The 144,179-nt window shown below is 37.0% G+C and overlaps 1 protein-coding gene and 1 non-coding gene across 2 annotated transcripts; one reads left to right on the top strand and one right to left on the bottom strand.

The window, feature by feature from the left end:
• The first annotated feature begins 31,731 nt into the window (after nucleotides 1–31,731).
• SPRED1 (sprouty related EVH1 domain containing 1) lies at nucleotides 31,732–142,492 on the top strand. The gene is made up of 7 exons (XM_061157620.1): nucleotides 31,732–32,119; nucleotides 87,323–87,497; nucleotides 111,860–112,028; nucleotides 114,328–114,377; nucleotides 131,210–131,362; nucleotides 136,859–136,960; nucleotides 139,478–142,492. The coding sequence occupies exons 1-7, from the start codon at nucleotides 32,088–32,090 to the stop codon at nucleotides 140,126–140,128; spliced, it is 1,332 nt and encodes a 443-aa protein (XP_061013603.1). The 5' UTR covers nucleotides 31,732–32,087; the 3' UTR covers nucleotides 140,129–142,492.
• LOC133067549 (small nucleolar RNA SNORA70) lies at nucleotides 51,486–51,617 on the bottom strand. Its single transcript, XR_009695331.1, has one exon. It is a non-coding gene; the product is annotated as a small nucleolar RNA SNORA70 (small nucleolar RNA).
• Nucleotides 142,493–144,179: the final 1,687 nt, after the last annotated feature.

Here is a 144,179-nt window from a genome sequence, read left to right as displayed (position 1 = left end):
TGGCTGGACTAGTGACATAACTAAGAGGACCATTAACCTGGATTTCAGAATGTGAGTATGAAGATGAAGGTAGATGCTAACACAGCTCTCTCTGGCTAGTTATGTAGTATGACAAGACTGCTGGGAAAGGAAGTTGCCCAGGGCTGAAATATAACAATTAATTAACAATGCAAAAGAACAGACTCTGAAAGGTAAGGACAGGAAGCACTCTGTAGTCCTATAAATTATTCCTGTTTATTGAGTGCTAAAAGCACAAGTTCCAGACATATATAAATAATATATTCATATAAATAATTGAAAACACAAGGAAAATTACATAAGCAAAAACCAAATCTAAATTTAGCAAGGCTGCTGGCTTTCAGAATTCTTATAAACTGTGCTTCTCACTAAGCCCCATCACCTCATCCAGGAGAAAATAGAGATGAGAAATATTTTACTGTTGTGTGTGTACCTCGCCACAGTGTTTCCTTTCTTTGGTTTCCAGTTTCCACACCTAAAAAAAAAAAAAAAAAGAGGAAAAGAGGAGTGTGAATAAATGAGCTTTAAAATCCCTTCCAGCTTTGTGACCATATTATTTCCTTAAAAATTACTATAATATTCACTAACTTGGATCCTGTTTATACTTCTATAGTTCAGGATAACAACTTGTTTTAGGTTTGATTTTCTGTCTTTATTGTAAAAATCTCCTATGTAAATCCTAACATTTCTGAACATGCCAATCATCTCTAAATTTCAATTTTGTAATTTATGGTTTGACTTATCCTTAAACAGCACGTTCTCAACTAACATTGGTAATCTTGGTTTGGTGCTATTTAAACTTACAAATTACTCTCTTTGGCAAAAAGAGTATACTGTAACTACAGCCTTAGTTCATGAATTGGCTAAATTGTTTCTCTGTCTTTGGGACATTAGCTTGTTGGCTGTTTCCTCCAGAGGAAGACTTTACAGGATGCCCAAGAGCTCTGGTGTAAATTAAATAAATGGGCTTCCTCTTCTGAGTTGTGCAAAATGCGGAAAGTGCATGCACTCCCTAGTCTTCTTTCCTTTAGCAATGGTTACAGTCAGTTCTAGCAACAAGTTCTCAAGTAGCCAACCGGAAGTCCTGGTTAATGAGAAAAGGGAAAGTCAGGTGTTTCTGAGTCTGGCATAGCATTCAGCATTCTTCCTCGATGACTCTGTTTAAACTCAGAGATAACAGTTAAATCAAACTATCATTTACTGAGGAGTGACCATGTAGCAGGCACATATTATCTCTAATCTAAGGCAATTTGGCAAAGAAGATACTATTATCTATACCCTTAGATACTATACTATAGATACCAGTAACTACTATAGATACTATACTATAGATATTAGTGTCTATACTACTGACCTTTGAGTCTCAAAGGTTAAATGCCTAGTCTCTGGGCACATAAGAGACAAAAACAAGATTTAATCCTGGGTCTCCTCTGACTCCAATATTCACACACTACTCCTGAGATCCTTTTCAAGCAACACATTGCAGGGGTGAAGCCTATCAGCCCTAGAAACAGAATACCTGGTTTCAAATCCTTGATCTAGAATTTACTATAATAGCTTTGAGGTCTTACACAAGTTTCTTAGCTTCTTTGAGCCCTTCCTTTATCATCTATTGATACTACATACTACATAGGGTTAAATGATACAATATTGTGTAATACAATAATGCTAGTCCATGCACCTAGCATACTCCTTGGAAGTATTAATAACAAGCAGTTTATAATGGTGGTTATAGTTGTTGCTGTCATATTGTGCTCCTCCTAGAAGCAGAATTAATTCAAGTTCTGCAGTGAAGCAAGGGCCTTTGCCTCAGAATCCACTAACAGCAGGTTCCTAATATGTTTGTTAATGATCTCTGTGGTTTGTTTGCATGCTCAGTCATTTCAGTCATGTCCAACTCTTTGAGACCCTATGAACTGTAGCTTACCAGGCTGCTCTGTCCATGGGATTCTCCAGGCAAGAATAATGGGGTGAGTTGCCATGCCCTCCTCCAGGGGATCTTTCCAACCCAGGGATCAAACCCACATCTCCTGCATCTCTTGCATTGCAAGCAAATTCTTTACCCACTGACCCACCCGGGAAGCTTAATAATATATTTTTGTCTGGGCAAGGGGATATGTATATATTTATTTTACTTTTATTTACATTTCCTACATTAGAATTAATATTTTTCTTTATGTGTATGTGCGCATGTGCATGCATATATATATGTATGTATATTCTAATATATGCAGGGTTACAGTTTATCACAATGCCACAGAAATGTTTTATTCTAGAGTTTATTGTGTGGTATGAGGTAGCATTTCTGCATCTGAAATTGCTTATTGACTATTTAGTATCAATACAACACATGTACTTTGAAGAGTAACAAAGAATAGGGATTTTTCTTCATTTTCTATTCTTTCAAGATGTTATGAAATATTTATTTATATCTCTCAAACTTTACCTGGAAGGCAAAATTTACATCTTCAAAGACTAGGTTTTGGATCAAAATGACATATTGAAGATGTGTGTGTGTCTGTGTGTCCCATATCATTCATTTACTATGTCAGTATGATGCTGTCAGAAGAAGGAAATGGCAACCCACTCCAGTATTCTTGCCTAGAGAATCCCATGGACAGAGAAGCCTGGCAGGCTACAGTCCAGGGGGTCATAAGAGTTGGACACAACTTAGTGACTAAACCATCACCACCACCATGATGCCGCCAAATTCATCAGTTCAATTCCTGGGGAGATAACAATTATCCTTACACTATATCCAACTTATAGCTGATAAATGCAGGCAGTTAGAAACAGTTGTTCCCTCCCAAGTTATTCAGTCTAACAAAAAAAAATTAGTATCCATAATTGAGTTGGTTCCCTATGCTATACCTGTTCAAGGAGGCAAATGAGATCCTTAAAATATGGCCAAGACTGGTCACAATCACTTTCTGAGCCAAAAATCACAGATATTTGAGGCATTAAGGGTTATGAACCTTGAATAGAAAGCTGGGAAAGGGCGTATTTATCTCCCAAACCCATGAAGTGGAGTATAATAACCTCTCCATGAGTAGAATGCCATTCTCCTTAGTTAAGAAGACAGTGAAAGGGAAGGTGAAATTTGCTCAGTCATGTCTGACTCTTTGCGACCACATGGACTGTAGCCTGCCAGGCTCCTCTGTCCATGGGATTCTCCAGGCAAGAATACTGGAGTGGGTTGCCATTTCCTTCTCCTGGCAGCATCATACTGATATAGTAAATGAATGATATGGGACACCAGACACACACACACACACACACACACACACACACACACACATCTTCACACACACATCCATGGAATTCTCCAGGCCAGTATACTGGAGTAGATAGCTGTGCCCTTCTCCAGGGGATCTTCCCAACCCAGGGATCGAACCCAGGTCTCCTGCATTGCAGGCAGATTCTTTACCAAATGAGCTATCAGGGAAGTCCAAGAAGACAGTGAAGCTTGTGATAATACTGACCTTAGGACCTTTGCACTGACTGTTCCCTCTTCCTAGAAGGGCTCTTCCTATAGAAGCCGCATGTCTGACTCTCACTTCCTTTGAGTCTCTGCTCACATGTTAGGTTCTCAATGAAGCTTACCCTGATCACTTTGTTTAAGGCTGCAGCACTCCCCTCTAGCACTCCTGATCCCCTTTACTCTGCTGTACTGCTTTATTTTTCCGTACTATATTCTTCCTTAGGTTTGGTATTTACTATCATCTCATACTAACACATAAATTCCATAAGGTCAGGCATGTCTATTTTGTTCATGAAAGATGATGAACAGAATATTTGTATCTCAAGACCCTAGAGAAGCATCTAGAACATAATAGGTGCTCAACAAATATTTGTTGACTGTAGGCAGATATTTCCCAACCCACCCTTCTCCCCTACCCTCCCCCTTGGCAACACCAGTCTGTTCTCTATGTCTGTGACTCTTTCTGTTTCATAGATAAGCTCATTTGTGTCATATTTTAGATTCCACATATACATGACATCATATGGTGTTTGTTTATCTTTTTCTGACTTACTTCACTTAGTATAATAATTGCTAGTTGAATCCATGTTGCTGCAAATGGTATTATTTCATTCTTTTCATGCCTGAGTAGTATTCTGTTGTGTATATGTATCACACCTTCTTTATCCATTTGTCTATCGATGGACATTTAGGTTGTTTCCAGGTCTTAGCTACTGTGAATATTGCTGCTATGTATCTTTTTGAATTATAGTTTTATTACTGTGTACATTTCTTGAGCTCGGAGATCCTGGCATAGTGATGCAGTCACACATAGTGGATCTATCTATACATACATAGATCCAATCACACATACATTGTGATAGTCTATTCATTTCAAGTATCTGAGCAACCAAATCACACACAGTGGCCTGTCCAGTTCTTTCTCCAAGTAATGTCTATTCACTTAGGGGTGATGAGCACTAATCCTCATACAGTTAGATCTGCCTCAAACTGTATCACAATTCTCCAGGATTTTTTTCAATGGCTTTTGCAATCTGCCTCACACAGAATCCTAGGGATTCTGTGTTGAGGTGCTGTTAGAACATTTCACACCGAGAGCACAATAAGTGCACTGTGAAAGAGCTGCTCCCCTCTGGACAATATTTGAAGTTTATGTGAGGATATAATTTCAGAATCTAGTGCCTTCCTCTGTTACTGTTTCCAGGTTATTCTCATCCTTACCCTGTAGGACAGCAGTTCTACCCAACCACAATTAAGGATGATGCCTCTGGTGTCACCTGAGTATCTCTACCTTGTTATCTCCACCTACATAACTGGTATTGTAAAAAGAGAAGAAATAAATTGTATTATACCACAACTTACCACACTTATTCATCCTTCCTCAGTTTTTTACACCTTCCCCTTAAAGTGGACCAACAGGTACACATGTATATCTCTATTATCATTTGTCATGTACATTTACAACAATCAACAACTAGGTGGGTAGATAAAAATGCTAAGTCCTTGATCATTTTTAAATAAAATGCAAATGTTGTGGATTTCAAAGCATTTGAGAACTTCTGATTTAAGAATCATTTGAAAATTAATTCTGTCTTCCCTAGAATGAATTGGATTTAGCCCAAGGTGGATGTTAAAAATCAAAGCTTCTTCAAAAAGTGCATCTAATTCAAGTGAAAGTAAGCATATATGCCCTTACTAAGCATGGATCTAAAATCACTGGAAATGCTGAATGGTTGTTACAGTATTCCAATACTGTACTCACAGTATTGAACAGAGTATTACTAGGATAAAAAATTGTTTAAATCTCATGAAAAAGTAACAGGATTAAATGTGTCTTTGATGAATGATATTTAAAGAAAAAATTCTTTAACAAAAAACTCTCCACTCATATAAAACCACCCAACCCCTCTCGGCCGGCGTCACCGTGATTTCCTAATCTATGGTGTCTTTGTCTCCATCTCCATGCTCTGATTGCAACTGTCACTGAGTCACACAGCATGCTCTAGGCATGGAGCCAATTTGATTACAACAACTGCTTGTGTGACAGAGAAAGGTGGTTTTCAGGGCCCTAGCAAATGGCTCACCCAAGCTTCTGACTCTGGGGCATAAATTTTGACTGTCATTCACAAGATGGAAAATAAATATCCGCCTAACCTAATAAACCAACAACCTGGAAAATACATATGGACCCAGAGTTCGACAACCAGGACATGGTAGGAAGGATCAGATTGATCCCACTCTAGTCTTAAAATAAGCACAAATGAACACAAACACATTCCTCAAAAGCAAAATTTCCATGTATGCTTGATGCATTTGCAATCATTTTTGTTTTCCAAGGTGACTGCTCTGGCTTGCTCATGTTTTAATCCCTCATACGCTGCATATATATAAACACAGTCGATATTTTCACTCTACATGACTAGTTAATTCATATTTAAAATACTAACAAGTCACCTAAAGGCAGAAAGGTACCTGCTAGGTAGCCTCATCCATCCAAAAACCTGCTAATTCAGGAGGAGAAATTTAAGTACTCTTTTAATCTCTAAGACTAAACTGCTCTGTTTCAAATTAGTTTTTTAGTTTCATGGAAACTAAGCCCTGGTTTGCTTTTGTTTTTAACTTATCAAATAGTATGGCATTCTATCAATATAGTTAGTGCAATAAAAAATTATTTCTGTAGGGAAGTCTCTGGTGGTCCAGCAGTTACGACTCTATGCTTCCACTGCTGGAGTAGGGGTTCCATCCTTGGTCGGGGAACTAAGATCCTGCAAGCCACATGATACTGTAAAAAAAAAATTATTTATATAAATAAGATGTCCCTACCATGAGAAGAAAGGTCCGATGCTGTAAAGAGCAATATTGCATAGGAACCTGGAATGTTAGGTCCATGAATCAAGGCAAATTGGAAGTGGTCAAGCAGAAGATGGCAAGAGTGAATGTTGACATTATAGGAAACAGCGAACTAAAATGGACTGGAATGGGTGAATTTAACTCAGATGACCATTATATCTACTACTGTGGGCAGGAATCCCTTAGAAGAAATGGAGTAGCCATCATAGTCAACAAAAGAGTCCGAAATGCAGTACTTGGATGCAATCTCAAAAACGAGAGAATGATCTCTGTTTGTTTCCAAGGCAAACCATTCAATATCATGGTAATCCAAGTCTATGCCCCAATCAGTAATGCTGAAGAAGCTGAAGTTGAATGGTTCTATGAAGACCTACAAGACCTTTTAGAACTAACACCCAAAAAAGATGTCCTTTTCATGATAGGGGACTGGAATGCAAAAGTAGGAAGTCAAGAAACACCTGGAGTAATAGGCAAATTTGGCCTTGGAGTATGGAATGAAGCAGGGCAAGAGTTTTGCCAAGAGAACGCACTGGTCATAGCAAACACCCTCTTCCAACAATATAAGAGAAGACTCTATGCATGGACAGCACCAGATGGTCAACACAGAAATCAGAATGATTATATTCTTTGCAGCCAAAGATGGAGAAGCTCTATACAGTCAGCAAAAATGATAGACCAGGAGCTGACTATGGCTCAGATCATAAACTCCTTATTTCCAAATTCAGACTTAAACTGAAGAAAGTAGGGAAAACCAACAGACCATTCAGGTATGACCTAAATCAAATCCCTTAAAATATACAGTGGAAGTGAGAAATAGATTTTTTTTTTTTTTTTAGTTGGGTGAGAAATAGATTTAAGGGACTAGATCTGATAGACAGCCTGATGAACTATAGATGGAGGTTCGTGATATTGTACAGGAGACAGTGATCAAGACCATCCCCATGGAAAAGAAATGCAAAAAGGCAAAATGGTTGTCTGAGGAGGCCTTACAAATAGCTGTGAAAAGAAAAGAAGCGAAAAGCAAAGGAGAAAAGGAAAGATATACCCATCTGAATGCAGAGTTCCAAAGAATAGCCAGGAGAGATAAGAAAGCCTTACTCAGCGATCAATGAAAAGAAATAGAGGAAAACAAGAGAATGGGAAAGACTAGAGATCTTTTCAAGAAAATTAGAGATACCAAGGGAACATTTCATGCAAAGATGGGTTTGATAAAGGACAGAAATGGTTTGGACCTAACAGAAGCAGAAGACATTAAGAAGAGGTGGCAAGAATATACAGAAGAACTGTACAAAAAAGATCTTCATGACCCAGATAATCACAATGGTGTGATCACTCACCAAGGGAACATTTCATGCAAAGATGGGTTTGATAAAGGACAGAAATGGTATGGACCTAACAGAAGCAGAAGATATTAAGAAGAGGTGGCAAGAATACACAGAAGAACTGTACAAAAAAGATCTTCACGACCCAGATAATCACAATGGTGTGATCACTCACCTAGAGCCAGACATCCTGGAATGTGAAGTCGAGTGGGCCTTAGGAAGCATCACTACGAACAAAGCTAGTGGATGTGATGGAATTCCAGTTGAGCTATTTCAAATCCTAAAAGATGATGCTGTGAAAGTGCTGCACTCAGTATACCAGCAAATTTGGAAAACTCAGCAGTGGCCACAGGACTGGAAAAGGTCAGTTTTCATTCCAATCCCTAAGAAAGGCAATCCCAAAGAATGCTCAAACTACTGCACGATTGCACTCATCTCACACACTAGTAAAGTAATGCTCAAAATTCTCCAAGCCAGGCTTCAGCAATATGTGAACCGTGAACTTCCAGATGTTCAAGCTGCTTTTAGAAAAGGCAGAGGAACCAGAGATCAAATTGCCAATATCTGCTGGATCATCAAAAAAGCAAGAGAGTTCCAGAGAAACATCTATTTCTGCTTTATTGACTATACCAAAGCCTTCGACTGTGTGGATCACAATAAACTGTGGAAAATTCTGAAAGAGATGGGAAAACCAGACCACCTGACGTGCCTCTTGAGAAACCTGTATGCAGGTCAGGAAGCAACAGTTAGAACTGGGCATGGAACAATAGACTGATTCCAAATAGGAAAAGGAGTACGTTAAGGCTGTATATTTTCACCCTGCTTATTTAACTTATATACAGAGTACATCATGAGAAACGCTGGGCTGGAAGAAGCACAAGCTGGAATCAAGATTGCCGGGAGAAATATTAGTAACCTCAGATATGCAGATGACACCACCCTTGTGGCAGAAAATGAAGAAGAACTAAAAAGCCTCTTGATCATCTTTATTGTTGTGGTATGATTTTCTGAAAATAAATTCAGAGATAAATAACAATAAAAAAAAATAAAAGGCCTCTTGATGAAAGTGAAAGAGGAGAGCTTAAAGCTCAACATTCAGAAAACTAAGATCATGGCATCTGGTCCCATCACCTCATGGGAAATAGATAGGGAGACAGTGGAAACAGTGTCAGACTTTATTTTGGGGGGCTCCAAAATCACTGCAGATGGTGATTGCAGCCATGAAATTAAAAGACGCTTACTCCTTGGAAGGAAAGTTATGACCAACCTAGATAGCATATTAAAAAGCAGAGACATTACTTTGCCAACAAAGGTCTGTCTAGTCAAGGCTATAAAGGTTTTTCCAGTGGTCATGTATGGATGTGAGAGTTGGACTGTGAAGAAAGTTGAGTGCCGAAAAATTGATGCTTGAACTGTGGTGTTGGAGAAGACTCTTGAGAGTCCCTTGGACTGCAAGGAGATCCAACCAGTCCATCCTAAAGGAGATCAGTCCTGGGTGTTCATTGGAAGGACTGATGCTGAAGCTGAAACTCCAGTACTTTGGCCACCTCATGCGAAGAGCTGACTCATTGGAAAAGACCCTGATGCTGGGAGGGATTGGGGTCAGGAGGAGAAGGGGACGACAGAGGATGAGATGGCTGGATGGCATCACCGACTCGATGGGCATGAGTTTGAGTAAACTCCGGGAGCTGGTATGGACAGGGAGGCCTGGCATGCTGTGATTCATGGGGTCGCAAAGAGTCGGACATGACTGAGTGACTGAGTGACCTGAAGCGACCATGATGACAACTGTGGAGGATATCACTTTGTATTTATTTTCATGTCTTTATGCTCCCTTTTCTGGTTTGCAACTAAAATATAACCTAGAACATGAAAAGTCTTCAAGCCCCTGGAAAGAAGTAAGCTTTTTTCTGTGATATATCTTTTGCCCTAATGGTGGTTTTTTTTGTTTGTTTGTTTGTTTTCCCATTCATATCGTTCATCTGACCAAAACCTTGTTAAACTGAGTACTTAGGTATTTTTAGGGGAAAGGAAAATAGACTGAAAAGTGATCATTGGAGCTACTATATAATGAATATCTCTTAGGCTCCACTCCTATGCAAGTGCTTTACGTGTATTATCTCAAACAAATCTACATGGCTGTTACTATTCTTATGCTTACTTTCCAAATGAGCAAAGTTACAGAGGTTAAATTATTTGCCGAAGGTGACTTAATAAGTAGGGAGCTCAGCCCATGGCTCTTTGACCCCAAAAGCCCATTCTTTCCTGTTCACATACAGAGTTAAAACCAAAGGAAAAGATGCATTTTGCTATTCCAGCCAGTAATTTGGATGGCAAATGAGACATGTGTACCTGAAACAACTTGAATGATTCTACAGGAGTACTAAAGGAAATATAAAATGTTTTAGGCAAAGGACCACTTTCTAGTAAAATAAACCAATGCTAAAAGTAGAACTTGGGGAAGTCAATCCCAGACTGGAAAGAATCTGCAATTTTTAGTCATCCTCATTCTTCCTCCCTCTAGAACATTCATCTCCCAACTTAGCCAGCTTTGTTTTGTACTTTTGTTTTGCAGCTGGGATGGCCCCCAGGGTACTCCGCTTTCCGTAGATTTCTGGTCAAAGTATAAACTTACTCTTCTTTCCTTTTAGCTGAATCAAAGCGGGAGGTTTCCAAAAAGTATTGTGTGTGTGTGTGTGTGTGTGCGCGCGCTCAGTTGTGTCCGACTCTTTTCTTCGACCTCATGGACTGTAGCCTGACAGGCTTCTCCGTCCATGGGAAATTCTCAGGGAAGAATACTGGAATGGATTGCTATCTCCTCCTGCAGGGCATCTTCCTGAGCCAGGGATCAAACCCGAGTCTCCTGCATCTCAGGCACTGCAGGTGGATTTTTTACCACTGTGCTACCCGGGAAACTCTCAAAAAGTATTCTGCTGCTGCTGCTAAGTCACTTCAGTCATGTCCGACTCTGTGCAACCCCATAGACGTCAGCCCACCAAGCTCCCCCATCCCTGGGATTCTCCAGGCAAGAACACTGGAGTGGGTTGCCATTTCCTTCTCCAATGCGTGAAAGTGAAGTCACTCAGTCATGTCTGACTCTTAGCGACCCCATAGACCGCAGCCTACCAGGCTCCTCCATCCATGGGATTTCCCAGGCAAGAGTACTGGAGTGGGGTGCCATTGCCTTCTCCACAAAAAGTATTCTACTAAGAAACAAAGGGAAAAATTAACAGTGAGGAGAAAGAAGAGGAGAGTAAGTAAAAAAAAAAACAAAATGGAAAGAAGAAAGAATATTTGAAATTACAGAAATCAGTGTTAACAAATGCCAGATTTATTTTTTAAGTTTTTCTTTTCTTCTTTGTTTTGTTATCCAGTCCTAAGGAAAGTCTACTCCATGTCTTTTCAATTTAGCTAATTCAAAGATCTCAAGTTTCTTTCTTTGCTTTTCATTGGGGGTGGGGGTAGGTGACAGCTAAGGTTTCTCTGTGAATAAAATGCATACATTATCTTATTTTACTAGAAGGACCAAATACAGGATAGAAAACTGAGGTTCAAAAAAATGAAATACTTTTCCAAGGGTCTTGGGCCAATCAAGAAGATCTGAGCAAGATTTCAGATCTTCTTGATTGGCCCAAGACCCTTGGAAAAGAACAGCATGTATATTATCTATGGTGAAACAGATCACCAGCCCAGGTGGGATGCATGAGACAAGTGCTCGGTCCTGGTGCACTGGGAAGACCTAGAGGAATCGGGTGGAGAGGGAGGTGGAAGGGGGGATCGGGATGGGGAATACGTGTAAATCTATGGCTGATTCATGTCAATGTATGACAAAACCCACTGGAAAAAATAAATAAATAAATAAAGGAGAAATTGAAAAAAAAATAAAAATAAAAAATAAATAAATAAATGCCTTTAAAAAAAAAAAGAAGATCTGAGCAGGATTTCAGACACTTCTCTCGCAGTTCCACTTTACAAACTTCAGAATTCTCCCCTTTTTGCCCTGAGGTACCTCTTCCCACTCAGTCCTTTACCTTCCCTCCTCCACCCAAAGGTTTTTCCAGTAGAGGAAGCAGAAATTCAGTACTAGGGCAGTACAGTTAAGATTGGGCTTAGAGGTCACATGCAGACTCTTAGAATGCTTGGGTTCAATTCCTTGTGGAATTCCTTGTGTGTGTAAACTGTGTGATCCTAGGCAAATGCCTCAGCCTTCCTGAGGTGAGATTTCTTCATCTGTAAAACAGGGTTGAATCATGGTGCTATCACCTTACGGGTGAGCACTAAATATGTAAATACCTAGGTGAAGTGATTAGAGCAGGCACAGATAGGCATTACATAATTGTAAAATGCTGCTATTAGGGAAGTTGCTGTGTGGGAAGGAATAAGAAATTAGAACTTTAACACTCTTCCTAAAACATGACAGAGCGTTACTCAATGCATGAGTGGTGGGTCAGCTGATGGATCATCTCCATGGTTTGGAACAATACTGATAAAGAACAAGGAATATCTCTGAATTCCTACACCTTGGAATTGTCAGTTTTAATACAATCTATTATGTTGATCTTTGAAGTAATAGTTCATGAGGAAAAAAACCACATCCTGTTGTTGAAAGATAAACTGAGGCCTATCAAAATTTTAAGAGTTTATTTGAGCAAAAATTGACTCAAATCAGGCAGAGACAAGCCAGAAGTGGTTAGGAGTGCCTCATCAAAAGAGCTAGTGGAAAGACTTTTCTAGACAAGAGGCAGAAGCAAAGCAAGGAAATTATTGATTGGCTGTAACTTGAGCGTTTCCCTTATTTGGTGAAGCCGAGCTGGCTGTTTGTGATTGGTTGTTCTTAGGTTTCTGTTTCTTAACCTTGAGGCATTTCAGTTTAAGTCTGGGTTTGCTTACAGGAGCTAGCTACTAAGGCATTAAAGCCACCTCAGGGACTTCCTTGGGGGTCCAGTGGTTAAGACTCTGTGCTTCCATTGCAGATGGCATGGGCTGGATCCCTGGTTGGGGAACTAAGATGCCACAGGCACAGGAGGGCCAAGGGAAAAAAAAAGGAAAAAAAGGAAGCCACCTCAGTCTAATAGCCTTGTTTAATTAATTTCACATGGTTGGCCATTTTCTTTTAATTTTTAATTGGAGAATAATTGCTTTACAATTATTGTTGTGCTGGTTTCTGTCATAGAACAATGTGAATCAGCCTTAAGTATACATATGTCCCTTTTTTCGTGAACCTCCTTTTCTTGAACCCCACCCCATTCCACTCCTCTAGGTTATTACAGAGTACCAGATTGAGCTCCCTATGTTATAAGCAACTTCCCACTAGCTATCTATTTTACGGATGGTAATGTACATGTTTCAAAGTCACTCTCTTAATTCGTCCCACCCTCTCCTTCCCCTACTGTGTCTGCAAGTCTGTTCTCTATGTCTGTGTCTTTATTCTATTCCTGCCTGGCAAATAGGTTCATCGGTACCATTTTTCTAGATTTAACATATATGTGTTATTACATGATATTTGTTTTTCTCTTCCTGACTTACTTCACTCTGTATAACAGGCTCTAAGTTGGCCATTTTCTTAGTGTGTATATTTCTTTGAGCAAGAAAGAAACCATACAGATAAACAGTTGTTTATCTTGGGGCTGGAACAAAATGCTTTCATACTCAACTACAGGCTTCCAACTATCTTTCATTCCCATATAGATGTTATGAAAACACAGAGAGAAGAAAGATTGAAAAGACAGCCCCAAATGTGAAATTCTTCTCCAAATGGACTGTTCCTCTTGAAGGAAAGTGTTATTTGTTTATCAAACAGATATCTATCTATCTATCTATCTAGAAAAAGGATTGCATGAATTGGAGAAAAGATATTTTATAATGATGTTCATTTAAAGAAAAGTTCAGTGAATGAGATGTAGCTTCAAGTCAGGTCTGTTTTCAGTGACCTGAAGGATTTAAATGGGTCCTTTTGAAACAGATGAATTGTTTGTGCAATAGATCAAATACGTTTCCAAGTCTCTGATACAGAAAATAAAGCTTTAAGAAAAAATAATATTCCTTCCATAAAATATACTGAGTTCATATGAAGCCTAACTACTGTCTTACCTACTGACCTTTCCAGTTTTAGAATAGTTTCGATGGGGTCTGGGAAACTGTTTTTAACATGTTCCTTGGGCAATTCTGATGCACAGCAAAATTTGGAAACCACTAGCATACTTTTTAAAGACTTCTAGTAGTATATATTCTGGAGGAGGAAATGGCAACCCACTCCAGTATTCTTGCCTGGAGAATGCCATAGATGGGGAGCCTGGCAGGCTACAGTCCATGGGGTCAGAAAGAATCGGACACAACTTAGCAACTACACACACTGTCGTATATTATATCGACATGATACTATTTATTTCATCAATCTCCTTGTCTTGTGCATCTAGGTTTAATTTAAGTTTCCACCCCTATAAACTGTGCTGTTATAACTTTTCTTTATAGTAACAGCTAACATTTATTGCAAGTTTCCTAGGTATCAGCCACTATCCTACACACTTATTTCCTTAGGACAAATTCTTAAGAGGCAGAATTATTCAGATAAGTTTCATATATTTCAAAGGTTTTTGATGCCCATTGCCAAGATGCCACTCCAGAAGGTTTGCTCTGTGGCTGCTTTTGAGGGGGAAAACACTGACAGTTATGTTTCATGAAAACTAGTATTCAGCTATCAGCACCCACAAACAGTGGCTCATTCAAGAGACTTAGAAAAGATGCAGCACAATGTTCTGACTCGTTCATCATATCTTAGCTGCTATTGTTGCTAAAAGTAGCACTCCTGAGTGGCTGCTTCCAGGAATGGCTGTCCTGATCCGGCCACAGAGACTGTATGCCGTTTCTGGGAACTGGCACATTTCACAGGCTGTCCCTTCCAGGGCCCATCAAGGCACAGCCATCTCCGGTAGTCAAGGGAACAGAAGGCAGTGTGGAAGTGCTGGATCCAAGATCTTTTTTAAAAAATACAATTTAATATGAAAATGTTCTGATAGGAGACCAAAAAATATGTACTGACCTATATGTACAGGTAATGAAGACATTAAAGCCCGTCTGAAAAAAAGAATCAGGTAGGCATACTGGAGACATCCAGTGAACAAAAATGAAATGTTTTTCTCTCCATTGCTCTCTTAATTTTCATGGAATGAAGTGTGTGGAGAATTCTGTGGTATGAATTACATAGTCATACCACATCTTAGCCTTCTAACGTGGAAAGGGGCAAAAGAGCGCATTTGGAGGGCTGGCATTTTTCCATGCAAGGCCAGAGAGTCCATGCAAAATCTCACGATATTTTGGCTACCTAAAGAGGTATTTTTAAAATCACATCAGCAACTTATTATAATGCTAGCACTGGGAGACAAAGTCATCTTGTTTTCAAAGAAATTTGGTTGATTTAATTAACATAAATTAGATCATTTAGGATCTGTGTACAAACAGTAAAATGTAAGCACTGTTTCACCTTTGCAAAGCAGAGGGAAGCCACTTGCCATTGTCAAAGTGTAGGATTTTGAAACTGGAAGGGATTTTCTTTTTCATTGGCTCCTCTAGTCTTTTTAAGAATATGGCAACAATAGAAATAATAAATAATTTCAATAGAGATGATCTAGTCCCCGTTCTTATAAGTTAGAAAATTAAGGCACAGAGAAGTTAAGGAACTTCTGAAGTTCACAGAGCTGGCAAATGAAAAGTGTGTTGTCTGACTATAAACCAAGGCTCCATGTACTGTCGATTCCTTTATATTCTTTCCCTCTTGGCATTCCCAAAATTTCTCAAGGAATCTGCAATTGTACATTTAAAAGTTCCTCCTTTGAGGAAAAGTAGTCAATAGAGGATCACAACTACTAGCTAAAAGTGTTCATTTTTTCCTCTCTACTTACAACATCCTTGCTCTATGATGAAAACATCTACTCCTTCAAAAGCCTGGTGTATATTAAATGTGTATCTTATGACTGGGTGTGTCTCAGAGCAATCACTCTGTGTGGATTTTAGAAAAGCTAATACCGGAATCAAATGGTGTGTGAGAAAGCAATGAAGAGGCAGAAAGAATGGGTTATTTTCTTGAGTTTTCAATCAGGAAGATTAGGAGCAGTGATTTTAAAAAAACAAAAACAAAAAAAAAACTAAGCTGTTTAGAAGAAGGTGATCAGAAGACCACCTGTTTGATCTAAGAAGCAGTTGAGGAAGGACAAGGGCTTCCTTGGCTGTTCACTGTTGTAACCATCTGACCATTGAAAGCAGCCCATCCGGCTCATACAGAATGCTCCATAAATATCCATTGAGTAAGAGGACACAAGCTTAGCACTAAGGAGACCTGGAATCTGCTTTGAGCTCTCTTACTAGCCTCAATCCACTCACTTCTCTGAGCTTCATTCTCATCATCTACTACATGAAAGATATAGACTAAAGTATTTCATGGTAGATACAGAGGCTTTCTTCTGCCAAGCACCCTCTTCAACTCCATCAACTCTCTGGTTACAGTGGGACCTCACTGCAAGTCACCAAATTCATAAACTCCAACGCATCCCATGGACAAGGTTGATTGGTCCATGTGGGTAAATATGAGTTTTTTTCTCAAGGGGTTACAGACCTGGAACCAAAAAATTAATGTCAGCCTCCTTCTGGTGACTGAAACTGATAAAATTGAGAGTACACAAACTTGCAACTGGTTTGCAGCCACTTTCCTCAGTCGATCTGAGTGGTAGAAATAGCCAATAGATAGGAAAAAGAATCAGACACAGAGGTAGAGCAGAATGACAAAAACAACTTTTAAATCCATGACCCTGAGGCCCAATGCATTCTTGTCCTTTATGTAATTAGATGTCTTAGAATGCTCACATTAAATTCCGTATTTTAAAAAATTAAATGAGACATGTAGCCATTAAATCATCTACTGAGATGAGAAATTATATCCAAGTATATTCTAATAGCTCTTTCATTTCTAAATGTTGAAGATTTTAAGGACTATGAAGTCTGCAATGTAGCCAGTCAGGAACATGATACTTTGACAGGAAGCAATTTAACCAGTGTAGACATGAAAATATGGGCTTCTGTGGCAGCTAAGATTATTGAGAATCACCATGTTGCAGCAAATGGCAAAATTTCTTTCCTTTATATGGCTGAATAGTATTCCATTGCATGTATATATTATACACATACATATCCTATATATATACCTATATATACATACATATCCTATATATATTTATCACTCCTTAAGCCAAATGCCTGTTGATGAGCACCTGGATTGTTTCTATGTCCTGACTATTATAAATAATGCTTATATGAACAAAAGGGTGCATGTATCTTTTTGAATTAGAGTTTTCATCTTTTCTGGGTATATGCCCAAGAGTGGGATTGCTGGATCAGATGGTAGCTCTATTTTTAGTTTTTTAAGGAACCTCCATACTGCTTTCCATAGTGGCTGCATCAATTTACATTCCCACTAACAGTGTAGGATGGTTCCCTTTTCTCCACACCCTCTTCAGTATTTATTATTTGTAGACTTTTTGATGATGGCCATTATGATGGAAAGCTTCCCAGGTAGCTCAGTGGTAAAGAATCCACCTATCAAGCAGGAGATGTGGGTTCAATCCCTGAGTCAGAAAGGTCCCCTGGAGGAGGAAATGGCAACCCACTTCAGTATTCTCACCTGGAAAATCCCATGAACAGAGGAGCCTGGCAAGCTACAATCCATAGGGTTGCAAAGAGTCAGACACGACTGAGTGAGCATGCACACACCCATTCTGATGGATGTGAGATGATATCTCGTTGTGGTTTTGATTTGCATTTCTCTAAGATTTAGAGGATGAGATGGTTAGATAGTATCACTGACTCAGTGGACGTGAATTTGAGCAAACTCCAAGAGTTAGTGGAGAATAGAGGAGCCTGGTCAGACATAATTTAGTGACTGAACAACAATAGAGGAGATAGGTATCTGTTTCATAAGACCTTTTGAAATAATGCTGGTTTTATTTAATATCTTTGGCTGGGGAAACTGTGCTAAGGGAACACTATGGACAGAAATGCATTTTACAGTAATAGAACATATGTAGTTCTCCTTGAAGTATATGTATTGTTATTGCTAGTCAAAATACAGCATATACAGCCTTGCTGTGAGTGGAGATAAAGCAAGTTTTAAAAGTACATAATTAAAAATAGAATATCAAATACAGGAAAGAAAAATTTGAAAAGCCTTATTTGAAACTTGAATACCACAGGTTTGCACTGTGTCGGTCCACGTATAAAGGGATTTTTTTCAATGAGAAATACTACAGTACCACACAATCAGGTTGACTGAATCTGTGAATGTGGAACTTTCAATATGAGAACTGACTGTGAAGTTATAGGCAGACTATCTGCTATATGGGTTGGAGTCCCTAACCCCAGCGTTGTTCAAGACTCAGCTGTACTTCTATTTTTTAAATCTATTTTTCTTAGAAAAGACAATGACCCATTCAAAATAATGTTTAATAAATGAGGATTTTCATAACACTTAATTCACAACAATATTCACCTGAGGGGAACAGCTAAGGAAATTGAGGCACATAGAAATTAATGAGAAACAGCTGGACTAGGAAAGTCACTGAAGAAGAAACATGAATAAAATTAAACCTTATGACTAGGGAAGTACAAAATAAAACAGCAATAAGATAACATGTTGGGTGTACTAGACTGGTAAAAACGAAAAGAGATTGTTAATAAACACTTGAGGCACCTCCCTGATGGTCCAGTGGTTGAGACTTCCAGTGCAGGGGCTGTGGGTTCCATCCCTGGTTGGGTAGCTAAGATCCCACTTGTCTCGTGGCCCAAAACCAGAACATAAACAACAGAAGCAATACTGTAACAAATTCAATACTTGAAAAAAAAAAAAAAAACATTTTGAGTGAGGGTATAGAGAAAAGGGTACTCTCATACACTATTGGTGAGAAAATAATTGATTAAAAAAATGGAACTGTGTTAGGGAGCTTGGGACCAATATGTAAACACTGCTATATTTAAAATGGATAACCAGTAAGATCCTACTGAATAGCACAGAGAGACTGCTCAATGTTATGTGGCAGCCGAGAAGGGAGAGGAGTTTGGGGGAAAATGCATACATGTATGACTGAGTCCCTTTGCTGTCTACCTGAAACTATCATAACATTGTTAATTGGCTACACTACAATATAAAATAAAGAGTAAAAAAAAATTTTTTAATGTAAGAGGTTTTGGAGGACAATTTGGTATTATCTTTCATTATTTAAAATGTTTATTCTCTTTGACCTTGTAATTTCACTAATATAAACCCAAGAGAAATCTTCACTTTTAAGCTCAAAGATATAAGGGTGTTTATTAAAGGACTGCTTCTAAGAGAAAAATCAAAATCTGCAAACAATTTATGACTGATATCCATTTACAGAGAGAATCAGATAAACTATAGTGTGAAAGCGTTAGTCACTCAGTTGTGTCCAACTCTTCAAGACCCCATGGACTGTACCTGGCCAGGCTCCTCTGTACATGTGATTTCACAGGTAAAAATACTGGAGTGGGTAGCCATTCCCTTCTCTGTCGGGATCTTCCTGACCCAGGGATCAAACCCAGGTCTTCTGCATTGCAGGCAGATTTTTTATCAACTGAGCCACTAGCGAAGCCCAAATTATAGTATACTCACATTATAAAATACCATATAACCATTTATAGGAATGAACTCTTAATGCTGAAAATATACTTGACATGTTAAAAAGGAAGTAGAATAGTAGAAGAATATATAAAACCTGCTTTATTATATGAGTATGTCAATAAATACATAGAAAAGGATCTGAAATTATTTATTCTAAACTGTTAATCGTGGTCAGCTTTAGGTAAGTGGGATTGGAGTCCTCACTTTTACTTTTGTACTACTTAGAGTTCTAAGTTTTTACAAGAGCACTTATTTTAATTAATTTAAAATTGAAATAGAAAAGATAGTTTAGTATTTTGTCTTTGCACTTGAGGATTACTGTGATGATATATGGAAAAGCCTATATAAACTTTCAACTCTGATATATTTAACTTGAGGTAGTTGGTTAAATCTTAGGATTTTTTCATTTTGATATTGTTTTGTACCTTTTAAATTCACAGCTCTGAATTGCACACGGTGCATGATCACCCAGCTTCACGTGAGTGAAGTCGCTCAGTCCTGTCTGACTCTTTGCGACCCCGTGGACTGTAGCCCACCAGGCTCCTCCATCCATGGGATTCTCCAGGCAAGAATACTGGAGTGGGTTGCCATTTCCTTCTCCAGGGGATCTTCCGGACCCAGGGATCGAACCCAGGTCTCCCACATTGCAGGCAGACGCTTTAACCTCTGAGCCACCAGGGAAGCTCCCTTCAAATTCTGAAGAGGCAGTGAATAACTTCTGTCAACACTGTTGAGGGTACAACACTAGACATTTTGAGAAGATAAAAGAAATCTTAGAAAGTAAATCCCCCTTTGTCTTAACATGATATATAGCAGAAATCTAAGAACATTTTTTTGGAACACAATAAATACAACAGAAAATGTCAGGATAGAGTTATTGCATGCATTCAGAAATGATGAGAAAAATGGAAGGCTCAGTGAAAACTATGGGAAGCGGCCTTGGGCATTTTTGTGCACTCTTGTACACAAAGAGCAGACACAGACAGTTCTTGAGTTGAGAATCAAAACAAAGTACATTATGTAAAAGATCATTTTCTCGGGGTATTTAGCTACTAATTAGTAGATTGCTGAAATAAACCAAAAGGGTCTAAACAATAAATAACTGCCAGAAAACATCATTGAAAACAAACAAGCCAGCTACATAAATACCCATTAGGTCATGGGGTTGTATCAAACAAACACGCTCCAGGGAAAGTGAAGGTAGGTATCAGTGAAAATGGGTAAAATATTTAAATAGGCTGAAATCTGGGGAGTGACTGTAATAGCTTTACCCTCTGGGGGCTTCATCTTCAGCACTGACCTTACTGTCATATAAAAATGTAAAAAAAGAACCAAACATGTATCAAGTCTCTCTTAGCTCCAACTGTCCCTTTGGAGGTAGAAATTTTACAAATAAAAAACATTCACACTTTTTTTTTCCTTTTCATGCTCTCCTTGAACATGTGTAAAGACATTTTTAAAAACGGTTTTTCATTTCATTGTTCTTGCTTATGTCTCAAAATAATGTTTTATAGTAACTCAATGTGACATAAATTGGGAAAAAACACAATAGATGGATAGACAGATAGACAGACAGATCTACATAGATTAGATATATATTGTCTCTGCCCTTGGTTCCTGGCACAGAGCTCTAAAACCCTTGTAATTTCCTAAATGCTAAGAACCCTAGAATGATCTCTTGTTCTAGCGTTTGTCTTTGGCCCCTGTCCCTTACACAGACCTCCTAAAACTCTTTACTCTAAAATGTAAATTCCTACATGATAAAAGTTCTGGGAGCATTTTTTATTCTAATAAGGTGACTCTGGGCAGGTTCCTGGATAGCTCCTGAATCAGGGATAAGTCATGATTAGAAGCTTGGAGTTTTTGGCCCCAACCTCTGTCTTCTGGAGAGGGGAGGAAGGGAGAAACTGACTTCAATATTGATCATGCCTCTGTGAGAAAGCCTCCATAAAATCCCAATAGTAGAGAGTTCAGAGAGTTTCTGGTTTGGTGAACACATGGAATCTCCACCCCTTTCCCTATAACTTGCCCTACATATCCCTTCTATCTAGATATTCTTCTGTATCCTTTATGATATTTTTTTATAATAATCTGTTGTGCTTAGTCAGAGAAGGCAATGGCAATCCACTCCAGTACTCTTGCCTGGGAAATCCCATGGACGGAGGAGCCTGGTAGGCTATAGTTCATGGGGTCACAAGGAGTCGGACACGACTGAGCCACTTCACTTTCACTTTTCACTTTCATGTACTGGAGAAGGAAATGGCAGCCCACGCCAGTGTTCTTGCCTGGAGAATCCCAGGGATGGGAGCCTGGTGGGCTTAGTAGCTCAGTCATGTGTGACTCTTTGCAATCCCATGGAGTGTAGCCTGCCAGGCTCCTCTGTCCATGGAATTCTCCAGGCAAGAATACTGGAGTGGGTAACCATTTCCTTCTCCAGGGGATCTTGTGACCCAGGGATCATACCCTCTTCTCTTGCATCTCCTGCATTGTGGATGGATTCTTTACCATCTGAGCCACCAGGGAAGCCCATGATAAACTGGTATGAGTAAATATTTCCTTAATTCGGAGAGCTGCTTTAGCAAATTAAACCTGATGAGGGGCCCTTTGGAATCTCCCATCTATAGGCTATTACTTGGGCTTGCAACTGGCACATGAAGTTAAGGGGGAAGTCTTGTGGGGCTGAGACCCTCACCTGTGAAATTTGATGCTACCTTCAGGCAGATGGTGGCAGAACTGAGTTAAATTGTAGGACATAAAGCTTATATCATTTGTGTGGGGGAAAACCACTACATCAAAAGTGAAGTGTTCTGTGTAAAAGTAACAGAGACACATAGAAGAGAAACATAGAAGGGAAGAATTGCTTTTCTCTACACAAAAGGAGAAAACGGATTTTTTCTTCCTAACTACTCACCTACTGTGAATCCTCTATCTTAAGTAAAGCAAAAGCAGTTGTTCCTGTAGCACTTTGTTCATAACATTACAGCACTTACCATGGTGATTTACCAACTTACATCTTATTTTCACCAGACGTGAATTCTCTGAAGTCAAGGACTGCTTTAATTTCATCTCTAGTACTTTGCCTGGCATATAAATTAATTGATCAGTTAATTAATACCTCTAATACAGATATCTTTTGTGCACTTATCAAAGATGGATTTTTTTTTTTTGAGAGGTGGACTTACCACCACTCTGTAATGAATTTTGATGACAGGTTTTCTGAAGTGTCTCTCTCTATCCCTTACTGAGTACTTTTGGTTTTATAAAAGAAGATCAATATCAGAAGTGAAGGTGATGAAAAAGAACAAAAAAAATCAAGAAATGATTATTGTTAGAATTAAATGAGTTACATTTCAAGTGATTGCCAAGGAAATTTGACATGTATATATATGAAAAGTATAAAAGAAACTAGAATTATACATAAATAGAATTTGTGAATGAAACCTTGACACAATGTCTAATGTCATTTATACATTTGACTGGATAGGAGTTCCAGAGATAAAAATTTAAAATATAAATTAAAAGTTGTCCTTTTGGAGTAATAAATTACTAACACCATGTAAAATATTTGATAAACACCTATCAGACAGCTCACTTTATAAGTTATCATACAAAAGTAATTTGATACACTTGGAAGTGATGGATAACTAAATACAGATATTAAACAGATATACAGAGTTAACAATAATGTCATGGGACTATCTAGAATAACTATATTTCTTTGATGTAGACTAGATCAAATAATGTAGGACGGTAGAAAACAATTTTATTTTACCAAATCAATTCTAAAAAGCTCTATGAAAACTATCAGGGGATATACTTAAAATAAACCAGGACAATAAGTTAGTAAAGAGAGACTGTTCAAAGTACTTGGCACAGCTTGGCAGGGCACCCAGAAGGAAGACTGGGATGATCCAACAAAGGAAGGAAACTTGAAATAAACAAAGACTGGCTAAGACCCAGAAGATAAAAAGGGTGTGAAGTGTTTTAGGGCTTCCTGATAAGCAGCATTAGAGCTGAGGGTGGCATTCTCTAGTATGAGTGAAAGTCAGTGTCTTTTTAGGATTTTAAATCTTATGGAGAATGAAAGCATCTCTCTCTAGTGATGTAGGGACTGGGCAGATATCACTGGAACCGAAGTTTTCAGCATCTAATGACTTCTACACACAGCATTTTTTTTAATCAAAGATACTAAAGGTATTATCATAGGATTCCAAAATGGACAAATTTGTGGATGTTAATAAGGCTAGTGTCATAAGAGATAAACAACAGCAATTATTTTTATTACCTGCCATGACATTTTCTCATAGAACATTTTGTATTTTCTAGATGCTTCCTTTTGATTTTCCATGTCTCCCTAGTTAGAATGCAAGTTTATGGGGAAAAAAAAAAAAAAAAAAAAGATTCACTCCCAGAACCTAAAGTAGTCCTGAATATTCTGTTACTTACAGGTATTGGGTTGGGCTAAAATATTCATTAGGGTTTTTGAATGCCGTTATGGGAAAACCCCAATGAACATTTTGGCCAACACAATATTTCTATCCATTCTCTTCTCTCTAGCCCCTGACCAGTACCCTAATTTTTCTTATGTAGACCATTGCAATGACCTTTTTATTGCTCTCCAAAATCCTCACAAATATATCTAGGAAGACATGGAAAACCAAAAGGAAGTATTTAGATAACAGAAGATATTATATAAAGCAGATAATAAAAATACTATCTTTTCCCTCTAATACTGACATTTCATCTATAGCTTTCCTTCTGTCACTATCACCTAACCTTCTACAGTCTATGAATCATAACTAGTAAACTATCTATTATATATGTACATACACACACACACACACACACACACACACACACACACACAAGGAGGCACTTTGCCAACACAGGTTGGGGGCTGGAAGGGCCAATGTTATATGTAAACATAGGATCTTAAGTTTGTTCTTACATTATAGTAGAGCAAGCAGAAGTTAGGACAAATTACAAAGTTTGAAGACTCCCTGAGTGGGTTGTGTAAAACTACCAGGGTTCACACATGCCTAGTAAAGTGTGACAAATTCCAATTAAAGTGCAATGTTGCAGAGTGAGAAGAGAAGGGAAACTTCAGCTTAGAAGTAGAGTTGAAAAAAAAGAATTTTTTTAGGAAAATAGGAAGATTTGAGAGAAGAGGGAAACAAGGATGGAGAAGGAAAAGAGTAGCTCTCAAGGGCATAGTCCTCTATCACAGAGTCCCAGCACTGCAAGGAGCTCAGAGTTCATGGTAGGCTTAATCCAGAGAGAAGCAGAGATAAGGTGCTGAGTGGTCTAAATCCTAGATCGGAAGGAAGAGGCTAAAAGGAATCAAGAACAAAAATCCTCTTTGGTGGACCAGGTAAATGGGTTGGAAATAATGGGGGGAATATTTGACTTTTATACAAAAGTCTGAAGAACAACAGATCTATTCAAGGTTAGGAAGGACCATTTTCAGCAAGAAATCTATAGCAGGACTTAAGCTTCAGTGTGCAGGTGAATACTGGGGGATCTTGTTAAAATGCAGATTAGAATTCAGCAGGGCTGGGGTGGAGCCCAAGAGTCTACATTTCTAATGAGTTCCCAAGTGGATCTATGCTGCTTTGAGTGGCAAGGATTTATCTGGTATTAAATAAGAGCATTTAAAACATTTTTATAAAAGAAACAAATCAATGAATTAGTGCTTCCCAATATAGAGAGCTTCAGTGGGTTTATCAAAGACTTTAATTATGAATTATCTTCCCTTTAACCCTTAGTTGAGGGCAATGAAAACATATTTAAGATCAAAAGAGGGAATACAGTGCCCCAGTTCAAACCAAAGATAACATTTGAGAACATAATTATTGTTAAATGTCTACCTTATTAAGAAGATAACTATGTTGTTTACTGATACACATCTTCATGTTCAAGTGCCCCCAAAGAACTTCCTGTGATGAAAGAAATGTTCTATATCTGAACTGTCCAATATGGTAGCCACTAACCATCTGTGGCTACTGAGCACTTGAAATAAAGCTAGTATAACTGAGAAGTAAATTTTTAATCTTACTGAATTTCATTAATTCAAACTGAAACAGCCACAGGTGGCTAGATGCTGTTGTTCACTCAGTCATATCTGATTCTTTGCGATTCCATGGACTGCAGCATGCCACGCTTCCCTGTCTTTCACTATATCCCAGAGTTTGCCCAAAGCTGTGTCCATTGAGTGAGAAGGGGATGACAGGGGATGAGATGGTTGGATGGCATCACTGACTCAAAGTAGCTAGTAGCTTCCATAATCATTAAAGCTGCTGGCATCACCAAAAGACAATCAGATGGTTTTGCCTTCAGATGGAAGTAGTTTTCCTATCAAGGCTCTAGAATTAGCTCCCAATCTGCAAAAGAGACCCCAGAAGTGTTTAGATCACATTCAGAGCACTGATAGTATAAGGGAATACATGTGCCTGACACCCACAGAACACAGCTGAGAAAAGCTAGGGAATTCAATCCTCCTTTCATCAAAAGCAGAGTTCTCCTACCAAGTCATCATCTATAGTAACACTAACTTGAAATAGAAAGAATATTCCACGAAGGACCCTGTCTTTGATAATAATATAATATAACATTGATCTAATATATTATGTTTTATAAAAACATAATACACAGACACAGACACACACACACAGAGGCTTTCAAAGAAGAAAATTTGAATTTCACCTCTAGCTACATCCTCACCAGTGTATGGCCTTTGGCAAGCCACCTAACCTTGCTAATCTTCAGTTCTAATTCTCTCTGTAAATTGGAGTTGGTAAAATGCCTAGTGGATAAGAGTGTTAGGAAAGTAACTTCCTGAAGGGCCTTGTAAGTTTTAAAATTCTATGCAATGGCTAATTATTTATTACTCACTAAAAGGGAAGTGATATGCCATATTTAAAACAGAATTCAAGGAACTGCCCAGATTTCTTTTGTTGTATTGAACTTGTGTAGCATGCACATGGCCTTGGAAATGTTATGTAACGGATATTTCAATCTTTCATTTTTGTTGAAATGGGATATAACCTTCAAGGAATGAGCATTCCAAAGCCATTTGGGAGCATGATGGTTTAAGGGAGGAGTGCTTTATTTAGTAGCATGGGGCCTGGTAAGCATCCTCCCTGCTAAGATTATACTGAAAAGAAAGGAAATCACAGACTGCTCATTTCCCTTGTACTGCTTGTAATCTCCTGGAAACTTCCTGTAAAAGGCAGTTATAGCATTACATGTAAACTGATTTCACACTTACCGGATACTACCAGACCAACAATTGTAGTCCTTTGGGAGAAAAATAAAATAGCATACTTATTCTTTATACTTTGTATTAGTTTGGAAGAACATGGAAACCCTAGTGATGGAGAAACAGACTCATGCCAGAGGCAAGGAAACTATTTAGAAACATGGTTACCATTTAGTAATTCCACTGAGAGGCCAAGCTCATTAGCCAAGAGACTGGTTACACTTAAAGAAAAAATTATTCATTAAACAAAGTACAGCATGAAGAAAGAGTTCCCTTTGATCTAGGTACATATTAACTACAGTTTTAAAATACAAAAGTTTAATAACATCTGCTAAGAAGTAATGTTAAGAGTAATCTTAGAAATGGAAATGTGTACATATATTTTATGTACTGTTAGAACTTCAAATGTTGGCATGGCTGTCTCCTTTTGGCTTTCCAAGAACACAAGTACCTGCTGAGAGCTTATTAGTACAAGGGACAGTGTGTGTGAAATGCTGAAGTGCAGAAGTGTTGAAGTCACAATAGGAAGCCAGAAGGGACTCCTGATTTCCATTGCAGTGTCAGTCAATACAGCTTCATTTTTATACATGCATAAGGCCCTTGCATGATATCTGAAAAGCCTCCATTACTGAAAGTCAGTGCTAAAGAGAATGCCAAAAAAACATGAAATACAGCCTCTGCCTTCAAGCCTTTAAAATAAACATGAAGTCAAAAAAAGTTGATTAGGAAAGGGGAGGTGGTTATCAAAACAAGTATAAAACAGTGAAGGAAAAAAAAAAGAATTTGTGAAAACAAAATCTGAGTACATGAGAAAGATAATCACTATGGAAGAAGTGGTCTGGGAAGACAGAGAAAGCATTGGAGTGCTACCTGCCATCTATCAGTGCCTCCAGGAGAACGGGACCCTTCTCCTGTGCTTGTGAAGCCTGGTCTGACACCGGCATGGAACCCAGAACCCACTTGTACTTTGATGATGATCTATACTGGCAAATAGGTGGCAACTGTGCTGTTGGTTCATGGATGCTCTCAATAATTAATCATCTCCGGTCACAAAGAGTCGGACACAACTGAGGGCCTTAGCACACATACACACAACAGGGGGTGGCTGTGGCTAATTCCTCAACCTGAGGACAATAGTCCTGAGAGCCACCTGTGAGCACCAGCTATTGTGACTGGCCTCTTTCCAAAGATCCACCGGAGGAAACACAGCAAACATGTGTCCCCTGCCCTGCTGACCCCTGACTTGGCCATAGAATCCTTCTTGACTAGTGTTCTCTGGAAGCTATACCATCTGAATGGAGTTGGGACTCAGGTGAAATTGTGGTCTATATCTATCTTCTCATGTGGCTTGTCAAGTCTTACTGGATCCACTTTCCCTGCTGCACCAGCCCTCCAGCCTTGATCAATATATGCTTCAGCCTGTGATATACCTTGGACTACCCTTTTTTGTGTTCTGCTGGAATGAACTCTCAGCAAGCGATGTGTTCAGAGATGGGGTGACACAAGTAGTTGCAAGGAAAGCGGGAGAAGACAGTGAAGAGCAAAGAAGGACCAGGCACCTGGCATGCTTCTGAAAAAGCAGATTTCTCTGTCCCACTGCTAATCACAATCGCTGAAGTGGGGCCTAGGAATCTGCACTAAAGCAGTGCTTGCAGTGTACTTAAAAAATGTTTTATTATGGAAACTTTCAAATATATAAAATAATACAGAGTATCCAATCTTGTTTCATTTAAACACCTGAATACAGCTCTCCACTCCTGACCCCACTGGCTTTTCCTGAAGCCAATCTCAGATATCACGTCATTTCATCTGTACATATTTCTGAAAGATAAGGATGTAAAAGGCACAACCACAACACCAATTCTTTATAATCATCAGTCTCCACTGAAGTGTCCTGAGAAAGACCTGGGAAACTCTAAAAGCAGTGACCAGATTGGTGACTGTGTCTTGGTTACGCGGTTGAGAACAATTTGGAAAGCATTAATTCAAGCTGTTGATCATATCTTGCCCCTTAGGTAAGGAACATGTGTATAAGTGGCCAGCACAGTGCCTTGCACATGACAGCCAACATGGTTTACATATCTTTTCCCAAAACCTGTAATTGATACATTGCCTGATGTACTTGAACCTCAAACAGATACAAATCTTCTTCAAAAGAAAAGGGGGACTTTGCAAGTGATCCAACTTTTCTTGTACTCACCCATAATAACCCCAAGAGCTATGATTTATTGATGGTTTATTAGGGACCAGGTCATGTGTCTAGCAAGCATGGTACATGGAAGAAAACCGGTGGTTTTCCGTTAAAGGAATCAACTGGCTACTGAACACTTTACGTTGAACTTTCAGAGGAACTGCTACCACCTTGTCATGGAGTTTATTATTATCTTTGTTTTACAAGATCATGGTAAGAGTGAAACTTACTGAGTTCTAGGTCTGTTCTAAGTGCTTTCTGTATATTATCACCTCATTAATCGGTACAGCTACTCTAAGAGTTAGGTACTATTAGCCGGATTGACACATGCACAAAGTTTAAGGAACTTGCCTGGAACACAAACTGTCTAGAACACAAATTAAAACTGATGGGACTTGACTCAAATCGGAGCTGCCAAAGTGGTGAGCAGTAGCGCTGGAAGGAGAGCGAGGTAGTACCAATACCCGCAGTTACAAGTTCCTTGCAGAAACAAGACCAAAAACGCAGGTTCAGAGGTAAGGGAGGTAACCTCTGACTCTGCAGGATCTCCTTATCTCCCCCTGTAATCAACACAGCCCCTTCCTCGCTCTAAGAAAGGACAATTCTGCTTTGAGGCTGGAAGCAAGAGTTACATAAAGAAACCTTAGAAATCAATAGGGTAGTTTTCTGGGCAGACTGACTAAACTCCTTTATTCCCCAAACGTTTATTAAACACCTACTATGTCCAAACGGGCTTCCCTGGTGGTGCAGCAGTAAAGCGCCCGCCTGCCACGACAGGAGATTGGGATTCCATCCCTGAGTCACGAAGTTCCTCTGGAGAAGGAAATGGCAACCCACTCCAGTATTCTTGCCTGGGAAATCCCATGGACTGAGGAGTCTGGTGGATTACAGCCCACGGGGGCGCAGAGTCGGACACGACTTTGTCACTAAAATGACAACGTCCAAAACACTGTTAGCAGGCTAGTGTGAGGCTCCTGAGAACAGCGACCGTGACACTTTCTGGAGATAGCACGAGCAGTGCTGGTTTGTTGAGGAGTTCTCCCACTTTCTTCTTCCTCAGGAACTGTCCTACCCTTCAAGGTGGCAGGAGCAACGACCTTCGTTCTCAGGTTGCACAAACCTAAGAATGACAGACAAGCACTGCATTCAGAGCTGAGCTAATACCTAGGGAGATGCGTCAGAAACTTGGGACTCAGTCCCCCAGGCCAGATCATGTATAGGCTGGCTTTCTAGGTAGAGAAGGGATAGTAGAATTTGCAGAGACAGGAACTCTGAGTCCTCCGGTCCCGCAGACCTCGACTCCAGCCCGCAACCCCAGCAGGTTTCTGTGCAAAAACCTTTTGAACTGAATGCACACACTGTCCTCTAACAATGCAAACGTGACAGCTGCCTATTGAATAATCGTTCCGCCTCCGTTTCGAGCAGTTCGTGCGTGCCACAGAGGCATCTTCTGCGCTATCGTTATGCAACCTCACTCGCAGCGGGAGTTATTTCCTGTGCTTCTGGCTGCGCCAGATTCTTGTAACACGCCTACCCAGGGCTTCAATGGGAGTCGTTCTCCATTAACAACCAGTCTAGCTTTCAGAGATGAATGCCCCGCGGAGCATCCCCCTTGCGCAGTAAGAATCCAAGATATTAGAACTCTTTCTCTTCTCGCTGTCTCTCTCTCATGCACACACACTCCGGGCATGCAGCTCGGAGACTGCAGCAGTGCAACCAGAGGGACAGCAGGCGGAGCTCTCTTTGTACAGTCCCTCTCTCCAACCCCCACCAACTGAAGATGAACTCCTGCCAGTTCCATTCTTTGCAAGGAAAACACACACACACACACACAAACGCATAGCAGAAGAGGGCGGCCTCCAGTTTCCTCCTGGAGCACACTGTCACTCTAGCTTTTCTGTTCAAACCACCAGGATATTCGAAAGCAAGTGACGGGGAGCAGCGCGCCGCAACAATGCAACCTCCGGAGCGGCTCCCCGTGCAGCTCCCACCCCCGCCCCCTTTCGCGGCGTGCCAAGAGTTTGGAGCGCGCGCACGCACACGAGCACGGTGCCTGCGTATCCCTCCGCCTCCCTCCTCCTCTCCCCGCTCGGAGGCTCGACAACGATTTGGGAAATGAAGGGAGGAGGGAACTACTTTCCTGAAACTTGCTATGCTGCACACGACTTCGAGTTGCAGTGATTCGCCCGGAGGTCGCAGCTTTTCGTCCTCCTACCTACACACCCTCTCAGGCCGGGCACTCCGCGCGGCAACCCCGCCCCGTCCCCGCTCTGGCCCTCCGGGAAGCCGGCGGCCTGCAGAAATCGCCAGGGACTACTTCGCCTCCTTCTCCCGCGGGCGCCCCCGGTTCGGGCAGCGGCGGCGGCGGAAGGAGCGGGCGGCGTGAGCGCTTCCGCCGCCCCCCTCGCGGCTCCCCTCTGGCGAGCGTGAGGAGCTGGCCCGCGGAGCTGCTGGTGGGCACCGTCTGGTGGGGGACCCGCGGCCGGTCTCCTCGCTCTCCCGCCTCTTCTCGGGACCCTGCCCCTCGAGCGTGCTGCTCTTCTCCGACCCGGGTGAGGACGATACGTTCGCCCGCCCCTGCCGCACACGCGCCCCGCCGCCCCCTCCTCCCCCTTCTGGAGTCGTCCTGGCCGGAGCGTGTCTGGAGGAATCCGCCGCCGTGAGGCCCCTCGCCCGCTTCTGCTCGTCCGGAAGGACCGGCCCGGTCGCCGCCCGGGGCTGAGCGGGCAGCCGGCGGCGAGGCGGGAGATGGTGGGGTGGGCACCGGCAGGACCGCGTCGCCGCCGCCCGGAGCCTGGGCTCGGCACCCCCCCGCCGGCCCCCACCAAGCGGATCCTTGCTTCCTCCTCGCCGCATCCCTGAGGGAAGCGCCGCCTCTGCTCCTGGGTTCTCAGCCCGCCTGCCTGCTCCTTGCTGGCCGGACCCCGCCGCGCTCCACCAGTGGCCCGAGGCGCCGGTCTCCAGTCAACCTTCGCAGCCCCCCCTTCCTTTTTTGCTTGGCTCCCACCCTCCCCGGCCTCCTCGGGTCCTTTGGCTGGACGCTGAGGCGGGGGGAAGAGGCTGGGGTCGCCACGGTGGAGGTTGTCGCCGCCACCCCCCTGCGGGGGTGGCCGGGGTTCCCGGCTGGGGGGGCACCGTTCCGGGTGAGGCATCCACCATGGTGAGGCCCCTGAGCCGCTGCCCCCGCGCCCCCCCGGCCGCCGCTGCCTCCTGCCCCTCAGTGCTGCTGCTGCTCCTCTGCCTGCTGTTGCTCCTCCATCTCCAGATCGGATCGCGGTGAGGGAAAGATGAGCGAGGAGACGGCGACTTCTGACAACGAGTAAGCACCTCACTGATCTTGATTACTAACCACCACCACCCCCCCCCCCCCCCATTTTTCCTCGACACCTCCCCAGACCTCCTCGGGGAGTTGGGTGCTTGCAACCGTGGAGAGTTTGCGTGCATCTTGTTCTGGAGAAAACATTCGATTTCTTTAGCCATTTTATTTAATGTCAGGACCCCCGGACCCCCACCCCCAGCATTTAGTTGCTTTCTTCTGGGAGAAGGTATTGAATTTGGGCTGGGATGGCAATTGTTTGTCCATGAGATGGAATAATATGGATGGATGGAGGAGGGGTAGCAATTATCCCACCCAGTGCCTGGAAGACCTCTGGCCTGTCCTTTTTCACTTTAGCACACCAATCAACACACCTTAAATACCCATTTTGCCTCCTTTATAGCTGTTTCACTTGGAAACTAATGTGTGGGAGCACCTCCTGCATCAAACTGCACTTGAATCTTAATTCGATGAGTCAGTGTTTCTTAAATACCGATTAAGCCTCCCCCCGCCCCTCACCCTTTTTAAACTTATGACCTGTAAAATTTTTGCAAAAAATGGAGCTAGGGAAGCATTTTTATAATTTCTGTAGCGTTGGGGACACCTGGAGTGTGGGCGATGTTGAACTATTCGATTTTGCTTTGCGAACGCTGGACTTATCTTTATGAGGAGCATAGGAAAATTTTGAAAGCTAAATTTTATCTTTCAGCTACGTTGAAACACACCGTTCACGTCGATTTAACAGTGTTTACATTGCTGAACATGTTGATGACTTCATTCATTAACTTGTAGAGCATCTCGGCTTAAGTTTTTGTTTATTTGGGCTGTCCTTAGGTTTTCCAAGCAAAATACTTTGCCTATTAAATATTTTGCTGTAACATAACAGCTGCCTGGAGGAATAATGAGGCTGCAACAGTTTTCTGTTGAGACGGAACTTAATTCCATGCGAGTATTAGTGTCCGTTTTCTTGTTATTAAATTCCAAGTTTTGTTTATCTTCGGAGGGTTGGAAAGAGTTAAGTGAGTTAGGACTAGTCCTAGGACGCATTCCTTTAAGTAAAGAGCATTCCTCGAGTCAGACCTTTCTGAGAGCTTTAAAGTCCAAAGCCTAGGCTTGTTTAACATAAAATAGCTTGAGAAATGCCGGGCAGCGTCCACCCTCCACCCCCACCCCCCGCCCCACAACACGCTCCTCTGACGAGCGGGGTGTGGGAGAAGGTGGATTGCTGCAGTGTCAGTGCAGTCTAGAAGCAGAAGTGGCCGCCATGTTCTCTCTCTTTTTGTGAATCGCCCTCATTTGCATAGCACACTTTTCATTCATAAAAAAATAATTAAACATCCATCACCTTGGACATCTTGAAAGGATTTCCCAGGCAGAAATTCGAAGCTCAACTGCCAGTCTTCATGTAAAGTTTTGAGGTCAGAAAGTAAGGAGCAATCGAAGTTATAGGTTAAATTCAAAAATATACGCCCACACAAACAACTACCCCTGTTCTCAGAATGTTGACACAGTTATGTGGGAAATATCAGTTCGGGGAGGTGCTGGGATCACGTGATCGCCTCCATTCATAAAATACCTGGCTGGCCATTCACAGTGCTGTACACTGTCTCACAGCCTTCCGCAGATTAGACCTACTTTGAGAGAGATCAAGACGTATCTCAGATAACGCTTAGTTAGGAGAAAAACTGCTAAAACCCGTGAACAGAATGACGGTACTTTTTGCTGATAACCTTCTTTTAAGAAAGTAGCCTGGATCAAAATGTCAGGTTCTATTTTGGGGATGGGAGAGGACTAATTACCATATTTAAAGTAAAATATTGAATACCTCCTTTTATGGATGCAGCTAATAGAAACGCTAATATGGAAATGTGAATTGACACACGTGTAAAATACAGTTTTTAAGTGGACTTTTGTAATACTTGCCATGGACGAATTGAGAGTACAAGTTTTTTGTTGTGATTATTCAGTGAATGATAATTTTTTACACTAAAAATGAATAAATATTCCCGGTGGTTTAATCTCAAACATTTTGATATTTGAAGCACCTAATGACAATATTTATTAATGATAAAATTGCCTTTAAAATAATGAATGTACTTAGTATGGGACAATTTGGAAATTATCTCACTCAGACTTAAGAATTCTGTTTTCACTAATTTATCCTGGTTTGTTGTTAAATTTTTTCCTGCTAGGGGCTTTGTTATGTTAATTTTGATAGGTCGAGAATAATATGTTTTAACATACAATTTTTGCCATGAGATGTTAACTCTTCGTGGGGACAAACTCTTGTGGGTTTTACTTTTATTTTTTTGTTTTAGAAAGTGATGTGTTCATCTGATAATCAGTTTTATTAGAGCCTGCATTGTTTGTGCAATAGGTAAACCAGAAAGAGGGAACTTTTTTGGAATGTAGACATTATCCTGATAATTTAGGTATCTGCTCTTTAATATATAATGTTTTCAAATGGAAATTCCTTATTTATAATTACATGTATTAGGAAGAAACAAATGTTATGGTAGATGTCCTTAAAGCCTTAGCATAGTTTAAAACTGCCCTAATATATGGCTTTTATTAGAGCCTTATGTGTATTTTTTCCTTTTTCTTTTCTCTCTTTTTTTAAAATCCATAATCAATAGGTAGTTAGAGACTGTTCTTAACACTTGTATGTTTTTCACGTGATTTTGACTTTTAAAAAGAGTGCAAATTACCAGTGTCTTAGAAAACCATTAACCTTTTCTAGATAGCCATTGTGGTAAAATCAAGTAAGGCTTTTAGAGGCCTCATTTTGAAACCCTCTAGTACGTGCTTATTTGAAATTAGAGTTATGTGTAGAGAGAGAAATAGTTCTCAGAGGTTGATTGTGGGTATATACTTAATTAAGTAATATATTTAAACTAAGTAAGTAATTCTGTAAGTCTGTAACACTTCGTCTTATACAATGCCAGACTTGGGGAGGGTTGGTGAAAGTCTGCTTTTCTTCCCCAGCCTTCAGTAGGAACTGTAAGTGGGTTAAAACTGTTATTAAAAACAACAAAAAAACAAAACCCTCCATGCAAGAGTGATAGTTTATTTCAAATGATGCACAAACTGGTCTTTAAAGTGAATAAGTAATGTATTTGCATTTCTACCATTCACATAACAGTATTTAAACATTTGATACGTAGTCAAACTCTCCCTTTTCTGTGATGTTGATAATGAATCATGTTCATTTATCTGATTTTTACCATGTGCCAAGAGTAAAAATCTGTGCTAAATGCTTTACACATTTTTATGTAATTTATATATACACATGTAGTTTTAGCAGAGTTGCATAGTAGGGTACTGTCATACCTTAATATATGTGAATATTTTCTGGTATCATTAAATATTTCCTAAAACATAATTCTTAACACCTGCATTATGTTCAGTGTATAACATATTTTAATTGATCTACTATTTTTCTGTTATTTCTGAACAGTGATGCCTTTGATCCTAAGTTGTGTCTTCATCCAAATCTTTTTCTCCTTGAAATAGTCTAGAGATTGAATAAAATACACAAATTTTAAGTTGTCTTACTCTTTCTGCTAAATTGCTCTCTAGAAAAGAAGACTCAAGTGTGAGAGTGCTTACGCCTTTTTCTCTTTGAAAAAAATTTTTGCCCACTTTGAAGGTGGAAATGAGATTGTATTCCTATTTTTTAAATGTCTGGATAATAAAATAAAATTGATTTTTTAGAAAACAGAAAACTTGTTAGTTGGTTGTGGGGCAACTGCACTGTTTTTAAACATAAGGAGAATTAAGATGATCATATAAAAGGCATTTACTAATAATTTATGTAACTCGCACCAACTTTTATGCGGGGCTTCCCTAGTGGCTCAGATGGTAAAGAATCTGCCTGCCATATGGGAGACCCAGGTTCCATCCCTGGGTTGGAAAGATCCTCTGGAGAAAGGCATGGCAACCCACTTCAGTATTCTTGCCTGGAGAATTCCATGAATGGAGGAGCCTGGTGGGCTGCTCTCTTTGGGGTCACAAAGAGTCAGACGCAACTATAATGTAAAGAATGTTGGATTTGGGAGTTGAGTTTCTGTCCTAACTGTACCTAATTTATTCTCTGATTCTGGGCAAGTGACAGCCTTTGGGGTACTCAGTTTGTTAACTTGTAAATCAAGGAATTTGAACTAATCATCATTATGAGCTCTTCTTGTTCTCAATTATCCTAAAGTAATACAGTGATAGACACACTTTAAGTCTTAGACTTAATACATAGTAACATATGTATTTGTTAATTGGTCAGTTTGATTAGATTGTTGATTTATGTTTAAGCAAATGAAGAACTTCAGTAGATCTCATAGGATGATGAAGTAGAAGCATGAATTTTGAAGAACCAAGATACATTTGGAAACAGTTGGTGCATTCCTAATCTCTAAAGGCTTCCTCATTTTGAGCTTAAATTAATAGCCATGTGTCTTTGATAATTATAATATTCATTACAGATAGAAAACTTTTTTTTTTTCCCCAATAAATATGGTCTTTAGATGAATAAGTGAATAAAAGGCTTTTGGGGTAGGTCTTAAGAGGAATATATTAAGATACCAGCTCTCATGCTTTACTTCCTGGCCTAGACGTGTCAAAAGTCAGTCTTTTCATTTGGTTATTCACACAAATGTTAATCTAACACTAGAGGATAATTTCACATTTATTCAGCGTAAGAAATTAACTCAGATAATGAATTGTTTTGTTCTTTTAAGTTTAATTTGCTGTTTATTTCAAGTTTTGTGTGATAGCATTATGTCATTTTAGAGTCTGGAACCAAAGTCTTAACAGACCCATAAGGTGTTTTTGTGGCACGCAGAATGGTTTGTAATGGGAAGGAAAGAAAATTGTTGGTATATTTTTGTTTAAACATAGTTCATTATTTTTGCTAAAACATAGTTAATGAGTACTGGATCTCAGACTGAGGTGGTAATTGATTTAGACATAAGGGCTTAGAACTCAGAGTGCTTTTACTAATCTGTAGCTGAAATGTGTCTGCATTCATAATTGAAGAAAATACCAGCAACCATAGCAGGGTTAGAGGTACTTGTGACAGCAACTATGTTAGCTTCACAGGGCTGGTCTAACAAAGTACTGCATGTGTATTATGGCCATCTTCTCATGAGGACACTAGTCATAATGGATTAGCAGCCCACTCAACTCCACTATGACTGTCTCTTAATTAATTACATCTGTGGTGACCTTCTTTCCAAATAAGGTCACTTTCTGTGGTACTGCGGTTAGGACCTAACATCTTTTTGGAGAGATGCAGTTCAATGCATAACACCAATAGACTCATATTTTTTCCCCATACAGTACATTTCCTGTTTAGTTGTTTCAGATATCTTGAAATAGCACTTACTACCATCACTAGTTTGAAATTATTATAATTATTAAGCCATTGGTAGAGCTTGTATTTTAATATGTTAATACAGGAACATTACTACTCTACCAAAATTAAAAATATTTTAGTATATGTGCTGCCGAAGCAAGCACCAAAATTTAAAATATTTTGATAATTATCTCAATATAATTGATTTATTTTGTAACCTTACGTATTTTGTTTAAAGTCTTTAATATTCTGAGAAAGGGGGCCATTGACTTCACTAGAACTGCCAAAGAGGTCCATGGCACAAAAGGTTAAAATCTTCCTGCTATGACTGAGGTCCTAAAGACTGAACCCAAAGATAGAGATACAAAATAGGAAGGTTAAGAAATGTGGATGATAAGATGAACCAGTCCAAGATGCAGCTAACAGTTCTAAAAGAAGAAATAATGGGGGAGAGGAAATACTGAGAGATACTGGCACAGAATTTTCAAAAAGTAGCAAATTAAACACAATTCAGTGAACTAAAAACAACAAAGCCTCACAGTCAAACTGGATTTATTGTGAGATTGCAAGAATGTCAACATGAGAAAATCAATATAGTTTGTCACATTTGAAGAATAAGGAAAAGAAATGATACAATCTTAAATGCCAGATTGTCATTTGGTCTCTGCTTATAGTATGGAAGTGAATGTCCATATTTCATAGATTTATGATATAAATGTTCATAAATATGGATTTATATTATTTTTCTGCTTTCTAGAATTTTACTTTTTCTGATTAAAATGAGTGTTGTATTTGATCAACTTTTTAGGATTGCTTTTAGTTCAAGAATCCTGAGTGACTTTCTTTGTACTTTGGAAATCCACATTTAATAGATCATCCATGTTGCTTGTAAATGTAGGATTGAACAGTAGAAATTACCTAGCATATGAAATTTTAAAATTACTTTGGAAGGCATTTTCTTTCTATATTTAGAGTGTGAAGAATAAGCATTTCTAAATTTAAGAGTAATTGGAAATTATATTTTAATATCAGTTTTATCATTTTATTTCTAAATGTTATCTGTGAAACAGGTATTATAGTTTCGATAAAGGCCATTATGACTTGGAATGCAGAATTTAATTGTCTGTTGGTAGTATATAATGATACTATACTTAGGATTAGACACATTTTGTTTGTCTCTTCACTTGGTTAGAGATTACTTTCACAAATACGCAGTATTTGTTAATGTTTTAGTATCCAGTAGTTGGATTACCAAACTTTAGATGGAATTTGGTGAACTTTGACTATTTTGATGCTACTTTTTCAAAGTTATAACTTTTACCACGTCAGAATGTTAATGATTAACTTTGGCATAAAATCACCAAACTACTTTCACTGTTCTGTTGTGAATTACACTGATATTTTGAGATTGGAATTCAGGATCAGTTCTGGGTTTGTCCCTTTAATAATATGTAAAAGCATTTCAGAATTTTAGTTGCTGAGTTATATATATGGATACAAAGATAAGTAAAACCTGATAACTGCTTTCACTATCCAGCAAGGAAACTAGATCCCTCTGAAATGTGCCGAGTGTTCTGGTTATGAAGTCTTCAAGGCTTAAGAAGAAAGTAATTTTACCTTTGGTGAACTGCAGAGTGGAAGTTGTGTGTGAAGGAGGCCTTCAGAAAAGAGATGGTATTTAGGAGTCAGCCAGAGATGAGGGCAATGGGAAGAGGAGGGGCGTTCCAAGAAGAGAGGCTTGGTGGGGGGTGGGGGGTGACTGAAAACAAGCATAGAAGATATTTCAGTAATCTGAAACTGAACTACAATATCTGCAAAGTATACCTGTAGTTGAAGCCAGTGAAAAATTGCCCAAGGATAATGTTAAATAGTAATAGAAAATGAATAGTGAGAATCAGGAGTGTTTTTAAGGGAGAGGGAGAATGGACAATAAAAGACAGAAAAGTCTTGAGAGGTAGGAGAGAAATTAGACAAAATGGGAAGTGATGAAGTGGAGACAGCAAAAAGTAAGAATACATAAATTTAGGGGGAAGTTTGGAGTTGAGATTATTTATTGAATGAGGTGATGTTGATAATGGAGAGGAAGAAAACAAAAAATAAGGAAAGGTGGTTAATTGGGAGAGCACAGCCCAGGAAAGAGGAGTCTTGCAAACTGTTTTATTGCTTGGGTCAGATACTGTGCTAGATTTAATCCTTCTAATGACCATGTGAACTAAGTATTATCCATAGTTTACAATTGAGATAACCAAGACTTAAAAGAGGTTTAGTAACTTACTTGTAGCCACGCAAGGGAGTGAGTGGTAGAACTGAAATTCAAATTGCACTATATTTATACCACACTGTACCTCATGTCAGAGAACGCAGTGGCACCCCACTCCAGTACTCTTGCCTGGAAAATCCCATGGATGGAAGAGCCTGGTGGGCCAAAGTCCATGGGGTCGCTATGAGTTGGACACAGCTGAGCGACTTCACTTTCACGCGTTGGAGAAGGAAATGGCAACCCACTCCAGTGTTCTTGCCTGGAGAATCCCAGGGACAAGGGAGCCTGGTGGGCTGCTGTCTGTGGGGTCGCACAGAGTCGGACACGACTGAAGCGACTTAGCAGCAGCAGTACCTCATATATTTCATGGCCAGACTAGATTTTGAAGAAAAAAAAGTAAGCTCAAAGTGATAGGTAGACAAGTAGAAGTGATAAATGTCTTGAGAGACTATAAGTTTTGATAAAGTTAAAGAACCAGTAGAGCGCAAGTGGGGAAATCAAAAGATAGATTTTGATCAAAGAACACAGACTCCAGAGTGGTAACATGATGGAAGATTAAAGTAGAAACAGGTTGTTGGAGTAGAGGAACCAGGATTTGTTGGGATATTTTAAAAGTTCACCAGTATGGCTGTTCAGTTTCCTGGGTTGGTATCAGAAGTTGAGGTGGAGAGGAATCCTGAGCCAGGGACATTGTATTTAATTAGTGTGTGGGATGAGCTGCTTAAAATGGGAGTATGAATATTGACATCTGCCACTGCAATTTTAAGAAACAGGAGGAAGGGTTTTGGAATTGGAAATTGAAAAGGAGGGTGTCATAGAGGATAAGAAAAGGGAAGGGCTTATCCTGGAGGAGTTGGGAGTATTAGAAATGATAGGATCTCATGTAATAATGGTGTTGGGAATTAGGAAATAGAAAGGAAGCTTAGACATGTGAGTAAATTACCCAGAGTTGGAACTTACCATGAACTTAAAGATTTTTCTGAGAGACTGACCAAAATGTTGACTGATACTATAGGGCTTTATCCAAATAAATTATATTGTCTTTGACAGAACATTTTGTATTTTGGGGATACTTTAATCCTAATGTGGTTAGATTTTTTTGAAACAAAATTCACTAAATTTCTATAATTGACTTGGTATTCATAATCAACACAATCCTGTGGTTACTCCTGACTGTCCCATTAAGACTTTGGCAAATCATGTAACCTGCCTTTGTGCTTGATTTTCCATCTGTAAAACCAGGATAACATGTCCCTACTTCAGAGGGATGTTAAAAGATAAAACATAACCTTCCCTTCTCCCTCCATAACATTTTTTGCTTAGAGATAAGAGAATATTAAAAAGAACTTTCAGTTCTTGAGAAGAAAGGTACTATGTTCATGAAATCAGTACACATTTTCATTTAGCCTGAAGGTAGGGTTACTTTTTGAAAAGGATTATGGACCTGATGGAAAAATTGTATTTGAGTTTAAATGTTAAAAAGCTGTTTTTCAGAAAAACTTAAAATTTAAACATTCCAACATGCAAAAAATAATATAAATCTCTATTGTGTATATTTTTTAAAGCAATTTTAGTATCTGAGCACATTTTGGAAATACATATAAGTAGGTTTGATATCTCTCCATCACAATTGGCTTCCCTGATAGCTTAGTTGGTAAAGAATCTGCCTGCAGTGTAGGAGACCTGGGTTTGATTCCTGGGTCGGGAAGATCCATTGGAGAAGGGATAGGCTACCCACTCCAGTATCCTTGGGCCCTTGTGGCTCAGCTGGTAAAGAACATGCCTGAAATGTGGGAGACCTGGGTTCGATCCCTGGGTTGGGAAGATCCCCTGGAGAAGAGAAAGACTACCCTCTCCAGTACTCTGAACTGGAGAATTCCATGGACTGTAGTCCCCTGTGGTCATGAAGAGTTGGATATGACTGAACAGCTTTCACTTTCATCAACATTAGCTAATTTCAGTGGGAAAAAGCCATCATTTGCAGAGTTGAATGAAGGAACTTTCAAATTATATGGAGGGGGAAAGAAACTACTTTCATGGGAGATGGGAGGAGGAGTACTTTTTTCAGGTTATTAAAGATTTAGATTTTTAATTTTTTGCCTGTGTAATCAACTAGGAACTTATAATAGGTGACATGAGCTAGATCTAAGTAGAAGTTTATTGCTGTGGTTTACTGCTGACTTTGATTTGGACAGCTAAAGGTCTGTAAGCTTATGTTTAGTTCATTTTATAATCATCAACAACTAAAGCAAAAATTTGTTTATATTTTGATTTAACCTGATGTTTAACATTATTATTCTGATACTGTGTCATAATAGCCTTAGATATGTAATTACTAAAACTTGGTTTAGGAATGAGTTTGAAGTTATCTGTGAATCAAAGTCCTAAATGAACATAAATTAGGAGCTTAAAAATATGATGAAAAATGTGTATGCTTTTTCTCTTGAGAGTTATTTTATTTGATCCAAAAAACTTAATCAACTCAGTAAGAGTTAAAAAAATACAACAAGTAACTTTAGTAAGTAGTTTATCAAATTAAGATATTTTTTCAACTCTGTATTACAATTTTTTCAAAAAAGAAGGGGAGAGAAGTAGATGAATGAGTGGACAAGCTGGCCTCTCTTTAATCATCTGAGTTTTCCTTTGCAGTTTTTCCTCATCTTGATACTTCTGGAGAGAGCAAACTTAGCTTCTAAGTTTTATCAGTTCAGCTCAGTCATGTCCAACTCTTCGTGACCCCATGGACTGCAGCACACCAGGCTTCCCTGCCCATCACCAGCTCCTGGAGCTTGCTCAAATTCTTGTCTGTCGAGTCGATGATGCCATCCAACCGTCTCATCCTCTGTCATCCCCTTCTCCTCCTGCCTTCAGTCTTTCCCAATATCAGGGTCTTTTCTAATGAGTCAGTTCTTTGCATCAGGTGGCCAAAGTATCGGAGTTTCAGCTTCAGCATCAGTCCTTCCAAAGAATATTCAGGACTGATTTCCTTCAGGATTGACTGGTTTGATCTCCTTGCAGTCCAAAGGATTCTGAAGAGTTTTCTCCAACACCACAGTTCAAAAGCATCAATTCTTCAGCGCTCAGCTTTCTTTATGGTCCAATCATATCCATACACGACCTCTGGAAAAACCATAGCTTTGACTCGATGGACCTTTGTTGGCAAAGTATGTCTCTGCTTTTTAATATGCTGCCTAGGTTGGTCATAGCTTTTATTTCAAGGAGCAGTTGTCTTTTAATTTCATGATTGTAGTCACCATCTGCAATGATTTTGGAGCCCAAGAAAATAAAGCCTGTCCCTGTTTTTTGATTCCCGCCCCCCCCATCTCTTCGCCATGATCTTAGTTTTTTGAATGTTGAGTTTTAAGTTATATAGGTCCTGTTGAGTCTGAATCTATACTGTGTACTCGGTCCCAGCATACATCATACAAAAATAGTTTGACTTAAATAATTACTGGGTAATGTCTAGTCATTTTTGCATTTTACACTATTTCAACTAGGTCTTTAGTAGGAAGAAAACTGAGTTGAATCCTTTTAACTGACTTCTGACCTCTGAATGTCCTCACCAAACTTGTATGTTGAATTCCTAACCCCCAGAGACAATGGTGTGGGGCCTTTAGAGGGTGCCTAAGTCATGAGGATGGAGGTTCCACAGAGTCCCTTGCACTATGTGAAAAGTCCCTAGCTGTGAACCAGGAAGAAGGCCTTTATCCAACCATGCTGGCATCTCGATTGTTGAACTTCTCAGCCTCCAGAGTTGTGAAAAATAAATTTCTGTTAGCTACCTGCCTCCATTCTGTTGTATTTTGTTATTGCAAGCTGATGGACTAAGACACTGACTTTGTTTTGGGGAGGACAAAAAAAAAAAACCAAAATCAAAACTCAGCATAGTTTTCAGTTGCTTCTAGTCCCATACAAATATGTTTTTATTTGTTTTAATAGTGTTTATATGAATATTATTTATTTTCATCAAATATACTTAATTTCTATACTTATACATGGCTTTTTTAGTAATCATTATTTTAGCATCTATAATAGTTCATCAAGTTGTACCATAAGTTTACATAGGTATTTTCTTGTTAGTGAACATTTTGGTACCCAGCTCTTGGCTTATCAATAAAATTGTAATGAGCATCTTTTCTGCATACATTTGTTTTTTTTCTGTTCAATTAATTTCTTAGGATGCATTTACAGGAGTGAAATACTTAATGTCCAAGAATATAAGTGGCCTTTTAAAAAATTCTAATTATGAAGTGTTGCTTCCAAACAATTGTATTTTTTGCCTGTCGTGGATTATTTGTAAATGCGTTCTCATATTTCTTAGATTTCATTTTTATTCTTTAGTACCTTGTGGGTTTTTTACATAGCTCCCAATATGTAATTAAGTGACAGCTAATGTTTGAATGACTACCAGTATTGTCTTAAAATCATTTGATAGATTTAGTCTTGATAACAGCTACTTGAAATGTTATTGCTATTATTACCTGCAGTTACAAAGGTGAGAAAACTGGGACTTAGGAAAGTTGAGTAGCTGGTGAAGACTCCAAGGCCCATGCCCTAAAACAATAGCTTTTAAACTCTTGACTGTAACAGTAACAAATACTTCATACTTTTTAACAAAGTGTGCATACATACATACATGCATTCATACACACACACACAAAACCTTCTATAAAACAACTTGGACTTACTTATGACACAAGCTGATTTCTGTATTCTGTAGATTAGAATTATAGAATATTTTATCTATTCTGTGTAAAAATAATGCTGCTTAAGACACTTGTAGTTAAAAGTTCCAGGTTCTGAACTGCAGTGCAATTTATGGAATATTGTCCTTTAAGGATGTGTTTTCTTATTGGTACTAAAGATTTACATTTGTGTTCAGCTTATAATTTCATGAAAATAGATAATATGAAAAGGTATAGGATTCTCAGGGCAGTACATTTCAGGGTTGAGTTGTGAGGCATTGTAGGGGAATTGAGGTTTGAATCACTAAAGCTAGGTTATAGATAATAAGCATTACATCATTGCATCTCAGATTTCTTTAACTGAAGTGCCCCGAATTTATCATTCCTGAATTTAGGAATGTATCCCAAAGCAGCTTGTAAAAAGTATATTATTATTTTGAAATCTGATAAACAATTTCAAAGATATTAAGAATATTGCATTTTAGTCAATAATTGAGTTGTGTTTTCAATATGAAATGAAATGTTTTTAATCATTTATATTAGGAAAAAAAGGAAAACTTTTAACTGTGAAGTCTTTGTGTATTTATATCCTATGGCATTATATGCCTCTAACTTGTGTGGCACATTTCTGGGAGGAAATGTACTCTGGTTAGAGGCAGCATTTAGGGTACATTAGGGTGTTCCTCAAGGGCAAGTCATGATTGTGCACTGTAATTACAGCAGCTGCCATTTTCAAACAAAAAGTAAGAACGTAAAAATCCAGCAAAGATTAATAGAAACTTTTTGAAGTACAAAGAGAATGCAATCACATTGTAGGAAACTTGGAACGTAGCAGGAAATTACTCATAGAAGAAGTTTTCTTCTTTGCACTCATGTTAAATGGCTCAGAGGTTAAAGCGTCTGCCTCCAATGTGGGAGACCCGGGTTTGATCCCTGGGTTGGGAAGATCCCCTGGAGAAGGAAATGGTAACCCACTCCAGTACTCTTGCCTGGAGAATCCCGTGGACGGAGGAGCCTGGTAGGCTACAGTCCACGGGGTCGCAAAGAGTCAGACACGACTGAGCGACTTCACTTTCACTTTTTTCACTTTATTTTTTTTTTTTTTTAAGTTTTATAAAGGCAAAAAATATATAGAAAGGATTTTAAGTTTAAGATTTGTTTCTCTAAAAATGTCACATAGATCATATGATTTATATAGATAGTGAGTTACCTGTATCAGAAAGAACAGAATTATGCCAATTGGCACATTATGAAATCTGGAAATCTATATAGAAAAGAAAAGAAACTCAGATTCTAGTCTCAGTTTTGCCATTTAGAGCAAGTCTTTTAGTGTCTGAGCATCTGTGCTTATGAAGTCAGTACTCTTTTCTTACCCACAAATTACTTTTTGCATGAAAATTATATAAAAATGGATTTATGTATGTATGAGTTTTGATTTACCAATGAGGGAAAGAAGTGTTTTTTAGATGATTGAGAAAAAAAATAGAGGTAAGCAGAGAAGGCAGAAAAAGGGAAGGTTTTAGAAGACTTTAGGAAGAAGAGGAAAGCCTAAGAATTAGAATTGAAGTGTCTGGGCCTGTTTGGGGAACTAAATGGTATCGGTACATGTAAAGAGTATAGTAAGTTAAAGATTATTTGTTGTTGTTCAGCTGCTAAGTTGTGTCCAACTCTTTGTGACCCCTGTGGACTGTAGCACGCCTGCTTCTTTCTTTTTTAGATTTGGTTTCCACTTTAGGAAACGGGAAAGAGGTTAGTTTAGTATGAGAAGAGATTTTAAATCTTGAAATGTGTTTTATTCTATAAATCATAGGATTTTATTCTAAGATTTATTCTATGTATCATATGAATTTTATCCTGATACACTGTTCCATTTTGGATAATATTAATAGCTGAAGTGTATTAAGTATTTTGCTGTATGTCAGACATGAATTATCTCATTTGACCTTTCATTCCAAAGCAGATTATGATTAACTCTCAATTCTTTTTTTAAAAACCTTTGGTGCACAGAATTAGACTAATGATTATCTTGGTTCATACTGTCATCATTGGTCTATGTATGGACCTCTGTAGTCTATTATTTTTACTTTTTTATTTACTTGACAAGTATTCACTCAGTATAATCCAAGAATCAGGACATTGATGATAACTAAAATCTACCTAACATACTGCTGTTATATTCCTTTGACCTTTTCCTAGAGGTTACTTTATCCCGTGTTGTGTATTTATCATTTTGTTGCTGTTGTTCAGTCACTAAGTTGTCCATGGGGTCGACTTTGCCATCCCACAGACTGTAGCATGCCAGGCTTCTCTGTATCCACTATATCCAGGAGTTTGCCCACATTCATGTCCATTGAGTCAGCAATGCTATCTATCTCATCTTCTGCCACCTGCTTCTCCTTTTGCCTTTAATCCTTTCCAGAATCAGGGTCTTTTCCAGTGAGTCAGCTCTTCACATCAAGTATTGGCCAAAGTATTGGAGTTTGAGCTTTAGCAACAGTCCTTCCAATGAACATTCAGGGTTGATTTCCTTTATCTCCTGTTAAAAAAAACCTTTATCATATATATGTACACCTAACAGTGTCTCGTTACTTTTGAAATCTATAAAGGGAATATGGGCTTCCCTGGTGGCTCAGTGGTAAAGAATCTGCCTGCCAATGCAGGAGACAGGTTCGGTCCCTGGATTGAGAAGATCTCCTGGAAGGAAATGGCAATGCACTCCAGTTTTCTTGCCTGGAAAATCCCATGGACAGAGGAGCCTGACAGCTACAATCCATACGACTAAACAACAACAGAAATATACTTATGTATATATCAACTCCTGAACTGATTTTTTTATGCTCAGTAATGTATTAAGATGTCTCCATTCTTTTTGTTATAGTTTTTAATTCATTTGCCCTGCCATATAATACTCCATTGTGTTACATTACCACAATATAGACAGTCTGTTGTCTAAGAATATTTGAGTTATTTTTAGGTATTTACTATCACAAGTTTACCACTGTGAACATTTTTGCAATATTCTAATGCATATATGCTAAAGGTTCTCTTTAATGTATTTAGGGTTAAAATAGTTGGATTTAAGTTATGTTGTAAATTTTCAAGTTTACAAGGTAATACAAAACTGTCCCCATGTAGTTCCAGTTTGTACTCCTACTGGCAGTGTGAGAGAATGGGTATAAAAACTGAATTTTTGTAACAGATGATATTTGCTAACATGTTTTTTGCTTACTATGTGGCAGACACTGTTCTAAATGCTTAAATGATTAATAAATTTTTAAATTCCCACATCCATCCTATTGGGTACTGTTGCATCTGTTTTATAGATGAGGAAACTGAGGCATGAGAGGACTAACCTATTAGTAAATGATAGGATTCAAACTTCGTTAGGTCAGGCTTCAGCGGCCAGCCTCCGAACTGTTGTGATATCTTAGCTTTCCAAATGGCTATTTATGGGTTCACCTTCTCTTTTCCTTTTCCTCTGTCCCGTTGGTTTCTTGGCCTTTATTTGCTTTTGATAGTGAGTTTTGGTTATTGTTTCCTTATATTATTTTGTGTTAGCATTGTCCATTGTGTAGTCTTCCTTTAAAAAGCAATTTCTTAAAAAACCGAAGTTTTCTTATTTATAGAATGAGTAAGATGGTTCAGATGACACCTAGCATTTTTGGCTCTAGGATTTTGTAATTTGACATAATCTCCTATATAGTTCATAATTAACTTCAGAATAGTTACTCACATTTTCTTTTTCTTAAATATTAAGATGTGAAACAGCTTAGTATGCTTTATTTCATTGTAAAATTTGATTTAAAGTTTATTTTTAATAGAATATTGTCAGCTTCCCTGGTGGCTCAGACAATAAAGAATCTGCATGCAGTGTAGGAGACCTGGGTTGGGAAGATCTTTTGGAGAAGGGAATGGCTGTCTACTCCCGTATTCTTGCCTGGAGAATTCCTTGGACAGAGTAGCCTGGGGGGCTATAGTCCTTGAGTTGCAGAGTCACACACACCTGAGCGACTATCTGTACATCAGTAAGCTATTAAGTAGCTAATGAAATTCTGGCATGGATGTGAATGTATACTGATTTCAACGTAGGTTTTGTGTATACATCTGTTGAGCTGAATGAAATTTTTTCCTTTAGCGTTTGTAGGTATTGTTCTTGAGGTTTTTTTTGTTTTGTTTTGTTTTTTTTAAGCCAGTCATCTTTGTAATCTGCTGCCAGTTGCTCGGTAAATGTTTTGTTTTTTGTTTTACCCTTTAGGTACTTAGTTAAGATAAAATATTATTTTAAAATTCTGATTCTAGTGATAGAAGACAGTTTATTTGGTTAATATTGAATGACAAAGTTCTAGACCCAGTTATATATACTTAATTATCTGTGTATCTTGCCAAAGTAGGATATTATCTCAACCTCAGATCTTGAAATGTTTAGGTACTGTAAAAATAGTACTTAGAGCTGTTTCAATAAAGAAAAGTCTGTTAATTCAAATTCATTATGTGTGTGCTGCACATTTAGTAGTAGTTAATGTTTCAGTGCAGTGAGCCCTATAAGGATCAGTCATACATGTGTGTTGAAGTGGTAGGCTGATAGAAACAGCCAAACAGATGGAGATCAGGATGTTGCAGCATTTCTTACTACTCAAATTTAGTCCTTCTTCTGGTTTTTACATTGCTCTTAGCTTTGGCACAATCATTAATATTGATTCTGAGTGAAATAGATTAAAACAAATATTAATTGAGCATTTATTATATGCTGGAGAAAGGAACTAAAAGTTTTTGTTTTCTGGTGTTAAGCCAATAAGCTTTGGGGATACAGATGAGTAAAATCTAAGTCTTTGCCTTCACAGAGTTCTCAGTCTGATACTGGAAATAGATGATTGATTCTTTGGTAATGAAGGACTTGATTCCCTGCTACTGGAAAAGATAAGTCCCAGGAGAGTGAGGAAAAACACTGAAAGTAAAAATTACTTCATTTTGGAAAGACATGTTTACATGTTATATATAGTGTAGTTCAGTAATCTGGTGATTAAAGTAGCTACAGTCTTGTCTTTCAGTTCACTTTGAAGTTTTTACAGTAGGATAGATTGTGTGTAAATGTGGCACTGTTAGTCGCTTAGTCGTGTCTGACTCTTTGCGAACCAGTGGACTGTAGCCTGCCAGGCTCCTCTGTCCATGGGATTCTCCAGGCAAGAACACTGGAGTGGGTTGCCAGCACCTTCTCTAGGAGATGTTCCCCACCCAGGGACTGAACCGAGATCTCCTGTATTGCAGGCAAATGCTTTACCATCTGAACCCGCAGGGAAGCTGTGAATTTCTCCAGGCAAGAATACTGGAGTGGGTAGCCATACCCTTCTCCAGGGGATCTTCTCAACCCAGGGATTGAACTCAGGTCTCTGGCATTGCAGGCAGATTCTTCACTGTGTAAGAAAGGTAAAAGATTTAAGGACTTCCCTGGTGGTCCAGTGGCTAAGACTCCAAGCTTCCAACACAAGAGCCCTGAGTTCGATTCCTGGTGAGGGAACTAGATCCCAGATGATGCAACTAAGTTCATGTGCTGGAACTAAAGATATAGCATGCTGCAATTTAAAAAGATCCCGCATGCCACGGTGAAGGTAGAAATCCTACATGCTGCAACTAAGACCTGGAGTAGCCAAATAAATAAAAATAAATTTTTATAACGAAGGTAAAAGATTTAGTGTCTTATCAACTTAGAGCTGAGAGTAGATGATTGTGAACTTAGTCTTTTTATGACTTTAGACTATGTATTATAAATAGTTATATTTATTGATGTTTACTTAAAAGATGTGAAATCTTTTATATATAAATCTAATATATATATATCTGATATATATAAATCTAGTATATATAAATAAAATTATATAAATGTTTACTTAAAAAGACTTTTTTCTTTTTAAAAAATCATTTCTTTGATTAGCAAGAGCTTTGAAATGAGTAATTTGTAATATTTTAGTCCACCTGGGTCAAGTTTTAGTGTAAGAACATGAGCTATGTTATTCAAAGATAGATAAATTGTGCAAACAGCCTAAATTTGATAGGGAGACAAAGGGGGCATTTTACGTGAAGTACGTTTTTGTGGTTCCAAACTCCTTAAGTAACTTGCCATGAGCTTAATGAACCTACTGTAATTTTTCTGTTTCTTAATTATTGTATTAAAAACTATAGATTTTATGGGCAGAGAGGTCAAGGTAGAAGCACTGGAGGGTTTACATACACATGCTGTTTTGTCATTGTCTCCCATCAGCCTACATAATCTTGAGAATTTTTCTCTATTGTATACTAAAGAGCTTTCAAAAGTTTGTGGCAGATACTGGTAAAGCAAGCATAAGGTAGTTCTCATATTGCTGTGTTTCCTCAGAAATTTCATGTGTGTATACAGTCTTACTTGGAAATAATTTTAGACCTACAAAAAGATAAGAAAAAAATGTACCAAGAATATTCATATATTCTTCAACTGGCTTTCTAAAATGTTGGTATCTTAAATAGCCAAACAGGAAATTAACATTGATAATAATATTATCTACAGACCTTATTTCAAGTTTTATCAGTTGTTCTACTAATGTCCTTTTTTCTAGTTCAGGATCCAATCCAGCATTGCGTGTTGTATCAGGTATTCACGTTTCTTTGTTTCCTGTAATCTGGAATAGTTCTTCAGTCTTTCTTTCATAATTTTGAAACTATTTTGAAGAATACTGATCAAGTATTTTGTAGAATGTTCTTTAGTTTGCATTTATCTGACGCCCAGTCTTGATTATTGAAGTTGAACACTTTGGGCGACGACACTGTAGAGCAAAGGTGTGTTCTTGCTTCAGGAGGTCGATGATGGTGACACCTCCCGTACTAATGGTGTGAGCTTTGATCATTTGGTTCACGTGATGGCTGCCAGGTTCTCAGTCAGGGCGTCAGTCGGTTGCTTCTTGTTCTGTAGCTTGGCACACATGGACATCTTGACTTAACCAGTGTGGATCCTTGCCGGTGTGCCCTTAGGCTTTCCAAAGGCATTGTCATACCTGTCTGGGGCCTGGACTGGGGACACTGTGCCAGTCCTGAGTGTCCACTGGAAGGGGCTGTCTCCAGGGTCCCTTAGAGCATCCCAGCCAGGCAGCATGCTGCATGCATGCCAGGAGGCTGCTGTCTGCAGCCGTGGTACCCCAGACCCCTCAGGGAAAAGAGCACAGTCAGCTTAGCTGACTGCAAACGGGCACTTCCACTTTGTCTTCACAATATGTTCTGTGTTCATTTGGTATTTTCCCTGCCACAGCTTTAGAGTCATTGTATTTTTATTGGAGAATTATATTGAGAAACTGTTACCTGAGTCGTAAGTGTGCTTACGGGCTTGCCACATGGTACAGTGGTAAAGAATCCACCTACCAGTGCAGCAGATGCAAGAGACGCAGGTTTGATCCCTGGGCCAGGAAAGATCCCCTGGAGTAGGAAATAGCAACCCACTCCAGTATTCTTACTTGGAAAATTCCGTGGAACGAGGAGCCTGGTGGGCTGCAGTCCATGGAGTTGCAAAGAGTTGGACACGACTGAACACATTCGTACACACAGATGTGCTTATTAGCATTGGGGTGAAGCTGGTGGTACAGACCCCATTTTACAGACGAGGAAAGCTAAGCTGAAGGTTAAAAGTCTTGTTCATAATGGTCAGATAAAAGTGATGTGTTGGGATATAAACTCAGGCATTTTCAGTCCAGAGTCTAGATTCTTTCCACTTGCTCTCCTGTATCACTGTAGTTCCTTCCTTAAACACTTGTCATTTCCATTATTTCTACTATTTGCCTTTTCTGGCACAAATAGGTACACTCTAGTTCTTAATATTCAAGAAAATTATTAAATAGTATAATATTTCAAAACAGAAAGCTTTTCAAAACAGAAAATAGTCTTTACAGTTTGAAAAATATTTTATTATATGCTTACTGTGGTTAAGGCAGTATGGTGGACGTTGGTAGTATTTGTGTATGTGCTTATGTTTTGAGAGGATATCATGCTGAGAATTTTTTGTTTGTTTGTTTACAATGGTATTTTTTTCCCCTCAATAGATAGCTGAGGGGTTGAGGTAGATGAGGGGTTGGGGCTGTTGTGAACTGATTCATTGTCCAAGAATCTAAATGGCTTAGAGATTTATATATTATATATAAATCATGCCAAATAAATATATAGTATTTAGGTTAATAAATATTTATATGTGCCTCTTTTTAATATACTGCCACTTAATACTTTTAGTAATATTATGCAACCATTAAACAATATCTGTTGGCTGAGCACACTTAAATAAACACTTTGCTGTTGCTTCTAATTCTTGCATTAACTTCTTGAGTTGATACTATTTTTCCCATATTTCCATGTGAGCAAAGAGAAGTGACTTGCCTAAGATCATAAAATTTAATAAATATCATAAAGTGGTTTTAAATCCAAGTTTTATGCTGCCTACTGTGTAAAGCACTGTTTATGTTATATATGTATTTGCACTTTCAGAGTGTCCCTTGGTTCTCATGTTGAGGGTGTGATGAAAAAGTTTATTCTGTATACCTACCTATGGGATTTTGAGTTCATTCTGCCAAGGTTGGAAGCCCAGTTCTGTCACTTATCAGTTTTGTGATCTTGGAATTTTTTAAAATCATGTCTGTAAAATGAGGGTAATAATTATATCTGCTTTGGAGGGTTATCTTGAGGATTAAATATAACACATGGAAAGCATTGAACCGTGCAAATAGCAAGTACTGAAGTGTTAGCTGCCTGTTAATAATAGTAGGGGTAATAGAAGAAGTAACTAATACATTGTAAAGAAACATCAGAAGTTCCAGAGTAGAATAAACACTGGTAATTGACAGATATTATGATGGACTACTTGGGATAATTTTGTGACTATTGGATAATTCATAGAATCAAAGAAATTGGGAATGAGAAAGGGATTTGATTAAATAGCATCTTTATCTCTGATTTTTTTGAAAGAGGGTACTAAGACCATAATGATAAAGTAACTTGCCCAAACTGTTGAAGTTGCATTGTATCACTCTCAGTGGAAACTTTGACTTTATGGCTGTTAATTCAATGTTCTTTCCACTACAGATTTTTTCCCCTAATCTCTGTTAAGGGAAATAATTTATGTGGGATATCATTCTCTTCTTTATTTTTAGGAGTCCTTGATACCAACTGGTATCAAACAGTAATTCCTAAAGGATAGCCAATTAAGTTGGAAGATAATATACGATTTGCCTCTTTAGAGGGGTTTGATAGCATAGTAATACTTTTACTCAGAATCCCTTCATTAATAGGAACAACGGATAAGTAAAAAAGCATCTCTGAAAGCATGGTTTAGTTTCTCTTGCTGGGCAGCAGAATATTGGCATGAAATAGTTTATTTTTAGCCTTAGGGTGAGTTCTTTATTAATTTTTAGAAAAGTAAAAAGCAGATGCAAAGAAGATAATGATCATCTATATTCTTATCCAAAATTAATTGCTAACTTGGTTTATTAAAACGCAGAGACATCATTTGCCAACAAAGGTCCATACAGTCAAGGCTATGGTTTTTTTAGTAGTCATGTTCTATTGGATGTGATAGTTGAGTAATAAAGAAGGCCAAGCACCTAAGAATTGATGCTTTCAAACTATAGTCCTGAAGAAGACTCTTAAGAGTCCCTTGGACTGGAAGCAGCTCAAACCAGTCAATCCTAAAGGAAATCAGCCGTGAATATTCATTGTAAAGACTGATGCTGAAGCTGCAACTCCAATACTTTGGCCACCTGATGCGAAGAACTGACTCATTGGAAAAGACTCTGATGTTGGGAAAGATTAGAGGCGGGAGAAGAAGGGGACAACAGGATGAGATGGTTGGATGGTGTCACCGACTTGATGGACATGAGTTTGAGCAAGCTCTGGGAGTTGGTTATGGACAGAGAAGCCTGGTGTGCTGCAGTCCACGGGATCGCAAAGAGTCGGACACGACTGAGCGACTGAACTGAACTGAACTGATGCCTGTTTCCTAATATCAATGAGAAATGTATTCTTTACACCTTAGCTGTAATCTTTTCAAATAAAAGCTTGTGGATTATAATTTGTCTGATGATTAAAATTTGTTTGGTGATGGCTGTTTTCATTTTAACATTACCTGTTTTTAATTTCACTGAGGACTATGCTTAATAGCATGCTCTTTTGGTTTTTAAAACACTGTATGAGAACCACGATGCTGATTTAAATCCAGTATTGCTCATAATTTAAAAATGTCTCCCCTAAGTTTTAGTGTGTTTCCATGAGGTATGAACATTTTGCTGAACATCTTAGGGGGGCGGGGCATGGAGTGGTATTAGGCTTTGTATAAACATGTTGTGTTGTCAAGGTGGATATGTTTACTTTGTGAAATTACGATTACAGATTTGAAACTTGTTTCTCTGCCGAAGGGGGAGTCAAGATCATGGAATCTTTTTTTTTTTTTAATCATTTTTTTAAATAGCTGCTATACGCCTACATTTAGACTGATAAAACTGTAGAAAAATGAAAAATATAATTAATAAAGAATATTCCAAATACTATTCTTTGTTTTACATAAATGAAACTGGGGTTAAAGAGCGACTTTTTTCTTTACTTTCTAGTCACAGTTTTTTAAATTGCAGAGAAGAACTACAGCAGCATGAATTTTAAATTCTTGCTCAGTCACTTATAAATAAATCATTTATGCTTACTTAACCTCTTGAATAGCATATTAAAAAGCAGAGACATTACTTTGCCAACAAAGGTTCGTCTAGTCAAGGCTATGGTTTTTCCATTGGTCATGTATAGATGTGAGAGTTGGACTGTGAAGAAAGCTGAGCGCAAAAGAATTGATGCTTTTGAACTGTGGTGTTGGAGAAGACTCTTGAGAGTCCCTTGGACTGCAAGGATATCCAACCAGTCCATCCTAAAGGAGATCAGTCCTGGGTGTTCATCGGAAGGACTGATGCTGAAGCTGAAACTCCAATACTTTGGCCACCTCATGCGGAGAGTTGACTTATTGGAAAAGACCCTGATGCTGGGAGGGACTGGGGGCAGGAGGAGAAGGGGACGACAGAGGATGAGATGGCTGGATGGCATCACCGACTCGATGGGCATGAGTTTGAGTAAACTCCGGGAGTTGGTGATGGACAGGGAGGCCTGGCATAATGAGATTCATGGGGTCGCAAAGAGTCGGACACGACTGAGCGACTGAACTGAACTGAACCTCTTGAAACTTTGGTTTCCATATCTGTTATATAGGATTAACACCATTTTGCAGGGTTATTGTTGGAATTAAAAATAATAACTTTACTCCAAATAGATTGGGTATATAGTAAAATCTACATAAATTTTGCTGTTAATGTTGTTAGAGCTTGGATTGTTTTGTTTCATTTTGGTACTTTGGTTGTTTTTATGATTATAAAAGAAGAGAATAAAGGTAACCTCTAACTCTGCTACTAAAGAATAGCCATGATGACATCCAGCATGTTGTGAATTTTTCTAGAATTTTTTTAAGGTATATTATGCACATTTTATCTGACTATGTCTCTAAAACTGGGTCTTCAGGATTTGGCCTCTTACCATGAGTGAAATATATAGGTCTTGCAGAGTTTTCAGCAAGAGTCATATGACCTGACTTATGTTTTTGTTTTTATTTTTTTGACCACACCACACATCATGTATGAGATCTTAGTTCTCCAACCAGGGATCAAACCTGCACCCCTTGCCTTAGAAGTGTGGAGTTTTAACCACTGGACTGCTAGGGAAGTCCCTTAAGATTTTTAAAGATCACTTAAATGTTATTGGCTTCTAAATATACTAAAGACACTTTTTTTTTTAAGTTACCTTCTTTCTCAAAAAAGTCCATTGATATTTTAAACTGAATTTCCAGTAGATAAACAGAATTTAGACAGCATTGTCATCTTTGTAATATTGAGTTTTCCTTTTAGAAAACATAAAATGTGCTTTTATCTGTTCAGGTCATTTATGCTCTTCCATGAACATGAATTTTAAAGATTTCTTTATATTGATCCTGCACATTTAATTTTAGTACATTTATGTCTTTTTGTTGTGGATTAGCTCTTTTTGTAACTCACTGGTTACAAAAGCTTAACTCACTGGTAAGAAAGCTAGTTAATTTTGATGTATTTTTTATATCCAACTGCTACACTGTGCTTTCTGTTTTTTTTTTTCTGATAGACCTTATTTTTCAGAGAAGTTTGAGGTTCACAGCAAAACTGAGGGGGAGGTACAGATTTGCCACACACTCCCTGCCCAAACAGGTACCTAACTGCTGAGTTGTCAACATCCCCCACTAGAATGGAACATCTGTTACAATTTATGAACCTACGCATCAATCATCATTATCACCCAGAGTCCATAGTTAACATTTAGGGTTTATTCTTGGTGTTGTAGCATAGTAATCACAGTTGTTTTAAATTCTTGGTTTGGTAATTCCAACATCTCTACCATGTCTGAGTCTGGTTCTGATCTTTTGTTTCTTTAGATTGTGTTTGTTACCTTTTATTATGATATGCCTTATAATTTTTTCTTGATAGCCAGACATGATGTATTGGCTGAAAAGAACTGCTATAAATAGGCCTTTAGTAATGTAGTAAAGTGTGTGTGTATGTGTGTGTGTGTAGGGGATGGGTAGGAAAGTGTTTTATAGCTCTGTTACTGTGTGTGTGTGTGTGTGAGCGCATGTGCACCCATGCACTCAGTTGTGTCTGACTCCTTGTGACCACATGGACTGTAGCCTGCCAGGCTCCTCTGTCCATAGGATTTTCCAGGCAAGAACACTGGAGCAGATTGCCATTTCCTTCTCCAGGGGACCTTCCCCACCCAGGGATCGAACCCATGTCTTCTGCATCTCCTGCATTGGCAGGCAGGTTCTTTGCCAGTTGAGCCACAGGGGAAGCCCCCCAGTTCTGTTATTAAGTTTCAGTCTTTTTTTGCTCCAGCTTTATTGAATTATAACTGTGACAAAAATTGTTTATACTTAAGATGTACATCTTAGTGTTTTGACATCTGTATACATTATAAAATAATCACAGCAGTCAGTGTAATTAACATATCTATCACAGCATATAGGTACCTTTTTTCTTTTTTCTGTTAAGAACATTTAAGATGTACAGTTAGCAAACTTCAAGTATATAATTAAGTATTGTTAATTATAATCACATTGCTGAACATTTGGTCTCCAGAACTTAGCTTTTTGTGATCCTATGTCTCTGGATTGTGAACTTCTTAAATGCTGTTTGTCCCTCACCCCTCTTAAGGAGGACAAGATGGCTGAATTGGGCTGAGGTTGGATATTTATTTACCTTCCCTTAGGTCATTTAGGTTCTGATACAACTTTAGGTGGTTATTGTTGTTTCAGTCAACATGTTGTGTCTGACTCTTGTGACCCGATGGACTGTAACCCACCAGGCTCCTCTGTCCATGGGATTTCCCAGGCAAGAATACTGGAGTGGGTTGCCATTTCCTTCTCCAGGAGATCCTCCTGACCCAGGGATTGAACCTATGTCTCCTGCATTGGCAGGTGGATTCTTTACTTCTGAGCCACCAGGAAAACCCATTTAGGAGGTTAAACTCTGGTTAAATAATTTCTCCTGAAGTCAAGCTTTGTTAAGAAGAACAGTGTGCTCCAGTGTGTTTCAAAATGCTTTCTTTCCCTCTTCTGGAAATATGACGGAATTTTCCCTGATATGCACTGTGAGGACTTGTTAGAGTGCCAAGAGGGAAAACTAACAAAAGTGGGTGGAGGGGCATTTTGATGACTGAATTTTTAATCTCAGAATTGTTCACTCAGTCTCCAGCAGCTCATCAGTACCCCAGGTTCCCTACCCCAGCACTGTTTCCCAAAGAGCTCTCTGCTCTCAGGTTTCTGATCTGATAAACTGTCCTCCTCCATAATCTCTGCCTCTTCAAGTTTGGGGGCAGTAGTTTGCCCTGTGACCTCACTATTATTACTGATCCCAAGAAGTGTTTATTTTTTAGTTTGTTAAGCTTTTTACTTGTTAGCATAGATTGGTGGCTTCCAAGCTTACTATGGGCTGGATTGGAAACAGATTGTCCTTATTTTTCTAATAAAAATTTTGTTTTAAAAGTGATCATATAATTTTAAATAAGGAAAATTTTAAAATCTGTACTTCATTTCTGTTTTCTTCCCTCACTCCTCTTTAATCATATTACTGTAATGTTAATTTTTTAACTTCCTCAGAAATGTTGTCCTATAGCTGGCTGTAATAGAAGTGCCTCAGATATTTTCACTTATAGGTGTGTAGTAATTATGGAGCTTTTAATAGCCTTTACATGTTAGGTAAGGATTTTTCTCTATTACTTTGTCGACAAAGGTCCATCTAGTCAAAGCTTTGGTTTTTCTAGTAGTCATGTATGGACGTGAGAGTTGAACTATAAAGAAAGCTGAGTGCTGAAGAATTGATGCTTTTAAACTGTGATGTTGGAGAAGACTCTTGAGAGTCCCTTGAACTGCAAGGAGATCCAACCAGTCCATCCTAAACGAGATCAGTCCTGGGTGTTCATTGGAAGGACTGATGCTGAGGCTGAAACTCCCAATACTTTGGCCACCTGATGCAAAGAACTGACTCACTGGATGCTGGGAAAGACCCTGATGCTGGGAAAGATTGAAGGCAGGAGGAGAAGGGGACGACAGAGGATGAGATGGATAGATGGCACCACTGACTCGATGGAAATGAGTTTGGGCAAGCTCCAGGAGTTGGCAATGAACAGGGAGGCCTGGAGTGCTGCAGTCCATGGGGTCGCAAAGAGTCAGACAAGACTGAGTAACTGAACTGAACTGATTTCTGTATTTCTTTAGCAATATATATTCTTTCAAGAATATTTTCAAGAGTTAATGTTGAAATTTTTTTAGCATCATTTAAGGTAGTAAAGTCTTTCTGAAACAGTGTGTCTTCATTCCCAGGTTAGTTCCTTTTCAGCGTTTGAATCTGGGGCTACCAGCTACGTAAAATAGTGTTTCCCTACTTTATTGCATTTATGTTTAAAACTCTGCTCACGTTTCTATGTGTTTTTATTTATAGTACACATTATTATGTTGCTGTCTGTATTGTCTATCGTGCTCTTTAATAATGCATTTTAGGTGGTGAACTCCTTGAAGAAAGTGGTGTCTTTTACAGAAAGTAGTCTTCAATAAGAAAAAGCACTACCCCTTCCTTCATGTTTCCTCTTCTTTCTAATTTACCTCCATTCATCCTTAAGCTCTTAGAAGATCCAGACTGCACTTATTTCCTGGGAAGACAAATCACTCTGAGATCCTCGGTAGTCTTCCCTGAATGACACGTAGTTGAAACAAGTTTTAATTTCTATCTTTTGGGTTTTGCTTGGATTGTAAGAATGTACTTGCTTGCAACTCTCAATGTTGTTAGAGTTGGTTTTGGAGGCTCTTAGGCTTACCTGTCCCAAGTTAAAATTACTTGACCACAAAGGTGCAGGGGAATGACTGCTTCTGAAGGAAGGGGCTCAGAGGAGAAAGGTAGAGGAAGCTAGAGAACGAAATTTTCCCATTTTAATCTTGCTTAGTACTAAAAGTTGTATAAAACAAATATTGTCTTCACAGAGGCTTATCAGCATGGCAAATTTAAAAATAAGATGGGATTGTATGTTTTTCTGTTCCTTGACTCAACAATTACATACGTATTGATCACTAATTGTATCTCTAATTACATTCTACTCAGTACAGTAGTAAATGAGGAAAACAACATTCCTGCTCACATGGAACGTAAGTTCTATTAATAGGAGACAGATAATAAATACCTAAAGAAATAAGTAAATAAGGTAATTTCAGATAGTCATAAGCATTATGAGGAAAATAATAACCAAGAAAAGAAATAGAGTGGAGGGAAGCTGGATGTTGGAACTAGTTTAGATTGGGTGAGTCTAATTTGAGGAGGATTCATGTTATCTAACACTTAAGGAGGAAACCAATAGAATATCTCAGGGGAGTCTCCAAGTAAGTGCAGGGGATCTGGGATAGAGGGAAACGATTTAAAACCATTTAAAGAGTGGAAAGAATGCTGTTGTGGTTGGAGATAGTAAGTGAGCTAGGAGAGGTAGTCAGAGAAGTGCTGTTTTGTGTCTTTTATAAGTCATTGTAATGAGCTGTTAAAAGATTTTAGATTGCCAAGCTATTTTAAATCAGTTGTTTAGTTATGTATGTTGAATTCTTGAGTTAGTGCTTTGTTTTGGAACTTAATTTTTAAGATTATCTAAAGCCAAATACAAGAGTAACCTGGCTATATTGCCTGAAATGATAGGCAATAAAGTATTCTGAATAGAATTTATGTGACAGATTTTAGTCAATGTATTCAAATTGAAGATTAGTTTTATAGTTTATTAATATTCTGAGTAAGTAATTATTCCCCAATACAGCTACAAATCAGAACTCCTTTAGAAAAGTTTAAAATACAGCATTCCTAAGCCTCATCATTTCGGAATCAAGGCAGTAGACCAGTAGACTTTGGGAGTCTGTTTTTTTTAAAAGTTCTCCATATAATACTTAGAGAATGAACATGAGTTTTGGAACCTCTGAACCAGTGGATTTTTTTTTAATAGCAACTTTATGCATCTATCATCCATATAGCAAACAATTCACTGATTTAAAGTGTAAAATTTAGTGGGTTTTGGTATATTTGCAGAGCTGTACAGTCATCATTGCAGTTAATTGTAGAACATTCCTAGCACACCAAAGGAAATCCCATCCCTATCTGCCATCTCACCCTTTCCCCTCAACCCTCTCCCCAGCTCTAGACAACCACCATTCATACTTTGTGGATTTGCCTGTTTGGATATTTCATATAAATGGAATCATATAATACATGGTACTTCTATGACTAGCTTCTTCATTAGCATAATGGATTTTTTGTTTGATTCTTTTTAGATGAAAATTTTTATTATACAGTGATTTTTTTTCAAAAGAGATAAAGTACGATTATCAGAAAAAAGCAACTGAGAAAACTGCTAAAATTGGTATTTAATATCTCAAGATTTCTAAAATTAGTTAAGTAAATTATAGCAAAATACCATGTAACAACAGTTGCTAAGTCCTGTCCGACCTCTTCAACCTCGTGGACTGAATGAAGCATGCCAGGCTTCCCTGTCCTTCACTATCTTCCAGAGTTTGCTCAGACTCATATCCATTGACTTGGTGATGTTATCCAACCATCTCATCCTCTGTCGCCCCCTTTTCCTCCTGCCCTCAGTCTTTCCTAGCATCGTCGGCTCTTTGCATCAGGTGGCCAAAGTATTGGAGCTTCATTTTAGCGTCAGTCCTTACAGTATATATTCGGTATTGATTGCCTTTAGGATTGACTGGTTTGATTTTCTTGCTGTCCAAGGGATGCTCAAGAGTTTTCTCCAGCACCGAACCAGTGAAATTTTTGTCTGGAGCAGGTTTGGCCGTTAATTCATGGTCACTCATGTGGTCATTATTAAAGAATTTGTTGGATTTTGCACTTCTTGTGTTTCATGTTTAAGACCAAAGTGTATTCAGCAGTTTGAAATGAAAATATATTAAAGTGACATTTAGTTTAGGGAATTAAAGATAAAGTACTAATTGGTTACTTGATGTTTCTTATTTCTTGCAGTGTGTTGGAGATCCCAAATGCTGTGTTTATTTGCCTAGTTTTTCAGTTAAAAAGAAGTACAGTCATTAAAGTGTATAAAAACTTTTCATTTCAGTTCAACTAAAGATTCACTATTTAAGACGGAAGATGAAAACTGCAGGTGAAACCAGTCCACATAGAAATGAACCATTATTTAAAAAATCAAGGGACTTGATATAGGCAGGATTTCCAGCTTCTCTGAAAAGATCAAAACATTCTCATAATACTGAATTGCATTCCTGCAAGGCAGCTGCTAGAATGGAGTGTTATATATTCCCTTTAGATGGCCATAGTTCCCACCACTACAAGTACTATAAGCACTTAAAGTAGTAATCTTCATTCATTTGTTTTTGACCTTTACCTTAAGACCTAAGACTATTAGAGGTGTCTTTATAGGCTGAATCTTGGGTCTTAAGTGAAATGAGAAGAGAGAAAATTCAAACATTTATAGTTAGTAATTCCTTTCTAACAGTCTTAAAATGATTTAACAAAAAGATATTAACAGAATCTGAATCATTGCTTTAATTCTCTATTCCTAGAGAAATGAGTGTGTCAGTCCATTAGTACTTTTGCATTCAAATCATGTTTCCAGTAAACTAGGCTTCTCTTTGGCATTTTAAGACAAAACCATTGTCTTGGTTTTCATTACATTGTATTCCTCAAATTTTCCTACCTATCTTGGTACTCTGACCCATATCACTGACTCCTTTCTTCTTCCTTAAAAGGAGTATTTCTCCCAGAGTTTAGTCTCAGTATAGTCTGCTTTTCTTTTTTACAGGCTTTTAATTCATTTTTGAGGCTTCCATTACCAGAATTAGTGGTAATTAAAAAGTTATTGCTCTTATTACTTATTCAAGTTAGTTGTATTGTGATTTCTTTGAGAACAGGGACTGTGTCTTACTCATTTTTTGGATACTTTTTGTTTAATATATTTGCTTGTAAAAGACATCCAGTCATTCTTCCTTATTTCTGATTTTTAATCAGACATCTATTATATGCTTGGAACTGTTGAATTACTTATGTTCTCCATGGCTTTTTAGTTATTTCCTTTGAGTGTTCTCACTACAGTTGATGACAACTCTTATTCTAGATTGATGGCAGATTCTTTTCTGCATCCTTTACACTCTACCACCACTGGACTGAATCTTTACAAGCTTACAATCTTGGAGGTTATTTTTGACTCCTGTATCTTTTGTATCCTTTCCTTATTTTCATGAAATTTGTTCTGTTTAAAAGAATAAATTGAGGATTCTACCTTGAACTTCTATCTGTAAAGAAACTGTTGTGTTCCCAGGTTTCATTATTGAAATAGCATTTGGATTCAAATAACATTGTCCTAGCTGCCTTTCTCTCTCTGCTTTCTGAATCTTCCAAAGTTCCCTGGTCTATTTTTCCATATAATTACTCTTAGATATCAATTTATCATATAATTACTCTTAGATATCAATTCTCAGGTGATGCTAGTGGTAAAGAATCTGCCTGCAATGCAGGAGAGGCAAAAATCACAGGTTTGATCCCTGGGTTGGGCAGATCCCCTGGAGGAGGAAATGGCAACCCACTCCAGTATTCTTGTCTGGAAAATTCCATGGAGCAAGGAGCCTCTTGGGCTATACAGCCCGTGAGGTCCCAAAGTGTTGTACATCTGAACATGTACATACACACACCAGTTTAATTATATCCTCCCTGCACAGAAGCCTAGAATAGCTCCCTTTTGAATATGCAAGACCTTCACCAGTAGGATTCCTGTTTAGTCTAATTCATTTTTGTTGTCTTCAATAATCTTCCAACTCAAGCAAGAAGAAGTTATATTGCATACTCTTATGGCCTGTTTTATGACATGCAACCCATTTTGAATAATTTTTTATCTTATCTTGAGTCCAAGACCATGTTACCTTCTTCAATATTGTAGTGGTCATCAGTTGTTTTATTATGTCAAGTGTACCTCAGTTCCTCTTCTGTTAAGAGCTCTCTATTTTTGGTGGGCGGAAATCATCCCTTCACGTTTATTTTAGGCCTTTAGGTTTGAGTGGGCTCGTGGATGTGATTGGTTTAGGGCAGACAAATGAGTGACAGTGAGACTCCATTCTAGGACTTTTGGACGCTGAGAAGAGGCATTCTCTGCTGCAACTATAAAAATTTTGCATTTCTAGAACTAATTGGATTGGTGGAGATACATAAGGAAGCTTAACCAGAGCCAGCTTTACAATGAAGTCAGTTTTATTTAAAATTAAAACCCTTCTGGTTTGAAGCATTATCAGCATACTTCAGACAGCTCAATAGCAGGGATCCTGTTAAATTCCCATATTAACATTTGCATATTATGTCCACATGCAGCTAGTTGTGTGTGTGTGTGCACATGTGTGCATATGTACACATGCAAGATAAATTACTTAATCAACAGGAATCCAACAGCTTTTTGGAACTGTGAAAAATGAGATTAAAAAATTTATTTTTGAGTAAATGAATAGATATAAATGTGAATATCATTTTTTATCAGTGAGCTATATCAACTGTGCATTTACTTGGTTGTAACAGTGATAAAAAGCATAGGATTTCTATTCAGACCTTCAAATCCTTGCTCTATCACTATGTAATTGGATATGGAAAAATTGAGGAGCTAAAAAACTTCACTACAAGGTAAGAAAAAGTAGTTTTGAAATTGAATCTTAGTTATTTTAGTCTAACCAGAGAAATATTATTGAGAATGTTTTTGTTTTCATCCCCAAGGGGATCCCTGTTTCTGTCGCCAGTTGGCAGGTGCCAGACTTTCTCCTCAGAAGGCTTGATTCGGAGGAGCGTATGTCCTGTCTTCCCACTTTTAAATTCTACCCTGCGAACACAAGTTGTCTGGCACTTATAAACTTTCTCACCTGTTCTCTGTCCCCACAACTCCAGATACATATCAGATGGTTATTTCTAAATGTTCCGTCACAGTCCACTTTCTGAATAAGGTTTTGCTAGAGTTTTTTTGCCCCATCAGAGACATTTCAGTTGAGATGTTGTTGGAAGATAGTTTGCTTGTTGAAAATGGCATTGTTCTCACATTCAGAACTTATACTGTTAAAAATACATGTGTAAGAAACTTTAGTCTTAAACAGTTAGAATATTATTATAATTTAAGTTACATGTAATTAGGTAATACCCATTTTCTAATCAGTGATACCAGTAAAGTGAATTACATTGAGCAAGCACTCCTTCTGTAAGTGTGTCCCCATCTGCTTAGCAATTTCTCTTGTTTTGCATAATAAAGACCTAACCAAATCTTTTCTCCTTTATGAAAAATGACTTTGGGGTAGGCTCTGGTCCTCAGGAATTCTGGTGAAGCGAGAATGTCCGTGTGTTAGTGGGTGACATTGCATGTTGTATGTGCATGTGTGCTCAGTTGTATCCTGCTCTTCTCTGTCCGTAGAATTCACCAGGCAAGAACACTGGAGTAGGTTGCCATTGCTTCCTCCAGGGGATCTTCCCTACGCAGGGACTGAACCCATGTCCCTGTGTCTGCTCCATTGGCAAGTGGATTCTTTACCACTGGTGCCAGCTGGGAAGCTCACAAGGCAACATTGCTGATTGGTAAATGGCATTTGCCTTGGGAGGATTGTGAATGAACTAAATGTATATACCTGGTGGGAAGCCAGAACTTTGATTTGTCTTGAGTGTGGCATATTTGTTTACCTTGCCAGGACTTCAGGAAGCTATGGCCATGGAGTGTAATGACATATTTTGGTTCTTGTTTGGAACGTGGGGCTTATAAGCTGAGTGTTTCCATACATTCATGATTGTATACCCATGGGATTTCATTCCGTTGTAACTGAACTGAGGACATTGCAGTTGTCCTCTTGGTATCATCATTACCTGCATGTGAAATACTGTTTATTAGTCGTAGTACGGGAGAGAATAATGATGAAACAGGAAAATGTTGACTGTTAAGTGCTTGCTGTATACAAGGCCTGTTGGTGGTACAGGGAAGTTTAAGATGTGATAAATGGGAGGAATAGAAGATAATCTTAGAGGAGTCATAAAATTAATAAGTGCCTGGGGAAAGATATGTAAAGAATACATTGAGTTCATCAGAAGGAGCTTTTATAGTCTCTAAAAGACAATAGGAGAGCTAAGTGATGATCTTTTACCAAGCTATAAAGACAGTTTCAGGGAGATAACCCTATATGCAAAACAGAAAAAGAGACACAGATGTACAGAACAGACTTTTGGACTCTGTGGGAGAAGGTGAGGGTGGAATGTTCTGAGAGAATAGCATTGAAACAAGTATACTATCAAGGGTGAAACAGATCACCAGCCCAGGTTGGATACATGAGACAAGTGCTCAGGGCTGGTGCACTGGGAAGACCCAGAGGGATGGGATGGGGAAGGAGGCAGGAGCGGGGATGGGGAACACATGTAAATCCATGGCTGATTCATGTCAATGTATGGCAAAAACCACTACAATATTGTAAAGTAATTAGTCTCCAACTAATAAAAATAAATGAAAAAAAAAAGAAAATATGATTGAAGGTAGGATTATACATAAATTTATTTGTTTCATGGCTACTTATATTTATAAAAAAGAAAGTGCTAGAGATTACCCACAAGTGTTGTAAGATAGGAAGTGAGTATTCCTAATTTTAAGAATGTCTTCTTTCAATAGATGCTCACCTGACAACTTATTTTTGTAATCTTTTTAATAAGATTCTCTGGCCAGTAAGGTAGCTGTTGGCTACATATGACTATTGAGCAGTAGTCAGAATTGACACGTGCTATATGTGTTTGTAAAATGTGCACCAAATTTCAAAGACTTGGTATGAAAAAAAATGTAAAATACCTCATTGATTATTTTGTATTACCTATTTTAATGATATGTTGGGATATAATGGATTAAAGTATACTATTAACATTAAGGAGAAGGAAATGGCAATCCACCCCTGGACAGAGGAGCCTGATGGGATACAGTTCATGGGGTCAGAGAGTCAGACAAGACTGAGCAACTGACACATTAACGTTACTTCTGCCTGCTTTTACTTTTTTTAAATGGCACTCAGATTCACATACAACATAAATTTAACCATTTAAAGTGTACAATTTAGTGGCATTTAGTACGTTCATGTTGTTTGCCACCACCATCTCTGTGTAGTTCCAACCGTTTCATCACCTTTAAAAAAACACAAATTTGTGGGAATTCTCTGACAGTCCAGGGGTTAAGACTTCACTTTCACTGCTGAGGGCCCAGGTTCAGTCCCTGGTTGGGAGGGGAAACTAAGATCTTGCAAGCTGCAAGGCCAGAAACAAAACAAAACAGCTATCAAACCCATATCCATTTAGCGGTTATTCTCCTTTATCCCCCCTTCATAATCCCCTGGCAACCATCGGTCTGTTTTCTGTGTGTAGATTTGCCTCTTCTGGATGTTTCATATAAATGAAATCATACAATGTGTGATCTTTTTTCATTTACAATATTTGTGAGATACCATTTTGCAGCATATCAATACTTTATTCTTTTTTATTAGATGATGTTATGTTCATTATTAAAAGTATGGTAGACATTAAGGTCTCCAACTATTATTGTAGGTCTGTTTCTCCCTTCAATTTTGTCGGTGTTTTCTTCATATAGTTTGGGATGCAGTTGTTTAATGTACATATGTTTATAAGTGTTAGATCTTCTTAATGAATTTAATTTTTTATCACTATATGATGACTTCTTTGTCTCATAATAATGTTAATATAGCCACCTCAGCTCCCTTGGTTACTGTTTCATGGAATATCTGTTTTCATATTTCCATTTTTAACCTATTTGTAGTTTTGGTTGTAAATTCAGTGTCTTATAAACAGTATACAGGCAGTATACATGTTAATATAGTTTAAATTGATACTAACTTAGCTTTAATAGCCTGTAACAGCTCTGCTCCTGTTCATTTCCACTACCTTTTATGTTGTTATTGTCACAATTTACATCTTTGTACATTAATGGGCCCCTTATATTATATAGATTAATAATTATTGGAAGCAAAAAGAGAAGTTACAATCCAAAAAATGATAGTTTTAATGTATACCTATATAATAACCCTTACCAGAGTTCTTTATTTTTTCATATGGCTTTGAGGTACTACCTGGTATCTTTTCATTAAGGATAGTTGCAAACTCCAACCCTTTAGTTATCTGAGAATGCCCTCATTTACCCTTCGTTTTTGAAGGATAGTTTTGCTGTATATAGATTGGTTGACATTGTTTTTTCTTTCAGCACTTTAGATATGTCATCCCGCTGCCTCTGGCCTCCATTGTTTGCAGTGAGAAGTCAGCTGTTAATCTTACGGAAATTCCCTTATATATGATTAGTAGCTTGTCTGTCACAGCTTTTAAGATTCTTTGACTTTCAGCAACTCCAGTTTCTCTCCTTGTATCCATTTTTGAGTTTAATTTCTTGGATGTGTAGATTTGTGTCTTTATCAAATTTGGAAAGTTTTTTGGAGACTTCAGATATTCTTTTTAAGATTTTTAGTTGGAAGATACTTACTTACCAGTGTTGTGTTGGTTTCTGCTGTTCAGCAGTGCGAGTCAGCCGTAACTTCCCTTCCCTTCTTTTCTCCTGGCATCCCCATTACATACACATACAGCATCCCATAGACTTCTTAGGCTCCCCGTTACATACACATACAGCATCCCATAGACTTCTTAGCCTCCCCGTTACATACACATACAGCATCCCAGAGACTCCTTAGCCTCCCCATTACATACACATACAGCATCCCATAGACTTCTTAGGCTCCCCACCACATATACATACAGCATCCCATAGACTCCTTAGCCTCCCCGTTACATACACATACAGCATCCCATAGACTCCTTAGCCTCCCCATTACATACACAATACAGCATCCCACAGACTTCTTAACCTCCCCACTACATATACATACAGCATCCCATAGACTTCTTAGGCTCCCCATTACATACACATACAGCATCCCATAGACTTCTTAGGCTCTTTTCACTTTTCTTTCTGCATCTCAGACTGGGTCATTTCAGTTGGCCTGTCTTTAAGCTCACTGATTCTTTAGCTTGCACGGATCTGCTATGAAACTTTCTAATGAAGTTTTCATTTCAGTTACTGTATTTATCAGCTCCCAAATTTCTTTTTGGCTATTTTTCATAATTTCTGTTTCTTTAATAATATTTTCTACTTGCTACTATGTTGTTTTCCTGGTTTCCTTTGCCTCTTTGAGTATAGTGAAGACAGTTGACTTAAAGTGTTTATGTAGTAAGTCCAATATCTGTGCGTCCTTATGGACAGTTTTTGTTAATTTCATTTTTGAATGGCCATACTCTCATTATTCCTTTTCATACACTTCATACATTTTTGTTAAAAATTGAACAGTTTGAATATTATAAGGTGACAACTCTGGAACTTGTATTCTTCCCATTTCAGTGTATGTTTTATTGTTGGCTATAGGCTGTGGGTATTTTGTTTTGTTGTTTTTCTAAACTGTTTTTGTTAAGTCTTTATTCTTTGCTATATGATTCTTGAAGTCTCTGTTCTTTTTGTGTTTTGATGAAGATTTAATTAAACACCAGGAGTTTAAAAAGAGAGACAGGGAGTGAAGGAACTCTGCTGTTGTCTGCAGATTATCTCTGTATCTTGGCACTCCTTTAATGCTTAGCCAAGCGATTTACAACTCTGCCTTACCCATTGCTTCCTGCTGTGCTGAGCCTAGATGAAAACTTTGGTTTTTCACACATCTTTTCTGAACATGTGTTCTTCCCTGGGTATGCACATGGTTTTCTAATTTCCTTAAAAAAAAAAAAAAAAAAAAAAGACTGTCTCTCCAAGCTTTCTCTCCTAGGCTTTTGGTATATCTATTGTTGGCCTCTTCGGTGATATCGCCCCCAGCAGAGGCTGGTTGTTTGTTGCCTTACCATGTGTTTGAGGAATACAAGTGCCTTATGTCCTTTCTTCACATGTCTCCAGGTAGGATTCTTTCAGACTCAGGTCTGCTGTGCTCTTTGGAACCAGGGAGCAGGATTCCATGCTGAGAATGCAGACTGACATCTTTAAGAGCAGAGGTGGGAAGTGGGGTTAGGCCACTGGCAAGTAAAAGTGCCACAAAGCCTTCCTGCCATTTTAAAGTTGCCTTTTGATTTACCATTTGCTTCATTACTGTTAACCTTTGATTATTTTCTAGAGTTCTGACAAAGTTGCCTGACAATTTTTTTTGTTTGTTTTAGTATTTGTGTTGTGGGATATGCTCTTTGAGCTACTTTTTCTGCCATTTCACTGCCATCCTCCTCTTTACTTTTTATTCTCAACTACCATAAAGTTGAAGACTACATATATGGCTTCAATTGTATTTTGATTGGACAACACTGCTGTAGGATGCCAAATTTTCAGTTAAAAATTGAATCTATTCATGTTGAATTTGGAAGGAAGAAAATGTTCAAAGGTCCCTCAATTGCACAATTAGGATTAGCTATTCCCAGATTAGTGTGACATTTTCAGAGGAACTCTATATACTCCCCTCTGTAGGATAGTGTCATTAACATTGTGTATCTGTGTACCTCCTTCACTGAAGGCTCCTAGATTTTTACTCAGTTAGCATTTGATTAAGTGTTTAAGCTACCTTGTGCTGTCGCTGTCTGCTTCTCTCCAAATGCACTCTTTTTTTTTTTTTTTCTATTATTATTATTTTTTTTTTCCAGTGGGTTTTGTCATACATTGATATGAATCAGCCATGGATTTACCCAAATGCACTCTTGATAAGAAGAGCTGAGAATTCTTCATGCTTCTTCATTGGATTTTGTTTTTTTATTTTTGGACTCAATTATACACACATTTGCTAAATGTCTATTTTATACAGGTACTCATTGGACTTACTTTCACGTGTTAGCCATATCCCACACTCTGAGATGTTGGTGACTTTTAATACTGAATGTGGAGATACTTATTTTCTTCAGGAGATTATTCTAGTGGTTAATTTGGGTCCATGCCACTGATTCCGTATCTTTGGTGTCCTCAGCTTGTTGCTTGACCCTTGAAGAATTGACATTCTAGATTTACAGGGTTGGCGGCTGACCCTTGTTACTCCTCTATTCCTTGCCGTTAAATGCCAAAGTGCTGTGTGCATTCTTAGTATGTGCAAAGGTGCTACCTAAATACTTGCCTCTAGGTGCATTTGAAAAGTGAGTGCTCTTCCCCGCTAATAAAAGTAAGGTAGGATGAACAGAACCATATCTCTGGCACCATATTCAGAAGTTGTGGATACTAAATGTAAGGGAATCTTGTGGCTTCCTTAGGGAAAGCTATCTTTTGTTGACAGTGAAAGAATTCCCTCTTCAGAAGTGTCAGTTGAATTTCCCTGAGCCTATTATCTGACCAGAGAGAGCAGTGATCTCTCACTGACTGTTCTTGCTGTTGCCCCGATGCAGTCAAAAGATTGTTACTTCATCTCAGGCATAAACAGACAAGGTTTTTGTTAGTATCTTTGGTAGCACAGTTGAGATCAGACAGTAGGAATTTACTGGAAACCCTAAGAAACTACAGTAATAAATTACTTTGCCTTCTTCCTACTTGGTAAAAAGGAACTTCTCATGTAACTACATCAGTTAGTAAGTTCAGTTGCTCAGTCGTGTCTGACTCTTTGCGACCCCATGAACTGCAGCAGGCCAGGCTCCCCTGTCCGTCACCAACTCCCAGAGATTGTTCAAACTCATGTTCATTGAGTCGGTGATGCCATCCAGCCATCTCATCCTCTCTCCTCCCCTTTTCCTCTTGCCTCCAATCTTTCCCAGCATCAGGGTCTTTTCCAGTGAGTCAGCTCTTCGCATCAGGTGGCCGTAGTATTGGAGCTTCAGCTTCAGCATCAGTCCTTCCAATGAATATTCAGGACTGATTTCCTTTAGGATTAACTGGTTTGGCCTCCTTGCAGTCCAAGGGACTCTCAAGAGTCTTCTCCAACACCACAATTCAAAAGCATCAATTCTTTGGCGTTCAGCTTTCTTTATAGTCCAACTCTCACATCCATACATGACTACTGGAAAAACCATATCTTTGAAAACTAGATGGACCTTTGTCAGGAAAGTAATGTCTCTGCTTTTTAGTATGCTCTCTAGGGTTGGTCATAACTTTTCTTCCAAGGAACAAGTGTCTTTTAATTTCATGGCTGCAGTCACCATCCAGGGTGATTTTGGAGCCTCCCAAAATGAAGTCTGTCACTGTTTTCATTGTTTCCCCATCTATTTGCCATGAAGTGATGGGACCAGATGCCATGATCTTAGTTTTCTGAATGTTGACCTTTACGCCAACTCTTTCACTTTCATCATGAGGCTCTTTAGTTCTTCGCCTTCTGCTTCTGTGTATCTGAAGTTATTGATACTTCTCCCGGCAGTCTGGATTCCAGCTTGTGCTTCATCCCAGCCAGACATTTCACATGATGTACTCTGCATGTAAGTTAAATAAGCAGGGTGGCAATGTACAGCCTTGACATACTCTTTTCCCAATTTGGAACCAGTCTTTTGTTCCATGTCTGGTTCTAACTGTTCTTGACCTGCTTCTTGACCTGCATACAGATTTCTCAGGATGCAGATAAGGTGGTCTGATGTTCCCATCTCTTTAAGAATTTTTCATTTTGTTGTGATCCACACAGTCAAAGGCTTTGGCGTAGTCAGTGAAGCAGAAGTAGATGTTTTTCTGGAACTCTCTTGCTTTTTCGATGATCCAGTGGATGTTGGCAATTTGATCTTTGGTTCCTCTGTCTTTCCTAAATCCAAATTGAACATCTGTAATCTCACAGTTCACATACTGTTGAAGCCTAGCTTGGAGAATTTTGAGCATTACTTTGCTAGCGTGTGAGATGAGTGCAATTGTGCGGTAGTTTGAACATTCTTTGGCATTCCCTTTCTTTGGGATTGGAATGAAAAGTGACCTTTTCCACTCCTGTGGCCACTGCTGAGTTTTCCAACTTTGCTGGCTTATTGAATGTAGCACTTTCACAGCATCATATTTTAGGTTTTGAAATGGCTCACCTGAAATTCCATCACCTCCACTAGCTTTGTTCGTAGTGATGCTTCCTAAGGCCTACTTGACTTTGCATTCTATGATGTTTGGCTCTAGGTGAGTGATCACACCATCGTGGATATCTGAGTCATGAAGATCTTTTTTGTATAGTTCTTCTGTGTATTCTTGCCTCCTCTTCTTAATATCTTCTGCTTCTGTTAGTTGTCAGTTGAATTTTCTAACTGACCTATATAGACCTAACATACAACTACATAGTATACACATAAGCATATACTGTACCTAATCTAAATCAGAAAAAGGGAACAGCATTTCTTTTTTGCTTTAAGTAAGAATTATCAACCACAACTGACTCTCAAATATCAATTGAGTCCCTATTCACACATTATCTGGTGGAAACATTTACAAAAGATATTTAGTCCAAATGGTAGACATCAGGAAAGACTTTCTGGAGAGTAATAAATAGAGCTATATAATGTATTATAATTTAGTGATTGTCCATGTTCACCTGGGCATCCGTATTACCATGTTCAGCAGGGCATACTGCTCTGCTAAACCTGTGTCTGCTTTCAGAGGGTAGAAATAATTTTTCTCTTACCACTAAGGGACCCCCTCTTAAGCATATCTTTCCTTCGCACAACCTTGTTCTAAGGTGTGAGACTAGTCTCAAGTCTTTTCTCCTGTCTCTCCACCTTCTGAGTTTGTTTCTCCTCTCTTAGGATATGTCCCATATGAGAATATCCAGTTTTCTTCAGGCAAGACCTTATTTGCTATCTACCTTTCTACAGAGCAACTTCTTTAAGTTTAGTAAAATGAGCCCAGCATCTTTAGAAGAAATACATGTATATGAGATGATTTGTGGGATATTCTGCAGAAATATGTGAAGAGAGCTGGGATTCCAGTCCTTATGTTTGAACAGGTGTCTGTGACTGAAGAGAACTGTAAATTGTAAATAAGTGGGAACAGAACAGAGGCATTTCTTCTGTCATGTGGATGGGAGGAGTATAGCGTACAGCAGGTTTTGACAGGGAGGGGAACAAGGCAATTTAGATTAATCTGTGTTCCGTGAAAAAGTTGTCATTTTACTCTTAATGGCAAGTTCTAACTCCTGTTAGAGAGACAAATACTGTTTTGAGATCATAGCCCTTCAAGGTGGGGCTGGGGGAGAATGTGTGTGTGTGTGTGTGTGTGTGCACGTGTGTACATGTGTAAGAGTTTGGTAAATGTGTTTTTGAATGGGTTATATGTATACATGGTACAAAATTCAAAAAATATAAAAGGCTTTAATGGAAACAAAATTACCCTTGTACTTATCTTATTTCCCCTCACTAGAGAGATAGTTACTAGTTTTATTATGTAAAGTGAAAGTGAAGTCTCTCAGTCCTGTCTGACTCTGTGACCCCATGGACTATAGCCTACCAGGCTCCTCCATCCATGGGATTTTCCAGGCAAGAGATGGAATGGGTTGCCATTTCCTTCTCCAGGTGATCCTCCCAACCCAGGGATCAAACTTGGGTCTCCCACATTGCAGGCAGACACTTTACCGTCTGAGCCACCAAGGAAGATTCTACTCATATACAAGTGTATGTGTGAAATTTGTTTTCTCCCACAAATGGTGGTATACTAAATATACATATGTGCCTTTTAAAAATATAATAGAACTTAGAGAGATGAGCTCACTTTAGTAATATAAAGAGCTTGCTTATTTTTGTCATGGCTACATAATATTGCATTGAATAGGTGTTCCATAATTTAATTTCCTATTGCATCTTATTTAGATTGCTCTCATATTTTTTTCTGCTAAAAACAGTATTTTTTTTTAAACTTTGCTTATAAAGGTATAATTTCATACATATAAAAAAGTGGGTAGAAGTAGTGTTTGCTAAGTCATAAAATATATACATCTTAAGTTTTGATAGGTATTTCCAAATAATTTTACAAACAGATCATACTTCTGTACTACTCACTAACTTTTGTGTTAACTTATTTCTTGGTATCTGCCAATCTGATAAGTGAAAAATGGCCTTTGATTTGCCCTCTTATTTCGAACAAAGTTAGGGGTTTTTAATATATGTATTTCATGGCACCTGTATTTTTTTTCCATAAATTTTATTCATGAACTTTGTCTATTTTATTCTGGATTGTTGGTTTTTCTCTTACTGATTTTGAAGTTATTTTTAAGGAAATAAATACTGTGCTTTATTGTCTGTTGTTTGTGTTAGACAGAATAATGTGTTGATCATCCCCTCACACCCCTAGACCCCATACTTCAAAGATTCCTCACCCTAGTCCTTAGAACCTGTAAATGTGTTAGGACTTTGCAGATGTGATTAAGGTTATGAACTTTGATATGGGGTGATTATCCTGGATTATCTGGACAGGTTCAGTCTAATCACACAAATCCTTAAAAGTGGAGAACCTTTCCTGTCTGTGGGACTGCAGTCAGAGAAAGATGTGATTTTAGAAGAAGATTCAAAGAGAAAAATGTTCCTGGCATTAAAGATTGAAGAAGGCCACAAATCAGGCAATCAGGATGACTTGTAGGATTTGGAAATGACAAGGGAACCTGTTCTCTTCCATGGCTTCCTAAAAGGAGTGCAACAGTGCCAGCACCTTGATTTTAGCCTTGTGAAGCCCTTTGGACTTCAGCTCATAGAAGTGCATACATTTGTGTTGTTTTCAGTCACTAAGTTTTCGGTAATTTGTTACAGGAGCTATAGAAGACTAATAACATATTGTTGTACATTTTCCCCCACAATTTGTTACCCTTTTTTCAAAAATAAATTTTATGGTATTTTTACTGTGCAGGAATGTTTGTATAGTTGAATTTATCTTTTTAATGGCCTCTGAATCTTAAGTCTTTTCTACTACAAGATTAGTTTAAAATTTACCATATTTTATTCTAATGCTTTTATCTCATTATGAACTCTGGTATTAATGTTGTTCCCTGCCTTCTACATTCTGATTTCTGACAATGAATACCTTTATTTATAGTTCAACTCTTCTAACATAGACAACTTCCAAAGATGAAATTATAGCATCAGTGCTGGTAATCAAGGAGTCAGAGGAATGGATAGTAGTCTTGCCAGAAGGCAGGGACATACCAAGTGTTGGAGTTTTAAACTACTTTGGCAGGTTGATGATAACTGTTTAGCAGAACCTAGAATGGTTGATTTTAAAAGAATATTCTGTGAATACCTCTATGTATATCCTTCAGATTTTAGTTTTATTTTTCATTCTTGTGGAAGGCTTCCCAGATACCTATGACTTGGTTAGATGTAAATGCTTCCATTGTGTAAGCAGTATGTGGAAGATTTAGATATCTGATACTTAGGTGTTTTTACTAAAAGAAATTTAGACCATTTCAGAACACAGATATTGGAACATCATAAAGTTAGTTTAATATACCAAGTCATTATAAAAGTAACATTTATTGAGCACCTAACTATGGACTTCACTAGTGGCTCAGACAGTAAAGCGTCTGCCTACAATGTGGGAGACCTGGGTTCGATCCCTGGGTTGGGAAGATCCCCTGGAGAAGGAAATGGCAACCTACTCCAGTAATATTGCCTGGAAAATCCCATGGACGGAGGAGCCTGGTAGGCTACAGTCCACAGGGTCGCAAAGAGTCGGACACGACTGAGCGACTTCACTTCACTTCACTTCAACTATGAGCCAGGCACAGCGCTAACTAAGCACTTTGCACACATTTCCTCATTTAGTTCTCAAACCCTGCCATAGATGCAGTTTACAGACCAGGAAAATGGAGGTACAGAAAGTTAAGTGATTTGTTCAAGATTATGACTTTCAAATGGCACAACTGTCTTTGGAATTTAGGAAATCTGACTTGGTATTAAAACACAGTGTTATTAACTGCCATGTGGTCACTTTAAATTGATGATTACTATGTGGGAAATTATAACTTAAGAGTTTTTAAAGTTGCCAATACAAAAGGAGTGTTTTAAGACCTTTGTCTTTTTAATGTGATTCCTTAATTTCCATATCTGTAAAATGAAGAAATAACCCATCTCATTAAAGTTGATGCAGTAAAAGTTCTGCTAAAAACACAAATCAGAGTATTCTATTCCACTGCTATTTTCACCCTGTGGTCTCTTCATTGTGTACTAACTTTGTGCATGATGTGCAAGGCTTGATACAGTAAAGTCCGGTAAGTTTTCCAAATTTGCTGGCATACTGAGTGCAGCACTTTCCCAGCATCATCTTTTAGATGATAGGTCCATAGTGGTCTGGAATACTTTAGATGGATCCATTATGGACTGGAATAGTTTACGCTATGTGTACATAGTGGACTGGAATACTTTATTTATTTATTTACTTTTTATTGTAATCCCTTACTTTTATTTATTTTTTTATTATAATCCCTTTTATTTTTTTTTGTTGTTTTTTTTTTATTAGTTGGAGGCTAATTACTTCACAACATTTCAGTGGGTTTTGTCATACATTGATATGAATCAGCCATAGAGTTACACGTATTTCCCATCCCGATCCCCCCTTCCACCTCCCTCTCCACCCGATTCCTCTGGGTCTTCCCAGTGCACCAGGCCCGAGCACTTGTCTCATGCATCCCACCTGGGCTGGTGATCTGTTTCACCGTAGATAATATACATGCTGTTCTTTCGAAACATCCCACATTATCAGTTTATATCACAGTCACAACGCACACCCACCTGTAAGGGAAGCTAAGAAAGGTAGCATTCCAGTCCACTATGGATCCATAGTTGTGACTGTGATATAAACTGATAATGTCCATATAAATATTTATATTTATTAGGATACTTTATTATATAAAGTTCATTATAATAACTTCCTAGGTATTTTCTCTGCCCATAGTCTCTCTTTGTTGTATTTTTTTCCTGCATTTTGAAGCTGTGTAAATCTTTATTGAACACCCTCCTTCCTCCTTTGGTAGGAAGCTTCTTAGGTCAGGGTGTAAATGATGTGTATTGGCAACAATGTTGTAATAAGTGGTCATTTTTTTTGGTGAAGGTATAATTGAAAACTGTTTAAAGTAATGTTAAATATAGCATGAAGTTTTTAAAAAAATGTGCACTTAGAAGTTTTAAAGCATGAAAAGGTAGGAAGTTGGGTTAAGCTTATGGAAATTTGGGATGGAGAAATTATCTGGAACAAATCCACAGTAAACCAGGATGGCCCCTATATACAAAAAGAAACTCATGAAAATAGATTGCAGTTCACCAACCCTGTACAGCAGCTCTGAAGACCTGGTAGCTGTTCCTAGTGGAAACGAGGTCGTATGTAGCTGAGAAACAAAAACCAATTTGGATTTAACTTCTGGATAGTGGAAAAGAATGTGTGCTCTAATTTAGTAAATAACAGAAATCCTTGCTCTGCCAGACATGGGTGATTTTAGGGACTTTCTTACTTTCACAGAAAATAGAATATTCTGTTTGTTAAAATGACTTTAAAAAGAAAACAAAGTTTATCTCTTAATTGGATGTAAAAAGCTTTAAAATAGGTATGTATGAGATCTTGGAAAAAGTTGACAGCACAAATCATAAAGGAAAGAAATGTTTGACCATGGTAAGATAAAAGTTTCATTCTTCAAAGGACATTAAAAAATAAAAGAAGCCATAGTTTGGAAGAAGATATATGTAATTCACATAACTGGCAAATGATTAGTATGTATAATATGAAGCATTTATGCAAATCAACAGAAAAGGACAACCGAGTTGACAATTGGGATAATATAGAAGGAGTGAAGAGAGCGAGAGGGGGTAGTTGAGTGAATATATCATATAATCAGCTTGGTAATCAGAAAGCTAGAGGATCCTCCGAGGAAGAAAAGAAACTGAAAAGGTCATCTTGTGTATTAGACTGTTGTTGTTTAGTCACCAAGTCGTGTCTGACTCTTTGCCACCCCATGGACAGTTGCCCACCAGGGTCCTCTGTCCATGGGATTTTCCAGGCAAGAATACTGGAGTGGGTTGCCATTTCCTTCTCCAGGAGATCTTCCTGAACCGTGGATAGAACCTGTGTCTCTTGCATTGGCAGGTGGGTTCCCAGGTGGGAGCCACGAGGGAAGCTATTTTAGACTTAAAAAATTTTCTATAACTGTACTCTTAATTTGATTTTAAAAATTGCCAATTTGCATTTGAAAATTCAGTCATAATATGTATTTTTTCACAAAATTTAATAAAGTGTAACTTAAGAGTTATTCTGGATCGTATATAATATGGTACTGCTATTTCAAAAGAAACTACATGGATCAATACAACTGAAGCAAAGTTTATCTTTGTGTTTGATCATCTTTTGCTCTATTGAAATAATAAATTCTAGATAATGAAGCTGGTGACTGTTAAGAATTATAGGTAATTATCTAATTAGAGATAGTTTAGAATACTTGCTTTGTAGTTATAACCACATCAACAGATCTCCTTGGCTTTTCTTCCAAAATAGACCCCCCCTCCCCACATCAGTCCATTCCTCTTGTGTCTGTTATCATCTTAGTTCAGTTCAACATTACCTCTCACCTAGACTTCTGCATTAATTGTCCAATTCCCCTCCTGTGAGTGAAGGATATATTTGATGTAGTTATTCAAATAAGACGAGAAATGAATGGTCGAGATACAGTTTAGATTTTGCAGAAAATATGGCAAACCAAGCAATTTATTACAAGAGCATCTTCATTTCACTAGAATGAAAACTTGACTTGAAAAGTGGTTATTATGTAGTCCAGTACCAAAGGGACAAATAGAGCTTTAGTTTTTAGCCATTTTGGAAAATAATATTAAATAGTTGTTGTCATATTTGACTTTTTATTTATTTGGTTTTGAAACAGAAAGCTTTTTTAAAATTGACGTATTTTGTTTGCTTTGTTTTTGTTTTGGGATTTTTTGTTTGTTTTTATTTGTATTTTTGGCTAAGCCATGTGGCATGTGGGATCTTAGTTCCCCAACCAGGGATCAAACCCATGCCCCTTTTGGTGAAAGTGTGGCATCTTAATTACTGGACCACTAGGGAAGTTCTAACTGACATGTAGTTGAGTTATAACACTGTGTTAGTTTCAGATATACAGTGTAGTGATTCAGTGTTTTTGTAGATTCTATTTCATGTAAATTCTTGCATGATAATGTGTCTAAGTCCCTGCACTGTTCAGTATATCCCTGTTATCTGTTTTACATATAGTAGTTTGTATCTGTTAATCCTATACCCTAATTTGTCCTTACCTCTCCCCTTTGATAACCACAAGTTTGTTTTCTGTGTCTGTGAGTCTGTTTCTGTTTTGCTGCAGATGGCATTCTTTACTATTTTATGACTGAGTTACATTCTTTTTTTATTTATAATGTGTGTTGTTTGTGTGTGTGTGCGCGTGTGTGCATGAACACTCAGTTGCTCAGTTGTGTCCTATTCCCGTGGACCCCAGGGACTGCCATCAGGCTTCTCTGTCCATGGAATTTTCTAGGCAAGAATACTGGAGTGAGTTGCATTTCTTACTCCAGGAACTCTTTCTGACCTTGGGATCAAATCCGTCCGTCTTGCGTCTCCTGCATTGGCAGGCTGATTCTTTACCACTGTGCCACCTGGGGAGTGTTTGTATATAATACATTATACATATTGTATACACACACTGTCTCTTCTTAATCTAGTCATATTGTTGATGGGCACACTTGGGTTGCTTCTGTGTCTTGGCTATTGTAAATACTGCTGCTGTGATCATTGGGGTACATGTATTTTTTCAAATTAGTGTCTTCATTTTTTCCAGGTAAATATCCAGGAATGGATTATATGGTAGTTCTATTTTTAGTTTTTTGAGGAACCTCCATACTAGTTTCTATAGTGGCTGCACCAGTTTACATCCCTACCAGCAGTATACAAGAGTTCCTTTTCTCCACATCCTCTTCAACTTTTTAGATAAATCAGTGGGAACAAATGCCTTTCAACTATTTTAAAGAAGCTCCAGAATGAAATTCTGAGATTTTGACAATAAGAGTATATTGTCAAGTAGCAGCTGTTGTCTCAGAGACTAACAGATTGCAAATATGATACCAGAGAGAGTAAAAATCCAACAAATGCTAGAATTTTAATTGCATGATGGCAAATACTGTTTTTCTTTATTTTCCACATTTACTAGAGTGGGCATCTATTGTTTACGTGACCAGAAAAAAGAAAAACATTTATCGTTAAATAGGAAACTATGATTTCGTTCCTTGCTCTTAAGTCACATTATCTAAGGAGTGGACTACAAACAGATTTTTATATGCTACCAAGGCAGAGTATGATAAAGTTTGTAAGAGCTGCCACTAATGTCTTTGGGACATTGCTTGCATATTTGAAACAAAAGAGTTAGTGATTTTATGTTGGAAAAGAAGATGACATTTGAAAGCAAGGAGGTTACGCGATTAAAAGCACAGGTGAAAAGATTTAACTGTGGCACTCGGGAAGGTCTGTCAACTACCCCCCACGCCCGCCCCCCGCCCCAACATTTACTAAACAGATTGAAAATTTTTGTGTTAAGTATTCTAGTCTTAGGTCTTAAACTTGAAAGCTGAGTTGTTAAATTATAAGCTGATGAAGGTTGTTTATATAGGAAATACAAATTTATTTACATAAGCTTCTGGAGTACTTTAAAGTTTGAATGATCTACTTGGATTAATAAGGGAAACAGTTATTTATTTGGTATGGTTGAAAACATGAGATTCAAAAAAAAGTTTATTTAAGTTATTAGACAGCTTTAAAACCTTTTTGTTGTATTAAGGTGAACTGTGAAACAGGCAACCTTATTCTTCCAGTAATGAAATCTTTATTTCATCCAACTTGACTAGAAAGGGCAACACATCTCTTTTAGGTGGCACTTTGATAAAACAAAAGCAAATCGGGAATAGTGAGGGGAATTATATCAGGGATTCTCTTGTTTAAAACATATTCTTACACTTATAAGTAACATTCTAAAATTTTTACAGTATTTTGAGTAAAGCCAAGATAAAGCTAAAATGTGAGTTTTTAATTTATTTAAATTACTTTTATCAATATTAATTATAAGATTTAGATCTGATAAGACCTATATCTATAAGATATAGATCTGATAGAGTGCCTGATGAACTATGGATGGATGTTCGTGACATTGTACAGGAAACAGATCAAGACCATCCCCAAGAAAAAGAAATGCAAAAAACCAAAATGGCTGTGTGAGGAGGCCTTACAAATAGCTGTGAAAAGAAGAGAAGCAAAAAGCAAAGCAGAAAAAGAAAGTTATACCCATTTGAATGCAGAGTTCCAGAGAACAGCAAGGAGAGATAAGAAAGCCTTCCTCAGCGATCAATGCAAAGAAATAGAGAAAAACAATAGAATGGGAAAGACTGGAGATCTCCTCAAGAAAATTAGAGATACCAAGGGAACATTTCATGCAAAGATGGGCTCGATAAAGGACAGAAATGGTATGGACCTGACAGATGCAGAAGCTATTAAGAAGAGGTGGCAAGAATACATAGAAGAACTACAAAAAAGATCTTCATGACCCAGATAGCCACAATGGTGTGATCACTCACCTAGAGCCAGACATCCTGGAATGTGAAGTTAAGTGGGCCTTAGGAAGCATCACTATGAACAAAGCTAGTGGAGGTGATGGAACTCCAGTTGAACTATTTCAAACCCTAAAAGATGATGCTGTGAAAGTGCTGCACTCAGTATGCCAGCAAATTTGGAAAACTCAGCAGTGGCCACAGGACTGGAAAAGGTCAGTTTCCGTTCCAATCCCAAAGAAAGGCAGTGCCAAAGAATGCTCAAACTAGCACACATTTGCACTTACCTCACACGCTAGTAAAGTAATGCTCAAAATTCACCAAGCCAGACTTCAGCAATACATGAACTGTGAACTTCCAGATGTTCAAGCTGCTTTTAGAAAAGGCAGAAGAACCAGAAGAATTGCCAACATCCACTGGATCATCGAAAAAGCAAGAGTTCCAGAAAAACATTTATTTCTGCTTTATTGACTATACCAAAGCCTTTGACTGGGTGGATCACAATAAACTATGGAAAATTCTGAAAGAGATGGGAATACCAGACCACCTGACCTGCCTCTTGAGAAACCTGTATGCAGGTCAGGAAGCCACAGTTAGAACTGGACATGGAACAACAGACTGGTTCCAAATAGGAAAAGGAGTATGTCAAGGCTGTATATTGTCACCCTGCTTATTTAACTTCTATGCAGAGTACATCATGAGAAACGCTGGGCTGGAAGAAGCACAAGCTGGAATCAAAGATTGCCAGGAGAAATATCAGTAACCTCAGATATGCAGATGACACCACCCTTGTGGCAGAAAATGAAGAAGAACTAAAAAGCCTCTTGATGAAAGTGAATGAGGAGAGTGAAAAAGTTGGCATAAAGCTCAACATTCAGAAAACTAAGATCATGGTATCTGGTCCCATCACTTCATGGCAAATAGATGGGGAAACAGTGGCTGACTTAATTTTTTGGTGCTCCAAAATCACTGCAGATGGTGATTGCAGCCATGAAATTAAAAGACGCTTACTCCTTGGAAGGAAAGTTATGACCAACCTAGACAGCATGTTAAAAAGCAGATGCATGAGACAAGTGCTTGGGCCTGGTGCACTGGGAAGACCCAGAGGAATCGGGTGGAGAGGGAGGTGGGAGGGGGGATCGGGATGGGGAATACATGTAAATCCATGGCTGATTCATGTCAATGTATGACAAAAACCACTACAATATTGTAAAGTAATTATCCTTCAACTAATAAAAATAAATGAAAAAAGAAAAGCAGAGACATTACTTTGCCAACAAAGGTCCGTCTAGTCAGGGCTATGGTATTTCCAGTGGTCATGTATGGATTTGAGAGTTGGACTATAAAGAAAACTGAGCACTGAAGAATTGATACTTTTGAACTGTGGTGTTGGAGAAGACTCTTGAGAGTCCCTTGGACTGCAAGGAGATCCAACCAGTCCATCCTAAACGAGATCTATCCTGGGTGTTCATTGGAAGGACTGATGTTGAAGCTGAAACTCCAGTACTTTGGCTTTGGCCACGTGATGCAAAGAGCTGACTCATTTGAAAAGACCCTGATGCTGGGAAAGAATGAGGGCAGGCGGAGAAGGGGAAGACAGAGGATGAGATGACTCAATGGACATGGGTTGGGGTGGACTCCGGGAGTTGGTGACGGACGGGGAGGCCTGGCGTGCTGCTGTTCATGGGGTTGCAAAGAGTCGGACATGACTGAGTGAACTGAATTATATGATAATTTTTGGAGAAAATGGGAAATGAAAGGGAAATACTTAATTTTACCATCCTAAAATAACTGGTAGTATGGTTATGTATTTTCTAATAATCCTACAGTTTAATATTTTTAAAATGTAAATATGCAGGAAGCATTATAGAGATTGTAAATGAGAATTAGTAATAATCACAGATGATAAAATAAGAGTCTGTGCTCTGAAGAGGATAAGTGCTTCTGGCCCTCTAAATATAAAATATACTCTGCTCTTCTAAATTGGGTTATTTTGCTCCTTAGGTTTCTCCAGTCTTGCAGAATCTAGTATAAAATTTTCAAGTTTCCAGTTTACTACATAATCATTTGAGAAGAAAGAGTCAGGATCCTCTAGTGAAATAAACACTTAAATGATTATTGGGAACTTGAATTTTAGTTTTGATCCAAGTTCCACCTTGTGACTTTGTAACTTCACTGAACCTCAAATGCGCTGAGCTTTAAATGCATGAGTTCAATTAACAAATATTTAATTTGAACCAAATACGTCGAAGTTTATGTGCTATGTTTCTGGGATATCCTTAGGTTAAATTCTTGGTTAACCAAACAGCCTTCATTTACTATTACTTTTATCCCACCAAACTTCTTGGGGTGGTACTTGTCCCAGCTCAGCCCATGAGGATTACAATTAGATACCTAATTCAGTCCGGTCTTTATGTACCCATACCTTCTCTGGCCAGTTCTCTGAACTGAAGATTGTTAACAATTGAGCCCAGATAGGAATCAGAGCCTGTAAATAACTGAATCATAAAAAGTTCAGAATGGTCATCTGTAAATTTAAAGAATTTTAGAACTTCTTTGCAAAGAATTATTTTGACCCTAGTAATTATTAGAGAGTTATGTTTGAATTTGAAATTTTTTTTCCCTCAGATCCTACCTGGCTTTGAATTACCAGTATGACAAATACTTCAATTTTAAAATCTTTGTTGTAGTACTAGTAATTAACTTAAAACAATACACAGAGTCGAACACGACTGAGCGACTACGCACAATAATGCATAGTGTTTATTAGGTGTTAGGCTTTGTTTTAGTTTATTGAAGGTGGGTGTTGTAACTCTCTCAAGGACATGTAGCTAAGATGCTGAGCTAGGATCTAACTTTATAATAGAGTTTGACTTTAGACTTCTTACTCTACCCCCAACACTGTGCAACTTTAAAAGAATACAACTCTCTGACAGAAAACTACTTGTGCTATGAAATATGAAGAACTTCTAAAAATCAGTAATAAAAGGCAACACAATACAAAATAAATGACTTAAAAAGAAGGCATAGAAATGGTCAGCCAGCATATGAGAAAAATGCACAACGTCATGCTTTCATCATGGAAAATAGATATTAAAATCATAGTGGGTTACCACTTTATACTTACTGCAGTGAGTACAGTTTAAAAAGTTGAAAACACCAAATGTTGGCACAGATGTGGAGTAACTGAAACTATCATACATTGTTGATAGGAATGTAACGGTCCAGTCACCTTGGAAAACGGTTTCTTATATAGTTAAATATACTCCCCTATGACTCATCAATTCCATTCCTAGGTAATTATTCAAGAGAAATGAAAGCATGTCTACAAAAAAACATGTAAGAATGTTTATAAAAGCCTTATTCATAATAGCCAACACCTCGGAACATTTCAAATGCCTATCAGCATAAGAAAGAATACATGAATTGTGATGTGTATTTATTCAGTGAGAGGACTGACTACTTAGTGTAACAGAGAATGAAGCCCTAATATGACAACACGGAAAGTGAAAGAAGTCCGACAGAAGGGGAGGGTACACGTGGTGACTCTGTTTGATCCCATGTAAGAGGCCCAGAGCAGGCAGGACTGGTGTGTATATTGGAGACCGTGTACAGCGGTGGTTACCTTGGTTACCTATGTGATGGGCAGGAGGCCTCAGGGAATTTTCTGGAGTCATGCAAGTGTTCTATATCTTGATGTTGGTTGTGTAGATGAGTGTGTTTGTCAGAATTTGTGGAATTTTATATTTAATATCAATATATGTGATTATATGTAGAGTATACACCTCAGTCAAATAAATGTCAATATATAAAGTAGAAAAAAAAGGCAAGGAGTGGGTCTCAGACAGGCACTCTGACAACGGAAATGACAACTGGCAAAGAGCATTCAGAGATACTAAGTAGCACAGAATTATTATGTTGAGCCTCAGTTGATAGTGGTAATAACCAAGACCTGTTTAATTTTCAGTGTAATTTTCTAAGAAACTCAGTGTAATTTTCTAAGAAATTGGCAAGATATTTGACTTTCAGAAAGAATATAATGATTATTATATTAGAAGTTTTAGAACTAAAATGCTTAGATGTCAGTTATCTAGAACATTACTATATGAAACATTTCTTAGATTTTCTGTAAAAAGTAGTTGTGGAATATTGGGAAATAATTCTGAATGGAACTGGAATGTGGTGTACCTCAAGAATAGTTCGCCAAAAAGAGAGCATGAAAAGGCCAATTGGCCTGATAGGTTACTAAAACAGAACGTTTCTTTATATATGTTTGTGTGGTTTAGATTTCTAATTGTTATAAAAAAATTGAAAATGTATCTGAGCTAAGCATGTTTGTTTCAGCATTTTATTTATAATATATTTCAGAAATGTTAGAAGCATAGAGGTGTCACAATTAAATGTGCTAGAATACAACAGTATTGTCTGGTTATATGCTAGGAGATGGTCATACGCAGACAACTGATGGTAGCCTCTATAGTTTGTCTTTAGGATCCTTCATTACTTGTTCCATGGCAGTCAAATGTGCTTGAACTACTCAAGTAGTGGAATGAGAGATCTGTAATCTTTTATTGTGAGATTGGTCTTCAAAATAAAAGTTAACCTCTAAGTTAGTTACTCTGGGTTTTGACCTTTTTCAGTTAGGTTACTTTCTCTGGACTGTCATGGAAGTAGTGAACACTTAGGTACCACACATTAAGCGATGTGGTCTTTGATTTCTCAAAGAAGACTGACATATTGGCTGGTTTTGTTTATGGAAAAGCTAATTTCTAATCTTTGCATCTATTTTAGTAATAGTTATGCACGAGTGCGAGCTGTGGTGATGACCCGGGATGACTCAAGTGGTGGATGGTTACCACTTGGAGGGAGTGGACTAAGCTGCGTCACTGTCTTCAAAGTCCCTCACCAGGAAGAGAATGGCTGTGCTGACTTTTTTATCCGTGGAGAGCGACTCAGGGACAAAATGGTAAGAATAATGCATCTTTTGCTATAATTTTAAGTTGTACAGAATGAATTCTCTATGTAAAATTATGATTAGTATACTGTTATTTATGGAAATTGTTTTTATCCCAGGTTGATGATTGTTTCTGTAACTCTTTTAATGTTAAAGACAGCACAATGCCTGTTTTCTTTGCGCCTGGGACTGGTATTAATGTACGCATGTTAAAGGGGAGCTGCTTTTCTGATTAGGTTTAATGCAAGAACATTCATGAATAGTCCCCCTAGTTTTTAAACCAGGTGCACCTTCCTCGCCTTTTCCCCACTATTACTTAAATTGGAGATTGGCACTATAGTCCACAGGCCAAATCCAGGCCTGTCATGTATTTTTGTACAGCCCATGAGTTAAGAATGGATTTTGCATGTTTAAATGACTGAAAAAAATCAGTAATGATTTTATGAACATGAAATTCAAATTTCAGTGTCCATAAGAATTTATTGGAACATAGCCAGGCTCATTTGTGTATGTTTTGTCTGTGGCTGCTTTCACACCGCAGTGGTAGAGTTGAGTAGCTGTAGATACCTGGCCCCTACTCTAGACTCTTGTGTTCGCAGGTTCTTGCTCCTTTCATCCCCTGTCAACCTAGGCTCATCACGTGACTAGTAGGTGGCCATCCTAGGTTATAGCTCTACTAACGTCCACACAGATAAGTGTTTCCTTACATTCATATGTTTTAAATTTTGAATTCAACATTTGGTAATGTTATGCATCTACTCTTTTAATTATTGTAGAAAACTGTTTCTCCTTTATTTCATTTATGAGCCGAAAAATAATTATATCTGAGAAGCTGAGATATGTTAATGTTGTTCTGCATCAAGCAGAACTTAGAAAATGAGAATAAAGTGCTCAAAATTTCCAAGGCTCTTGAAAATAGCTAGAATTCCCTTTAACTATTTTGTGAACTCATTCAGCATCTATAATATTATTTCTATTGAAAATGTGTTTTAAGTTTTGAATAATTTTCATATATAAATATTTTGAATAAACTTACTTTTAATTTTGATTCTTGGTTTCTGCATATTTTTTATTCCTGAATTATTTCAGTAATTTAAAAGGTTAGCTAACTTGTCTGTGCTCCAGTTTCTGTCTCAGTTGAATCTGATTTAATGACTTCCCTAAATCATCTTGAAAGACTTTTAACTCTTAATTTTTTACGAATTTAGGATTCCCTTCTGACGGTATATCTCAGTTAATCAGAATGTAGTTTTAGGCTTATAAGAAACCCCAGTTGAAGTCAGAAGTATATATAATAAAGTTAACATGTCATCTCTGAAAGTGTAAATATTTAAATGTGTTTCTGACCTTGGATAACGCAGTGGCCAGCATATACTGATGCTTATTTAAAATATAACCTGTAGACTGATTCTAAGAAAGAGCCCATGGTGACCTGTACTTACATGTAATGCTTTTTGTCCAAGCTATTGATGACTGGGAAGTGTTATTGGAAAAGTTGTAGATTTTAGAAACTGAGTAAAACAGTCACAGTCTAAGTGGTTAAATAGTCCACCTGCCAGTGCAGGAGACATAAGAGATGTGGGTTCCATCCCTGGGTCAGAAAGATCCTCTGGACGAAGGCATGGCAACCCACTCCAGTATTCTTGTCTGGAGAACCCCATGGAGAGAGGAGTCTGATGGGCTGCAGTTCATAGAGTAGCGAAGAGGCAGACATGACTAAAGTGATTTAGCACACAGTACACAAAGGCATTTCTTAATAGTGAAGATGGAAAAAGAGAAGAAAGATATCAAAGGTTGAAAAAGAATTGGAGAAAAACATCTTGCTGAGAAAGCATAAGAACATGAAATAGATATGAAATAGAGAAAGAAAAAAATCAAAATGAAACAGAACTCAGTCAGCCCTACATATCCATAGGTTTCACATCTGTGGATTCAAACAACCACAGATGGAAAATATTTGGGAAAAAAATTACATAAGTTTCCAAAAAGTGAAACCTGAATTTGCCTTGTGCTGCCAACTATTTACATAGCATTTACTTTGTATTTGGTATTCTCAATAATTTGGAGAATCATTTAAAATATATGGGAGAGGGGATGCATGTGGATATATGCAAATTCAGTGCCATTATATGAAAGAACTTCAGCATCTGCAGATTTTGGTATCATCAGGGGCCAAACAGACAAGGCAGATACTGGAACCAGTCCTCTATGGATACCAAGGGACTACTGTATTGGCCATATTAATGAATGTGGACAGTTTACTTGAAGATAATTAAATAAGGAGCCAAATTTGCATCACTAGGAGTGAAGGCTAGTCAGAGAATAAGCTCAGATTGATGTTTCAGGTGGTTGCTCAGAGTGTGATTTTTGACATAAAGCTTAGTGAGAATAAGCCTGGGATTCAGACATAATCCAAACTTACTTCCTGTGATGAGACATAAAAAAGTGCCTTTAGCGTAATCCTAAGGTGTAAAATAATTAACTAACAAGAAAATATATCCTTTTGATGGAAACACTGACCTAGGAATCAGAACTGTTGTTTCAATTAGCCGTTTCTCCTTGAGAAAGCTTACTATTTGTGAAATAGGAATAATAAATATATCTCTGTGTAGGATTGCCTTATTTCTGTAGGGAATAGCTATAATAAAGCATTTGAATTGTATGTTCAAATCGTATGATCAAAGGCAGAGCAATAATACATGGCTCTAAATTGAAAATAGCAGTTTTGTGATGTCTCAAGACAAATGGGACAGTGACATTGAAATAAGCAGATTAATTGGCCTCCTCTGCTGCATAATACACTTCTAAGACACTTCTGAAGCAGTTATAGAATTGAAGTATGAATTGGTTTTCACTGCATTTTGGGGTCATTAATGTCCATTTCTATAGATATTTTTACTGATTGGTTTTATTTTAATCCATTTTTCTGGGTTCTAGTACTATAAAAAAGATGTTCACTGTGATGGTTGAATCCATAAGTTTGCAAAGTTCTTCCCAAATTAATGATAGTTTTCTTTAAAATCCTTCTTGATGATAAACTGCATTTTAATACTGTTCCCATTTAATAATCATTTAAAAGATACTGGTAAAAAAAAACTCTGTTCATTTTGTCTGTTGGTGACATCTTAGAATCCTCTACCTTGGATGAATTCTAGAAACAAAGTGAGATACCTGCCCCTCATACCTCAGGAAAAAACTTATGCCCTTTAAGAAAGAATAGATAATTATTAATGAGGTGCCTATAGCCACTGGCATAGCTAATAAACACTAGATATTTTAAAGAGGTCATATAATAGTCAAAACACTGGTAACAGTGGTGAAGGTGAAAGATGACTTTTCTGAAGAGTGAAAGAGGCATTTGGTAGAAGGTTTTTCCAGTCTTAGGTTTACACTACTTGTTCTTAAAATGTCCTGTTACGCTTCCCAGAGGGTTATGTTTCACTCTTTTTTGTTTGTTTGTTTGTTTGTTATTAATAAGAAAAGGACCACAAATCAAGAGAAGGCTGATGAGGATTTTTTCAGAAAGGTGACATTTTGTATAGTTGGCTTGGTACTAATTCATTCATTTATTCAGAGTGAACTGAAATTATTTCCTATGATGCTTGCCTATAACTTGCTTGTTTTTGTGAGTTTATTTCCAAGTTGACCTTCTGCTGATCTACTTTAGAGCTTCCCAAGCTGTATGCCATGAATAGGTAGATATAAGTGGCAGGAGCTGCCCAGGCTGGTTACCTCTTAACCACGAGGCTCCTTCTCTTTCCCGATTGCCTTATAATCGTTATTTTTCTGAGTATGCCTGAGGAAAAAGTTGGAAAGCACTGCTTTATGTAATTGGCTTTCATACTTTGTTGATAATTCAGAGAAATTTAAAAAAACACTAGGCTTTGGTGGTGTAGCCCAAGATAATCAAAGTACTATCTTTCTCCCAGACACTTGGAGATGTATAGAATGGTCTCTGACAAGCATAGATTCTCAGAACCCTTTTCTTGATATGTATCAGTTGTATTCTCTGTTTCCTTCTAAATCTTTATAGCCTTGATTTCTCCCTTAAATGCCAACTAAAACTTAACTGTTAATTTGTATAGATAACCTTTACTATAGAGCTTTAGATTCCCCATGATAGAAACTCTTTTGTATTCATTTTTATATAGTTGCTATTCTCTATTAGTGTGACATTTTTATTTTATAGGCAGACATTTTATCAACTTACTATATATAGGTTAAATTATTTGACCATTTTTAGTTGAATTGTATGTGATTAGAAAATCTAAAACATTAAATTATAGCACATTTTAAAGTCTTTATAAGTACCTGAATAAACTTTCAGTAATATCAAAATTTTGCTAAAATAGTTCCTGCTAAACAAAGTTTTAAATAACTTTGGGATCTAAGTTAGCCATTCTTCATTTCCCCTGAAATCAGGAACAAGACAAGGGTGCCCACTCTCACCACTACTATTCAACATAGTGTTGGAAGTGCTGGCCACAGCAATCAGAGCAGAAAAAGAAGTAAAAGGAATCCAGATAGGAAAAGAAGAAGTAAAACTCTCACTGTTTGCAGATGACATGATCCTCTACATAGAAAACCCTAAAGATTCTACCAGAAAATTACTAGAGCTAATCAATGAATATAGTAAAGTTGCAGGATATAAAATTAACACACAGAAATCCCTTGCATTCCTATATACTAACAATGAAAAAACAGACAGAGAAATTAAGGAAACAATACCATTCACCATTGCAACAAAAAGAATAAAATACTTAGGAGTATATCTACCTAAAGAAACAAAGGACCTATACATAGAAAACTATAAAACACTGATGAAAGAAATCAAAGAGGACACAAACAGATGGAGAAACATACCGTGTTCATGGATTGGAAGAATTAATATTGTCAAAATGGCTATTCTACCCAAAGCAGTCTATAGATTCAATGCAATCCCTATCAAGCTACCAACGGTATTTTTCACAGAACTAGACCAAAGAATTTCACAATTTGTATGGAAATACAAAAAACCTCGAATAGCCAAAGTAATCTTGAGAAAGAAGAATGGAGCTGGAGGAATCAACCTGCCTGACTTCAGACTCTACTACAAAGCCACAGTCATCAAGACAGTATGGTACTGGCACAAAGACAGAAATATAGATCAATGGAACAGAATAGAAAGCCCAGAGATAAATCCACGAACCTATGGACACCTTATCTTTGACAAAGGAGGCAAGGATATACAATGGAAAAAAGACAACCTCTTTAACAAGTGGTGCTGGGAAAACTGGTCAACCACTTGTAAAAGAATGAAACTAGAACACTGTCTAACACCATACACAAAAATAAACTCAAAATGGATTAAAGATCTAAATGTAAGACCAGAAACTATAAAACTCCTAGAGGAGAACATAGGCAAAACACTCTCCGACATAAATCAAAGCAAGATCCTCTATGACCCACCTCCCAGAATATTGGAAATAAAAGCAAAACTAAACAAATGGGACCTAATGAAACTTAAAAGCTTTTGCACTACAAAGGAAACTATAAGTAAGGTGAAAAGACAGCCCTCAGATTGGGAGAAAATAATAGCAAATGAAGAAACAGACAAAGGATTAATCTCAAAAATATACAAGCAACTCCTGCAGCTCAATTCCAGAAAAATAAATGACCCAATCAAAAAATGGGCCAAAGAACTAAACAGACAGTTCTCCAAAGAAGACATACAGATGGCTAACAAACACATGAAAAGATGCTCAACATCACTCATTATTAGAGAAATGCAAATCAAAACCACAATGAGGTACCATTACACGCCAGCCAGGATGGCTGCTATCCAAAAGTCTACAAGCAATAAATGCTGGAGAGGGTGTGGAGAAAAGGGAACCCTCTTACACTGTTGGTGGGAATGCAAACTAGTACAGCCGCTATGGAAAACAGTGTGGAGATTTCTTAAAAAACTGGACATAGAACTGCCATATGACCCAGCAATCCCACTTCTGGGCATACACACTGAGGAAACCAGATCTGAAAGAGACACGTGCACCCCAATGTTCATCGCAGCACTGTTTATAATAGCCAGGACATGGAAGCAACCTAGATGCCCATCAGCAGATGAATGGATAAGGAAGCTGTGGTACATATACACCATGGAATATTACTCAGCCATTAAAAAGAATTCATTTGAACCAGTCCTAATGAGATGGATGAAGCTGGAGCCCATTATACAGAGTGAAGTAAGCCAGAAAGATAAAGAACATTACAGCATACTGACACATGTATATGGAATTTAGAAAGGTGATAACGATAACCCTATATGCAGAACAGAAAAAGAGACACAGAAATACAGAACAGACTTTTGAACTTTGTGGGAGAATGTGAGGGTGGGATATTTCAAAAGAACAGCATGTATACTATCTATGGTGAAACAGATCACCAGCCCAGGTGGGATGTACGAGACAAGTGCTTGGGCCTGGTGCACTGGGAAGACCCAGAGGAATCGGGTGGAGAGGGAGGTGGGAGGGGGGATCGGGATTGGGAATACATGTAAATCCATGGTTGATTCATATCAATGTATGACAAAACCCACTGGAAAAAAACAATAATAATAATAAAAAAAAATTAAATTAAAAAAAAAAAAATAAGCCATTCTTAAGCTTCTGTAGTAGGCCAATAAAATACTATAAATTCACTACTTAATGTTATTGTGCTTTTTAAATACTGTGCCAAGAGATGACAAAAGTGAAGTAGGCTATGTAGAAAGATACAGTCAGACTCTACAACCCCTGGATGTTCTGTGGAAAATAGAAGAATTCACTGTGCAGTGTTAAAGTAAACTTAGAAGATAGCTATCATTATGAACTTAGAATTTATAATAAGTTAATACTTGAAGAAAGAAAAAAATTGGAAACATCAAGTTTAGAAAGTTGCCAGGATTTTAAGTAATTTTTAAGTTGCCAGGAGATTAAGTAATTTTTTTGATTAATAATTAGCTTGTGGATAAAAAGTGGTTTATAAAAATTAAAATGCCTATGAGATGTGGCACTAGTGGTAAAGAACCTGCCTGCTAATGCATGAGATGTAAGAGACGCCTGGGTCAGGAAGCTCCCCTGGTGAAGGGAATGACAACTCACTCCAGTATTCTTGACTGGAGAATCCCATGGACAGAGGGTCCCATGGGCAGTCTGCAGTCCATAGGGTCGCAAAGAGTGGGCACAACTGAAGTGATTTAACACACAACACACACATATGAAGTAATAGTTATATTGTTTAAAATGGTACATTTAAAAATATTTTTGTTGTTGTTGCACTGGGTCTTTGTTGCTCTGCATGGGCTTTCTCTAGTTGCAAGGAGCAGGGGCTACTCTTTAATTACCACATGCAGGCTTATCATTGCGGTGGCCTCTCTTGTTGCAGAGTGTGGGCTCAAGGGTTTGCGGCTCACGGCCTGTAGAACTCAGGCTCAGTAGTTGTGGTGCATGAGCTTAGTTGCCCCGCGGCACATGGAATCTTCCCCAACCAGGGATCAAACCAATGTCCCCTGCATTGGCAGGCAGATTCTTAACCACTGGACTACCAGGGAAGTCCAAAACTTTCTAGCTTTTTAAAAACGGAGTTTCTTTACAGTTACTAGAGCCTACAGCAAAATTAGAGTATTTGTTTTTTAGAAAGAGGGTAGAGTGATTATAACATAGCAGTAGCTTTATTAAAAATGAGACTCATTCTCCTTACCACCATGGAAAGCCCCAAAAGAACAGGGAAACATCTTTGTACCTTGGATTGAACTTTATAAAAGTACAGAATAACAGTTTTCTACTTAGCTTTTTCCACTGTGCCAACTGTGAATTTTTCCATTGTGAAACTTCAGTCCTTCACAGCACTCTTCCCCCTCTAAAAACCAATTCCATTAATTAGCTTCCCCTTAGGACTCAGGAGCCCTCTCTCAAAAGAGACTGGTTCTCCTATTCACCATAATACTGGAGAGTTAGGGAAATGAGTGGACTGGGAGTAGAGATAATGTCAGCATTTTGTTCTTATTCTTCTCACAGAAAGTTCTATGTAACCCACACACTTAAATTTTTTGATACTCTCTGTACCATTCAGAACACCATCCTTTAGCTTTTGTTTTCATCTGTTGATCTTAGGAACTCCCTCTCAATGCCAGCTTTTCCACACCGGACCCTCCACATCCTTTCTTGGCTGTTTTACTTTTCTTCTGGTATTTATTCAGCAGGTTACTCTTCTGGATCTGCTTTTTACCAGAATTTTTCCATATGAGGAATTTTGTGGTTTCATGTCATTTCTGTTATATTTCCCATCCCTTTCTGTACAGTTTCATGCTTACTATATTATCTGTGTGTCCCATTTCACTAGATTTCTTCTGACTTTAGTATCTTTTATTTCTTTTTTTAATCCAATCTAAATTTTCCTTGTGAGTCATTTAAACCACCCATTTATACACATTTCAGTGGACAGTATATTGCTGAGTTTTAATCTTACCTTACACTAAAGGAATATCACTGAATCCACATTATAAAAGGGAAAGTTCAGTATTTAAAGATGAGTCTTTCATGTAATAAATATTTATTGAGCATCTATTTGCTAGATATCACTTTTCTGGGCACTGGGGATATGTAAATGAATGAAGACAGAAACAGTTCAGAAAAGGCTTCTAATATTTTTTCAAAGCACAGCTTTACCTCTTTATAACTTTTATATTGCTTACAATACTGAACTTTCTAAAGCTTGTGTCAGATAATTCCTTTAGTAGTTCCCCTCAGTTTCCTAGAGACAATTTCATCTCCTTAATTTCACCACAATAAACTTGTGTAATCTGACCCTTACTTCCTTGAATCTATCTGCTTATTTCCCAAAAGCAACATTTCTGTGATATTGTCTTACTGAATTACTCATAGTTCACTAAAAGCATACATTGAACGTAAGGAAAATGTTACCCCCTTTTCCCATTAACTAAATAACTATGACACATAGCATATTGCAGGTTTTATCTGGAATGGCGAATGTGGATATCCATTTTGCTGCTGCTAAGTCGCCTCAGTCGTGTACGACTCTGTGCGACCCCATAGACAGCAGCCCACCAGGCTCCTCTGTCCCTGGGATTCTCCAGGCAAGAACATTGGAGTGGGTTGCCATTTCCTTCTCCAATGCATGCGTCCACACTAAGTCGCTTCAGTCGTGTCCGACTCTGTGCGACCCTATGGACAGCAGCCCACCAGGCTCCTCCGTCCACAGGATTCTGTAGGCAAGAAAACTGGAGTGGGTTGTCATTTCCTTCTCCTTCCATCTTGCTAGTCTTGAGGAAATAATAATGCCGGGAACAATTTCCATTTTATTGTCACAGGTGAATCACAGATGGACAAATGGGAAAGTTGAGTTGGAGGAAGCTCCTTGGGCAAACCAGTTTTGCTGTGAAGGGTTGTAATGGAAAGAAATGCTAATAATAACATTCATTTAGTTTAGAATAACCTGTTCGTTTTAGGGTCAGTCCATTGAAAAAGATAATAAATTGTACGGCTAACTTTTTGTACAATGATGAATTTTGTGATCTCACTGCAGTTTGATAATAGTTCATTCTTGTGTATTATCGATATTCTTTGAAGAGGAAGAAATGTGCCTGCTGTATTTCTCTTCTCTTTCTTTGGGAGCAAAAAAAAATAGTACACACTCTGTATGGTTTCCTGAAAATTTAAGTTTTAGAATATTCTCATATTACCTTCCTGGTTGCTTTTATTTCCTCTTTTTAGAAAACATCAGCTTAGCACTTCAGCACTCTCTTTACAGATGACACTACAGTTCCTCTTAATTTTTTTCATATTTTATTTTTTTAATTATGAAAGTATGATACAACACATTTACCAGAGACTTGGAAAATACAGAACAGTTATTAATGCGTACGATTCTACTATATACTATTCTTTTTTTAAGTAGATAAAATAACATTTTCAGTTGAAGTTTCAATATGAAACTCTCAAAAGTTAGTAGAGTGAATAGACAGAAAAGTAGAAGGATATAGTAGATCTAAAAAACACTATGAACCAATTCAACGTAATTAAGATTTATAAAATATTCATATAACAGGATGCAAATTCTATTCAAGTTCTCATAGACTATAAAGCAGAAGACATTGGAACATATCCAGGGATGTAAAACAAGGTGCAAAAATTTCATGGTCAAAAGATCATACAGAGTCTGTTCTCTTATCACTGTGGAATTATGTTAGAAATCAGTATTAAAATATTAAATATTTTTATTTAATAAAATAAAAAATATTAAATTTTAAATAAATTTTAATAATGATAAATTTTAAATAAAATAAAAAATATTTGAAATAACCTGCATATTGTCATTGTTCAGTCGCTCAGTCATGTTCAGTTCTTTGCAATCCCATGGACTGCAGCACACCAGGCATCCCTGTCCTTCATTGTCTCCTGGAATTTGCTCAAACTCACGTCAGTTGAATCAGTGACAGCATTTTGTCATTTACTTCCTCTTTATTTGTTTTGAATTAACATCATTTCACTCTTTAGTTATTGATTTATATTGGTTGATATAGTTAGTGAGGTTCATGATTATCTTGGCTTCATCTTTTCCTTTTATACCTGATTGTAATATATTTCACATTCTTTCCATTACATTCTCATTGCCATTAAGCTATTATAATGGCTAATGTGTACATATGAAAGTGCACTCAGCTGTGTCCGACAATCATGTTTTATGTAGTCAGTGTTTTTCAGTTGTGTTGATAGGTGCGTAGTGGTAGCTCATTGTAGTTTTAATTTGCATTTCCATAATGGCTAGGGTTGAATATCTTTCTGTGTACTATTTGTATCTTCTTTGGTGAAATATCTCTTTGTGTCCTTTTCCTGTTTTCTTATTGGATTGTTTGTTTTTTTGCTGCTGTGTTTCAAAAGTTTCTCTTTTTATTTTCCAGATACTAGTCCTTTATCAGGATTTATGATTTGCAAATATTTTCTCCCAGTCTATAGATTGTGTTTTTAACCTTCATGGAATATTTTGTAGAGCAAAGTTTAAATTGATAAGGTCTGAATTTGGTAATAAGGAGTTCATGATCTGAGCCACAGTCAGCTCCCGGTCTTCTTTTTGCTGACTGTATAGAGCTTCTGTATACAGCTGCTTTTGAACTGTGGTGTTGGAGAAGACTCTTGAGAGTACCTTGGACTACAAGGACATTAAACCAGTCAATCCTAGTAGATATTGACCCTGAACATTCGTAGGAAGGACTGATGCTAAAGCTGAAGCTCCAATACTTTGGCCATCTGATGCAAAAAACTGACTCATTAGAAAGGACCCTGATGCTGGGAAAGATTGAAGGCAGGAGGGGAAGGGGATGACAGAGGGTGAGATGGTTGAATGGCATCACCAACTCAATGAGCATGAGTTTGAGTAAATGGTGGGAGATGGTGAAGGAAGCCTGGCATGCTGCAGTCCTTGGAGTTGCAAAGAGTCAGACACGAATGAGCAACTGAACAACAGCTCTTATTAAAAACCAGCTGAACGTTTTTATGTAGGTTCTCCATTTTCTTCCATTGCTCTGTCTGTCCATAGGAATCACACACTGTTTTTTTTTTACTGTAGCTGTATTGTAAGCCCTAATTGTGGGCAAAGTGATCTCTCCCATTTTATTTCTCCTTTTCAGTATTATTTTAACTGTCCTGGTGTCTGTGCCTTTCCATATAAATTTTAGAATGAAATTGTCATTGTCTACAAAATTGTTTACTGGATTTTGATAGGAATTGTATTAAACCTGTTGGTCAGTTTTGGGAGAACTGACTTCTTTATTGTGTTGAATCTTCCAATCTATGAGTGTGATTTGTCTCCAGTTTAGATCTTTCAATTTCATTAGCATTTTGTAATTTTCAGTGTATAGATCCTAAAGATACATTTTGTTAAGTGTATACCTAAGTGTTTGGTTTTCCATGGAGCAATTTTATATACTGTTGTGTTTATAATTTTGGTTAGTGCATGCTCATTTTGTGTGAACAGATATTCACTTCATCAGTCTTGTTGAACTATGAGGTTTTTTGGTTGATTCCTTGGAATTTTCTAACATAGGCCATTGTTGTCATCTACAAGTATGAGCAGCTTTATTTCTTCCTTTTCCATCTGTATGCCTTTTATTTCTTTTCCTTTCCTTGTTACAGTGGCTAGAACTTTAAATTCTATGTTGAATAAGAATGATCATAGTGGACATTCTTGCCTCTTTCAGATCTTAGCAGAAACAATTAACTCTTTGACTCTTGAATATGATATTAGCTATAAAGTTTGTTACGGATGATTTTTATTGAGTTGCTGATAATTTTTATTATGAATGGATTTTTAAATTAGATGAATTTTCTGTGTCAGTTGATTATGTTCACATCTTCAGCTTGTTGATACCACACATTACAGTATTTTTTTTTTTTTCCAGTATTGACTCAGCCTTGTATTTCTGGAATAAGTCCCACTAGATCATGGTATATAATCTTTTTATATGTTGCTGGGTTTGTTTTGCTGCTATTTTTTGGAGGAGTTTTGTATTTAAGTTCTTGAGAGGTACTGGTCTGTAATTTTCTTTCTTTTGGTATTAAATTACTATCTTTGTGTGGTGTTGGTATCAAGGTACTGGTGGCCTCATAAAATGAATAGTGTAGTATTCGCTCCTCTTTTGTTTTCTGAAAGAGTTTGTGTAAAATTGATGTTAGTTCCTCTGAAAATATTTGGTAGAATTCTCCACTGAAACTGTCTCAGTGTATAGAGATCTCTCTCCTCTCTCCCTCTTTTGGCCACTCTCTGCAAGTCTTTGGATCTTAGATCCTCAACCAGGAATTAAACCTAGGCCCTTGGCAGTGAATGTATGAAATCCTAATAACTGAATGGCCAGGGAATTCCCAAGAAAAGTCTCTTTGCAAGCTTTTAAATTACAAATTCAATTTCTTTAATGCCTATAGGACTATTTAGGTTCATCTGTTTTATCTTGGTTGAGTTTTGATAATAATGTGACTGTCAAATAATTGGTCCACTTCCAAGCTGTCTAATTTGAGTGTAAAGGTGTTTTTAGCATCTCAAGTACTCTTTTTTTTTTTTCTTTTTTGAGGCAAGGAATACAGCTAGTCGGAAAGCTAGCTGACAGAGAAGATGGCAGACTAATGTCTCAAAATAACCATCTTCTCAAGTGCTCTTTGAAAGGCTACGGGATCTTAGCAACAACCCATATTTCATTCCTAAAATTGGTGATTTGTATCTTTATTTTTAGCTTGTCAATCTTACTAGAGATTTATTAGTTTTGCTTTTTCTCTTCTTTTTTTTTTTTAGATCAGCTTTTTGTTTGTTTTTTTTTTCCTCCTGTCTATTTTCAGTTTCTATTTCTGTTGATTTCTTTTCTTTGGTATTTTCTTCCTTCAGCTTGCTTTGTGTTTATTTTGCTCTTCCTTTTCAAGTTTCTTGAGGTAGAAACTTCAGTTATTGATTTGATACCTTTCCTCATTCCAATATCCATAGCTTTTGGAAAGACTTCAATTTACTGTAATATAAAAGTTTCACTTTATAAAATTTAATCTCACTTATTAAATTAATCAAATATTACATATCCTTTGTGTGTGTGTGTGTGTGTGCTTCAATTTAAAGGTTAAAAATTTACAGCTGTCATTATGTATTTGGATATTCTTGTGTTTCGAAATGGTTTTTGTGTTACGTGCATATTGCTGTGTAAGTCAGTTAACAAAGGTTCATGGCTGTTAAATTCTTAAGTCACCGAGATTGATTTCATCAGTATTGTATGGACCTCTCTCCAAATTATGCAGACCCAGTTGAGGGTGAAGAGAATTATTTAAGCTTATTTAGTTTTATTCTTTCAATTCAGAGTTCTGACATCTAGTGGGGACTTGGGAAAACATCAAGTAAAGGAGCTGGGTCATATTGACTGTGCCCAAGAATTTGCCACTAGGAGTCAGAGTAGTAACCTAATTGTGACAAGTTCACTTCTCTGTTTTGTATCTCATCTCCTCTTCCCTCATAACACCCCATTTCAGTATTATTTTCTACCAATCCAGTTTCTTTAATAGTTACAGGTTTCTAATGGTTTTCTATTTTTTTTCCAGTCAGTTTTGATGTTATAATTTTTCTAGGAAATTGCTGTTTCACTTAGGTTTTCAAATTTGAGATCTTAAAACCTTACACTGAATTCTTTATTACTTTCTAAATCTTTACTCTGCCTTCCATTTTAATTACATAGTCACAGTATAATTATCATATTTAGGAAATTTAACATAAATATAGGGCTTTAATCTACAGTCCGTACTTCAGTTTTGCCAACTCTTCTGATAATGTTCTTTAAAGCATTTTTGTTCTCTCAGTACAAGTAGCATTTAGCTGTCATGTGTCTTTATTCTCCTTTAATTTGGAGCAGTTCCTCAAGTTTTTTTTCATGATATCAGTTCAGTTCAGTCGCTGAGTCGTGTCCAACTCTTTGCGACCCCATGGACTGCAGAACGCTGGGCTTCCCTGTCCCTTCACTGACTCCTGGAGCTTGTTCAAACTCTTGTCCATCCAGTCGTTGATGCCATCCAACCATCTCATCCTCTGTCTTCCCCTTCTCATCCTGCTTTCAATCTTTCACAGCATCTGGTTCTTTTCTAATGAGTCAGTTTTTTGCATCAGGTGGCCAGAATATTGAAGTTTCAACTTCAGCTTCAGTCCTTCCAATGAATATTTAGGACTGATTTCCTTTAGGATGGACTGGTTTGATCTCCTCGCAGTCCAAGGGACTCTCGAGTCTTCTCCAACACCACAGTTCAAAAGTATCAATTCTTCGGCGCTCAGCTTTCTTTATAGTCAGACTCTCACATCTGTACATGACTACTGGAAAAACTATAGCTTTGACTAGATAGACCTTTGTTGGCAAGGTAATGTCTCTGCTTTTTAATATGCTGTCTACGTTGGGCATAACTTTTCTTCCAAGGAGCAAATGTTTTTTAAAATTTCATGGCTGCAGTCACCATCCAGGGTGATTTTGAAGCCCCCCAAAATAAAGTCTGTCACTGTTTCCATTGTTTCAGCGTGTTTGCCATAAAGTGATAGGACTGGATTCCATGATCTTAGTTTTTTGAATGTTGAGTTTTAAGCCAGCTTTTTCACTCTCCCCTTTCACTTTCCTCAAGAGGCTCTTTAGTTCCTCTTCACTTCCTGCCATGAGGGTGGTGTCATCTGAGTATCTGCGGTTATTGATATTTCTCCCAGCAGTCTGGATTCGAGCTTGTGCTTCATCCAGCCAGGCATTTGGCATGATGTACTCTGCATGTAAGTTGAATAAGCAGGGTGACAATATACTGACTTGATACACTCCTTTCCCAATTTGGAACCAGTCCATTGTTCCATGTCCAGTTCTAACTGTTGCTTCTTGACCTGCATTCAGATTTCTCAGGAGGCAAGTAAGGTGGTCTGGAATTTCCATCTCTTTAAGAATTTTTCCACGGGTTGTTGTGATCCACACAATCAAAGGCTTTGGTGTAGTCAATAAAGCAGAACTCTGTGATGTTTTTCTGGAACTCTGTTACTTTTTGATGATCCAACAGGTGTTGGCTATTTGATCTCTGGTTCTTCTGCCTTTTCTAAATCCTGTTTGAACAGTTGTAAGTTCACGGTTCACGTACTGTTGAATCCTCGCTTGGAGAATTTTCAGCATAACTTTGCTATTGTGTGAGATGAGTGCAATTATGTGGTTGTTTGAACATTCTTTGGCATTCCCTTTCTTTGGAATTGAAATGAAAGCTTACCTTTTCCACTCCTGTGGCCACTGCTGTGTTTTCTAAACTTGCTGGCATATTGAGTGCAGCACTTTCACAGCATCATCTTTTAGGATTTGAAATAGCTCCCCTGGAATTTCATCACCTCCACTAGCTTTGTTCGTAGTGATGCTTCCTAAAGCCCACTGGACTTTGCATTTCAGGATGTACTTGGGTGTAATCTCAAAAATGACAGAATGATCTGTTTGTTTCCAAGGCAAATCATTCAGTATCACATTAATCCAAGTGTCTGCCCCAACCAATTATGCTGAAGAAACTGAAGTTGAATGATTCTATGAAGACCTACAAGACCTTCTGGAACTAACACCCCAAAAAGATGGTCCTTTAAATCATATGGGACTAGAATGCAAAAGTAGGAAGTCAAGAGATACCTGGAGTAACAGGCAAATTTAGCCTTGGATTAGAAAATGAAGCAGGGCAAAGGCTAACAGGCTTTTCATGAAATTGACATAATTTAAAAATACTGGCTCCTGCCCTTCTTTTTGTGGTAGCTGAACTGTTACTATTTGTGAAGAAACACTACCATTTTGCCTTCTGTTACTTTTTAGATTTTTTCTAAAGTCCCATTCATCTCAGAACCCAACTTTAAACACAAATTTCTATTAGTAGATAATTAGTAAAAATGTGTTGTTTGATAACAATATAGTTTCATATTTCATAGAATGCCTTGGTGTCCTTTATAAAGGGTTTTATATCATCCAGGTACAAAGATTTTTATATCATCCAAAAAACTAAAGGTCATAATAGGAGGCAGCTATTTGAGTTACCAGTTATTGATTTTGTTTATCAAGTAATTTAACTTGAAAATACAGTTTTTATTTCAGAAATGAAATGTTTTTCTTTGATTCAAAGATACTTCTTAAAGTTACCAAAATAATTTCTTTGTCTTGTTACCAACTATACTACATCTTAGATAATGCTTTCTGTAAACATGTAATTATTTACTTGTAAGGTAGCATATGTAATAAAGTTACATAGTAGTTTGAAAGTACATATTTATTTTCACTCTGCTTTCCCAAATTATTACTTGTTATTAGTGAGACAGAAATGTACTTATATCTATTTTTGGCTTGGTCTATTTTAAATGCTTCTGGCAAATAGTCCAGTAATTTGCTCTGTATTTCCCAAAATAACTTGAAATATATCTTCAGAAGTTTTAGTTATTTAGTGACTGTCAAACCCACCCACCCCCCTTTTTTTTTCTCTATAATACATCCTAGAATTTCTTTCAGAGAAAGGAAGAATGTTTGAGATTGTAATGTTTTCACTGTCTGTAGAATCAATGTAATGTTTTCACTGTCTGTAGAATCAATCTGTTAACAAGCTCTTTAAGGTCCTGAGCACCTTTATTTATCATTCAAACTCCTCCCCATCCTGTACTCCAAAAAGTAAATATTGACCTCTCAACCTTTATGGCAGCTTTTCTATTATGGGCTGGTGGCATCACCTTGTGACTGATGACTAACGGCACCCTTGCTGCTAATGTGTATTGAAGATCTGTGTGTCAGATGCTATTTGAATACTTCGTGTATATTACCTCATTTAATTCTTAAGTCAGATGGGTAATGAAGGGTGGAAACTGGAGGGGACCCAATTACTGTAAGCTTCAGAGCCCATGAGCTTAAAATTAATTTATATACCGACATCCCTCTTATGCTTTAATAGCATTTTTCTTCTTCGGAAGTATATGTGGATTGTTGTGTTTCTTCTGTAATTCATATTTTAATCATTTTACTTTGGAAGTGTTTTGCTCATGTGAAGAATATCCATTGTCATTAACCATCTTTCTTCTTTTCCTTTCTCTTTTAACTCTTAGCCTGCTACTGTAAGAAAACCACTTCTCTTCCTTCTCTCTCTTCATCTATAATAGATTTTGATATATTTATGCTTACAGTAGGTTTGCTTTCCTTAAATTCAGAGTTCACCTATGCATCTGGTTGTTTTTTTAATAATACCTATTTAACCTTTTTAATAATACCTATTTAACCTTTCTAGAAGAAATAGAGTATTTGTTCTTTTTTGTTATCAGTAGCTCAAAAGACCTTAAGATCTTATTAAAACAGTCATGTTCCAAAAGTATTTAGCTGGAAAAGACTTGTATATCTTAGCCAATTAGATCTATTCAGATATATATTAAAAATGCAAAGCTGTTATACCAAATACCCCTGTTTTTCTTCCTTCCTTAAAGTCCCTTTCCTAAAGCTGATCCAGTCAGTCTATTTGCAGTGATTAAGTTCTACTCAAACCTGATCGGGTCTATTCATATGTAAGAGTCTGAAATTTTCTCTCTTTTTTTTTTTTGGAGGTGATCAGCATAAAAACATTTAAGTGCTTTTGAATTTGTTGCTCTTTCTAGTTAAATTTTTTTCATTATGCTTTTTTATAGTTTATAGTAAATAATTATTTTTTCCGAATCCCAATAAATTTGTAGATGGTCAAGAGATCAAAAGTTATAGTGTTGATTTTAAAACTCTTTAATTTCTTCTTTGTTAACTAGCCACATTCTTAGTGGATCCATTAGGGGTTATTGATAACGAGTTACTTTGCATATTCTTTTATAGTTATTCTTGTAAGTTACTCTTACATTTAATATTCACTTTGCAGTTGTTTATGCTCAGTATCTTTTCTGCTTGTTATTTAATATATAATCTGTCTTTATGGTAGAAACAAGGGCAGGGCCAGTGATCTTCTTTCAGATTTGTCTTATTAATACTTTCTAATTTATAAATCAAGCTCTGGGAGTTGGTGATGGATAGGGAAGCCCGGTGTGCGTCAGTCCATGGGGTTGTAAACGATCGAACACGACTGAGCAGCTGAACTGGATGGAATTTATGCATGTCCTTCATGGCTACTGTGGAGGTCTGATGAAAGTCACATACTTCTAGAATGCCTTAACCCCAGAAAGAAGCATATTCAACTAAGAAGTAGCAAAGCTGTATTAACAATTTTAACAACTTGTTTATAGAGTATTTTATGGTTGTACTTTTAATGGCTTCTGGTAGTTGCTTTTTGGGTACTGTTAAAATTATTCATTTCATTTTGTAGAAAAAAATAAAAAGCTCTAAGAGTAAGTATAGGCCATGTATTCTGGGAGAGCTGTAACCACTTCAGGCCAGTAGAACGCCTGTTACTTTACTGGATAAGTAATTAATAGATATGGAGCTTCCCTGGTGGCTCAGCAATAAAGAATCCTCCTGCCAATGCAGGAGACACAAGTTCAATCCCTGGGTCGGGAAGAACCGTTTGGAGAAGGAAATGGTAACCCACTCCCATAGTCTTGCCTGGGAAATCTCATGGGACAGAGGAGCCTGGTGGGCTACAGCCCATGAGGTTGTAGAAGAGTTGGACACGACTTAGCTACTAAACAACAGTAACAATTAATAGGTATAACTCTCTATTGACCAGAAATAATTTATCTGGTCAGCTTACTTTTCCTGCAGCATAAATAATTCACCTGTCACCTTTGGATTGGTTGATTGTCATCCCTTGGCAAAAATGTAGTTGCCATTTTCTACAGTTTCTACAGTTCCAAACACAAATGTGGTAAACATGGAACTCTGCTTCCTGTATGCCTATTACTGTTAATAATAATATGGTGATCTTACAATACAGAATTAATATAGTGAAAACTGCAATGAAGTAAAGGCAGAACACATTGTTCTGATGAAGTTGAGAAGTGGAAGTAGAAGATGGGAAGAATTCACTAATTTTTAAGAATCCTTTCAGCCCTTAAAATTATTTTTATTTTTCAAGAATGGAGATTTAGTATTGATGGTGGGTAAAAGCCTTTTGGGACATTCTTAACTACTTTCTCTTTTATACCTTTTTAATCTCATTGATCTTTTTTAAAAATTTGAGATAGATGGTTTTTATCCCTATTATTTAATAAAACTATTATTTATATTTCCTTAATGTTATAAGTGCATTTATTTTTTAAATGCTAAAGTCAGAAGCAAAACAATTTTTTAATATCTTGCATGACAAATTTTTGTACTTTGAATATGGAGGCTTTGATAATTATGTAAATGCTGAGTGATGCAGAATATTCTAGGAAGCATATTTTTTAAATTACTTCCAAAAATCATGAGTCAATTGTTGTGTCAATAGATTACCTGCATTTTTCTTTTCTATATTCCTAAATTCATAGTAGCAGCTACACTGTAGTAGCCTTTCCCTGTTTTTCATTCGCTGAATCCTGTCCAACTCTGCCACCCCATGGAGTGCAGCATGCCAGGCTTCTCTGTCCTTCACTACCTCCCAGAGTTTGCTTGTCTTAAATAACAGTTATTTTTATGGTATGCTAAATATATACTATGAACAGTATGATATATTTTATATCCTAATGTTACTTGGTAGGTAAAAATTAATGACATAAATTGACATCTACTTCAGAATTAGTTGGCATTTTGTTTTTGTACCCAGTTGGTATGGTGTGTAACCTCAATATTTATATGACTTTCAAGTGGAACACATTTTTGCATAAGTACTTGAATGAGTCAAAGAGCTAGTTCATTATCCTTAACTATTTCCTGAGTGTATTTTAAAACTCACTTTAAAAACTTCTTTTTCTGTGTGTTTTGGGACCCTGTAAAAAATAGATGCTGTTTGTATACAAGTGGTATAGGTGAGTATAGATCATGTTGAAAATTTTCTAGCAGATAGTAGTTGGAAAAGAACTTTGGGAAGTTTTGGAAAAGAGTTAACAGCATTTTCATGTATTAAAAATTAATTCAGTGACATTTCATGTAATAAAGACTATAGCACCACACTCAGGTTTTTATGTCCTTCTCTTTATTGACAATTGCAATTGAGCAGGTTTCCAAAATACATATCTCTTTTCCACTGTTTATGAATTAATATGTTATTTTATGAATTAATATTAATTAACTTATGAAGTAATAAATTAAGTAAATACATTGCAGTAATCCATAATACCAATTTTAACTTCTTGAATTCCAGAACTTAATTTAATTATGAATTTTATAATTATTATTATTGCAAAATAGTTTTTGTGACAGTTTGTAAAATGCAAGTGCTAACACACTTTGCCTGTAAGCAAGCAGGACATTATTTTGTTTTATTTGTCATTTCTTGCAGAGTTAACAAAACTTACTATCAGAGATGATTTTTTCAGTGATATGCTGGTAAAAGTTTAACAATAAACTTTTGGTGGGGGAATTGGTAGAGAGAGGCAGTGGTTTTTAGCTTAACATCAATATGAGATATAATAGAATCAATATAACATCACATCATTGCATATGGAGTTGTGAAGAAGTGATTAGTACTATACCAGTGTTTTTTCTTTTATTACCTGTGCTTTTAATGTCATGTCCAAGAAAATGTTGCCAAATCCAATGTCGTGGAGTTTTTGTCCTATGTTTTCTTTTAAGAGTTCTGTTGTTTTAGGTTTTCTTTAGGTCCTTAATCCATTATGAGTTAATTTTTGCATGTGGTATTAGATAAGTATGAAACTCCATTCTTCTGCATGTTAATATCCAGTTTCCTAGGCCCATTTGTTGAAAAGACTTTTACTTTCTTCCATTGAACGGTCTTGTCACTGTTGTCAGATATTTTGATGTAGTTTCCTTTTTGTTAGTTATTTTTGTCTTGAAAAGATGTTCAGTTCAGTTCAGTCACTCAGTCGTGTCCAACTCTTTGTGACCCCATGAACTGCAGCACGCCAGACTTCCCTGTCCATCACCAACTCCCGGAGCTTGCTCAAACTCAGGTCCATCAAGTTGGTGATATCATCCAACCATCTCATCCTCTGCCATCTCCTTCTCCTCCTGCCTTCAGTATTTCCCAGCATCAAGGTCTTTTCCAATGAGTCAGTTCTTCACATCAGGTGGCCAGAGTATTGGAGTTTCAGCTTCAGCATCAGTCCTTACAATGAACATTCAGGACTGATTTCCTTTAGGATTGACAGGTTTGATCTCCTTGCAGTCCAAGGGACTCTCAAGAGTCTTCTTCAACACCACAGTTCAAAAGCACCAGTTTTTCGGTGTTCAGCTTTCTTTATAGTCAGGCTCTCACATCCATACTTGACTACTGGAAAAACCATAGCTTTGACTACATGTACCTTTGTTGGCAAAGTAATGTCTCTGCTTTTTAACATGCTGTCTAGGTTGGTCATAGCTTTTCTTCCAAGGAGCAGGCATCTTTTAATTTCATGGCTGCAGTTACCATCTGCAGTGATTTTGGAGCCCCCGCCAAAATAAAGTCTGTTACTGTTTCCGTTATTTCCCCATCTATTTGCCATGAAGTGATGGGACCAGATGCCATGATCTTAGTTTTTTGAATGTTGCGTTTTAAGCCAACTTTTCACTTTCCCTTTGACTTTCATCATGAGGCCCTTTAGTTGTTCTTCGCTTTCTGCCATAAGGGTGGTGTCATCTGTGTATCTGAGGTTATTGATATTTCTTCCAGCACTCTTGATTCCAGCTTGTGCTTCATCCAGCCCAGCATTTCACATTATGTATTTTGCATATAAATTAAATAAGCACGATGACAATATATAGCCTTGACGTGCTCATTTCCCAATTTGGAACCAGTCTGTTGTTCCATGTCCATTTCTAACTGTTGCTTCTTGATCTGCCTACAGATTTCTCAGGAGGTCAGGTCAGGTGGTCTGGTATTCCAATCTCTTGAAGAATTTTCCATAGTTTGTTGTGATCTACACAGTCAAAGACTTTGGCGTAATCAATAAAGCAGATGTAGATATTTTTTCTGGAATTTTCTTGGTTTTTCTATGATTCAATGGATGTTGGCAGTTTGCTCTCTTAAATTTTGTTAAATGCTATTTCTGGTTTTTCAGTTGAGAGCATTTGGACTTTTTCCCTTCATTCTGTTCACGTAGGATATTACTTTGATCAATTTTTATGTGTTTAATTGTCCTTGCATTTCAAGAATAAATCCAGTTTGGTCATAGTGTGTATCGTCCTTCTTATATACTGCTGAGTTTGGTTTGCAAATGTTGAGGATTTTTTCATCAAGGATCTTGGCATCAAGGGTTTTTGCATCCTTTATATTCATAAAGGATATTGGTACATAGTTGTCTTGTAGTGTCTTTGTTAACAGGGTAATGCTGTCCTCATAGAATGCATTAGGAAGATTTTATTCCAATCTTTTGATAAAGGTTCAGGTGCTGGTATTAGTTCTTTAAATGTTTGATATAATTCACCAGTGACATTAGGCCCAGGGTTTTTCTTTGTCACGAGCTGTTTGATTACTGATTCAGTTATGGTTATGTATTTATTAAGATTTTTCTTTTTGTTTCTTCCTCGATCTGTCTTATTTTTCTAGTAATGTGTCCATTAAATCTAGGTTATCTGACTTGTTGGTGTAAGTTGTTTACAGTACTCTCTCATAGTTCTTTTTATTTATGTAGAATTGAAGTAATAATGTCTCCATTTTGATTCTGATTTCTCTTTTTCTTCTTAGTCCTTCTAGCTCAAGATTTGTCCATTATTAAAATCATTTTGAAGAGCCAACTTTTGGTTTCATTGATTTTTCTCTATTATTTTTCTGGTCTCTACTTTGTCTCTCCTCTCATCTTCATTATTTCCTTTATTCTTTTTGCTAGGTTTGGGTTTAGTTTGTTCCTTAAATTTTAAAGTTATACTGTTGATTTAAGATTTTTCTTTTTTTTTAAAATGCAATTGTTTACACCTATACATTTTCCCCTTAGTACTGCTTTCTTTGTTTCCTATAAGTTTTGCTATGTTGTATCATTGTTTTCATCCTCTTTAAGTGTCTTATAACTTCCCTTATAGCTTCTTCTTTGATAAGTTGGTTGTTTAATTCCCAGAATATTTTGAATTTTCCAATTTTCCTTTTGTTATTTATTTTTAACTGTATCTTAATTTGGTCAGAAATACTTTGTATGATATCCATATTCTTTAATACAGTGAGATTAATTTGTGGCCTAACATATGGTGTATCCTGAAAAATGTCGCATGTGCATTTCAGAAAAACATGTGTTCTGTTACTGAATAGAGTGTTTCGTGTGTCTGTGTTTCGTATGTGTCTGGTCTAGTTGATGACGGTGTTAAATTCTCTATTTCTTGAAGGATAAGGTCCTTTCTACTCACCTTGGCTTATGTAAATTGTATGCAAGCTGTGCCAGGAACATGTGCACAGCTGTCTGCCCTATGGCTGGGAGTGGGTGTGAGGGTTGGTGCTGCTACTATGCTAGTAGCTGAAATTGACCAAAATTAACTGCAGTTTACTGTCCATGTCTTTTCCTGAAAATTAAAAGCTTTCAACAGACTCTAAAGTTCCAACATAGTTACATCCGATAGATATTGCCAGCTGGTTTTGTCTAGGTAGGGAGACAGATACCTGGGGCTTCTTAAGAATTCTGCCATCTTTCCACAGTCTTCTTTAATCCCGTATTAATTTCTGTATCAAGTGACTTTGTGAGTAGATTAAGTAACAAGACCTCACATTAATGGAGGGATGCTTTTATTAAAATATAACAGCCCTTTTCTCAGCTAACTTTGTATTTAAGAGCTATGTTAGATTCATTTGATATATGTATAGTAATTTTTGGCATTTAACTTTTGGCAGGTGGTTTTGGAATGTATGCTTAAAAAAGACCTTATTTACAATAAGGTCACTCCAACATTTCACCACTGGAAGATTGATGACAAGAAATTTGGCCTTACCTTTCAAAGTCCTGCTGATGCTAGGGCTTTTGATAGAGGCATTCGGAGAGCTATAGAGGATATTTCTCAAGGTAGGTTGTTTTGATTGTTTCCTTAATTTATTAGTTACTTATAGTAGAAGTGACTTCAAGCAAGTCAGCTTTTATGGTATGAGATCAGGTTTTAAAAGCTGATTGTAGGTGAAGATAAAATAATGGGCTCCTTAATCTGTTTTATATTTGTCATATCACAGTATATACATCAACAGCATACATCAGATAATTCTAAAGTTTTAAAATAAGGGCTCAAAAAGAGAGGAGCAGTCAAAACTTTCAAAATCCTGCATGTGTGTGTTACTCATATCCTTGTTTTGGTAATTATAAGCAGAAAATATATAATAATTAAATACATGTTGATTCTAGTTACTCTATGACAAAACCTTTCTTAAGTCTTCACCTGATTTCATTAATAAGGATTGGAGGAGACAGCAGTGTATCCCTTTGTGTATCTTACGAGTCTGTTAGATTATAAACTCTAAAGCTTGCAAGTTTAAAAGGGAGGAAGAATATTTACATGTAAGACTGGCTTTTGCTTAATTAAACAAAAGGAAATCACGTTAAAAATAATTTCTTTCCCCCAAAGAAGTCATAACTAAGATTTAATTTGTTTTTTTAATTAAGAAAGAAAATATCTGTTAGTAGAAATAACCTTCTTATACAAAGCAACTGAATGAAAATGTGTTGACAGCATTGTGACTTGTATATTTTGAAGATGGGACTTTAGTAAGAAAATTAGAAAACATGAACTAATTATGAGACAAGCCAGAAGCAAGAACATCAAAAAACTTAGCACAAATATGTGTTGTTAGTGAGTGAAGCTGTAGTTAAATAATATTTTAGCTACTTTAAAAGACTAGAATTTGGTAAACAATTTTTGATTTCTGATTCAGAAAAAAATTCCATGAAACGATGGCAGTCATCTTATCCTTAGTACCAAAACCCATAAATTCTCCCTTTATCAGTGTTCTTTTTGTTGACTGAACATGTGAATCAACCTGGAAGGCTTTTGAAAAATAGAATACCTGGTCCTCACTCAAGACCACTTGAATCAAACTACTTGGGGAATAGAGCTGGGGCATTCTTTTTTTCTTTAAAGTTTCTGTGCATTTCAAATGTTATGAGGAATTATCAAATTATATATCATGAATTTAGGCAGGAGGTGGGGGAGGTGAATATGAATCTTTAGATTCTCCTGTAGTGGTTATGGTTCTTAAACTATTGCAAGAAACTTAAAAAAATATATGATGCCAAATGCCTCATCCAGCAGAGATTCTGACATCATTCATTTGAGATTGTACCCTGGCATCAGTTTTTTTTTTTTTTAAGTTTCCCAGTTCTGATATTTAGCTAGTGTGGAAGAAGCAGTACTTTAAAAAGAAAATTGTTACCCATGGCTGCTGGAATTCTGTGTTTTGAATTAATTTTATCCCCACACTCATACTCCCATAAGAGCTTCCCTAGGGTTGGATAGAATGGTTTATCTTTTTAAAAAAGTAATTAATAAGGAGACGCTCATAAACACCTTGCCAAATAGAGTAGATTACAGCACTCAGCCTGTCTCATTGTTTTTGAACTTTTTAAAAAAATATACTTGGTAGCATTATTACCAGCCACTATTAACAGATTTTAAAAATCACACTAAATATTTCTTACTTAGCCTTTTATGATAGTAAGAATAAACTATGCAGCCCTTTCCATAGGTCAACTTTCTCTTCAAGGGTAGGATATAAACTCAGGATACTTTGCTAAAATAAATTCTTCTTATTAATTTGTTGAAACTAAAGGCACTCTTGAATGCCATGAAAAGTTTTATAACGTCATTGGTGCTCAAAAGTCAGTAACAACAAATGGCTATTGATTATTAATAGCAGATTCAGGCTCATTTGTTTTTGTTCTTACTAAAGCAGCTAAAATCCTAGTTTGAGGTACTGAATACTGTTTCATAGGTCAGGGTATTTAGAAAAATTGAGTAAATCATGTGGGTATCTCCTAAATAGCAGAGGAATGTGATGCATGTACTCTTCCTAGCAGTTTGATATTTCAGAGAAATCAAGGGGGGAGGGCTTAGTAGAGACAGTGCACTTTCACAGAACGCACCTCCTTAATAAGGAACTGGAGATTTACCTGTAGCCATGGAAAGCAGTTGCTTTATTCTCTGTTCTTCTAACAGAGGGGCAAGTATGAGTGGCCACCATCTGACTAGTTGCCGGGCAGTCCAGAATGATCTCTGATCAATCTTCTATAGTCTCTTAGTGATATTATCAATTAGTCAGCAACTCTAAAATCTAAGACAAAAATTCTATGCTTAATCAACTTTTACATGTTTTCTTAGGATGCCCATCATTTAAAAATGAAGCTGAAGGTACAGAAGACAATTTACAAGTAAGTAGTTTGACTTAAAAGGAATTTCAGAACCTGAAGGATATGGTGGAAATCACTAGCCTTAATAAATAAACAATTCATATAAATTCTTAAGAAATTTTTAGATGCCATATTTGTCAGGAAATTTGTGTGTGTGTGTGTATGTATATATATATACATTTTATATTTAGAGAGAGAGGTTGACTTTGTTCAGTTTTTTTATAATAGCATCAAAAAGTATAAAGATCCTAGCAATAAATCTAATAAAAGACGTGAAAGAAAAAACTTGTTAGGAAAGCCTAATTATAAAGACTGAAATTTTCACAATTAGAAGATTCAATTTTGTTTAAATTGCAGTTTCCCCCAAAATTGATTTGTATGCAAACCCATTCAAAATCACAAAAATTTTTGTATAGAAATTTATGATGTGATTCTAAAATTTTTTTCTTTTTTTTTTTTTTTTGTAAATTAATTTATTGATTTTAATTGGAGGCCAATTACTTCACAGTATTGTAGTGGTTGCCATACAATCACATGAATCAGCGATGGGTGTACATGTGTCCCCCATCTTGAACCCTGCTCCCACCTCCCTCCTCATCCCATCCCTCAGGGTTGTCCCAGTGCACTGGCCCTGAGCGCCCTGTCTTGTGCATCGACCTGGACTGGCGATCTGTTTCACATATGGTAATATACGTGTTTCAGTGCTATTCTCTCAAATCATCCCACCCTCACTTTCTCCCACAGAGTCCAAAAGTCTGTTCTTTACATCTGTGTCTCTTGCTGTGATTTTGTTCAGTTTTATAAGGAATTGGCTCATTGGATTGTGGGAGCTGGCAAGTCCAAAATCTACAGGGTAGGCAGGTAGGCAGATAGGCAGGCATCTTGGAAATTCTGGCAACAGTTGATGTTTTGATCTTGAGTCTGAAGACAGTCTCAAGGCAGATTTCCTTCCTCTTTGTGGAACCTCAGTCTACAAGTCTTTTCATAATAGGTCCCACCCACTTTTTGGAGTATAATCTCCTTTACTGAGTCTACTAGATTTAGATGTTTGTCACATATGAAAATTACCTTCACAATATTTAGGCTGATGTTTGCCCAAACCGCTTGACACCGTGGCTTAGTCAAGCTTACAAGTAACATTAGCCATCATAGATATCCCGTTCCATATGTAAGGTACTTGTATTAAAAATTCATAGAAAAATAAGTGTGAAATGTTGATAAACTTGGACACCCTTTATCTCAGTAGGCAGTATAAATTAACGTTCTTTAGTTACCAAATTATCAAAGATTTTAAAAGTTAATTTTACCCCTGACTGTGTCTTTCCATGAGGTTGACAGACTGACCCTCTGCTAGAGAAAATGTAGATTGGTAGATTGTTTTTAGAAAGCAGTTTGGTAATACATATTTAAAAGCCATAAAAATAGAAACATTCATGCCTATTGATCAGGTGAATGAATTTAAAGGGATAGAGATACACAGAAAAATTTTATAAACAGATTTTTGAGCGTGTGTGAAATATTGATAATAAAAAATTATCTATCTAAATAGAATGGAAATAGTTGAATTAATTAAGGTATCTGTCATAAAACCTGTAAAAAATTTTATTATTTGTAATTTACTTGCAATGTATTGAGTAGTAAAAAACATAATTATATGGTGTTGTGATCCATCATTACTCAACTAAAATGATAAATAATTTTGTTGGTTGCTTTTGGGATTCTGAGCTGTATGGTTTTCTTTTTAGTACTTTTAATATCCTAAAGTACTAGTACTTTTAGAATAATAGAGAAAAAAAATTTATATGTATACCTTATATAAATAATTTTTCATATAATTATAAAAATAGAAATCACCTAAAGATGTGACAGACTGTTTTATGTACATTTACTATCAGAAAATAAGAATGGTTTTCATTTTGAAAATGGGAGAAGTATAGCAAAGTTCAAAAAATAAAACATAAGTATGCTGCCATTCATGATAACCATCATACATATTTTTAAATATAGCCTTTGAGTGTTTTTCCATACAAGTCAATGGGTACACATGTGTTACTATATCATTGTACTATAGATTTTTTCCAAAACTTCACTTAAATAGAGAATATTTTTATATACCCTTAGTGTTTCAAGTTTACGATTTTCAATCTTTTTGTGTCTGTAATTTGCTTTCAGTGGATGTATCCTAACACATTATCTTTATTATACATTTAAGAGTTCTTATTTGTGTTTTAATATATGAATCTATTTATTTTATTGATAGCTAGTTATTTTTATAAACAGTGAATTTCAGTTAATTAGGTGTAAGTGAGTAATAAAATACAAAATAAATATATTTTTTAGTTAATTGTTTTCCAAAGTTCTGTTTTGTTCCGGTATCAACAAAAATAATGCTGGACTGGATGAAAGTTAGAACCAGACATGAAACAACAGACTGGTTCAAAATGGGGAAAGGAGTACATCATGCCAAATGCCAGGCTGGATGAATCACAACCTGGAATCTCAATTGCCAGTAGAAATATCTGCAGCCTCAGATATGCAGATGATACCAATTAATGGCAGAAAGGGAGAGGAACTTAAAGCGCCTCTTGATGGAGGTGAAAGAGGAGAATGTAAAAGCTGGCTTAAAACTCAGCATTCAAAAAACTAAGATCATGGCATCCAGTGCTCTCACTTCTTGGCAAATAGATGGGGAAAACGTGAAAAACAGTGTCGGATTTCATTTGCTTATGATCCAAAATCAATGTGGACAGTGACTGCAGCCATGAAATTAAAAGACAGTTGCTCCTTGGAAGAAAAGCTATGACCAACTTAGCATATTAAAAAGCAGAGACATCGCTTTGCTGACAAAGGTCTGTATAGTCAAAGCTGTGGTTTTTCCAGTAGTCATGTATGGATGTTGAACCATAAAGAAGGCTGGGTGCTTAAGAATTGATGCTTTCGAACTGTGGTGCTAGAGAAGATTCTTGAGAGTCCCTTGGACTGCACGGAGATCGATCAGTCAGTCTTGAAGGAAATCAGTCTGAATATTCATTGGAAGGACTGAAGCTGAAGCTCCAATACTTTGGCCACCTGCTGTGAAGAACTGACTCATTGAGAAGATCCTGATGCTGGGAAGAATTGAGGGCAAGAGGAGAAGGGGATGACAGAGGATGATGTGGTTGGATGGCATCACTGACTCAATGGACATGAGTTTACACAGACTTGGAGACAGTGATGGATAGAGAAGCCTGGTGTGCTGCAGTTCATGGGGTCACAAAGAATCGGACACAACTTAGCAACTGAACAACAGCCACAGCAATCAAAGAAAATATTGGGCTGGAAATGGGGAAGCATTTTCTGAATTGCTCCCTATGAAGAGAGTGAATTTAATTGAAATTCATCTATTAAAGGAGTTTTTTTTTTTTAACATTCTGCTTTGGTTATGCTTCATTTCTACATATGACATTGTATAGAGGAATAACTTCTGCAGGATTTGTTTGCAGACTTTGTACATATCACAGTCAATGGTTTTGTAAAAACCATTGTCTTATTTTCATAATCTTATTTCCTTCTAGTGCCACATATGTCAAGTTTTTGAATGGAGTAGTAAAATGGGCAAGATATGAATGAGGAATAATAAATTTATCACAGAGGCAAAAAAAAAAAAAATAGTGAAAATTTAGAAATAGAAAGGGATCCAGGGGATCTTCTCAACCCAGGGATGGAACTCAGGTCTCCTACATTGTAGATAGACACTTTACCCTCTGAGCCACCAGGGAAGCCCAGAAATAGAAAGGAGGAGCCTAGTGAAGAGAATTATGTATAACCAAAGCAAGAAGAGTAGTTATTCTGTTGCTGGCTTCTTGGAATCTCTGCTTCATAGTAAAGTCTCTCGATTGCCCCCAGTGCAGCAGGTTACACAGGCACCCCTGAAACAGTTATTTATATTTTATCTTCATTAGACCCTTAAGCACTTGCTTGGTTTTTATTTTCATAGTAAAGTAGAAAATGTGCATTGTCACTAGAGACTGTAAAATAGGCTTCCACTTAAATGTAATTTTACAGAGAGCAATTTTTATGTCAAATTTTAATTCTTGGTTTTTACTTACTTTGATGTTTTTAAAATAGATTCTTAAATTATATTCGTTTTGGTGGAATCTGATTCTTCTCCCTTTGAGAAGGCGCTGTACTTGGTGGGTTGTTACTTAACAAAAAGCATATGGTAGGAATGACAAGAGGATGACTTCCAGAGGCCATCGGAGATGTTGCAGCAGCTTTCTGGCTCTGTCGGTTCCATCCTGGAGGGTTCCATCCTGGAGGATGCCACCTGTCGTGTCTCTGGGGACACTCAAGCAGCTCTGGAGATGTTCTTGTGGTGAGGACCTGAAGCTTTGTGACAATAAACATGTTCATGAGCCATCTTGGATGCAGGTCATTCACCCCCAAATGAGACTTCAGATGACTGCAGTCATAGCCAATGTCTTAACCGTAACTTCTGTAGGGAATGAGAGTCAGAACACCTAGTTAAACTGTTCCTGAATTCATGACCTAGAGAAACTAAAATAATAAATGTCATTTTAAGACTTTAGGTTTTGGGATAATCTGTTCCTGATACAGATTTTGCTATCCGTAATGGGATGTTGCCATAACAAGCACTTTAAAATGTGGCATATAATTTGAACTTGGGGACAGTAGATAGAAGCTTAATGTTAAGCCTTTGAAGAAACTGCTGAGGAGGACTGAAGTGAAAATGAAGAAAACCATATTGGAAACTAAGAAAGGAAATCACTGTTATATAGTAGCAGAAAGTGGAGCAATACTGTCACCTATACCGATACGTGAAATAGAAAATGTTCTGCTTATTGATAAAAGAGAAGTTGGCAGAAACAGGCTTAGGAAGGACTCCTAAGCAAACAGTCAAAAAAAGAAGCAGGACTTGCTGGTTTTGAAAATTCTCATCCTCTCAATATGTTGAACTGTGCTAAAATTAAGACTTGGCTTCCAGGCAGAGATAAGTCTAGAGCACTCAGATAAGTTTGTCTAAAGATGAAGCCAGTGTTTTGACTATAAAATCCTTTGTTAACATCTTTTCTATATAATCAGAAAGATGTAGGGTGAGCCTCAGAGAACCTTTTAATCAAAGTAAGAGGGGTTACAGCAGATTAAGGGTGTTCTTAGCAGAAATTTGAAGTAGAGAAGAGTTTAAGTCAGATTTATGACTACGCTTTTTGTCTTAACAGAGTGAAGCTCGGTAAGATTAACAAGAGACCTATAATGTTTTCAAAAGAGTTAATTAGCAAAAATATCACCAAACTAAGAAGTGGCCCCTTAGATCCCCAAAATTCTACTGGCAGAAAGCAGGTTTAAAAATGTTGTACATGTAAAATTTGACTGCCTTTCATAAAATGGAAAGATAACTCAGACATAGAACCAAAATCTCAAAGGGCCGAGCCAAGGGCTTTGGAGAATTATTCCCATATTCAAGGAACTTCTAACATATTCCCAACTTGATTAGAGAATTACTTTGGATCAGTGACTCCATTTTCTCTTACTTTGAACCAGAAGGTTTTATAGCAGTTATCCTCTGCCTGTCCTACCATTGTATTTTAGTTGTGTGTGGGGCAGATAATTTCTCTCTTTAGTTCACAGGTCCTCAGAATGAGAGGAAATGTACTTATTCCTGTTAGTGAAAAGCTAAGTTGCTCCCAAATTTCTCACTTAAAGAAGCTATCAGACAGTAAATGTTCTTTGTGGTAATTTATTATGCAGTAAATGTTCTTTGTGGTAATTTATTATGCAGCCATAGCTAACCAACACATAAGCAGAAAAGGAAGATGATTAGAATGAAAGCTAACATTTATAGTCATGTTCATTTTATCTTACTCCCATACTTAACTTATTTAGGTATACATCTACCTTAGGCTAAATTCCATCTTTCAAAAGAAGATTGTATTACATCTTGGTTTGATAATGCCTTTATAACTAAAAGTATGTTCGGGTAGGAAAAACATCAGTTCGTATTAGTTTAAAAAAAATCTGAGCCTGATGATGTGTATGTGATATATTAACTTTAATTTATACCAAAAGGATTTGAAGGATACTGAGAGGCTAGCGAAATGTGAAATTTTTGAAAAGAATCAACTTCCGGAATTAAACTTACAAAAGTCTTAAGTTTACCATCATGCTAGTTTTCAAGTACCTCATTCTTATTTTTCAATGTATTGGAAGTTATAAAGTATTCTAATTAAGTTAGCCACCTTATTAGGAATAAAGCTTCATAATTCACCAATGGACTTGACATACATAAATATTTTGGATTTATTTTGAGTGCAGGTTAACTGTAGTTTGTGATAGTGGTTATGTTAGGTTTGCTTTATTAGTAATTATTTGCAAAGGTAACTAAAATGGCATTGAAAGAATAACCCACTATCTTTTTAACCCCAAGAAAATAACTGTTATAGTTACATCATAAATGTTGTTAAGACTTGAAATATCAGAGTGGGAATCCTCTCCATTTTGAATATTTATTAATTTGCTCTATAAAGAGTAGCTGTTTTGTTCTAATAACTACACTAAACATTTGATTATTTACAGTAGACAACTTTGAGCTTTCAGCAGTTATCTTCATCAGTATTGTAAATCACTACAAAGGTATTTACCTTTCTCTTTCATATATGTCTTTGAAGGGTGTCATAGCATCATTATTTGGATTTAAAATCATATCTTGCTCATCTTTTATCCCTAATGTTTAGTACAGTGTTGACCATATACATGCCTGGTACTTAGGAAAAGTTTATTGAGGAAAAATCTTCAAAGCTAAGGTGTTTTTAAAAAAACAAAAACCCCCAAGAAGTAGTAAGGTATGAGTGTTCTTTCTTTTCATTTGGTTTCTTTCACTATTTTAATAAGCCAGTTAAGGTGGGACTTTTTTTTGTTTTAATGCTAGCTTACATTTGCCTTAAGATTATTTTAAATTGTTTTTCCAACCAGAGTTATTAGTTGTAACAGCTCTTACTGTTCAGACATGCTAGGTTGGTAACAGCTCATAAAACTTGCCTCATTAAGGAGCATGTGAATTGTTCATGCATCCATTTTCAAAGGTGGTAGCACTTTAACATGGCTCTATATCTGAAAGTGTTAGTCGCTCAGTCATGCCCAACTCTTTGCGACCCCATGGACTGCAGCCCAGCAGGCTCCTCTTGTCCATGAGATTTTCTAGGCAAGGATACTGGAGTGGGTTGCGATTTCCTTCTCCAGAGGATCTTCCCAACCCAGGGATCGAACCCAGGTTTCCTGCACTGCAGGCAGATTCTTTACCAACTGAGCTACAAGGGAAGCCTCTTGTATATCTGAAAATTAAGTTAATTATTAGAACTAGCAAAATGGATTTTATATTACTGTGACCCCCTCACCATCTTACTTGAAGTACTATCTTACAGTTCAGTTCCTGTAACCTTTGTATATTTTAGACTGAGTTTTATTTAATTACTAACAAGGGAAAAAAACTGTATATAATCTTTTTGCATAATGTTTGTCATTGATTTTTTTTCTTGACTCTTAAACTTCATGTAGAATATTTGCATAGTTAGGAAACTATAAAGAAGAAGTCAGGAATCATTTATCCCTACCCCAGAGGTAATTGCTGTTTTAAAGATTTTGGGTAATTCTGCCTAAGTTTTTCTGTTGTATGCAAATACCAAGCAGGGAAAACCACTAGACCGTTTAGGTATGACATAAATCAAATCCATTACAGTTATACAGTGGAAGTGACAAATAGATTCAAGGGATTAGATCTGATAGAGTGCCTGAAGAACTACGGATGGAGGTTTGTGACCATCCCCAAGAAAACAAAATGCAAAAAAGGCAAAATAGTTGTCTGAGGAGGCCTTACAGATAGCTGAAAAAAGAAGAGAAGCTAAAGGCAAAGGAGAAAAGGAAAGATATACCTGTTTGAATGCAGAGTTCCAAAGAATAGCAAGGAGAGATAAGAAAGCCTTCCTTAGCGATCAGTGCAAGAAAATAGAGGAAAACAATAGAATGGGAAAGACTAGAGATCTCTTCAAGAAATTTAGAGAATCCAAGGGAACATTTCACGTAAAGGTGGGCACAATAAAGGACAGAAATGGTATGGACCTGACAGAAGCAGAAGATATTAAGAGATGGCAAGAATATACAGAAGAACTATACAAAAAAGATCTTCATGACCCAGATAACCACAATGGTGTGATCACTCACCTAGAGCCAGACATCCTGGAATGCGAAGTCAGGTGGGCCTTAGGAAACATCACTGTGAACAAAGCTAGTGGAGGTGATGGAATTCCAGTTGAGCTATTTCAAATCCTAAAAGATGATGCTGTGAACGTGCTGCACTCAATATGCCAGCAAGTTTTGAAAAGTCAGCAGTGACCACAGGCCTAGAAAAGGTCAGTTTTCATTCCAATCCCAAAGAAAGACAATGCCAAAGAATGTTCAAACTACTACTGTACAATTGCACTCATCTTAACACGCTTGCAAAGTGATGCTCAAAATTCTCCCAGCTAGGCTTCAACAGTATGTGAACCGTGAACTTCCAGATGTTCAAGCTGGATTTAGAAAAGGCAGAGGAACCAGAGATCAAAGTGCCAACATCCATTGGACCTAGAAAAAGCAAGAGAATTCTAGAAAAACATCTGCTTCATTGACTACACTAAAGCCTTTGACTGTGTGGACACCAAACTGTGGAAAAATTCTTAGAGATGGGAATACCAGACCACCTTACCTGCCCTCTGAGAAATCTGTATGCAGAATAAGAAGCAACAGTTAAAACTGGACATGAAACAACAGACTGGTTCCAAATTGGAAATGGAGTATGTCAAGGCTGTATATTGTCATCCTACTTATTTAACTTATATGCAGTTAAGTGAAGTGAAAGTCACTCAGTTGTGTCCGAATCTTTGCGGGCTTCCCAGGTGGCGCTAGTTGGCCAACTGCCAATGCAGGAGACATAAGAGACGAGGGTTTGATCATTGGATCCAGAAGATTACCTGGAGAAGGGCATGACAACCCATTCCAGTGTTCTTGACTGGTGAAATCTCATGCACAGAGAAGCCTGTCTGGTTATAGTCCTTGGGGTCACAAAGACTAGGACACAACTTAGCAATTGAGCACGGAGCACATGCAAACTTAGAAAGCAGAGAAAGGGGGAATAAATTACTAATAATTCTACAAGCCCAATAAAATTACTATTTATACTTTGATGTAGCACCCAGTAGCAATGCATTTTAGATTTGACCACAAATGTCTCCTGTTCCCTAGATTTCTTTTAATTATTTTTCATTAGTTTAAGGGATAAACTAACCTTGAATTTTTAATTTTACAAGCCTATGAGCTTTGTCTTAAAACATTAATAGCATATGTAGTATTTTATTTAGCCAATCTGAACACAGTTATCAGTGATGAAATAATATGGAAGGAATATGAGAAAAGTACAAAGATACAATGTCCAGCAAAAACAAGAAAAACTTCTCCAACCTAGATTAATCAACTGAAATACTAAACTGTCTTTTCTTTTAATTTTTTAAAAAATTTGTCTATTTTTTAATTGGAGGATAATTGCTTTATAGAACTTTGTTGTTTCTTGTCAAACATCAATATGAATCAGCCATAGGTTTGGCTTAAAAGTGGTATTAGGTGTTCAGGGATTGTTCATTGTCTGTAAATCTGTTTCTTAAGTTAATAGGCAGGCTGTAGTTGCATAGTTCCTACAAACTATAAAAATTTTTAGACAATCCTTTAATTGGTGAATATATTTCTAGGATTTTATCCTAAGGTCACAATCAGAAATACCAACTATACAGTCCATGGACTTCTCCAGGCCAGAATATTGGAGTGGGTAGCCTCCAGGTTATCTTCCCTACCCAGGGATTGAACCCAGGTCTCCTGCATTGCAGGCAGATTTTTTACCAGCTGAGCCACAGAGTACATCATGCGAAATGCCGGGCTGGATGAAGCACAAGCTGGAATCAATGTTGCTGGCAGAAATATCAATACCATTAGTTGTGCAGATGAGACCACCCTTATGGCAGAATGTGAAGAGGAACTAATGCCTTTATAACTAAAAGTTATGAAAGTGCAAGAGGAGAAGGATAATGCTGGCTTAAAACTCAACACTGAGAAAACTAAGATCGTGGCATCCGGTCCCATCACTGTCTGGCAAATAGATGGGGGAAAAATGGAAACAGTGACAGACTATTTTCTTGGCCTCCAAAATCACCCTGGATGGTGACTGCAGCCATGAAGTTAAAAGACGCTTGCTCCTCGGAAGAAAAGTTATAAGAAACCTAGACAGCATATTAAAAAGCAGAGACATTACATTACTGACAAAGGCCCGTCCTGTCAAAGCTATGTTTTTTCCCAGTTCAAGTATGGGTGTGAGAGTTGGACAATAAAGAAAACTGAGCACCAGAGAATTGATGCTTTTGAACTGTGGTGTTGTAAAAGACTTGAGAGTCCCTTGTACTGCAAGGAGATCAAACCAGTCAATCCTAAAGGAAATCAGTCCTGAATATTCATTGGAAGGACAGATGCTGAAGCTGAAGCCACCTGATGTGAAGAACTGACTCATTTTAAAAGATCCTGATGCTGGGGAAGTTTGAAGCCCAAAATAAAAGATTTCTTTATCAAAGAACATTTCTATTTTTTCCATCATGCTAAAATAGACTAGTAGTATAATTATTTAAAACTTCTCTTATTAGATATGACCCAGCCACACACTCAGACCTGTGATTTGTGATATATAATAATTAAAGTTTGGAACAGTTGATAGACTGTAATAATCATTTAACCACCTTTTTTTCCACACTAGATTATTTATTGGGAACAATACATTTTAAAAAGTTTGCAGAACAACGCTATTTTCTCTGCCTCAGAATTAATTTAGGGAGATGGGACAAAAGGAAGAAAAAAGCAAAATCTGCATTTATTTTCTCTACAACTGTCTTCTAGACTTATGTTCTAATTGAGAGCTACAGCTGAAATTATTAATTTATACTGCATCCTTTTGCCTCTGCACACAAAAATTGCTATATTAGTCTTAGAGAAAGAAAAAGCTAAATGATCTGTGAGCAACCATAGAGTAATTACTATACAAGCCTCTGAGAGTGAAGAGGTCTCCATTGTACATTAAATATTGGCATAGTTTACTTTTTAGATAATACAGAGGAGCCAATGTACTAAAAGCATTGGATGTATGTTACTGCTATAGACAACTTTTTAAAAGATGAAGATTGTGCAAATGTATGTACATTTTTTGTGGCTTTCATATATTAAATTTTCTGCTCTTGTGGAATATTTTCCACCACCTAACTTGAGGTTATATCCCTATTCCTGTAGTTAATTGCTACTTCTAAAGAGTTATAATCCAGTTAAAAAATTCAAAAGTTTGTTAGCCAGAATACTTTTTACCTTTTTACTCTTATCCAAATTTTAAAAAATATTTTGGCTTTTATTAATTTTAATAACAAATAGTACAAATCTTTTTATAAAATGACAATCTTTTTCTTATGAGTTTGGCAAAAAATTAAGTGTTTTATCTTAGGCAAGTTATGTAATCTCTTTAAGCCTTAGTTTCTTCTTGTGGAGTAGAGACAAAATAATGCCAAGTACCTTGAAGGATTGTTGAGAGGATTAAATGAATTAAATCATGGGTTAACAGACATATATCCATTCTTTTTTGGATTCATTTCCCATATAGGTGATTATAGAATATTGACTAGAGTTCCCTGTGCTATGTAGTACGTCCTTGTTGTTTATCTCTTTTATATATAGTAGTGTATATATGTTAATCCCAAACTCTGAAAAAGAATTTTTCTAGTAGAAAATAGAAGATAGTCTTTGTGGGCAGAGGAAATGACATGTACAAAGAATCAGAATTGTGAAATGTCAGATGGTCCTGGAGAGAAACAGGGTAGTAAGTAATCTTAAACAGAAAGTGATTATAAAACCATGGAGTAGGAACCATGGTAAAATGACAAATCTATACTTGCATTTGTTAGTGCTTTTGTTCATTCTCAAAATTTCTTGTTCATGTAAAGAAAACACTAAGTTTTAGTGAGGCCTAGTTCATTATTATAGAAATTAAATAGCATATCCATAAATAAGAAAGTTGTGATAATGCCTAGTCTTAGAATGTAGAACATTGTTTGTGGATATGTAAATTGTTAAAACCACCTTGGAAAATAATTTTTATTTTATAAATCAGAGCATACATGAGTCATAATTCTAGCATCTCTACCTGTGGTATAGGTACCAGAAAAATTCTTTTAAATGTGTATCATGAGGCCTGTAGAAGAATGTTCTTAGCACTGTTGTTTGAAATGGCAAAAAATTAAGTGTTTTATCTTAGGCAAGTTACATAATCTCTTTAAGCTTTAATTTCTTCTTGTGGAGTAGAGACAAAATAATGCCAACTACCTTGAAGGGTTGTTGTGAGGATTAAATGAATTAAATCATGTAAAGTACTTGGGACAATGTCTGATACATAGAAAATGCTTAATATATGTTAGCTGTCAACACTACAAGTGAAAATGAGTGAGCTATTGTTACATATGTCAACATGAATAAATTTCATGCAAAAAAGTTGAGCAAGAAAAGCAGGTTCCATAGTGTCCCAAGTAGCATGGTATCAGTCAAAATCCAGAAACATCTGTAACTAAATATTGTTTAGAAATAGTATTTGTGTGTTAAAACTGTACAGAAGCGTAAGAAATAGGACAATAAACAACTATTTCAAGATAATATTTTCCTATCCAAGTGGTATAGATAGGGGATGCTATTGTATTAATGTTTTTATGTTATTTTGTCTATATGTCTGTCTTTATGTTATTATGTGTGTAGCCCTTTATATAAAATATTTCCTAAAAGAAATGTCAGTGGTTTGGTGTATATCCTTCCTTATACTGATAAAATTTTAAAATATCTATTTATTCATCCTTTCAACTTGACAAATAGGATCATGTCATATTAACAATTGTATACCTAGCTTTTTTTCATTTCGCAATTCTTGTGAGTACTGCATACAGATCTTTTTAATGGCTTTTAGAATTTATCATATATAGATCATAAATTTTTAATTAGTCCCATGGTCATACAGCCATAGGATATTTTCTTTTTTCTTATCTTTTTTTGTTAAAAAAGAGTGCTAAGATGATTGTTTATGTATGTATCTGTATAAAAGTTTCTCAAAGAAGAATTGCACTCTCACCAACAGTACAAAATATTATTTCTCTATACCCTTCCCAGTATATCGAGTATTATTATGTATTTCCATCCTTTCTAGTCTGTATAAAAGATTGGCATCATAGTTTTAAATCTTTAATTGAAGTCCACCACCTTCTCATGTATTTATTATGTTTCTTTTTCCTATGAAATAAACTGAACTTTATCTTGTATCTCAGTGCTTCTAGGGTGAGAGAGTCCATTTCTATGGATTGCATAAATTGTTTATCTTATGAAAACATTCCTCAGACAGTAATGATTCCCTGCCCTCTATTTTCCAGTGTGTATAGGGCTCCCAAATAGAGCTTTGATAATTGGATACCTTATAAGGATTCTGAGTAGGAAAACCAACAAATTTGCATGCCTAAACTTTCACGACGCAATCATTTAGAAACCTGCTAAAATAAGAGAGGCAAAAAAGATAATGAGAGCTTACATTAAGAGAGTAGCTAAGTGGGTATGGAGAAGAGAAAATGGATTTGAAAAACAATCAGAATTTTAGCTCGTTTTTGAAGATTATTTATTTTATTGACCAAAAGAGATGTTCTGCCTGAATCCGAAGGGTGTGAAACAAGGCTTGAACAATGTCTCAGTTTATTATTTCAGATACAGAGTGGCAGGGGTGGAGGGGAAGGGATCTACTTAGACTGGTTCATTAGTTAATTGAATTACTTGAATATTTTGATAGAATAGAGTTGTGTTATATTTTAAAGTACTATGATTTTACATTAAAATAAAGGGAGAAGTATATACCTAGATTTTAAAAGAAACCCCCCTTATAAAAAGTGAACAGCTCTTGAAAGTTGGAAAAGCGTTCATAACCAATCTTTCGTATGGTTATGAACCATATCGTATGGTTATGATATATTCATTTTATATCCTTTAAATCTTTTATCTTTTCACACTTAAAATAGTGTAAATAAAATAGTTTATATACGGATTTTTTAGCATTAAGTAATTCTCCACAAAGTAGATACTATTCATAAGCCTGACTTCAAATGACCACTCGTTATGTTAAGTGGACATACCATAATTGACATAACCCATCCCCTAATTTGAGACATTAAAGTTGTTTCTTCATTTTTACTATTAAAAAATTGTCTGAGAAAAATGTTTTATGCCTAAAGCTCTTTCCATTTAATACATTTTTTTTCTTTACTAGATCGAGTAAATGGTCAAAATGTATACATGTTTTTAAAGCTTTTGATATATTTAATTAAAATTGCTATTCAGAAATGGTTGGCCCAGATTTTACTCCTGTGTATGGAATTAGCAGTGAATGAGAATGACCATTCTGCTATCACCACTTTTTTTTTTTTAACTTTGTCAGCTTAACATATATCTAAATTTAAACTTGCTGAAAGAGATACAGTTAAGTAATAGAAAAATGCCCTTTTCTGTTAAAGATTCTCTACAAATGTTAGTTTCTCACAATTCACAGATAGTATATCCCTTATTGTAGATTGTAGACTGTACATTTTCAAACAGTGACGGTTTATTTGTTTTATCAGACTCCTGAAAGATGTTTTAGTTATTTTATTAACTGAGACACATTGAGGTGTATAGCTGTAAATTTACTGTGTAGTATGAAATAATTCTAATAGGTTAATTACAGGTATTTTGGTAAGCATTTAATAGTTGAACTAAATCATTTATTACCCAACCATCACCCACATTTTTGTTTAATAATGAAATAATGCTTTTTATATTTCCCTTTAAAAATGTTTTTAACCAAAAAGAAATGTATTTACTGTTTAATGTACAGAATATAAGTATAATTAACCTAAGTCATACAGTAAAACACTGGGTCATGAAACCATTTTATATTTGTTCAGATACATATTTTTAAGTAAGTTTTAATTTACAGTTGTTAAATGACTTGTTCGATTAGAATGCAGTAAAGACGACCTGATCCAAATAGTTGTCACCATAAAAAGCGTAATTACTTTATGACCATTCCTGATCCTACGACTAACACCACAGTTTGTGATTATTTATAGTTTTTAGTCTCTTTGAGTATCTCAGCTGACCCTGAGATTTTTAATACAAATATTGTACCCAGTTTATAATAAAAAGGAATTGTGATTTAGAAAAGTCAGCTGCTTAGATTTTATACCCTAGGTGAAAAAGACAGGGTTTCAACCTAGGCCCTTTCTCTAAACCTGTTTGTTGTTCTTGTTGTTTTCTTCTATTCAAGTTGTTTATGATTTTTGACAGTTACTTGGGTCATTTATTTTGAAAACTCTATGGAACAAACACATTTCCTGAATTTTTTTTCATTCTTCTCAACTTTTATCATGCATTTTGAAAGAATGTTTGCTGGATACCGTTATCTAGCCAACTCCTTTGCAGTAACTGAGCATTGTCATAACAGGGGACAACTATTAGGAAAATTACATAAAAATAGCAATTAACTGGGTTTGACACAGTTTTCAGTAGACAGTAGATTCTCAGATACATTTTTAAAGTTTAATTGACTACTTCCTGATAAAATAGCAGCTTTTAGTTTTCAGAGCATTTTCATATATATTATCTCACTAAATACTTACAGTAGTCCCTGTAATAAAACTGTATAGGTATTATAATTATTTAATAATTGAAAAAACTGAGTTCCAGAGAAATAAAATGGCACAAAACTACTTTGTTTCAGAGCAGGGGCCATTATGTGCATTTATAAATTTATAATATCTTGCCATTTAATGAGTTTTATTGTTTAATTTTAAAATAAGCCAAATTTTAATGTTTTTTATTTTTATAAAATAGATTGTAAAGGTTTCTCCTTTTAAAAATATTAGCCCTGTTATGATTACTATAAATATTTTATGAGGCAGTAAAAGTATTACTGTCATTTTACTTGGTTGTCACTGTTTCTTCCCAGATAACTGTATACTAATGGGAAAAATAATGGCAAGTAGTTATCTCATTTCTTAAAAGAAAAGAAACAAAACCTTCTCAGGACTTTATGTTTTCTAATTTGTTAAGTTTCACTTATTCAGTATTTATTTCACAGAAATAGTTTATGAAATTTCAAAGCATTTCATTCGTGACTGTCATTGATTGACATATCTCCTTCCCTAAGTCTTGTATATGATTTTAATCCTTCTAAGTAATCCATAAATTCAGGCTAATTAATTCATTCCCTTATTGAAAAAGATCATAGACTACTGTCTTCCTTCTTTAATCCCTCGTATCATATAGTACAGTTCTTGGTACTGTGTAAAAAACAGTTTTTACAGAAAATTTTCAAAGTAACAGTTTTACTGATTCGCATTTTCTTCCTCATAATTTCTTCACTTTCTATGTACATATTACTTTTAGTTAACAGCTTTACTATAATCAGATATATCTGTCACATGGCATGGTTAGCCTTCTCATTCATCCTATATTGTTTTCTGTAAGATGGTCCATTTTGCTCATAAAGTTGAGTTTTTTTTTTTTTTAATTCATATTCTTTTATTTTGACATGGCTTCATAATGTACATTTGATATTGGGGAACTGCCATACACAGTGATGGTGCTACGTATTGACCAACTTGCTGAATTCTTGCTAATGAAGGTATTTTATTTTGTTGTTGTTTTCATATTCTGGCAACTAATGAGTTGGGGATTGTTCCCATTAGGCAGCTGAAGAAGATACTTCCAGTTCTCTAGTGAAAGATCATCTTTTCCATCAAGATACCGTGGTTACCAGTGAGCCTTACAGAAGCTCAAGACCTTCTCCCTTTGAAGGTCTGAATGCCAGAAGTGTCTACCTGCGAAGCCAAGCGAATCAGGTGAGAAAACAAATAATCTTTTCCAGCATCAGAGTCTTTTCCAATAAGTCTGACTAGAAACCTGATTAGAAGCTTATCACTTTTGTGGATCTTGTTAAAAGAACTAGTTTTTGGTTTCATCAATATTCTCTGTTAATTTCCTGCTTTCAATTTCATTGATTTCTATACTAATTCTTATTGTTTCTTTTCTTTACCTTACTTTGATTGAATCTTCTTTTTCTCGTTTCCCAAGGTACAGTTCAGTTCAGTCCAGTCTCTCAGTTGTGTCTGACTCTTTGTGACCCCATGGACTGCAGTATGCCAGGCTTCCCTCTCCATCACCAACTCCTGGAGTTTATTCAAACTAATATCCAAAAAGTTGGTGATGCCATCCAACTATTTCATCCTCTGTTGTCCCCTTCTCCTCCTGCCTTCATTCTTTCCCAACATCAGGGTCTTTTCCAATGAGTCAGTTCTTTGCATCAGGTAGCCCACGTATTGAAGTTTCAGCTTCAGCATCAGTCCTTCCAATGAATATTCAGGGCTGATTTCCTTTAAGATGGACTGGTTGGATTTCCTTATAGTCCAAAGGGCTCTGGAGAGTCTTCTCCACCACCACAGTTCAAAAGCATTAATTCTCTGGTTTATAGTCCAACTGTCAATCCGTACATGACTACTGGAAAAACCATAGCTTTGACTAGATGCACCTTTGTTGGCAAAGTAATGTCTCTGCTTTTTATTATGCTGTCTAGGTTGGTCATAGTTTTTCTTCCAAGGAGCAAGCATCTTTTAATTTCATGGCTGCAGTCACCATCTGCAGTGATTTTGGAGCCCAGAAAAATAGTCTGTCACTGTTTCCCCATCTATTTGCCATGAAGTGATGGGACTGAATGCCATGATCTTAGTTTTCTCAATGTTGAGTTTTAAGTCAGCTTTTACACTCTCTCACTTTCATCAAGAAACTGTCTACTTTGCTTTCTGCGATAAGGATGGTGTCATCTGCATATCTGAGATTATTGATATTTCTCCTAGCAATCTTGATTCTAGTTTGTGCTTCATCCAGCCCAGCATTTCTCATGATGTACTCTGCATATAAGTTAAATAAGTAGGGTGACAATATACAGCCTTGATGTACTCCTTTCCCAATTTGGAACCAGTTTGGTGTTCCATGTCCAGTTCTAACTGTTGCTTCTTGACCTGCATACATATTTCTCAGAAGGCAGGTCAGGTGGTCTGGTATTCCTATCTCTTGAAGAATTTTCCACAGTTTGTTGTGTTCCACACAGTCAAAGTCTTTAGCATAGTCAACAAAGCAGAAGTAGATATTTTTCTGGAACTCTCTTGCTTTTTTGATGATCTAGCAGATGTTGGCAATTTGATCTCTGGTTCCTCTGCCTTTTCTAAAACCATCTTGAACATCTGGAAGTTCACAGTTCATGTACTGTTGAAGCCTGACTTAGAGAATTTTGAGCATTACTTTGCTAGTGTGTGAGATGAATGTAATTGTGTGGTAGTTTGAACAATTAAGGTAGAAACTTTGATTATTAATTTTAGATCTTCTTTGCTAAAAATATATTCAGTGCTATAAATTTCCCTCTGTGCACTACTATCATTGTATCCCACAACATTTGATAAGTTGTGTTTCATTTCTTTTTAGTTCAAAATACTTTTGATTTCTCTTGAGATTTCTTCTTTGACCCTTGTGTTTAGAACTGTGTTGTTTAACTGCTACTCATTTGAGGATTTTCCAGGTATCCTCTTGTTGAATTCTAGTTTAATTCCTCTGTGGTCTGAGAATACACATTGTATGATTTCTACTCTTTTAAGTTTTTTAAGGTCTGTTTTATGTCCCAGACTGGTCTGTCTTGGTTAATGTTCCATGTAAGCTTGAGAAAATATGTATTCTGCTCTTGTTAGATGAAGTTTTCTTTAGATGTCATTGTATCCACTTGTTTGAAAGTGTTGTTTAGTTCACCTCTTTGCTTACTGATTTTCTGCTTGCTGAGCCTATCCATTTCTGAGAGAGGGATATTGAAGTTTCCAGCTATGGTAAGTGGTATATCCATTTCCTCGCCGTTTTACCAGTTGTTGCCTCATGTAACTTGATGTTGTGTTGTTAAGCACGTACACATTAAAGATTGTTATGTCTTCTTGGGGAATTTAACCCCTGTATTATATAATGCCCTTCTTTATCACTGGTAATTTTCCTTGCTTTGAAGCTCCCTCTGTCTGTACTTGTATTTTCTTTTTGCTAGTGGTAGCATGGTATATTCGGAGAAGGCAATGGCAACCCACTCCAGTACTCTTGCCTGGAAAATCCCATGGACGGAGCAGCCTGGTAGGCTGCAGTCCATGGGGTCACTAAGAGTCAGACACGACTGAGCGACTTCACTTTCACTTTTCACTTTCATGCATTGGAGAAGGAAATGGCAACCCAGTCCAGTGTTCTTGCCTGGAGAATCCCAGGGATGGGGGAGCCTGCTGGGCTGCCGTCTATGGGGTCGCACAGAGTTGGACACGACTGAAGTGACTTAGCAGCAGCAGCAGCATGGTATATTATACTTCATTCATTTACTTTTCCTTTAACAACACTAAACTGCTTTACAGATAGTGGGTGAACTCTATATTAGCAGTAATCCTTATTCCTCCTTTTATCTCTTCTATCATTGCTGTCATCCATTTCACTTTATATGCATATACCTGTATATGTATAGGTATGTAAATATATGCTGATTTTTGAGCAAACCTCTCTCTTAGTTAAGAATAAGAAAATTAAAAGTTTATATTATTTTCGCTTGTTTCTCCTAAAATGCTCTTCCATTGTCATATAGATCCAAGTTTCTGACCTATATTATTTTCCTTCTCTCTAAGGAACTTCTGTTAACATTTCTTATAAGGCAGGTCTGCCAGCAAGAAATTTCCTCAAATTTTTGTTGCCTAAGAAAGTCTTTCTCTCTCACTTTTTAAAAACTGATCTTTTTTTCATTTAAGATGTTTTTACATAATAGCTTATACCTCTTAATCCCCTTCCCACATGTTACCCACCCCTTCCCTGTCCCCACTGATAGCCACTCATTTGTTTTCTGTATCTGTGAGTCTGTTTATTTTCTGTTATATGCAATATTGTGTTAAATTTTTTAGATTCCACATATAAGTGATGTCATATAGTATTTGTTTTTCTCTGCCTGACTTATTTTACTTAGTGAAATAACCCTCCAAGTTTATATTGGTGCACATGTCAAATTTTCATTCTTTTTTTTCATGACTGAGTAGTATTCCTCTGTGTGTGTATGTGTGTGTATGTACACACACACCACGTCTTATCCATTTGTCTGTTGATGGACACTTAAGTTGTTTTCATATCTTGGCAATTGTAAATAATGCTGCTATGACCATTCCCTTGTGGCTCAGCTTGTAAAGAATCCGCCTCCAATGAGGGAGACCTGGGTTCAATCCCTGGGCCGGGAAGATCCCCTGGAGAAGGGAAGGGCTACCCACTCCAGTGTTCTGGCCTCAGAATTCCATGGACTGTGTAGTCCATGAGGTTGCAAAGAGTTGGACACAACTGAGCAAGTTTAACTTTCATATGAATATTGGGGTGTGTCTATCTTTTTGAGTTAGTGGTTTTGTTTCTTTCAGATATTTACTCAGAAGTGGAATTGTTGGATCATATGGTGGCTCTATTTTTAGTTATTTGAGAAACCTTCATACTCTTTTCCACAGTGGTTGCACCAGTACATTGCCACCAGTCTCCTTCACTTTTGAAGGATACTTTTATAGGATACAGAATTCTAGGTTGGAGGACTTTTCTCTTTACCACTTTAACTATTTCATTTCACTCTTCTTGTTTACATGGTTTCTGCAAAGAAGTCCAATGTAATTATTCCTTAAAAGTAAATTATTTTTCCTCTGGCATCTTTCAGAATTTTTTTATCTTTGATATTTTTTTTAATAGTTTGAAAGTTATATGCTTAGATGCTTTTCTTTTCTTTTCTTTTTCATTTTCCTGCTTGATATTTTCTGAGCTGCTTGGATCTGTGACTTGACATCTGACATTAATTTGGTAAATTCTTAGTCATTATTATTTCATATATTTCTTTGTTATTTTCATTTTTTTCTTCTTCTGATCATTCTATCTTGTGTATATGTACAAAATTACACATTTTATAGTTCTTCCATCATTCTTAAATATTCTGTTCTTTTTTTCCCCACTTTTTATTCTCTTTCCTTTCAATTTTGGAAATTGCTATATTCACATACTCAGAGGTCTTTTACTCAGCCATGTGCAGTCTACTAGGCTCATCAAAGGTATTCTTCATTCTCTTAGTGCTTTTGATCTCTAGCTTTGGGGAAGGGCAGGTGGTCGTATTCTTTATTAGGATTTCTGTCTCTCTGTTTGCATTGCTCATTTGTTTTTGCATTCTATCTTGCTTTATACATTAGAGTGCTTAACATATTGATCATAGTTGTTTTAAATTCCTAGTCTGCTGTTTCCAATATCCCTGTCATATCTGGTTCTGATGCTTGTTGTGACATTTCAGAATATATTTTTGCCTTTTGGTGTGTTTTTTAATATTTTTTTGATTGCTAGACATAATGTGCTGCGTAAAGGAACTGCTGTAAATAAGCCTTTAGTGATACAGTGGTAAAGTGTGTGAGAAAAGAAAGCATTCTATGTTTGTGATTAGGTCTCAGTCTTTAAGTCCAAGGCTTTCCCTCTGGATTGTGCATTTCAATTAATATATACATTTTTCCCCCTTTAGGTGGATCAGGTGGTTTGAAATGACTAGGGTTGGGTATATGGCCCTTCCTGACTCTGATGATACCATAGTAGGTCCAGCTGTGGTTCATTAGTGTTTCCTGAGGACAAGCCTTGTCGCAGAGAGTGCTCCAGCATACCTCATAATGGTTCTTCCCCTCTCCGTGCTGGGAGCATGCAGGGATTTTTCTGGTATTTACCGTGGGAACTTGGTTGAGCTGTTAGAAGGTAGACTGACAGAAGCTTGGGGACGTCCCTAGGAGTGTTTAACTCCCAGTTGTCTATCCTGAGCATCCAGCAATTTGTCAATTATAGTTGAGATTTTTTTTTCCCCCCTACCCTGACACTGGTTTCCATGGTGATCTCTACTCATGAGTCTCTGCAGTCTTAGGGGTGGGGTTTGTCCTGTCTTCCTCTCATGGATCTAAGAAGAGTTGTTGATATTTTTTGTTGTTATTCCGCTTTTTTTTTTACTTGTATTTACAGCAGAATGGCAACTTCAAGCTCCTTACATGCTGAAACTGAAACCAGAAGTGAAGTGTGTGCTACTTTTTAAATTTCATTTTAAATGTATTGAGAAAGATCTGAGTTTAAATAATAAACAGGATGACTCAAATAATGCTTTTTCTTAAAACCATTTTGAAAAACCTTACTACTAATAGATTATGGAGTTTTGAAATACACATATATAGTTTCATTAAAAACAAAATAAGAAATGTGTTCTTTTGTCACTTAACTAGGAATTATTTGTATTTTAGATAATGTTCAGTCATCCAGGCCTAGACATTCAGGACAGAAGTATAGAATATGGACAGCGGCAAATGCCCAAGGAATGTGGAGGCCTGAAGTCCCAAAATAAGGTAAGAAATCTTAGTTTTATCCTCTGATTTGGCATGTAACTAATTAACATATAAGTGAAATTTCCAGTCTTTCTAATTCTCCATGTACTTGAATTGTACTAGAGTTATTTTTTAGTGTTATAAACTTACTTATTTTTTATATATACTTCTAAACCTCATTACTTAAATTTCCTCCAGGTTTCTGGTTTGAGTCTGGGAGATTGTCACAGTGTGTTTATCACCAATAGGAATTGTTGTAACTTTCTGCATCCATCACTCCATCTTTAGTCCACACATGGAATTTTTTTAGCTGCAATTCCAAATATCTGGACAATGAAAGTTTGGAAGCCCAGTCTAAATCATGGGCTTACTTATAAACTAGTCACTGTGTCTTGTCACACTAGTCACTTGTATGGGTGAAGGGAACCGTCATTTTGATTTATGCCCGGAAGATGTACTTTTCCCCCCTAGCCTGAAACAGCCTACCAGAAAGGTGGGAGAGTATGGTGTGCTTTTCAGTCATTTTCAGAGACTTGTTTAGCCAAACCATGAATACGTATACTTTATGTTAGTTTTCTAGGGCTGTCATAACAAAATACCACAGACAGAGTGCCTTGAACAACAAAAATATATTTGCTCACAGTTCTAGAAACTGGAAGTCCAAGATCAAGGTGTGGATACATTTGGGTTCTTTCATGGCCTTTCTCCTTGGCTTGTCAGTGGTCACCTTCTGATTGTGTTCCTTTTTTTCTCTTTAACACACATTTCTGGTGTCTTGCTCTCTGTGTGTCCAAATTTCCTTTTCTGATAAGGACACCAATCAAACTGGATTAAGGCCTGCCCCACGGGCCTTAGTTTAATCACTTTTTTAAAGGCTCTATTTCCAAATGCAGTCACATTCTGAGATACTGGGGATTGGGGCCTCAACATATGAAATTGGAAGAAACACAATTCAGCTCATAGTGTTCTACCCTCTGGTCCCTCTTCTCGCATGCAAAATATATTCACCTCATCATAACACTCTGAAAGACTTAACCCATTCTAGTACCATCTCTAGGTCCAGTGTGTACGTACTAAGTCGCTTCAGTCTTGTCCGACCCTATGGACTGTAGCCTACCAGTCTCCTCTGTCCATGGAATTCTCCAGGCAAGAATACTGGAGTGGGTTGCCATGCCCTATTCCAGCGATTCTTCCAACCCAGAGATTGAACTCACATCTATGTCTTCTGCATTGGCAGGTGGGTTCTGTATCAGTAGCACCACCAAGATCTCATCTAAATACCATCTAAGTCAAGTGTGAGTGAGACTCAGTTTGATTCATCCTGAGGCAAAATTCCCCTGGGCCCTTGAGGGAAGTGGCCCTACTCCCTTGGTGATAGCGTCATTCCTGAGAATTTTCCAGGGCTTCAAGTTCTGGTTCTATTTTGTTTTTAAAATTACACTTCAGTTTATCACTTTCCTCTCATATTTTACTATAAACAGCAAAGAGGAACCAGGCTGTATCCTTAGCACTTTTCTTAGAAATTTCTGCTAAATATCCAGGTCCATCACTCACAAATTCTGCCTTCCATGAAACACTAGAATACAATTCACCTGCATTCTTTGCCAGTTTATAACAAGGGTCATCTCTCCACCAGCGTCCAACAGTGTATTCATCATTTCCATCCAGGATCCTCACCAGAAACGCCTTTAACGTTTGTGTTTCTACCAAGCTTCTCTTCATGATTACCTAGGCTTTTTATAACACACACCTCAAAACTCATTCAGCCAGTTCCAAACCCATTATCCAGTTCCAAAGGCATTACCACACTTCTGTTAGCACAGCATCCCACTCCTTGCTACTGAAATCTGTATGAATCAGGGTACTCCAGAGAAACAGAACCAACAATATGTATATATATAAAGAGAAAGACATTTGCTTTAAGGAATGGCTTATGTGATGTTGTTTAGTCTCTAAGTCATGTCCAACTCCTTTGCAATCCCATGGACCGTAGCCCACCACGCCCTTCTGTCCAGGGGATTTCCCGGGCAAGAATACTGGAGTGGGTTGCCGTTTCCTTCTCCAGGGGATCTTCCCAACCCATGGCTCAAACCCACTTCTCCTGCTTGGCAGGTGGGTTCTTTCCCACTGAGCCACCTGGGAAGCCCTCTCTATCTGGGAGGCCCTACTCCTATGATGGCATAGGTACATATTCAAAATCTTCAGAGTAGGCTGTCATGCTTGAAACCCGAGCAAGAGCTGTAGTCTGTATCCAAAGGCAGTCTGCTGGCAGAATTCTTTCCTGCTCTTTCTTGGTCAGTCTTTGTATTATTAAAGCCTTGAACTGGTTGGATGAGGGCCACCTATGTCATGGAGGATAATCTGCTATGCTTATATAGTCCACCCATTGAAATGTTCATCCAAGAAACATCCAAGAAACATCTTCACTTAAACTTGCAAACTAATTGACCAAATATCTGGGCACTGTGCCCCAGGCAAGTAGGCAATAAAATTAATCTTCACTGTTATTATTGCAATTTTCATCTCTTTCATTTTTAGGTCCCTTTGAAATCAATTCGACATGTCAGCTTTCAAGATGAGGATGAGATTGTCAGAATAAACCCTCGCGATATCTTAATACGTCGCTATGCAGACTATAGACATCCCGACATGTGGAAAAATGACCTGGAGAGAGATGATACTGACTCCAGTGTTCAGTTTTCTAAACCAGACAGTAAAAAATCAGACTATCTGTACTCTTGTGGGGATGAAACTAAGTTAAGTTCACTCAAAGACTCTGTGGTATTTAAGACACAGCCTTCCTCATTAAAATTTAAGAAGTCAAAACGAAGAAAAGAAGATGGTGAACGTTCTCGCTGCGTATACTGCCAGGAAAGGTTTAATCATGAAGAAAATGGCAGGGGAAAATGTCAGGATGCTCCAGACCCTATTAAGAGATGCATATATCAAGTTAGTTGCATGCTCTGTGCAGAGAGCATGTTGTATCATTGTATGTCAGACTCAGAGGGAGATTTCTCTGACCCCTGTTCATGTGACACTAGCGATGACAAGTTCTGCTTACGATGGTTAGCCCTAGTAGCTTTGTCTTTCATTGTACCATGTATGTGCTGCTACGTCCCTTTGAGAATGTGCCATCGTTGTGGTGAGGCGTGTGGGTGCTGTGGTGGGAAACATAAAGCTGCTGGATGAAAGCATCCAGTGCCAAAATGAGCTTAAAATCTTTGTGTCCAGGAATTAGCTAACTTGGATTTGTGGAAGCTTTTGGCAAGCATTATGCAGTCTTGCCTGGTATCCTTGGGGCCACACGTGGAGGAAGCAGAACTCATCGGTTCTTGGCATTTCACAAATGCTCGCCATGCCCTTTTCCCTGGAGTGCATGGCATGTTTTGTTACAGGTTGTCAAGAATATTTGCAAAAGGACACCATTTCTGGTTATTGGCAATATAAAGTGAACATAAAATATGATCCAACTAAAAGGGATTAAATTTTTTTGGCATTTTTGTATATTTATGCATTAGGTGATGGGACCTTTAAAGGTTTGAATTCATTAAGATATAAACTAAAAGTGCACTAGGGGACAGTTGGATTTCAATCTAAGAAAAGTTAACACTTGGGAATTGTAAGAAGTAAAACAAGTGCAACTAAATCATTTATTAGTTGTTTTTTGAAAGCAGTTTTATGTATAAATAACAAATGTTTATATTTAACTAAATAAAAGGTACGAATTATTACATATAAAGCTTTTCTTCCCCTTCCTAGTTCTGAAGTAGATGTACATATATCTACTGTCACATTCCATATATTTTGAATATTTTACTCATCTAGTTAATAACGTTTTTATTCCATGTGAATGATTTTATATTTTCATCGTCATTTCCCTTTGGCTACAGTTTATATTGAGTTATATCTGTACATTCTGGTAATCTAAAATCCTTATAAAATATTCTAATAGCCTTGAGTGACCAACTTTTTTTTTTTAAGCACAGATGTAATTGTCTAATGTTATGATGGGAACATAACACTTATTTTTATATAAAAAGAGACTGAGTAAACATTATAGAAAAAGTGAGGTTTTGGGTTGTTTTGTTTTGTTTGTGGTATTCAACCAGCAAGTTGTTTTCTTTCAGAATTTCCTCCTTTCAAAAAAGTATATTGCATTTACAGATGTTTTACAAGGTTAAAAGTGCAACTGGATAGTTATAGTCAAACAGTTTCCTCCTGAGATTTCCAGTTATCATTCTGCTAATCCAGAATATGTTCAGCTGTGTTAATAATATTTTAGCTTAATCCTCAGTGCTTATTATCACATAACAATGATAACTTTTCTCATTTTTATTTTATAAACGGACCAGAAGCAAAATTATGCTAAAGAGTGTTTTAAACTACCCCAGAAAACTATTTAATCCAACATCCTGAATGAAATATCTTGTATGTTTAAATTTATATTCTCTTGTAGAGCATTGTCCTACTGGATGTTTTATTTGCAAAGTAGTTGCATAAATGTTTCACCAAGTTGTTTGAAGTACTTTGGGGTCAAATTGTCTTTTTTTTTAAGTGTTACATTGAAACTCTAACCAAGTAAGGGGTTCCTAAAGAACATTCCCTTAAAGGGATAAAGTTGAGAAGTGTGCCTTTTTTTTAATGGCTTGAAGTTTCAGAAATGATCAAAATTAAAATCACACTACTGTTTGAAGCTCATTTTCTATGCAGGTTTTAAAATGTCATTTACATAATCATTCTTTTTACATATCACACTTAAAAGCTTATGTTAGCTTTTTTCTTTTGCCCCAGATCAAACTGAACAATGTACATAACACTATCTGTCTGTAAAATACTTTTTTTTAAGAAAGCATTTATATTTATATGACAGCTTGAACTGACAACATTGTGTATATAGATCACCTTGAAGTATTATTTCACATTGAAAAGAAGAAAAATATATTGATAACTATAGATGTTATGAAGAAGAGGTTATTTCTAGTTTTGTACTAAAAATCAATTGGTTGAACTAAGTCCAAAACATGACACCGTAGCAGCAGTTTTAAGTCTTATTTTTACTGTTTATATATTTGGATGCTGCTACACCAGATGATCTTCATCCCTGAAGTTTTCAGCTAAACTTGGTTTCCTAGAATAGACTGTTAACTTTCAAAATTACTTTTTATTGATAAAATGGAAATACTGGTTTTCCTTGTGACTGAATTTTCATATTTGTAAGTGCTGAGGTTATAATTCAGGTTTGAGCAGGTGTGAATAACTGAAGAAAATAACTTGCTGGCTACATAGGAAAATGCTGTGGAAATGAACTGTGTATATACTTCTGGGAAGAACAAATTTAATCATTTCTTCTGTTGAGCACTAATCAGTATAGTGCAACTCCTGGTTCTGTACTGTATTTTATATGCAACATATATGCTTTAATATTTTAATGTTTGTGCATTAATATTTTCAGTGTGTTTAACCACTTTGCTGCTAAGATCTTTCCGTCCCATACCCAATTTTTCCTTTACAATTTTTAAACAAGTTTCTTCATTAAAAACTATGGTGATGAAATGGTTTTCATTTTACCTTGAATCTTTAAAGTTTTAACACACCAAGGTTCCAAAGCAGTCTCGAAGGCTAACTCATAATGTTACCTGAATCCCTTATGTGGAAATTTTCTCATGAGTAAATTAGAATTATTATGTGAAAACAAACGAATAGGTTAAGTTTCTCATTCTTAAACATGTGTATAGATATGTTTGGGAGCATTTTCTCAGTCTGCATACAGATTTGACACTGCCAATTGGCTTGTCCTCTAAAGTCTTTCTTTTCAGTTTTAATCTGATAGTAGAAGCAAATGGCTAAGCAAAACTGTTTAAGTAATAGTGAATACGAAAAGTGAAAACAAGAAGGCTTTGATCTGATGGCTTATTCAGAATTAATAATTCTTAGATGATTTTCCTCTGACTTGACAGGGGAATCACTTGATTTCTGAAGAAATACGAGGTATGTAACTTCAGCACCACCTACTGGATGATTTATAGACCATACGTGAGGTGACAGTTGGGATCTGACAGGGTTCATCATTACTGCCAGTAAAGGGCTATTTAAGGGGCAGCCACCTCCAAATGGAGAAAGCAGGAATAAGAAATATCTCAAAAGAACTGTAAAACCAGTCTTTTCCCTAATGTGTCTTATTGGTCCTGAAAGATTTTAAGCACTTTTTTCCTTACATATCCTGTTTTAAATATTTACCAATATTTGGAACTGGCAATCAAACTTAATGGATGTGCCGAAGCATTTATAGAACCAGTTCTTTTAACTTGTAAAAGCCATTGCTAAAATGGTATTCTTTTCCTCCCATTACCAGACAGGGAGAACTTTTTAGAAAAAATAAACGTCACTGTATTTCATCATGACAACTTCAGAGAGTGTGTGTGTCTCTGGGATGATAATTGGGCAAGGGTTAGAATTTAAAGGGGAAAACTTAAAACTACCTATTTTCATTGGTTACTCAGCAGTGCCTAAAATGAACTTTTGAAGTAATACAAATGCACTTTCAATTCATGTGTATAGTGCCATCTGATATCTTGGGTAAGTCTTGCTTTTGCTTTTTCTCTCCCCAGCCCCTCTTAAGTGAACACTACAGAGGTGATTCTTATTATTTATATGTCTCCAAAATGCAGGAAACATGTACTTCCCGCCAGATTCAGAGAAGCTTAAGGATGTTTGTTTTATGGAAATTTACTTTAGGTTTTGTGATACACTTTGGAATATGTGTTTTAAGATTGGGTTTTTTAGTTTAGCCCAAAGAGACATTAAATAAATATAACATTTTACTACATAAAAATTTGAAAGCTTGTTACCTGGAAAGCATAAATTCTTAACTAAATATTCTCATTCTTGATTTCCAGGATCACATATCTAAGTATATGGGGAAGCACTAGAAACTTGCATCATTGTTGCACTAAAAAAAAAAAGATTGGTCTATACGCCGCAATAATAGCACCATAAGGTGTTTTTCAGTGAGTCAAAACATCTAAAAAGAAATCACAACCTGAGGTAATATATATAAACCAAAAAAAAAATTTTTTTTAAAAGGGCTCTAAGGTATTAAGGTACTGTTTGCCTAGCAGCCAGGTGGTTATAAAACTTTCATATGCTTTGATACACTGATGTTAGCCATTGTTCCTGAAAGCTCCTTAAATTGCATAAGTTGCTAGTTTTGAGATTTTTCAAGAATAATCTAGTTGAAAAG

The sequence above is a fragment of the Dama dama genome, chromosome 12 (genome assembly GCF_033118175.1).
Source record: "Dama dama isolate Ldn47 chromosome 12, ASM3311817v1, whole genome shotgun sequence".
NCBI classification, from domain to species: Eukaryota; Metazoa; Chordata; class Mammalia; order Artiodactyla; family Cervidae; genus Dama; species Dama dama.
Note: the sequence above shows the minus strand (reverse complement) of the source record. Positions and strands in the feature narration are given on the sequence as shown.

Bases quoted from the DNA above. Each gene is read 5' to 3' on its own strand.
- SPRED1 (XM_061157620.1), top strand. From the start codon at position 32,088: ATGAGCGAGGAGACGGCGACTTCTGACAACGA. The intron at 32,120-87,322 runs GTAAGCACCTCA...CATCTATTTTAG, and splicing joins ACGGCGACTTCTGACAACGA to TAATAGTTATGCACGAGTGC. The intron at 136,961-139,477 runs GTAAGAAATCTT...TTTCATTTTTAG, and splicing joins GCCTGAAGTCCCAAAATAAG to GTCCCTTTGAAATCAATTCG.